The sequence below is a fragment of the Squalius cephalus genome (genome assembly GCF_949319135.1).
Source record: "Squalius cephalus genome assembly, chromosome: 6".
In the NCBI taxonomy this organism is placed as follows: domain Eukaryota; kingdom Metazoa; phylum Chordata; class Actinopteri; order Cypriniformes; family Leuciscidae; genus Squalius; species Squalius cephalus.
In genome coordinates, this window is record NC_137127.1 from 38,866,554 (window position 1) to 38,988,594 (window position 122,041).

Genomic DNA, 122,041 nt, shown 5'->3' on the forward strand with positions numbered 1-122,041 from the left:
AAACATTCCCCAAACCTTGATGCATCATATTTGATATTTACATTTTCACATGAATTTTCTAAAACATCATGTATGGACCCAGTCAATCCACAGTGTCCATTGTGAATATTTGCTACTAGAAATATAATAGTTAATCGTATAATAGTTAGTCAATACAGTAAGTGTCCATTGTGAATATAGCAATATAATAGTTAATCTTATGTTTACTTAATAAAAATCAGTAAAGATTTATCAGCAAATAGACACGTATACCAAAGGCCTTTTTACTTGCTTAAAAAGTATAAATCAATCAGATAGTAGAAGGCATGTTTAAGATTTGTATATCAAATATACTGTAGGATTTATAGGGTTAAGCACAATTTATCACCAACTTCTTATTACTGTCTCTGTCTGGATATTTAAGGTTTTTTTTACCCCCATCATTGTTCAAAGATTAATCACATTAAATTCTACAATGCAACAGAATCTGAGATATGTTACTCTAATTAGAATTTCATTGTAATCAAAATGATATCAATTCAAATAATAAAATGTGCATCATTTTTTCTTTATGAAAGATATAATCAAAAATACTATTTTAAGTGCATTGTCAGTATTCTTATACCTTGAGTTTATTAATGCTGAATATGAGAAATAATAATACTGACACTTATGTACGAGTTATGTAATCAGATTACTTTTTTCAAGTAACTAGTGAAGCATTACTTTTAAATGTACAACAAAATAAGAGTTAGCTACTTTTTCAAATAAGTAATGCCAGTTACTCTGTTTTCCCATGGCAGCTCTCCCTGTCCTGTCGTTGTGTGCGCTGTGGAAACATGACGCTTATTGTAGTTCGAGACTAAATGTTAACATGCATTTACTCATTCAGTGTTTCTGAAAATGAATAAAAACAGTGAAATGCAAACTAAAATTAAATATGTTAAATAACACAAAAATACTTTATATTTTCAATCTCACTTTACTAAGCAATGTCTTCACTGCTGACCTTCTCAAATATACTAATAAGCAAAAATTTGTGTTGGTTTGTCTGAGCTGCGCCCTCTACTGTAAAGGAATGAATTTGCATTTCCTTCAGACAGGCTTATTCATACATTTGCCAATTTAAAAAAATGTTTTTATTAAAAAACAAACAAGCAAGTCTAGCCCAGGTGAGAAAAGGTAACGCAAAAGTAACATGACGCATTACTTTCAATAAAAAGCAACTAAGTAACACAATTATGACAGCATACAACACTAAAAGAAAGGAAAAGAGCTAAAAACAGCAAGCTGGTTAAATGTGTCTGCAGCTGTAGAGAGGTGACTCGATAGATCAGAAGCTCTGCAGTAATAAAAGAGAACAAATGCAGGGTAAGGCGGCCTGCATTACCTTCCAGGAAGTACAAGGGTGTGTGTGTGTGTGCGTCATTCTGGGGCCATGGGGCGAGATCTGTACATAAACAGCCTTTCAAATCTCTCTAGCCGGAAGATTCAGCAGGTGCTGTGAGAAAACGCTCACCAACACAAACAGTCAACATGTCAATAATAAAACAGCACCTGTGATGGATAGCATTCATAAATTACAGGTTAAAATTAGGTTAATCATTTTACCAGGACATAAAGTCCTGCTCAAATTAATCTGCACCCACAAAATTATAGCTTATAAAATATGTATAACCTTTTAAAACATTCTAATATTTTCCTATCTATTGCTTGGACATTATATTTAAATTGTCCAAGATACATTTAAAAAACACATTTTGCAATTGCTCAAAATGTATTTTAATATTGAAAAATGTATTTTATTGCCCCCAGAGGTACACTTTGTAATATATTTTGGCATGTGAAGGTTTAAATGAAATTTAAGATTTCCGCAGCAACTGTTTACAACATATTGCGCATTTTTGAAATGCCCATCACACACAGATTGTCCTTTCTGTTTCATCTTTATTTTCAGAAAATAAATAAAACACTGAACAGGAGACAAAAAAAAAAAAAAAAGTGAAGTTCTGTCAGTGTCGAGTAGAGCAGCGTTCCTCAACCTTTTTTGTCTTTCATACGTTTTACAGTTCAGGGGTCAAACTTTTGAATAAAACAGTGATTTTATTATAAAATGAACATATTACAGTGCAATATTTCAGTTACACATTTAATAAACCACAAGCAGGCCACATCGAGGTTATTGCTCTTTATTGTTTTGTTGGAATGATGAGCATCTTCAGTCCTTATAAAATATACAAATAACTGCAGATTTGATTTTATGGATTAACCACCTACTTTATTGTGATTAAATAACCACAAAACGCAAAAAAAAAAAAAAAAAAAAAAAATCACTCGTCTTCCTCCACATCCTCCACCTCCTCCACCTCTCCCTCTCCCTCTCCCTCTCCCTCTCCCTCTCCCTCTCCCACCTCCTCCTCCTCTTCTTCATCACTGATGACATATTTTTTGGGTTTCTTGGCGGCTGCAGATTCGTCATCTTCCTCTGCCTTTCGCTTTCCAGAGTTCTCTCCCTCCTGAAAGAAATGATAAATATTATTTTTTAATTCCCTAACATACACTTATGGTGTTAGTCAAGGTGTCTTAAAGACAAGTCAGACATTTTCCAGCCACTCAGAGCTTTAGAATTGTTTTTGATACTGTATCTTTAAGACTTCTATATGTAAATGACTTCTGTTATGATTGGCTAGCCTATTAACCTTTGAAAAGCATAACTTATAAGATTTTCTCTCTCACCCAAAATTGAAAATTCTGTCATCATTTACTCAACCTCATGTCAGTCCATACACATATGACTTTCAGTCATTTTTTTATTTTTGTCAATCTATTGAAAGTCCACACCAAAATGTTAAAGCTTCAAGACATTGTAGAATTAATATATAGAAATTGAGTGGTTTAGATCAGTCTTCTGAAGAGACAATCACTTTATATGATGATGATATGATGTCTTTTTATTCACATATAAACACTGATCAAACAAAAGCTCAAATGTACTTGCTTGACGGGTGAGAATGAACCTCATTGGTTTTTGCATGCAGTGGATTACAATGACTTAAACTTTTTGAAGCTTCAAAGTTTTGGTTGCATGGACTTTCAATGAATATTAGGGTGTTTTTTTGTTTTTTTACAAGTAAAATATCTCCCATTAATATTTACCTTTTTTTAGCACATCAGCGTGACTAAGAACATGAAATTGTCCAGCTATGACTTCTTGTTTCACAGGAGTTTAAATATGAGGAAACACAAAGGCCAAATTCCCTTAATCATCCATTACAATAAGTAAAACCAAAGAATATAGTTCTAATGTGCATCAAAAGATTGTTGAGCTTCACAGAATAGAAAGTGGCTGTAAGAAAACAGCTAAAGAATTGAAAATCCCCATTTTGACCATCAGGGCAATAATTAAGAAGTTATAATCAACTAAAGATGTTACGAATCTCTCAGGAAGAGGACGTGTGTCTATATTGTCTTAATGGACGGTGAGGAGGAAAGATTGAGTGGCCAAAGACTCTCCAAGGATCACAGATGGAGAATTGCAGAGATTAGTTAAGTATTGGGGTCAGAAAGCCTATAAAACAAAAACCAAACAACCCCAATATAAAATCCTCGTCGCTCACCCAAAAACAAACTCCAGCATATTTAGTTGTCAGACACGACTGGATCTTCAAAAGGGACCAGAATCTATGGTCAGATTTAACTTTAAAAAAAAAGGAGCTTTTTGGAAGCAAAGCAACCAGATGGGTTTGGTGCAAACAGGGATAACAAGTACCCCATACCCACGGTTAAATATACCACTGGATCTTTAATGTTGTGGGCCTATTTTTTTTGCTGGAGGACCTGGACTTCTTGTTTAGATACATGGTATTATGGATTCTAGCAAATACCATCAGATAAAAAATCGAAACCTTACAGCCTCTGCTAGAAATCTTATAATGGGCCGTGGTTGGATCTTCCATCAGGACAACGATCCAAAACAGACATAAAAACAACACAAAAATGTGTTAGGGAGCACAAAATGAAGCTTCTGCCATGACCGTCCCAGTCCCCTGACCTGATGAGTGGAGTGAGCTGAAGAGAAGCAGCACCAACATGGAGCTGGGAATCTGAAGGATCTAGAGAGATTCTGAATTAGGGCTGGGCGGTATATCGAGTTTGTACGATATATTGATATATTTTTTAGAAGCGATATGGAATGAGGCAATATCGTTTATATCGATACAGCAGTTTGATACGAGCACATCTAAAAAATAGCGGAGGACGCAGTGTGAGCTGCTGCAGTGAAAGTACATAGTACAATTTATCCTAAACATGACACAAGCTTATATTAAGGGCTTCAAATAACTGGTAAGATATAGTTAACAAGTTTAAAGCAGCTTGACAATAAATGTGCCGTATATGGAATTTTAAACTTACAAGTAAGTATATTTTTATGAAAGTGACCATTATAATGGGGTCCATTAAAATGCACGTTTGTGCTTTTGTTTTTATATTTTAATGTTACAATGTTAGAATGTAATATGATTTTAACCACCCTTTTGCACATAATATATTGTGTATAGCCTACATTACATTCACTATATTTACTATATTTGTTTCCATTTCCTTCAATATCAACATTGTTTGTAGGATATCATTGGGCAGGATGTGAATTTTTTTTTTATAAATAGATTTTCTTTATCCAAATAGAAAAAACATAGAAAGTACTGACATATATATATCGTATATCGCAATTTAACCCAAAAATACAGAGACAGGATTTTTTGGCCATATCGCCCAGCCCTATTCTGTATGAAAGAATGGTCTCTGATCTCTTGTCAGGTGTTCTCCAAACTCATCAGGCATTATTGGAGAAAACTCAAAAGGAGTTGGCAAAAGGAGACTGCAAAATGTATTTAACAAAAGGGTGCCAATATTTGTGGCCAACGTGTTTTGGAGAAAAACCATTTATTTCATAATGTGATTTCCCCCACACTTTACTTTCAATTCGTTTACTTCAATGAAAGGTTAAGATTTTTGCAACTTTTTTGAATGAAAGATCAAAAGGATGAAAAATGCAGATTTATTTTTTTATAGACATTTTTGATCATATTACCAGGGGTGCCATTAATTCTGACCATAACTGTAGATCATCATGTAATATACTATAAACAATAATCAACTTCTGTACATTACGCATTATAACAAATGCCTGCAGGACTGGTGATTTTTGTTGTTACACTTTACAGCATGATCAAATCCTTGTTTATTATTGGCCAAACAACATTTAATTAAAATGTCCACTTAATATTTAATATTTGGCCACTACTTTACAATAGAAATGCTAGTGTAATTTCTTGAACAAGAACGTTTTGATGTCCAAATGCAAACTGCGAGGGTTTAAACTTTCATTTTGAAATTGCGATGAACAAATCACTCCGAAACCCGCAGCACATTTATTTAGTTATTTAATTTTACAATAACACTATGAAAAGGTTAATTCGTACAATGGCTTCAGCCTTAGAAAACAGTCCAATAATGCGGTCCATAGATTCTTCCGGCCACTTCCCGTATTTTGCTGGTTAAACGACGTGGGTAAATTAAAATCGAGGATATTTTTTTTAATCGAGGAATCATGACAGCCATATCTTGTAACGAATGTGACTTTAGTTTCTGAGTATGAGACCGAAAAACAATGCAAGCACTATAAAAGGTTTTGCCACAAACTCAACTCTATGCTGATATCACCAAACAGCTTTCACCTCGACGAGAAATATCGTCACATTTCTATCTCATCAAGATCTCATCACACCTCTAATGAATAATAGACAAAAATTATGAGAGAGTATTAAATATATCTTAATTTTTGTTTAAAAGATGAAAGAAAGCCTTACAGGTTTGGAACGACAGGAGCAAATGATGATAGAATTTTAACTTTTGTGTGAAGTAAAGCGTGAACCTTTAAAGTCGTTTACTTTGGTTCATGGATCTCTTTACTGAAGAAAACAAATGGGAAATATACTTTTGTAACCAAGGATGCTGAAAAAGTGGACGGCCAGTCAGTGTTGTGCTACTGGTTATGACATCACATCATATATTCCTTTTTCAGGTTTTTTTTAAATAAACGGTCTGTTTGGACTGAAAGTTTCACCTCATCACTGTCCAGTCTCTTGGCCTTCATCAACCGCTGGGCCTTGTCCTCATCAGAACCTTCATCGCTGTCTGACGAATAGATCCTGGCTCGCTCCTCTATGACCCACAAACAAACAAACAAACAAACATTTTAGCACAGCTCAGAATTCAGGACACATTTTCAAGCATTCCAGAGAGATGTTCTTTCAGTAAATACTTCTTACTGGCACAAACAAATCAAACTGAACAAACTAATCTAAATCTCAGTTGGACTCCGACATAATGCAGTATTAAGGAGTCGGCAGGTAATCGGCTAACGGCTCTAACGGTTACTGTCAGTGAGAAAGTGTGAGACGTACTGTTTTGGGAACACAAGCTGTTGTTGCTGTACAAAATGTTCTAGCTGATCGCAGCAGGTCTCAATCTCACTCAAAGAATCTGTTGTGCAGAAACACTGACCCACGGGGAAGCGATGGAATACAATATAGAGGACAGACACAGCACCCCACCACAGTTCAGAGGCCATTTCAACTGACCTACTTCCTATAGAGGCGGTCATTTGGTCAGAGTTGTTTGTTTAGTTGGTGTAAAGGGTTCACAGGTACCATACGTCTGAATGGCTACAAGCATATGGAAATGATTAGTGATGCACAGAAATTCCGTCAACCAAAAACTATGTCCCAATACAGCATGTTGGATGAAATGGTTTTGGAGGACCGAAATCATTGACCAAAATGTGCTGTTTAATTAGCACTTCTCAGATGGCACGAGTCACTGCATGACAACTACATGTCAGCTGTGTGGATGCTAGGGCTGGGTTGACAATTCTGGGTTTAATCAATTTTAATCAATCTTTGATATGAACTGATGAATTGATATCAATTCTTAAATCCTTTTATTATATGCTTTTTTCAGTTGATGCGTGAACAAAACTACACCATCCAATAATCTCAATAAATCGGTCATTACAGACACCGTTTAAAGGTTTATATATTTCAACAATTATTTGTTGATTACTAAACAATTTGATTAATGAGTTGATTATTAAATAAACCTTGTTTTCAGCTACATTAACAAATTTTGGTTTCGGTAAAAAATTCATTTCGGTGCATCACTAGAAATAAAAAGAGCTGTTGATAAACATCATCATCATAAGTTTCAAGACGTTATGGTGAGTATTGAGCACTGAAATAATTCTCCAAAGTTTTACTTTAAGACCCGGTATAAAGTTTAAAATACATTTTGTAAAATTTTGAGTTCATGCATTCATTGGTTTCAAGAGCGTTTTCCCAGTTACCAATATTATCTGATGGTAGCCATAAGAGTAAAACAGTTTTGATCAACTTCTGAGATGTAATTTGTGTGATATGTGCACCACATGACCGCTGAACACAGCGCCATTAGATCGCAGCTGGCGTCGGCCTGGGACTTATTGCCTTTTAATATAAAACGCGTCAAGCTCGCGATTATCTTATTCATCCATTCATTTTTAATCGCTCGTGTCAGTAACTTTAAGCAGTACTGAAAAGCTGGATGTGTTTACATACCACAAAATAAACGATAAAGCAATATCTAAATCGACTGACTGTCTCATCCTCATTATATAATTAAGTAACTTCTGTTTTGTCAATTTCCAGATGTGATGTGTTTTTAACCTATGCAGAGCCGCTTTTGAAAGTTTTCACCACCACATAAAAGACATCCTGTTACGCAGAAGACTTCTTGAATGTATTCAGTGTTGTTATGTTTTGTTTTTCATACATGTTTTCTGTTGGGACAGTGAGAAATAAAATTGCAACTAAAATTTAAAACATTTAATTGGACCAAAAACACGGTTTGGTAAACTACATTTTTCCACTGGCTCAACATAGTTCTATTGGAGCCCATGTTAACAGACTGTTGCCACAATTGATAAAATTCAATTCACAGAAATTCAATTAGGCCAATTGAAAAAATTAGATGTGACCAGTCACTAGAAATTTCTGAGTTGGAGAGGTCTGACATTTTTTACAGTGTACAATCTGAAAATGTATAATATTTGGCACGCCACCACCTACCCCTCAGACCTCCACCCTTATATTTGCTCTTGATGGCGGCTAGGCTGATGGATTCGTCACCCTCCTCATCCTCATCATAGCGGTCTGGCTCCAGGTACCCAGCGTTCAGACCTCGCTGATGCTGTTTCTCTCTCATGCGCCTCTGCTGGGACTCGCGACGGATAGATGCACGTAATCTCTCCTCTTCTTTCTGCACAGAGAGAGAAAAAGAAACTGATGTCACTGCAGGATTACACTGAAGGAACACATCCACTTCCTAGTTTATCAGTCAAAGAGGAGATAAATATAGACTGATTTATCTGAGTAATGAAAAAGGATTTTAGAACTAAACCTTATTGGATTTAAGAAATATTTTCATTTATTACATTTTGATCCAGGATCCCCACACTTTTCACCAGAGAAGTTCCATGACTTTAACATGAAACTGCAGTCAATCAAGATTTATTTTAATTTTTTATACACAATCATTTTACAGAGATTGCTGGGGTTTGTCAGAACTTTTACATTTAAACACTAAAATCATAAACGTCGTTGATGCCATCTGGAATGTATTGTATTTGTATATTGTATTGAATTTGTATTGTATATACGCTACTGTTAAAAATACTTTTTTTTTAACCCTCTACTGCACGGTGTTGCCATATGGCAACATACCCTTTCTTTGGACATTTATTGAAATTTGAAAATAAACATGAGCTCTGATGGGTCTTAAATTCATGGTAGAACCTGGTGGAAACCAATGATATGCTTTGATGATATCACATGACACTACACACTCTTGCACTGTCATTCTTTTCACACACTTTTGATGACTCCAGTTGCTGAAGAAGTGCTCGTGAATATGTGAAGATTTTCCTCAATTTTTCATATTTCTTCAGAATTTAAAATTACATCAAGCATCTGGGGAAAGTTCTAATCTTTTTTCAATCATTGTCACATTGTTTTGATACTATTATTACCTTTTTATTCAATAAAATAGGTATGTTGCCATATGGCAACATTGTGCGGTAATGGAACAATATTTTGCCCATGCTAATGCAGAGTAGCTTTGTATGAATGACAATGTATGGATGCACTGATATAGTTGGATGGTTGTATTCTACTCATATATTTATATATATTTATAAAGTAAAGTAAAAGTAAAGTATAAAAGTAAAATATATATACGCTTATTTTGTTTAGAAAATGAAGCCGTCAGTGTTCTATGGCAAGGTTGAAATGTACAGGGTACAAGTGGTTATACCATCTCATGAAAGTGAGGATGAGCTAGGGATCAGTGACGAGGAGTATGAGAGGCAGGCAGAATTAGGCCTAGTGGACTAGTAGACTATGTGTCAGATGTTTTGTAAATGTTGTTGAAATAATCGTTTCACATTGAGTAGTTTCACTTGAACAGTTCTTAAGAGTTTGCGTCAGATGTTTTGTAAATGTTGTTGACATAATACTTTGAAAATTAGTTTCATATTTTGTACACAAAGCTCTTGAAAACATTTTAAATAATAAAAACAATTTCATTTCTAAAAGACAGGTCTGTAATCATCTTTCCATCTATCATCTATGAATCATCATTTTGGGAGAAAACACATCAGGCTGTTCCATTGTCGCACAATGTTGCCATATGGCAACGCACCCAAAAGTACCCCCCGAAAAATAAAAATAAAATAAAAAAAATATAAATATGTTAATTTGAGTCTATTTTATATATAAAAAAACACTGTAACATTTTTTCCATGATTGCATAATAATGCGTGCAGTAAGAATATTCTTATGATAACCAAGGCTATTTATTTGATGTAAAATACGGTAAAAACGATAATACTGTGAAAAATTATTTCAATTCAAAAGAACAGTTTTCTACTTTAATATTTTTTAAATGCAATTTATTAAGAAATTTCAGCAGTCATTACTCTAGTCCTCAGTGTCACATGACCTTCAGAAATCATTAAAATATGCTGATAAGGAACATTTATTATTATTATCAGTGTTGAAAACAGCGCTGCTTAATATTGTTCTGGAAACCGTGATTTAAAAAAAAAAAAAAAAAATAGAAAGTTAAAATAGAACAGCATTTATTTGAAAAACAAATCTTTTGTAACAAAATAAAAGTATTTACTGCCATTTTTTATAAGTTTAATGCACGCTCGCTGATTTAAAAAAAACGTTCAAAAAAAATCTTACTGACCCGAAAGGTTTGAAAGGTAGTGTATATATACAGTGTAAATTCAGGCCCAGTTGAATCAAAAACAGGTCCAGGCCTTTATGCATGATTTATGCATGATTATTATCTCAATCAATTTCAATAAAACCTGAAATCCTTTTATAGCTCTTCATTTATTACACATCAACATTTATGACAGTAAGACTGTCTAGGTCTTTGACTGACTTATGGTCATTCATCTGATATGAAATCTGGCTCTTTGGACATTAGAATTCTGGTCAGAGGAAAATAAATGTGAGAGAGTAAATAGATAAAACATTTACAGTACTCCACTTCAGTTGTCAGACAATCTGTTTAGATAACACAGCTCAAATCATACGTGCATAACCTGCTGCTGCCAAGATCTGCTGTGTTTATGTGTGCGTGTGTGTGTGTGTGAGAAAACATGCTGTGAGCCGAGATGGCCTGGTCTTCACAGACTCTGATAAGTCTGTTATGTTTACTGCTGTCTTATGCAATAGCTTATCAGATTTGTACAATGAGATTTTCTGAAATGACAAGAGCAGAGTCATTGTGTGTAATGTTGACCCTTAAAGGCCCCGATATACTCAAGGCTAAGTTCTTTCTCGTTCCTCGCTTAGGAGTAAAAAGAAGTTCGAAAAACGTGACCAGTGGTATAGTGTTGGCGAACATCCGGACGTTTAGATGAATATGTAATGTGTGAAATATGTGAATTCCCTTTCAACAACAACAAACGCACAGCAAAAATGACAGCAGTGAGAAAACAACCATTGAGAAAGCATCTGATCATAGTGATGTGCTTATGTTTGCAAAAGCTCTGCAATTCAAAACTCCAGTAAAGTCACGTCACATTTATTTCGATAGCACGTTAAGATCAAAGATTGCTTTAAAGCAAGCAGCTTTACAGGATAGTCCTGCATGCACTTGGGTTCCTGCGGGTACTCGACGGGTGAATCGCTTATATTGATGTAACAGGTGGAATAATATTTACCTATTATTTATTCTGCGTGCGGGTTGGGAATCAATAGGAAAGAATATTCGACTCAATCCGTTACCCACTGATAGGCAGCGGCTTTCAAACGATCCCGTGCTTATTTGTGTTCACGTTCTGTAGTCAGAAGACAGTCAAAGGTTTCACATTACAACGAGAATTGCAGCATTCTAGCATTGTCGCTGCAACTAAAGTGATTGACAGATTTCAGTCATAAGTGGAACGCTCTTTGCTCGCTTTCTGTATATAATTATAATTTTTTTTAATAAAAATTGTTTTTTTCATGTTTTTCAACGGCCACATATACACTGCAGAGTTTCAGGAGAGACAACCGCATTTAAATGCAGTTTGAAAACGCTAAAATATCCCCGATATTTATATGACAGTAAAGGCTCATATTTTGCTATAATGTTCTTTTCCTTTATGGAGACATCTCAGCATCTGTGATTTATGCACATTTGTTCAAAATAGCCTGTATGGGCAGATTGTTAACAAAAGTTTTATACTGTTACGGATTATTACCATTCTATTTTTCTTAAATGCATCAACTCAGAATGCCTAATGTTGGTTTGATTGCTTTCAATAAAACTTGAATTAATTGACTGCTGTCGGATAACAGCTCGGGTGTTCTGTTAAAGTCCCCCTGTGGTGAAAATCAAGCTTTTAATGTTGTTTATATGTCTATGTGGTGTTTTTAATATGCTTTAAGACAAACCATGTACAAATTCATAACTCAACACAAGTATTTTCTCCTTAAAACTGCAGTGAACCAAAGACAAGCTCAAAACCACGGTTTGAAATCGAAGTTTCTGATGTCACAAAATAATCAAATCACAATTGTAACCAATCACATTAACGTGTGATCATCAATGAGTGGGTCTCTGAACTGGTGCGAGTGAGTGGAGGCGGGGCTAATTTGAATATTCATAGAACCGCGTATAATAAATGAGGCAAAGGTGTGGAGTTACATTCAAGCTATTTTAAGGCACGAAGAAATCATTTTTTAAGGAAAACTTTTAAAAATGTAATTTTGGTGATTTATTACAGGGGGACTTTAAGTAATGCGGGGGCGGGGCAGGTGCAGGTTTACCAAACAGGACCAGTGCAGGACTCTGCTTTACAGCATTAAACATGAAAAAACAAACATGTCAGTGTCAATTAGAATTGACAATTACAACTTCAGTTTCTACTATAAAGCGACTCTCCAGTGTGTTCCTGTTTCTACTCGCCGGCGTCCGACCTCGAGGGACGGAACAGAAGAAATGGACCGGAGAAGATTTCCACGTCAAAAAAGGCGGAGCTTCAGAGCCACACCTTCCTATTAAATCATCGCCACCGACCAATGGTAGTTCGATGGTGTTTACCAGCCAGAGCAAACTTTTCCGGAAAGTCAGAGAAGCTGTTTCGAACTCCCGAAAAAAAAACAAAAAAACGAACTTCGTTTTGGCCTGATTTTGTTTGAAATGACATCACACCAGTTTGTTCTTCGATTTCGCTTTAAGTGTATCGGGGCCTTAAGATTCAAAACATAATGCTTAAACTCCCTAGGAGGACAGTTCTATGACCTCGTTTCCTCCTAAAACTCCAGGGTTTCAGAAAGAAGAGCTTTTTATTAAGGAGGATACACGTTGTGATATAACCTCCCTCTGAAAACACAGCATTTCTGTGTTGACATGAATTTTTTTCATCAGTCTTGTCTAAACTCAAATCTCTTTGCCGAGTTCAAGTTTGTGTGTGTGTGTGTGTGTGTTTTACCTTGATCATCTCATTTCTCTGGGACTCTGGGTCTCTGCCAGCCATGGGCAGAATTCGGATCTTCTGTGTCTTTGAGCAGCGGTCAGCAAGAGAGAGGGTCATTTTCCTGTGTGTGGCACTGTCTGTGGAGTGAGGTCTACAAACACACATACATGTCAGCTACGTGCAGAAATACACATACAGGCATCCTGAAGGGTGATAAGCTTTAATTAATCTACAACTATTTTAAACAACATTTTTAATTTTAGAATTAATACAAATGCATATTACTTGAGCATAGGATATTTGTTCTTTTAAAATGAACGATGAGGGCGTTTGGAGTCACAACAGCTTTGTTTTCAGGCACTATACTCAAACTTGAATTGAAAAATAAATAAATAAGAGTAAAATAAGATTAAATACATTTATTAAATGTATATATGCTTGCAGTACTGGTTATATCATTTGAGAGATGACTCCAGTATGAAATTTTATACTGGCTTAAATGGAGGAACATCATGATTGAAACTTACTTGAAAACAACAACAGTTCCTATATCAAATACCATAATAAGTAGAATAGCACTAAATGTATAGGTTTTTATTTTTTTGCCATCATGCAGCCTCCTCTCGTGTGTAGAGGTACTTTTCATACACAAAATGTAAATTCAATGCAGATGCATGCGGTTATCATGGTAACAAACAATACCTGCTTATGACAGTGAGTGAAACTGTCACTAAAGGACGATGAGGACTTGAAACCTGTAAGTGCTAAAGTGCTAACTTGTGTCCAGGTTGTGGCCTACAAAAACATGTGATCCTGTAGCACTGGTTAGCAAAAATTACCCAATAGCACCACCTAGCGTCCAACCAGTGATATATCATCACTACCAATACTATGGCTGTGTCCGAAAGCTGAAAAATGCTGCCACTGCAAGCAGGAAGGCAACAAGACACGGACTGAAATATCATTATTTGATGTATTCCTCGCTGCCTTTGATATCCCATAATCCAGTGCGTTTCATTCCATAACAGAAATATGGTGTCGGAAAGTTGCGGTTGGTGGTCAGTTTGTATGTAAATGTCCATTTTTGACAAACCTTGTCATTTCATTGCAAGAAATTAGTAGAAATTATACATTTGTTTACTTATCGGTACGCTCTCTTTATTTTGTTGTAGTAGATCATTAAACCGCTATGCTGCCTCAGAAGTCTGTCCGAAATTAGTTTAGTGAGGTACCGTCTTTCATGCGCCTGCAAAGTCATTAAAGGGATAGTTCACTTTGAAATAAAATTTTGGTATGTTTTAGCTTACCTGAAGGGCATCCAAGATGTAGGTGTCTTTTTTTCCGCAGTAGTTTCAATTTTGATATTTTTAGGTCAAACCGTTCTTGTCTGTTAGTCATTTCATGCAGGTATATGGATACTGACTCAAAGAGCTTGCACAAAGTCCAAAATAAAACAGTTCCCCATCGTCCAAATTAAACAATTCCCCATCGTAAGTACACATTGATGGCCTAAGACACGAAACGAGCGGTTTGTGTGAGAAAACGAACAGTATTTATATCGTTTTTAGCTCTTATAACACAGCCGCGTCCAAATGATCTGAGGGCTCGGCGGGTATAGATATATACACTAGATGTCGCCTTGGCTACGGTTCCGTTCCAATGAACTGCAGTAGCGAAGGCGACATCTAGTGTATATTTCTATACCTGCCCAAGGGCGGGTATAGATATATACACTAGATGTCGCTTGGCTACGGTTTCGTTCCAATGAACTGCAGTAACCAAGGCGACATCTAGTGTATATATATATACCCGCCGAGCCCTCAGATCATTTGGACGCGGCTGTGTTATAAGAGCTAAAAACGATATAAATACTGTTCGTTTTCTCACACAAACCGCTCGTTTCGTGTCTTAGGCCATCAATGTGTACTTACGATGGGGAATTGTTTAATTTGGACGATGGGGAACTGTTTTATTTTGGACTTTGTGCAAGCTCTTTGAGTCAGTATCCATATACCTGCATGAAATGACTAACAGACAAGAACGGTTTGACCTAAAAATATCAAAATTGAAACTACTGCGGAAAAAAAGACACCTACATCTTGGATGCCCTTCAGGTAAGCTAAAACATACCAAAATTGAATTTCAAAGTGAACTATCCCTTTAAGCTTTCAGATGCAGCCCATAACGTGCGTGTGTGTGTGTGAGTGTGTGTGACGCACCTGAAGGTGAGTTTGGTCTTGAACACAGCCTGACCCTGCAGTCCTGTGCCCTGGCGGATGAACAGGTGGTTGTGGTCACCCTGCAGTGGAGCTTTATACACATCAAACACCTCATTCCCCAGGTGCAGAGACATGCTGCAGAACGAGAAAAAGCGACGCTGATTTCCAGATTTCTGCTGAATTTTATCATCCGAGCGATAATCAGCATCTGCTGAAATGATTCTGTGCAGTTTTCCAGCACCGAATTCTGCACGCATCTCCTCACCTGCCGTCTGACCATTTAACAATCCTTGCGTTGCTCTCCTTGACTTCGATGCCTTCCTCATCGCGCCTAGAGCGCCACCTGATGGTGTTCTCCACCTTCAGCTTGAGACGGGTCCGTCCTTCCTCATCCAACATCTCCTCATCCTCAAACTCATCCTCATAGTATTGAGGGTCAAACGGCCTGTGGAGAGACAGTGAGAGAGGAGACAAACTGCTGACTGACTGGGATTGTTAGGATGGAGCATTTAGAAACTCCTTCAGTTCTCCAGGAGACATTCACACACCTGGGCTCCACACTGAGAAAGTTGGGCAACTTGACAAAGTAGAGCTCACTGCCCAGATCTGTGCTGACTTTGGGAATCTCCACTTCGATCCTCGTCTCTGGAGCCGGCTCCTCCTCGGGATGATCTCCCTCCAGACCGTCCTCACCATCCTATGTATTCAGTTCAGATTAATTCAATTGATTAGTAATTTGCATAATTGAAGGGTTACAGTTTATTTGAAGGTGATATTGTTACAGTGTAATTACACAAATAAGTAGAGAGTAATATTTACTATACTATAGGGTTAGGATTAGTTACTTGAAATTATGCATAATTTACTGTTATTAGTATAGCAAGTGCATACTAACGTGTAATTACGTCACCATAAAATAAAGTATTACCTACTGAAAATACAGTAAAATATAACAACCCGTTTAATTCTAGGTGTTAGAGAGGGTGAATATGGTGTAAATCTAAATTATGACTCTTTTAAGAGCAAGAAATAGGAATGAAAGCTTTTCATGGGTGAGAAAGATGACAAGATGCAGCAAGTATTTTTTTTAATACAATTTTTTCATTAAATTATAAAAATCAATAAAGAAATATATTACAATAGTAATAATACTATTGTGCAGTAAACTAAATAAATACATGAATGAATGAATAAATAAAATACATACATGTATTTATTTTAGAGAACATCAGTAAAATTACAATAGTAATATTTGTGGTCATCTTAATTTGTTAGAACACTGTTAGTACATCTTCCTGAAGAACAAAGCACTGTTTATTTCATTTGTATCTTTTGTCAGTTTTGTTTGCAATTAGTTTCTTTGTTCTTATTGTATTGCTGACTGTTTACCTGTCTTCTGTAACTGTTTTGTGGACTTTTTACTTACATTAATTAACCTAGTACTAGTTTTTTGCTAGAATTAAATGTAATTAATTTACAATTACTCATATCATGAAATAAGACTTTGATCATATCCTCCACCAATAATTGTGTTAAATAATCGTGATTTCAATATAGACCAAAATAATCACCCTGCATTTTTTCTTGTTCGTGAAGCCGTTCCACTCGGATATGTACATCACGACAGTGAAGAAAAGCCTATCACAACTTCCATTTAATTATATGTGACCCTGGACCACAAAACCAGTCATAAGTAGCACGGGTATATTTGTGGCAATAGCCAACAATACATTGTATGGGTCAAAATTATACATTTTTCTTTTATGCCAAAGTAAAGATCATGTTCCATGAAGATATTTTGTAAATTTCCTACCGTAAAAAAATATATATTTTTGTGAGTGAATGCTGCACAATCGTGAAAATAAATGGACAACTTTAAAGGAGATTTTCTCAATGTTTCGATTTTTTTGCACCCTCAGATTCCAGATTTACAAATAGTTGCATCTCGGCCAAATATTGTCCTATCCTAACAAACCATACATCAATGGAAAGCTTATTCATTCAGTTTAATCTCACTTTCCAAAAAATGTACCCTTGTGACTGGTTTTGTGGTCCAGGGTCACATATTTCAAACCCCCTAAGAAAGGTAGCTTTGCTTGAGAATATAAAATATATAGTTAGTTACTCAGCAGATTCATTTATTCTGATGTTGTGCGTGTACATGTCTCACCATTGGTTGCCCAGGTGTGAGAGGTTTCTCTGCGTCGCTGTCTGATGAAATATCATCTGCTTCCCCAAACAGATCATTCGCTGCGGGCTTCTTACCTACACGCACACAAACACAGATTTGAACAGAGCTGCTGTGTGTATGACGCTGCGTTTCATCACAGCAAGTGTGTGTCACTCACCCCTCTGTGAATCACGGTCAGAATCCGAGTCAGAGTCTGAAGCGATTTTTTTCTTTTTCTTGCGTGTGAAATCCTCTTCGCTGTCACTGCCCTTGATAGACTCTGAAAGGAATCATCACAAACAGAAAGATTTGTTAGAATAAACATGTTAATAATATCAGATGAAAACTAAAACTTTCGTTTTTGACACAAATACAATAGCTACGTTTACATGCATCCAAATGAGCGGTTATTAATCATATTGATTGCTCAGTCGGATTGAAAAGGTTTCACATAAACACCTCCATTCAATTGAGTTTGATCCAAATTAAATGTCAATCAAATTTAAAGGGGTGGTGTAGACCTGAAATAATCTGATTAGGGCTGCACGATATTGAAGAAAAATGCGATATGCGATAACTCATTAAATAATGCGATATTCGATACGATAATGCTTAAAGTGTGTAAAATAAACTTAAATTATCTTTAAAATATATTTAAAATATTATATAGCCTATATACGTGTTTCACATTCTTTTTGTGACAAGAAAACATCCCTACAACTTCTTGAAAGTGAACATCAGTGTTTTACTGTAGCATAAGAAGCGTTATTTTAACATCAGTGTAAACCATGGGGTTTAGGGTTTCGTTAGGTTTATTTAACAACAGAAACTGATTAATCAAATTTAAAAATAAAACACTGCGTAGTTTTCACTGTATGAATTAAACATATACTGATTCTTATTAAAGCTACAAAAGTTATTCAGCCAAGAGCAGTGAGTGATTTTCTCTTTGTCTTTTGTTCATGACCCCAGTTATTGCAAGCTGTTGCGATATGCATATCACGATATATACATTTGCAATATTTAGATAATTTCGATATATTGTGCAGCCCTAAATCTGATCAAAAGGAAAAAATAAGCATGTAAACGCTTTAATCCCACCATCGTTTAATTTAGATATGTCATCAAGGCAAAAACGAACAAAAAAAATTGTGTGACATTATCATTATACCGAGTCGTATTTACCACTGGGGAAGTAAACATGGCGGAGGGGAGAACGATTGCTATTGCATTTATAATCATTTGAAGCGTATTGTATGTATTATACACAGCAAAAATAGCCTGTATTTGACCGATTCGTCAAAAAGCTGACTATATTGTAGATAGCGTGGTTATGTTGTTGACAATGAATATGGGATGCTAAATATCATTTTGGCTTTTATCAAATTTTCCCAATAAATTGGCAATAATAAACCTGGTGTCCTTCATGGTTCCTGTTCTTTCTGACAACAAAGCACTTGAATGCGACAAGCTCGTAATCATGACTTCAGAAGTGGGAAGTAGGAAATGTCCGATAGCACGTGAAGGCAGCATTAGTATAAGTTATAACATTATGCACTGTGATTTAAATGATAAATAAAATCCAGCTTCGGGGCGGAGTTTGTGTTGAACGCGTTTGAAAAAAATAATAATAAAAAATCACATCGCGAATATACCACACCTGATTTTTGTCTTTCCCTTTCATCATCAGAATGGTCCCTTTCATCATCCGAGTGCTGTGGTTTGTCCTCGTCCTCTGATTGGTCACTTTTTCCATCCCCGCCCCACTTCTCATCTCCGGAATGGACATCTTTCCCGGACCCCTCTCCATCTGAATGAGGTGTCCCAGGGTCTGAATGACCGCTTCCAGCTTCTGAGCGTGGGCTGCCCGCCTCTGACACTGGACTTGCACTTCCTCTGTCAGACCTGTGGCTTCCTGCTCCTGAGACTGGACTCCCTACATCTGACCTGTGGCCCCTGTCATCATCATCGTCGTCCTCCTCGTGATGGCCCTCTGACCCGCTGTGCTCGTTGTCCGAACGCATGCTCGCCTCTGATTGGTTGCCTGATCGCTCTGACGGGCTGCCGCTGCGCTGGCTGCCGCTGTGCTGGCTCCCGCGCTCATCTTCGCTGTCGTCTCCAAACAGCTCTTTATTGCTTGGCTTTCCCCCATCTTCATCCTCATCTTCGTCATGATCCCTGTCGCTCTCGCTGCCAGAAGCATTGCTGGCAGATCTGGGTCTCTCATGCTCCGATTCAGAGCCAGAGCCAGAGCCAGAACCAGAGGCGGATGCTGGAAGAAACACATCAAAACATTTTTATTACAATTTTATAACAATTTATTAACTTGTCATTTAGGATATGCTTTTATCCAAACTGACTTACATCTTCAATATGGAACACGGACCATAAACAAGTCCTTCAGAAACATTTCACATGCCAAAAAGAGCTACATAATGAGGAATTTTTCCCAATTTAACAACTATACAATTGTACAACTAGTAACTGTTTATTCATTTTAATTAATTTGTCCATGCCATAAGACTGTCTTCAATTAAAGAATAGGTTTTTTTTATTACAAATATCATGAATTAATAAATATTTTTGAGATTTTGGGAAGTTGCACCACATGACATTTTAAAACCTGAACTAAGCTTGCCCTGTCATACAAATTATTATATTACATTAAATTATTTGATATTTAAAGATAGAGTTTTTGAGATTTATCTTGACGGGAGATCATATGAGGGGACTTCTCTGACATTGTTACATTTTTTTCTGCAATTGGTTGGACCATTATAACTTTGATTTGAAAAGAATAAGTTTTTCAAAAATATTAATTATAAACAGTGAAGCAGGTTTATATATATGTTATCAGGACAGTTGTATAATGATCATGACATTTAATTTCTAAAGGCAAAAAAATTAAGCAACATGCACATCGTGATAGAGGTTTATTAAAGTCAAATTTTTGCACTTGTTTATGCATTTATAATAAATATTTTGACGGGGAAGAAATGTCCATCTACCCTATTATAATTTATATTTAAAAAATGTATAATAAATATTATAGAAAATAGACGTATTTGGAAAGACTACTACTTTTTTTTTTTTTAAATAGATTATAAAATTTTCAAATACTTCTAAGTGTGGGCGATATCTTTGGTTAATTTTGTGAAGATAATACCTGATCTGAGTCTGACCATACCGATCAAATGTGATCAAAACTGTCGGCAGTGCTGAAGCAATGACCGTCTTACAACTGTCTGCACATATCGCTAAACGAGAGCTCTGCTGAGATAAATATACTTAACACATAAATGAAACACATTTTCAATGATTAATGCAATAATGCAAGTGTAAAAACTACCTCGTTGCTCATTGTCACTATCGCCATCACTACCGAAAAGCTCGTCCATGTCCGCCATTCTCACCGGCTGTAAATAACGATCAACATCCGGTTGAAGGTTTGTAAACCCAAATCTCCGGTAACACTTTATAAAATAAAAGCCCTTTTAATAAAGTAAAAGCCCTGGAGATATTTTATATAGACAAAAGCCTCGTACATGCAGTGATTATGAACTTTTGAACAAAACTCTGGTAACACTTTATAAAATAAAAGCCCTTTTAATAAAGTAAAAGCCATGGAGATATTTTTTATAGACAAAAGCCTCTTACATGCAGTGATCCATTTCAGTGATTTCCTCATCTGGCCCTTACCACACTGCATTGAAGTGTAGCGAACTGTACTGTGTGACATTAAACAAATTACATAAAGCAAATTAATTATCATTGCAAAGATAAGCAACTAATTTTTAGCAAAAACAGAGCTAATTTTACAGATGACGTTACATTGTCCTCGTTACTTGTGTACACTGTAAACCAGAACTCAAAGTATTTAACCAAGTAGGGTTCAAATTAATATGCTTATGTACAATAAAATCAAAATCTAAAGTTCTACTAAATTGATTCATTGATGTAAAAAAAACAACCTCATTTAGTTTTTTTCTTCTTTTTTTTTTTCAGTTTTTCTGCAGAACTGCTTTATAGATTAAATTAACTAATTTAATAATTGATGATCTGTACAACGGAACTGAATCAACTCTGAACTGACTTCAGCTGAACAATGACACCATTTTATTTTAGAGCTGCTGTACATCCGAAATGGACTGTTTGCATTCCTTAATCATTTTCCTGTTATCACTGTAAAGCTGCTTTGAAACAATCTGTATTGGATAAAGTGCTATATGAGTAAAGGTGCCTTTACATACAGTGTGAAAAAAGGATAGTCTTGGGGGTAACCCATTACAAATAACGTGAGTGTATGTTTATTCCTGTTTTGGTTTGGTTCTGTGTCTGTTCTATGCTTGTGTGTGTTCACCTAGATTCTTTGTGTGTGCTAGTTAGCTTAATTAGTAAAGTAACACATTACTTTTAAATTTTTTTAATTGCTGAATTAAGAGTGTTGAACTTTCTCCTGCATCCTATTCTTCTGCAATCGAGAATGGCAGCACAGCTGAAAAGCTGCACCCTCTGTCTACTGTACAGATGTAAATGTGCATTTCCTTCAGCCTCAGCAATTTGCATTTCCTCAGATTCATTTCAATTTTGGTGTGAAAGGGCCTTTATATTTTCCAAAAAAAAGAATGTTGGTTTTAATTTATTTTTTGTTTAAAAACAAAAAGCCCAGCCCAGGAAAGAAAAAAGTAATGCAAAAGTAATGTAACATTACTTTCCATAAAAAGTAACTAAGTAACACAATTAGTTACCCTTTTTTTTTTTTTTAGATAGTAATTCAATAAAATATGCAATATTCTAATAAATTACTTTTAAAAGTAACTTTCCTTAACACTGATTACAGAGTCATCAAGGCAAGATTAAGGGAAAAAAATAACATTCAACACTGAATTTAATTGAATACTGAAGTTAATATTATGGAGTAGGTGTAAAAAGTCAACCACAGAATTTTAACCATTTGGACAGTAAAAGATTTCTTTATTAATATTCCTTTTATTATTGTTGTTGTTGTTTTCTGCATAGAATTTCATTATTTGATGGATTTAGATTTTTTTTATAAACATTTTGTGGAAAATTCTTAAATATTGTAAATATACTGTTCAAAAGTTTGAGCTCAGTACGTTTTTTTGTTTAAAGAAATAATTACTTTTATTCAGCAAGGAAGCATTAAATTGATCAAAAGTGACTTCTGAAATAGCTGCGGAAAATTCTGCTTTGTCATTACAAGAATAAATTACATTTTAAAATATTTTAAAATAGAACACATTCATTTCAATTGTAATAATATTTCACAATATTGCTGTTTTTACTGTGTTTTTAATCAAATAATTGCAGCCTTGGAGAGTAAAGAGACTTCTTTCAGAAACATTAAAAAAAAAATCTCACCAACCCCAAACTTTTGAACGGTAGGCTACTGTATATAAGCTTACTTGATGTTTGTAGATTCTCTGAAGTGAGTGCTGAACAATACTTTGTAAACCGTTCAAATTGATTTACTTGTGCCATCTGGTGGAAAGGAGAAAGACGATCATAAAGCTTTAAGTTGTATTTTCTATTTATTTTCTATGATATTTGCAATTTTTGCAACCCTTTTACAAAATTTGGGACGTGTAAACACAGTTTGTCAGGACTTTGGACTTGTTTTGACCACTAGAGGTCCTCATTGTGTTTCATGTTCATTTTTTCCACCATTGTATCATGTGTCATTGTTTTGTTTTGACCACTAGAGGTCCTCATTGTTTTTCACTTTCAATTTTTCCACCATTGTATCCTGTTTTCTCCTGACTTGTTTCCAGTCAGGGTATTCAATTTGCTCTGTTCCTCTGTGTTTTATGTGTTGTGTGAACAATCTGGAGTTACAGTTTGAAATTACTTTATGGATTGTCTTGGATTTACTTTTTGGACTTATTAACAATATTTAGACATTTTAAGAGTTCTCCCTGACTGTGCACTCGTTTCTGCACCATTTCCTGTGTTCGGCCCACACAGCCTAATTCATATCTCGGTCCTGACAAAGATTCAAATCTTTATTTGAGTGATTTGCAATTTACTATTTGTTAACATTAAGCAATCATCAGTTAGACTGAAACCGAATAATTAAAGATGATTTAATGTGATTATTTGAAAACAAAAGAAAAACATGCCTAAACATAGGAAAAAAATGTCCCCACAATGAAGACCTGACATCATATACAATTGCTTACTGAGGAAAGTGAGTAAAGGGGGCAGCACAGTGTTTTATAATTCCACTTATTTCCCAGAGAGTGGGAGGACACAAGTGTTTGTTGTTGGAAATGGACAGCAGGTGCTTCCTGAGGGGAATCATCAGGGTACTTCTTCCACTCTAGAATATAATTAAGGGGACCTGTTACCACAGCTTAAATAAATGCAGGGTTGCAAGTTAAAAATTCTAATTTATTGATTTAATTAAACCTTTTAGGTTGCAAACATTACTTTGAGTTCTTTTGAAATAATAATGTTGATCATTGCATTAACTTAATATTGTGTGTCTGTAATTTAAACTCAAATTTAATTCAAAATTAAAGGTGCTCTAAGCGATGTCACATATTTTTTAGGCCAAAACATTTTTTGTCACATAGAGCAAACATCTCCTCACCATCCGCTGGCTGCCTGTCCCCTGAACACACTGTAAAAAAAACGCGATCTCTGTAGACACCCTCCACAAACGGCAAGAAAAACAAACTGGGCTAATCCGCACCACGAAACATAACAAACTGTTCCAGCCAATAACCGACAAGAAGGATTTGGGGGTGGGGTTTGGGGGGGTAGTTCGCGGATGAGGAGGAAGGAGGGTCTAGCTAGCCTCTGTTTTGTTTGACAATACTTTAAACGTCAACAAGAAGTGACGTCACCCATCACTTAGCACCTTTAAGTTGTAGTAACTTAATGAAATTGTCTTGATAACTTTGGAAATTGGGTAGTGGATTATTAGTTCCCAGCATGCTTTGGATAGGTCTGAATAAATGTTTAAATTAAGTGTTATTTTGTTTGTTTGTTTTGGGTTTTTTTTAGTGAAAGACCTGTTAGTGTTTAATGCTGTTTGACATTTAAAACAGTTTCTGTAATGTTGTAAAGTTTTTGTGGTTATTTGTGCTGAAGAGTAGATAATGAAGGTAAACACTACATTGACTCTATAAGCAATGACTGCACTAATGCCAGAGACCTAACCACAGCCTCAGACGTAACGCCAACATTGGTTGAACGTCTGATGCATAATGACACACTTAACTGGAAACACTTCAGGAGTTTCGAAGTCGTCATTTGTTGAATTTTACAGGATTTCTGGGAGATGTGTGTGTGACGCAGGGCTGACAACTTTTGAGTTTAGCTTGGAGTGAGATTTTTGGGGGGGGGGGGGGGGGTATGTAAAAACAAATATTGCATCACAATAAGTGTAATTGTGATTGTCAAAACATTTGGTAACTAAATAGAATTTTATGAAGTTTAGTGACAACATGTTACAATGTTTACATTGTACAATGACTAGGATACAGTTTTTATTATTGCTTGACAAAAATTTCACGATTTCAATTCCATTCTTGTGATTTGATTTCGATTTTGATTCAATATTGACTAATTTGGATACTACATGTTTATTTTAAATTTTATTTAAAAAAAATAATCTCACCTAATGCACATAGAGGGCCCAGTCTGCTGGTATTATTAAAGGTTAAAAATAACAAATTAAATTAAATATAATGCAGTTTTTGTTATAATAACAATTATTTAATGACATAAGTAAAAATATAATAAATATGTAATATAGTGCTCAGCAAAATCTCCTCTCTAGCTATTTTTTCTATTCATTAAATGGCTTTCCTGAGGTAAATGTAACGTTATGTGACATAATTGTTCTCCTGCTGTTATATTGACCTCTTTCCGTGGTTGAAAAACACTAATTGGTCGATATTATGTATACTTTCGGTAAGTTGTCCTGCATCTTTAAATAAAAAAGTAACAGATGATCGGTTCACGTGCACTTGAACTGAGGCGCTCAGCGGTCTGTCACGTCACATTTACAAGCGCCAAACGTATTTTTGTCTGAATTTCGTAATAAAATTGACGGAATCTAAGAGCTGAGAATTAGTTTAATATTAAAAGTACCTCTTTGCTCCGCAATTTTTCTGTGCGTGAGAAAATTGATGTGTGGCGTGAGAGCGTGTGAAAAGTGTCAAGTTGGCAGCCGCCAAACCCCCTCATGGAGGAACAAAGCCATCATGTTTACAACTGTGACAATGAGTGCTTATCAGGATCAACTAAATGCTGGATTTTCAAAAGTATGCGATTGTGAAGTTCGCAGCATAGACTTTTTAAAATACGTCCAAGAGTTTTATACGCCGGTCTGTTTTTGTAAGAACATTTGCATTCATCTAAACATGATGCTGAACAAAACAAACTTGGTTGCTTTACATGTCAGCGGTCCTCGGCCAATGAAAGCAGCGATGGAGTCAATCTGAAGGTCTGGTTATGCGAGAGTGACTAGTCAAGTCAAGTCAAGTCAAGTAACCTTTATTTATATAGCGCTTTTTACAATACAGATTCCATCAAAGCAGCTTTACGGTGATAACAAGAAAATAATGCAACAGAGTGTGTCTCCAGAAGAAAATAGCGTCACAGTCCAGCTTAAGTAAGTTCAGTGATGTTTCATTTTTGTTGTAAAAAAGTTATATATAGCCACTCTGGAGAAAACCATGATGTCATCGTCCAGGGGCCTGTTTCAGAAAGGAGGTTAAGTGAAAACTCTGAGTATGTTAACCCTGAAATGAGGGAAACTCTGGGTTTTCTGTTTCAGAATGGGAGGTATGTTAAACCTGAGAAAGCAGAGTAAGTCAAGCCCATTTCTGAAAGAGAGGTAACTTATACTCAGAGTCAGTTACCATGGTAACTTACTCTGTGAACCTAACCTGGTCGGGAGCAGGTTTTCTTCGGTAAACCCAGAGTTTCTTTCGGTCTCCTCCCCTTTTTTAAAGAAGAAGTGGTGTTTAAACACCTCATTCATTCTTTCAGTACATTTTTATTAATAAAATTAATCTTTTATTAATAAATAAAATATTGCTATTTTACTGCAGTTTTTTTTTTTAAGTCTATAAAAACTTCTTAACTGGCAACTGAAAATATAGTAGTAGATTAGAGTTACATGTAGTTCTAAACAAATTCTACAGAATTAAACTGTGGCATTTACTGGAAATCACTGAACTGTGTTCATCTGTGCAGCAGAAGTTGATGGACCGTCCTCCTGCTGTTCTTCCACACTCTGGGCGGGGTAGAGATAAGAATACCTGTTTATACTTAGATTTAAACTTAGATTCTATAGGCTACTCCACATAAAAATGTGAAAAAATCTGAATGTGTAGTTTGTTTGATGTGTTGACACATAATATCAACATTACCTCTGTAGGCCTCTCTGTGGCAGCAGAAACTCTTTATCCCCATCGTCCAGATGAGCATTTGGTCGAGTACACTTTATAACACTATTTGTCATAATTTCTGGTGTATTGCTACTTACAACTGCCTGGGGTTCTGTTGGGACAGGAGGCTCCAAAAGACAGATATTACCATCAGAATATGTTGGGACCAACAAAAACCCAACCCAAAGTTAAATAAATGGAAATATCATTTTTTTTCATTATTTTTAATATGTAAAATGTTTGTAAAGTCAGGTAGCATACACCCATGATATGCTCAAGCCTTACTTGATTGAATTATGTTTTCATATTTAATTTTTAGCTGCTGCCATGTTATTTTTATACCTGCAGGATTGCCCCTACATGAAAATTAAAATTAGGATGAATAACACACTGTTCTTCCAGTTTCACCTCTGATATTATAACAGTTGGATAAGTTACTTGTATTACTAACTACAAATGACATCTTCAACAGTGTAATTAGATTAATGTAATAATGACTATCTTTAGAAATCCCATATCAACCTCAACCACTTGAACAATACAAAGAGTCTCTGCACTTTTAATGCTTTCAAATAAACAATATATTGCATGAATTATTCTTGAATTGACCAAAGTGTGTAGAGGGAGAAGGTTACATTAAAAATATACCTTTTAAAAATGTATGTTAAATAGCCTATACAGAATTGTTCTATAGTCTAATGCAATTACATCAGATTTTACTTTAAATTACAGAAGAATTAAGAGTAATCCCTTTAATTAAATTACAGTATTTAGATTACTTGGTAATTAATTACACCCAACACTGTATAACAGTAATTAAAATGTAAACTTACGTATTGACTCGAGCAACTATTTTCTCCCTAGCTAACTCTCTGTCCTTCGCTGCTGCAGCCGATATTTAAAAAATAATAATAATAATATGTGTTCGTACTCTCCATATGCTTTCAGAAGCTCATCCAGTTCTGCTGGTGAGAAATATGCAGACCTCTTTTTGTCTGGCGCTGCCATGATGACTCATAATATCTGCGCTCCATTGATAATGGCTTTTTATAGTTGTGGTGCAGGCGCTTAACTCAGAGTCAGTCAACTCAGAGTTGATTGAACTAACTCATTTCAGCTGTTCTGAAACCAAAAACTCAGAGTTTCCCATCTCAGGGTAAGTCAACTCAGATTTCAAGTTTCAACTCAGAGTTGGTTGAACCTCCTTTCTGAAACAGGCCCCAGCTCAGTTCAGTTCTCAATAATCAATAATATTGTTGAATATTAAATTAAATGTTAGCAAGCCATTAGGACTAGTGATCTAGTAATGCCCCACTTGTTCATTTACATGCTAAATAAGTTACATATGGCATGTGCTATGATATCTCTGGATTTTAACTGAAATAGTAAGTCTAAGATGAATTTGTTCCAGGGCTCAAGTTGAAGCGACTTTTTTTGAGTAATCAGCTTACAAATGTTTGGTTTATGTTACAAACAAAGAGGACATTTTATTTCAGGTGGATCATGTCATGTGACACGCCATTCAGCAGTGTGTGCACTGAACTTACCAGTTTGACTACAGGTCTTCACAAGTATCTTATTCTTTGTAAAGGAATGATCTGGATGTTTCAATCGTTAAAAAAGGATTGCATACTCAAAAAAGAAAAGAAAAAAAGATTGATTTATCTGAACTTGAGCCCACCTGAGAAATTCTCATTTAATAACAATAATAGCCTACCTTCTAATGTTTACTAATTAATAATAAATAAATAAATAAAAATCTGTACAATATAATGAAAATAATTTAAATAAATAATGAAATACTCAATAATAATTCAATTATTCAATTTAAATAGCGACACAATGGCGCAAAAACAATGACGCCATCAGTGGACTTCATATTCCAAGCTCCTTTGTACCTCTAGAACTCTACAATCTCTGATTGGTTGCGTGCTTCTGGTAGGCGGGAACAATGCTTTATGGGCGGGGTCTTACATTCCGATTAGCTGTTGTGAATGTCAATCATCAGAGCAATTCTAGTGTCTGGTTTCCTGTGTTACCGCCCTTGGGCTGAGACAGTGAAGACGGGTGCGGGAATTTCTTTGCTTTCCGACCAAGAATAGGTCAACAAAGGGTACAACACTTGCAGGAATTTTTCTAAGGTAAGAAACATGTTTCGTCCTCTCTCAGCGTGAGGGTTACATATAGGTAGAGTTCATAAATGTAGAGGTTTGTGTGGTTCAGGAGTTAGCTGGCTAAGCGCTCGAGCGCTGATATCCGTATGAGCGTGAGCAGATGGGCCAACAGTTTATGATATTACAATGATCCAAAACTATCAAATGATCTTATAAGCATAGCACACTGAGCCTATTATATATACTTCGCAATATGTTGAAACGGATACATGATCAAAACTAATTAACACATGCTTCACTGATTTTATCAAGGTAACACTTGAGACCATATGTGATATGGGCACCCATCATAGTAAAAAGCCTAACGTTAATGCATGTACTGTAAAAACTACACACAAATTTGATTCAGTCTGATTTCTCATAGTTGTATTACAATATTTTAATATCATAATGTACATTTGAAATTACTACATCCTAATACATAATTTAGGACTTTCGGGCGATTTTATCGTTATTAAAAAGGGGCTGCGTAAATGAAGTTTTGTATTGTTGTCCATATGTGTATACTGTAAATTGTTTAGTATAATAATAATAATGTGAATGCTTCATTTAGATCCGTTTATAAGCATTGCAGACGCTATAGCGTGCACGCGCTGATGCTGATGATAATGCGGTATCGCGCAGGTCATGGCTTTTGCTTAATTGTATGTTTATAGTGTAACGTTATTATTATTATTATTATTTAGCTGTCTCGCACAGAGCGAGCGCAGCTGTACAGTATGTGAGCTCTTGTGTCTCGTTATAACGGGTGTGGTCTTCACCCGGGGCTTGACTCTGCGTGGTTTTACATAACTGACTCATGGGATTTAATGCATAGTATAACACAATATAGTTCACTTTCCGCAAAGGCATTACGAAGGAGTGAGAATGAAAACTGTTTCCAAACAAACATGAGGAATGAATTAAAGAGCTCATGAGTCTTTTTATGTCGTCATTTCTTTCTTTTTTTAGTGAAAACGGTCACTCCCAGGGCCCTATGAAATTCGTCTAGTATCTATCTATCTATCTATCTATCTATCTATCTATCTATCTATCTATCTATCTATCTATCTATCTATCTATCTGTCTATCTATCTGTCTATCTATCTATCTACACTCCTTAGGCTGGACATTTGTTTGTAATGAATTTTTATCTTCCTGAAATGGCACTTTAAAGAGCACTTGTCTAAAGCAATGATAGCTAGATGTACGTCTTACACAATAAACATTTCAAAACCCACCCTCCATCTGGGTTCGATAAGCCTCAGTCTCTGTCTCTCAGAGGAAGTGCTTGATGAGAAACAACCAAAGAAAAGATTCTCAATGTTGTCACTGTCAGAAGCACAGATAATTTGAGCTTTTTTCCCCCTTTCTAGAGTAATGAAGCAGATCTCCTCACATTTCCTATTTTGAGTTTAATTTGAGTATATGGAACCAATATTGACACCAGTAAGTCAATAATATACCCCATAAGTTTGTGGTCAATACCGGTCAAAGGTTTGGAAACACTTTTTTTAAGTTTCTCTTAAGTCTCTTATGATCATCAAGTCTGCCTTTATTTGATCAAAACTACAGAAAAAAAAAATGTATATTACAATCTAAAATAATGGTTTTCTGCTGTAATATACTTTAAAATGAAATTTATTTCTGTGATCAAAGCTGATTTATCATCAGCCATTACTCCAGTCTTTAGTGTCACATGATCCTTTAGAAATCTTTTTTTTTTTTAATCAATTTAACACATCCTTGCTGAATAAGTATCCTATTAATTTCTTTCCAAAAAAGAAAGAAAAAAATTACTGACCCAAAATGTTGACCTGTAGTTTATATTGTTACAAAAGATTTATATTAAAAATAAATGCTGTTCTTTTTCCCCCAACTTTTTATTCAACAAAGAATCCTGAAAAAAGTATCACAGGTTATAAAAAAAATATTATTAAGCAGCATGTTTCCGACATTGATGAATCAGCATTTTAGAATGATTTCTGAAGGATCACGTGACACTGAAGACTGGAGTAATGATGCTGAAAATGTATGCTACTATATCCAGCAAAGTAAACTTTCAGATTGAACGATGATTCTCACAAAACTGTATTTTCTGCAAGCTTTTTTTCATGGTATATTTAGATGTCTTTCCAAAAAAAGGACACTTGGAGACTCCAAAAGGACACCAAATAACCAACTGAGTCCATATAATTCATACATTTATGCACATCAAAGCACACGGAAAAATAAACATTACAGAACAAAACTTTTCAGAATACAGTGTACATTGTGTATGGTGCAACAGCAAAGAGCTTTTTAGAGCTTGTTTAGCCTACATTTTAGACATGCCAAGTTGCCATACTGAACAGGACTACATGGACATGCCAAAAAAAAAAAAATCCTAAACCAAATCCTAAACTTGACCTGACTACATTATATGCCTACACAGATCCATTCAGATTTACTAAACACTGCAACATACACATGACAGATAAAAACATTATCTTGAATGTGTGTGGAAACAACATAATGTGTCTGCGCATAAATACAATGTGTGATCACTCAGTTTGTAAAGTTTGTAGCTAGTAAAGTTTGCTTTGTCCAGCTGAGAAACGTAGTTTGCAATATCATCCGGCCATATGTGGTGGGATGTTTTGCCGTTCCGTTCAGTCTAATAATGACACCTTCAAATTAAGTGTAACCGAGAACAGTGTAAAATATATATATATATACAAGCTGCAGTCTGTAGTTTTTCCTCTCTATTCAAAATCTGCAATTGCAATTATTCGCGGCATTATCAACTTTTACGTGGGTTGTGCCTCGGCTTCACGCGGATGAATCCAATGTTTTGAGGAGGATGTGTGGCTGTCAGTCACCGCGCCGGTGTGGATGCTGTCATTCGGAATCACAGACTCTACTTTTTGGAAGTATGACTAACGTATAAAATTTCACCGGAAAATGTCATCTGAACAAGTAACATCCACTTTTGTTCTGACCAACTAAGGGAAAAAAAGCATTGCAGTAAATCGCATCTCATATCACGTTCGCATATATAAATTTGAATAAATCGCATGCAAGGTTTCGTGCAGAGTGTTACCTACAACTCTACAACAATAGGCATCAAAACAATACAAATGTTGTCTATGAATAAAGACAATGTAACTTTGAAAGTAACATTAGTAAAGGTTGTGTAAACTATTTTCAAGATTTGAGCTGAACCCATTTTTAATCGACGATAAAACCTTTTTTTTTTTTTTTATCTGGAGGAAGTGTCTCAACACGTCTTGTCATTCTGAGCTCCAGAACATTCGCTGATGTTCGTCTCTGTCATGGTTCTGACCTTTTACCCTGTGTCTTTTCATCCTTATTATGGATTTGTCCCGTAATGCACTTACAGAGCAGGACTGGCTTCCTCTGTATTTTGTCTGTCTGTCGGATTAAGAGGCGTTGATGAGGTTTGTCTGATGAACAATCACAGAGAATAACTAACATAACTAGATCCCACCCCCAGAGTTCTCTATTCTGGCTTTATCATTGTCCTCCAGACAAAAATCAGATCGCAAGAAGTACCAAAGTTTAATATCTAGTTTTGAGGCTTTGTTCAAATACTCAGCACCACTAAATGAGTACATTAGCAAGCACCACTTAGACTTTATAGCATCCTTGTGTAAAACAACATACTCCACTCACTTAAAAAAAAGAAAGAAATTCTAGTCTTTTGAAACATGCGTAAGCGTAACTAGGGATGTTCATGTTCAGTTTTTTCCATGGTTAACCAACCATTAACCGTTAAACAACAAGATTATGTTAAATTAAAATAAATTAGAATGGATAAGTGAGGATTCAACGTCACAGGAATAAATACGCAAAATATATTTCACTTAAAGGCACAATATGTAACTTTTTTGCTTTAAAATTAGCAAAAATCACTATATCTATGTTATATTTTTTTTTTAGTTGTGTACTTGCATTATCCCGACTGTTTCCAACAACTTTTAAACCAGGAGAAATTTTAATTAAATTTTTAGACACGGGACGTTTCTTTATTTCCGGTTTGTCGCAGTCAATGGCGTCATATCCGCGTTGTCCCTGGTTTCCGCCTATGGTTTCCGCTCGTACTGCCATGGTAACCAGAGCTATGAGCAGAGCCCTCTGATTAACCAAAGCGACAGACGCAGACAACTGTGGAGTTCGCAATGTCTATTTGCACGCTGTTGTTGTTTCGTTCAAACATTACGGACCATGGCAAGCAGACTTTGGAAAAGGAGAACTAAAACGAGAATCAATATCAGCGCGGTGTTTTCGAGATGCCTAGCGCTCCCATAGACAGTATATAAACAAGAGCTCCACGTCCGAGACTTCGACCGCTCCTACATGTACTTTATTAAACAGGTGAGCACATTTACATAAAACTAATCAATGTTATATAGTTCAACAATGATAAAATGTTAGAATATGATCTGTATGTTATTCTAATGTTGATCTAGCTTACTGCTAGTCTCATATAGACAAACTAACACATACATTTCAACACATTCAAATGCAGTTTAGTGTGATAGTGTAATGTTAGACCAAGTGAAACAGCGCTGCGTTACCTCACAAGTTTAATTTGTCTAATAAACTGACCTGTGAGTTGTAATTCTGCACTTGCGTGTAGTTCGGTAGAATGAAATGTCCATATTCCTTTTATATCCGCGGGACTCGCGTCGCGTTTGGAGCTGATAGCTGTCATGATAAAAGCATCGATGTATTCAGTCATCCATAAACATTATTAGATCGGTCGGCTTGACGTTGACGACAACATCCATAATTCTTAGCATGTGTTGCGTCATCAAACTACGCCTTTGTTATTGTAAAGAGGTTAGCGACCCCTAGTGGAGAAAAATTCCATACTGTGGCTTTAATTAACAGATTAACAAAACTGAAGGGAAAAAAACTGTACAATGACGAGTATTAGCTTATATGCTGAGTTAGGTTCATTTATGACACGCTCCAAGAACAAGTTCACGGAAAGGACACTGAGATGGCAGAAAGTGGTTTGTTGTTTTCTTTATTTTATTTTATTTTGACAAAATTATATTTTAAGTAGTTTCTGCTGTTATAAGGAAACAATTCAAGTGATCGCGCACACAACATATTAGTTCAAGCATTGCTAAGTTGGCGTCTCAGCCTGTTCATTATCAAAATAAAAAAGTCAACCAAACAAAATGACACTTTTTTTTTTTTTTAAGCATATTTTCGCGCATGTGAAAGGATGATATTTACGTTGATGATTTATCTTTATTTACTGATATTTTACATTAATGTATTAATAAAATGTGACTTGTACGCGACTTATGTTTGTTTTTTCTCTCAAAACCTGAATTTTATATGTATAGCATATTTTTTAACCATGCAGCAAATGTTTCTTGAAAAATTACTTTTTAAACTGTTTTTCCGAGAGTATTAATCTATCAAAATTCTTACTGTCGGTTAAAGGTTAACTGGTTAATTATGAGTATCCTCACTTTGAGTCGTTTTGGATTTGGAGGTGTTCGGGAAATGGAAAGAAGCTTGTGGTTAAGGATCTTGGCTGGTTTGATCTAAGGGGCAGCCCAGGATCAAAAGGGATACTGAATTTGTTCCAGTTTTAGCACCATTTAGCCATTAAGCCACATTAACCCCTGGTTCAACTGTTCCTTTGTCTCCTATAGTAACAAGAAAAATATTGAGTAGGGAATCCTTCAAATCAATGCATTAGCTCTTCAGTCAACTGCTGCTAGTATGTAATGTCCTTAATTTAGCTTTTACTTGTTTAATTGAAAGTTAATGTTAACATTTATGGATGTTGACCTTGTGAGGGTCTTAACACAGTCTTAAGATGAGGTGAATAAGCTGAAACCAATCCTGCTGAGAAGCCCAATGGTATTTTACCGGATTTAACACTGATTTTCTTAGTATTAGCGAAAGTCTACTTTACTTCTCCATTAAGCACTCATAAGTTAGATTGAGTTGAACATAAAGTCTTGCTGTGATTTGTTATTGCGTTTGGCTCAATGCAATAGTAGCACTGAATTTAAAACTCTTCATGAAAAAACATGCTAGTTCTTTGATGAATTGATGCGCAGCTTGAATTCTCTCTCGGCTTTGGCACAAGCGCCAGTTAAATACAGCTCCATCCAACATTAATACAGCATTTTATTGCCATGCCACAGTCTGATTTAATGCTTTTGTCAACCTTCACATTTACTCTAAACTCTTCAACAACGTTGACTGCTAGGTATAGTTTCATTACTCAGTCAAGAGTCAAGTAAATGAGTTGTAATTGAAACGAAGAAATTCTGTAATTGCAGGATCCGTGAATAAACTATAATCTTGTGCTGTGGCATTTCCCAGGGTTTGTCATTATATACTTTGGCAACATCTCATTTTTCTTTAGGATGCCCTGTTTTTAGTCTCTGACTCATGGGCAAAAATGACTATTTATTCATGAATTGGTGAATAAATGACATCAGTTATTCCTGCGGTATTTTTGGTTGCTGGAATTTCCTCACGTTTTATGGGTCTGATCATGGCTGACTTGAGCTGGCAGGGCTTTATTTAGGCTTCCCTGTCTAAAACCACAACCGTAAAATCACAATTCGCAATCCAAAAATCAAGACTATTTTTGCTGAGTGTCCCACTCAAGAGTACAGCAATGATGATGATTCACATCTTTACTGAAACAGCCTGATGAAGTGGCTGATGAATTTGGAGATGGTGCAGTTCTGCAGGGGAGTGAAGTTCAAAGGTCAAGGTGTTTCCATATGGGTATGAGATTAAGAACATTAAGCTCTAGCCTGAGGTTAAAGGTCATGAGAGGGAGGCTTACATGGGGAACATTTGTCGGATATCACACCGAGGACACATATCAGTTCAGTAAACTCTCTCTCATTGATTAGTGGAAAAATCTGTTTGTGTTTGTTAAGTTAGTTATGTAATGCTAGTCTGTAAGTAGTTATTGTCTGCCGCATTTGCATTCGTATGAATGGAAGTCAATGGAACGATCAGTGTGTGACAGCCTCTTTAGTGGCCGCTTCAACTTCCGGTGCAGTGTACGGAAATTGTCGAAAATTAAGTACAAAAATAAATCTTGAGGTGTTACACGACAGAACAAAGCAATAATGATCTAATCCACCTTACACTAAGGCATTTAAAACTTATGGAACTCATTACTAAAATGTTATGGTGTAATATAATCGGTTAAATGTTATGTTTACCATAGTTAATAAAATAATGCCTGGACAAAAAAAAAAAAAAAGTTGTGATCATAGGTTTGGCCACCACAGAGTCCTGAACTTAACCCCATTGAAAGTCTTTAGGATGTACTGAAGTAGATGCAGGGGTTCCACTCTTTCATAGTCAATACAAAATCTCGGACAAAAATGAATTCAACACTTGATGGAAATAAATGTTGTGATGTTGCATAAGGTTGTTGAAATAATGTTAACGACGAATGCATTCTGTAATAAAAGCTAAAGGCGTTCCAACTAAATATTAGTGTGCGACTTTTGTTTGCTACTACCACAGTTTGCTAAAGGAGAATCATACACTGGAAGCTTGCATAGCACTGAGATTTTAACAGCAACAAATAGCCTATGTTAGCGTACATAATTCATTGCATGTGAAATGGCCTTTATTCTGATGGCAGGACATGTTTGCATGTTTATTAAATACATTTTTCATCAGTTAGTCAATAATATCATTAATTGTTTTGCATTAGTTTACTGTCTTTTACAATCAGTTTTCTTTCTCAGGTCTTCTGTCATGGTAACAGTTAAGAATATCCTGCTGTGCTTGTTAGTTAAACTGTTGACATTTCTTTAGTTAGTTACCTGAATAACACATTTTTCTGTTTGCAGACACTCAATCAAACTGGACCACAGTTTCTCTCTGACGGACAGTGTGAATCATGGCTCTTCCTTTTAAGAAAGATCTGGAGAAGTATAAGGAGATCGATGAGGATGAGATTTTGGACAAGCTGTCAGAGGAGGAGCTCAAGCAACTGGAGAGTGCTCTCGATGAGATCGACCCAGAGGTGAGACACACTTTTATTCACTCCTTTCAGACAGTTTGTCAAAATCTATCCAAGCTTCATTAATTGATTTCTGTGCAGAAAACTTGCAACGTGGGTCATAGTTCATATCCGGACAGGAACAAGTGTTTGTTTTTAATGGCCACATTTCATATAGCAAATCATAAAGATGGAGTTCATGACACTTTAATTTGATTTTGGACATTTGTTTGATGGTTTCAGCACCACAGGCATTAGCAAAAGCAAAATTATGAGCTCAGAGTTCTTGTAGAGGTATATCTCCCTGCATTTGTGTTAATATCTACATCATTGTTACCGCATTGGATGGAGATATACCAGAATTTGATTACACTGCTTAAACAAAGGGATCAGTTATTAATGTTTATCACCCCAAAATCTGAATGACTTTTTCTTCTTCTGTGGAACATAAAAGAAGATATTTTGAAGAATGTTGGTATCAGTTTTGGTGACCATTGACATCTTTTGTGGATTAAAAAAAAAACACTGAGACATTTCTCAAAATATCTTATGTTCCACAGAAGAAAGCTACATGTTGAGGTTGAGTAAATAATGACAGAATTTTTATTTTTTTAAAATATACTATCCCTTTTGAAGCACTTGTAATAAATGTGTGTAAAATCAGTCCTAAAGATGGGAATTTAATAATTTGATGTTGTATGCAGAGCAAACATGCTTAGAAAAACCAGACACAAACAATCACCCTGTCATTTCTGGTAAATTGCCAATAACATGGTGATGATGTAATTCACAATGATGTCATTGTGATTATGGGTGTGGTCATATGTTTGAACTGCTGTGATAGTGTTGAGAAATCAGTTGTTTATCAAACTGGTGAAAAAAGCCATTTTCCAAACTGTGTAAATCAGCCTTTCTGGAGTTTCTGTTAAGATAAACAACTCTCTGTCTGTTTGTTTATGGATAAACAGAGCTCAAGTTTGCTCCCAAACACAAGAGCTTCCTCTTAAGCAAAAATATCTCAGCAGTTTGTTTTCCTATTAAACAAAAATTAGTCTGTAAATGACACAAATTCTGACATTCTGTGTTCAGATCGATCTATGATCATTAGGAAACAAATGCAAATGATAGTTTTTATTTAACCCTCTATTGCACGCATTATTAATTAGACATTGTAAAAAATGTTTTGCATGTTTTTATTACTTAACATGAGCTAAATAACAGATATATATAAAAAAAATCGAAAAAAAAGTTTAAAGGGGGGTCGTTGGGAAATTGTTGCCATATGGCAACAATATGCAATCGTGGAAAGTACCATAAAATCAAAAAAAAATTAAAAAAACTAATTTGATTTAAAACAAGACTCAACAAATCCATCTCATACTTAGTGAAATGTTTAAACAAACATTTATACAGTAAAAACATTATATAATTTCAACAGTTATCTGAAATGTCTGGTAATAATAACCAGGAACCTGGAACCTGTCTCACTGAAATACACTATTCATTCGTTTCATTTCATTTAGTCATTTTTTTTGCTGTTTCATTTCATTTAATTCTCTTCATGACTTGTGAAAGTCAGTGAAGCAGAGGAAAACTAAACACTTGGAGCACTTGCTTCTTACAATGCCCTTGCATCCTGGCATTTTGCATCTGCCCTTCTCAGATGCATGCAAGGGCCAGTGGTCTGTGGGGTCTCTGCGGACAGGATCTGGCGGGACAAAGCTTTGGGGCCCTCTTTTATTTTTCCCCACCACAACAGCTTGTGAAGGTCTAATGTTTTTACCTTTAAAATATAAGCAAAAGTTGTAAACATAGTCTCAGAGTAGTTTCATGCTATGTAAGTCAATGGGACTCCATTAGGTTGAATGCACCAGGACGTTTCCATATTTGCATATAGTTGCCATATGGCAACAAATGTATTTTAGCATATTACAAAAAACTTATAAAATCAAAACTGAATTTAATGTTAAAAAATTAAAGTTTACTTACCCCAGATACTGATTTAATTTTTTTATTTGATGAAAATTTTCCAAAATTCTGAATAAAAGGCTATCTTCAGGAGCCCCAGACAGTGATGTTTGCATGTCAATGTCCATGAGCAAAAAGGACTGGCAAACAGGATATCCTGGTCATGTGACCTCATAAATTGTATTTTCTTAAAAGTTAAAGCCCCCTTTTCACAACTAACTGTAAAAACATAGATTTTATATAACAGCTTTTAAAAAAAATTAAGATAAAGTAATTGTTGCCATATGGCAACGCTATGCAATAGAGGGTTAAGAAGTGAATGCTTAATTAGATGTAACTTGGTGTGAAAATTGTGAAGTTTCTGTCTCATACTATAACTGGTACATCTGTTCTGAATCCATTACCCAGAATGCTCTGCTGCCAGCCGGACTCAGGCAGAAGGACCAGACCACAAAAGGGGCCACCGGTGCTTTTAACCGTGACAAACTCCTGCAGTATCTGGAGAAGGAAGCTATGGACCATAAAGACAGAGAAGATTGCGTCCCCTTCACCGGAGAAAGGAAAGGTAAAAAGAATGAGATGAGACGTGTTTGATATCAGTCTGGTTTTTGATACAGCAATAAACATTACTTTATCAGAAATGCCACGCATGAAATTTCCGTAATGGTCCAGGTCCCGAAGATTTGCTGCATTCAATTTTTAGTTTCTTAGAGTTTGTTAGTATCAGAGTTTGTATGACACAGTTGAGGGTTTAAAAGAATCTGTTTGATTGAAGATCTGAATTGTTCAGTCAAATATGGAAAAGTCTGTCACATGTCATTCCAGACTCTTATGACTTAGTTTTCTTCCAGGAACACAAACGATGTTTGATAGAGTAGTTATAGAAGTTGGTAGGTATTTTTCCAAATGATGAGCTGCCAAACTCCAAAGTTTTTACAGAATTGTTCTTTAAATCTTATTATTATTATTATTATTATTATTATTATTATTAGGGGTGTGACGGTTAGTATATAACCGTGAGACCGACGGTTATAGTTGAACACCGTCAGTAGAACTCTATAACCGCCAAAACCGTGTTATTAAAATATTTTTACAAACATTTTTTATCATAGAGAATGTTTAAATACTAATTAAATACAAATGTTAACAGTCTGTGTTATTAATGGTCTACGTCGTTTCCAACTGTATTTGATTCTTTGCCAAGTACCCCTTGACCGACCGCCAATCATTTGAGATAGAAATAAAAGCTATGATATAGCCTAGTGATGTGCCATCATTATGAGATTTATTAAACAAATGAAAAACATTTGCAATAATAAACATTAGCAATGAACATTTGCAATCGGGAGACATGGTTTTTACCACTTAATGAAGTTTTGCTTTTTAGAAAGCCTTTCTTTAAAGCAAATTTCGTTTTGTACAAATTGTATCTTAATTTTAATACATGTTTCATCAACCAATTGCATGTATTTAATAAATAAAAAGCAATATAATAACCGTGACATTGAGGCTCCGATGCGCCGCGTTCACTTGCATTGCATTGTGAAGTTGAACTAGAGCGCATCTCATCGTAAATGAATGAAACTCAGCGTAGGCCTAATACATTAGCATTAAATATCTTTGCTGTATCCTTTCTAGAACAGACAAGGGCTTTCTTGCGGCCCGCATCAGCAGAGCATTGCATCGTCCATAGACCGCAAAACAATCAGCGGATGGCGGGCGGGTGCGGCTTCTGGTCAAAAAACATTGGTGCGGATGATGAGTTATGTGATGCGGTTGCGGATGAAATAATACCCCATCCGCGTATCTCTATTGATAACAACATTGAACACTACACAAATATTAATTTTATTCAAAATAAGTTGTCCTATAACAGACGAACGTCGCAATTCGTTCGCGTATTATGGATCAATCTCCATGGCTCTACCATTGGAGAAACACATCGGTCATCCTGGATCATATTTGCCATGATAATGCCATGCGGATATCATAGAAATGACTGAGAAGTGCTGTACGCTGAATCCTAATCCTAGTCTTCTCTCATAAAACAGCAATTAAAAATTAGACAATATGCTCATTATGCTGTCAATTAAGTGATAAGCTGTTTCCTCACAAAAGCAGTTTATTCCACGTACTGAAGACTCTTCTCCTTTGACATCCATTCAAAAAATTGACCTCTTGTGTCTTCCCCATTGTCCCGCAGCACAATGGCTCTATCATGGCTCTGGTTATGATGCATGTATGATACGTTTATTTGTCCTTTTGGAGCTTGACCGTATACATCACTGTACTTTTTTGTTTATATGAAAAGGAAAAGTTATACAGGTTTAGTGTAAATAAATGACAACATTTTCATTTCTTTGAGTAAACCGTTCTTGTAATGCTGCATCCAAAATCACATACACTCTGATTGGGTTCTTATTTTAAAAAAAGTACTTACTGTGTGACTGTAAAACAAAAATGTATGTTCTGTATAGTATGAATGTAATCTGGGTGTACTACATTCGTCATGTTATTGTCATGTGACCTCCCGCTTCACTGCCATTCAAAACTCCTCTCCCATGGTCTCTTGGGATAGTAAAATGTCCGCTGGATGTGCAGAAGTAGGTCATCCAGGATCTTTTTGTGAATTTGGACATACTACTCATTTCACATAGTGTTTTTCGTCTACTATATTGTAAGGGAATTAGGCATATTTGTTAAGGGACCGGAAGGGGTGTGCACTTGTATTCTGTGTTTTGGCTCTGTGTTGGTCGCTGATGTTTTGCTAAAGTTTTAGAGCCTAGTTGTTTTACTTGTGACTCACTGCACGTGTGTGAAAGCCCTGATAAACTCAGGACAAAGTTATTTGCTTGGGGGTAAAAAGAAGTTTGAAATCCCTTCAGGAATATACTGCATCTCGACGCCGCCTACACTGCTGAGAGCTGCGTTTAGATGAATATGTAAATATGTGCTGCATGCTTTCCTCTCAGGATCAAAATAAACGCACAACAAAAGTGACAGCAGTAAGAAAACTACAGCTAAGAAAGCAAATGAACCCCAAAGGAAGGTTTTGCCCTGATTTTGTTTGAATTTTCATCACACCAGTTCGTTCTTTTATTTCGCTTGAAGTATATCGGGGCCTTGACTCTTCCATATCCTCCTGCTGTGTGTGTGTTAGTGAGAGTGCTGTATCAGCTCCTGTAGTGATTTAAATTCTGCTGTCTCTGCAGGTATGATTAGTTAATACTGTCTGTTCTTACATAACCACACACACTGAAGCTTGGATGCCCCATATCTGTCTGTGTTTGTGGGATTGTCTGTGTATGTGTATTAACATGTTGGCTTGGCACGTGAATGCCCCATCTAGTAAATGCACACTTCTTTTTATCTACTGAAGTTGCCGAGATACACGCTCATTCACAGCTCCATGATGCAGATAGTGTTTGAAGGGACAGGATGTTTAATAGTAAATGATAGCGTCTTAACGGTAATGCTGGAAGTTTAAATTTGTGTATGCGCATGTAGATTTAAGGCCTGTTCACACCATGACGAATATTTGGTGATAAACAAGCATTTTAATTTGAATGAATGGCTGTTACTCCGTCTGTTCAGACACACGACGCGACAGATTTTTTTAAAAGAGAGGTTCTAATCTCTTTTCATTCACACTGTAGAGAAAACTGGCCAGCCAATAGCATTTGCGCTTTTGGTCACATGCCCACAGAGCCCGCTGCGGTTACATCAAACTAAGACTTGGTGGTGCTCATGAGTTTTGCTAAATGACAGTGAAGAGCAGAGGAAGAATCCGGAACCGGCTCTCATTCTCTGTACTCTTTTATTGGGTGTTGATTGAGAAACACCATAGTGAATACATAAATATGAATGGCTGTTTGAAAATGGTGTTTGACTTCCTTTCTTCTCCGTTTTGTGTCCTGGAGTAACAAGGCTGTTTCTGCTTTTCTATAATAGCCACCTACTGTCAGAGCGCTAAACTGCATTTTCATTCACACAAATCACGAACAGATCTGAAGCACAGTTTTGGTAATGGGCATTTGGCTTCTGACATGTATAAGCGGTAGACCAATCACAACAGACTGGGCCATCTGGCCAATCAGAGCAGAGTAGCTTGTGGAAAGGAGGGATTTACAGAGACTGATTCGTCATTTGAGAATCACTGAAAAATGTGGTAATGTGCAATCTATATGATGGGCAAGTGAAACAGTTTTTTGACCTTTGATGCATGGAATCCTGTTGTTGGAGACCTCCAAAACCAAATTGGGAGCTTTTAAAATAACATAGGGGCACTTTAAGGTTAGTCTGTAGTTCTTACTTAGCTTTATTTAATAAAAACTCTAGTTTCTATGGTACGTCCTAAATTTAGATGCATGTGACTTTACTCACCTCTCCTGTTGTGCCCAGCACAACTTAAGTTGTTTGTTCTTGCTAGGTGTGTTCCATTCCATCAGTCACTGAATGGTTTGATGATAATTTCCTGTGACTCGACTGTTAATCTCTTAACTGGGCAGATCACATAAATTGATCACATTTTGACAAGATGTGAGCCTACTTTAAGAATTCATCATCGGTTTCATGTCATCACGGGTGCGTCAAGTGTCAAAATAATAAAAATGTGTGTCCAAAATTAATACAGCATGGGGAAATATTAGCCAAAGGTTGTAAGATAACTAGCCTGATTCAGCAGTTATATAAGATACACATGAGAGGTGTGGAGAATTTGGAAAGGTTGTTTAAAGGAACTAAAATTAACAAAATAATTCTAAAATCCAACCCCGTGATACCACATGTTTTCGAACTGCAAGATATCTACAAAAGTAGTCGTACTGAAAGATTTGCTACAAAGGCTATAACAAAACATCTTTTTTTTTCTTTTAAATGATTACATTTATCTAAATGTAATTTCTGATTAGAGGTGAAATCCATTTACTAAATGTTAACTTGACTGACTGCTTCAATTTCCACTTTATGCCTTTTTTTATTGTTAGTATGCCTATTTAAAATAATGTAGAACACCACCTGTATAAATGGCAGCATGTGTTTTGTTTGTGAACTGGGATTCCTTATTCTAGAGAGATGATAAACCGGTTCTGCAAAATCAGTATTTCAGCAGAAAACCCCACTAAACTCTGTAAACCGGTTACTAATGAGCAGACTGGTATTATTTACTTAAGACTCGTATGAGAAATGTTTTTCCTGAACACTTTATAGCCGTTTTCAAATACAAGAATCCATGAAGATGTTAATGGATGTATTGGTCACCTGTGGTCATTCTCATTTGATTGATTTGTGTATATTTAGCTTTATGACTGCTGGGGATGACATTTTCTGGACTGTCGGGAAAGTAAAACTCTACAGGAAAGGAGATCTAAAGATCTTTAGAGTATGTGTAATGGTTCCGTCTCTGGCATGAGCTTCTCGCCTGTTAAATCCATCATCTCAGATGGGTTTAATATCATATTACACACATACAGCGGTTTTAGCGTTAGTTTGAACAGCAGTGTGTATATTCGTGTTGACTGAGTAATACTGATTCAAATTCAGTTATTTACAGCTCAGACCTGTGAAAATCACAGACACACACACACAAGTGTCTCCAACACACCCTTGTCCTGTTAGTCATGGTTCATTTGCAATGTGTAATGTTCTTTAGGTCACTGACTGCTCATTAATTCAATTGTCTACAGTAATAATTCATTACATTTATATAGCCCTTTTCTCTGCACCCAAAGTGCCTTATGGAAGGAGGGAATCTCCTCAACCACCACCAATGTGCAGCATCCACCTGGATGATGCGACTGCAGCCATATTGCACCAGAACGTCCACCACACACTAGCTTATTGGTGGAGAGGAGACAGAGTGATGAAGCCATTCAGTATTTATATGAGGGTGATTAAGAGGCCATGGATAGAGGCCAATTCGGCAAGTTTGGCCAGGATGCCGGGGTTAAACCCCTACTCTTTTTCGAAGGACATCCTGAGAATTATATATATATATATATATATATATATATATATGTATATGTATGACCACAGGGAGTCGGGACCTCGGTTTAACGTCTCATCTGAAGGACAGATACAGTAGAACAACAGTTTAGCAGTTGCTTTAGTACACATTTAAGTTCATTGTCTTCCACCTTTACTGTTGTTGTAGCAGTTGAACTCTCAATTTGCTTATAAAGCTGTTGTGTTTCTGTGCATTCCCAGTATGTTATTTTTTGTGTTAGTTATTAAACGATGCGTTCGTGTAAGAAAAATAACCAAACGCATCGCTTCACTTCAGAAGGCCTTTATTAACCCCCCAGATCCATTTCGAGCACTTCTATCACGGATGAATGCGCTTTGATGGACTTCCAAAAAAATATACCCCATTGACTCCCATTATAAGGCTTGGAAGAGCCAGGATATTTTTTTAATATAACTTCGATTGTATTCGTCTGAAAGAAGAATGTCATATACAGCTAGGATGGCTTCAGGGTGAGTAAATCATGGGCTAATTTAAATTTTTGGGTGAACTATCCCTTAAATTAATGCTAAAGACTTGCATTGTTACAAATTTTTTTTTTTTTACATTGAAACATGTAACAATGAAGACTAGAGAAATGTGCTAAAAATTTGGTTTACAAGAATGAATTATATTTTAAAATATATTAAAAAAAGAAAACATTAAAAAAGGTATAAATATTTCACAATAATATTGTTTTACTGTAATCAAATGAATGCAGCCTTGGTGAGCATTCTTTTCTTTTTTTCCAGACCTCAAACTTATATACCCAGTTTGCAAATACTTTTTCTTGTTTTCAATTTAAAGTGGTCCTTTTTAACCTATAAAAACTTAGATCTGCTCTTAAAACTACTGATAAAATGCTGATTAAATGGTTGTTGTAATATGTTCACGCTCAGTCTTTTTCACCTTGTAACTGCATAAAATTCCTTAAACTTGTTCATTATTGACAATTATAGAACAAGTGATTTCACAACTTCTAGTTCAGGATTTGTGGGACTGGAATTTGAGAGTGTTTGTTCAGTCGCAATGTCTGAGAACAAATGAGGAAACAGGAAGTGCTGGAATTCCTCTGGGATGAAATCTAAATGGCCCTTAGTGACAGAGAGAGCATTTGAGAGATAGGCATCTCTGCCAAGTGCTGTCTATCTCTTTCTTTATATTGTATGTTTCCATCGTAATGCCGTCAGGGAGGGTACACATGAGACGCAAATAGTTTGTTGAAGCATCATGGGATCCACCTCGGTGGCCAGATCTGTTACTTGACTTGATAGTGAGTTAGAATGGAAAACTTGACAGCATGGATTTGTTGATGCTCATGTGTCTTCTCTCTGGTTTCCTCTATTTTCTGTCCTGTCCTGCTGAAGCCTTCAGAGTACAGCTGGCTGTGACATAGCCTCAGCAGAAAGACTCGTCTGTACTGGTCCACAGGGGAGGACACTGTGATTGGGTCGGGAAAGGACAGGAAGTAGTTTGGGAGGTAGAGGTCAGCCAAGATCAGCCCAGCGGCACAGCTGAGCCCAGGAGACCCACTGAGCTCCTCTCTTCTGGTTCGGACTGGTTTTGTGCTGCAGGCTTTTCTCTGAACCACAGTGCTTTACATGAACAGAACAAAAAAACAACCGCTAAATAAAGGGCTTAAATAAAGCTTTCCCTCTTTTCTCTGTGTGAGGTCTGCTTAACAAAGATGCTCCTTCAGGTCCAGTACAGAACTGCTCTGTTCATATCTGCCTTCAGATTCAGATTTCTGTTCATTTTTTGTCCAGTTCAGAATAAACAACATCCGGTTTGGATTTAAACTGTTGGAAGTATTATGAATGCACACATAGTTAAAAAAAAAAATCTAAACAAGGATGTAAAGTTTTCATTTATTGGTTGTCTTTAAGCTCCCAAACCATGTACTGACCAAACCAACTGTATGCTGACAGATCTGTTTGGAAGGAATACAGTTTACGTATAAGCAGATGAACAACCAGATGCATTTACAGATAACGCAAGTGTCCCAATGCCCAAGTGTAAATACCCCCATGTTGCTGTTGTTTTGGATGCCTTTATGCCGAGGACATTATTGCACTACATAGCCTCGAACATAAGATTTCTTCTGAGAAACCAGCCGTTTTAAGCAGCCAGTTCACTTATTGGAATGGTTCCAATCCCCCAAAATGAAAATTATCCCATAATTTACTCGCCCTCAAGCCATCCTAGGTGTATATGACTATATAGTGAAATGATGGGTTTGTGTAAGAAAAAATCAATAAGAATAATATAGTTATGGGATAATTTGAATTTTTTTTGGGTGAACTATTCCTTTAAGATTGTTCTTTAGTACTTTCACTTTGGCTCTTGCATCAGATCTGCTCTGTCATTGATCAAAAAAAAAGACTATTTAAAGAGTTTTTAAAAATCCTATTGATCCCAAACTTTTGAACAGTAGATCAAACTACTGTTCAAAAGTTTGGGATTGATGGGATTTCTTATTTATTTATTGTTATAAATGTCTCATGCATTTCTTTGATCAAAAATGCCGTAAAAACAGTAATATTGTGAAATATCACAATTTAAATGAACTTTTCTCTTTTATTATATTTTAAAAAGTAATTTATTCTTGTGATTGCAAAGCTGAATTCTCAGCATCATTACTCCAGTCTTCAGTGTCACATGATCATTCAGAAGTTAATCTAATATGCTGACTTGGTGCTCAAGAAACAGTTCTTATTATTTTCAGTGTTGAATATTTTTGTGATACATGATAGAATCATTAATACTTTTTTAAAAGGTTTTCATGAATAGAACGTTCAAACGAACAGCTTCTATTTAAAGTAGAAATTTTTTCCAACATTATAAATCTTTACTCTAACTTTTTAAAATTTATATTCAAAATAAAATGCATCCATGCCAAAAACAAATATTAGTTTCTTTCAGAAAAACAAAAATCTTACCGACCGTAAAGTCGGTAAGTGTAGTGTACTAATGTAGTGTACTAGTGTAGGTTCGTAAAATGCAAGCCTATTGGTTGATGATCAGGGCTTCTTAAAACAAAAGAAAAAAGGCAGGAGCCCAGATAAAGGTGACCTAGGAATGAGTAAGTAGGTTACTAGAGAAGAGAAGCTGTGCTGATAATGTTATACTTCATCTGTGTCACACTGAATAACCAAATCCTGCTTTACTGCGTTGACATGAAGAGATCACAACACTACACGATAACAGAGTCTCCATTACTACAGCAGAAGAGAATTTGCTAATTTTAAGCATGAAGCATGTTTTAATTTGTTCTTGTTAAAATAGTTGAGGAGTGATCTAACCTGTCCTGCATCATTTTGGGTTTTTTCCCCATTCCGCCCGTACTGTTTTAACTCGTGGTGTTCATTTTAATCGCAAAGCTTTGAAGGCATTAACTTTGTGTGTGGGGGGGACATAGAAAACGTTTAAAAAAATTACATATCTGTCATTGGAAATAACTGAATACTATCAAATATGTTATTGTAGTTGGCTGTGTGTATGGTAGATATCCTCTAAACACACATGAAATCATCTGCTAATGGCAACTATACTATATAATACTCTTTTAGAACACAGCAGTCTATAATTTCCCCACCAGTGACCCAGCAAATAGTTTTCAATAATCTTTTGTTTTATTTCCTGGTTCACATTAATTGTTTGCATTGATAACGTGTTTGGAATTCAGCCACACCTCAAACACAAAGCCTGTTGTTGTGTCCAGAGCAGTGAGAAAGGTCTAAGGACCCTCAGCCTGTTCCTGTTAGGAACTCTAGAGCACCAGGGAAAACTAAATAACCCATGCTGTGCCCAACAGCACCCCTCAAAAGTAGTAAAATCACTGTAACGCACAGCCTGGCTATGCGGAATAAAGCAGGAGAATAAGAAAAATGTGTCTTTGAACTTTGGTGGTGTGTGTTTCCAAACCTCACAGGCCTGAGTGACGTACTCTTGCCGTCCTTTATGGAGGGGAAAGAAACTACAGATGAGGACAGAGTAGATAGTTCTAGTGTATGCCATTGCCCAGACCAGAGCTGAGGTTTATTCACGTCTTGTGTGTAATGAGAGGTTTCTGAGCTACCAACTGCTTTTATGACAGTTGGAAAGATTCTGTCATACATGAAGGTCTAGAATCATCATTTCATGAGTCCTTAAAGGAATACTTCATCAATAAATGAAATGTGCCATGTTTCAAACCTCTTATTATTTTAGTGCAACAATGCCTTTTCATTTTTTTCAGCGGCCTTGGTTTAGAAATTTTTTTTTTATTTTTTTTATTTTATTTTTTTATTTTTTTTCCCCATAGGGATCTTAATTCAGTTGTTGTAAACCACAACATTACAAACTTTGATTTGAAGCAAAAAAGTATTTGAAAATTGGACAAAAAGACAAAGGTACGGGACTGTGTACTTAAATATTTGCATGCATATTTCGCATCATGTAGTTTGAGAGCATAGGACTTTAAATCATTCACAGTTCTTCATGGGATTGAGTGGGCGCTAAAGTGTTCTTTTGGCTCGATTTACTTGTTGCGGTTCTCTGATTATTGGAGATTTCTCAGCATAATAATGTAGGGAAGTCCTTAATTATTTGTTAAAAAATATTGATTTAATATAGACTGTCAGCTTCAACAATTGCATAACATTATTTTTTTCATGGGGCATGAAAGGAGATGTTTTCTGAAATGTTAACGCTGCTCTTTTACATACAATGAAAGCGGATAGTGACCAGGGCCACTAAAAAGTACCATAGAAGCTCCTTGAACTTGGTTCAAGCTACTAATGATGACAGATTGTTCATTTTTGGGGGGGAAACTGTTCCTTTAAATGTGTCTCAGAATCAAGCATGAGTTGGAATATTCCATCTTTGCTTCTAATGGGCTGAGGAGTGGAACAAATTTTGATGGACATTGAAGAACGAATTTCCGGTAGTCTTTATATTCTATGTGAAAAGTTGAATTCATATGTGGGGTTTTATTGAAACACGAGCTGAATGCTTTCAGCTTAGCAGAACATCCTCTCTCCCTCTCAGCAGTCACATGTCCTGAATAAAGCCGTAGAGTGTGTTTTTCACTGTCCAGAAAGAATGAGCTTGTCACAAGACCAGCATCATATTACCCAAACTCATTATCAGTGACAAAAAGAGTCAGATAGTCTGACTGGAGTTGGGTTGAGGTCAAGCGGTGAGTTCTCATGATAGGCCTGCTGTACGCCGTCAATATCTGTCGAGTTCATAAATGTCAGCCATTTATACAGCTGGACATCATGTCTGACCACTAACCCCCTCTCTCTCTGCTGTGGTCTTCTTCGGTAGCGATGTAGTCTTTTGGCAATATTTAGTGAAGTAAAGTGTTGTTCACTTTTCTCTCTTGTTTTTATCATTTGGCTGAGCTGCAAAGAAATCATTTTCTTTTATGGTAGGAAGAGGCTGTGTTCAAGTATTGATTACACTTAAACGTTTAAGTGGAAAATTTTGCTTTGCCGTCACTGGAATAAATTATATTTCAAAGTATATTAAAATAGAAAATGGTTATCTAGAATTGTAGTAATATTTTACACAGTAATACTGTTTTTACTGTATTTTTGCAGCATTGTTGAACATATGAGACGTATTTCACAAACATTAAAAAAAATCTCACCGAAACTTTTTGAACTAAGTTAAATCTTAATGTATTTGTTAGTGACATTAAAAGAGTCTAACTGTTAGAAACAATGTGTCAAAATAACATAATACCTTCACTTGTCCTGTGATGTTTTGACAGGACATGTCAAAATCTTTAAAATAACGAGGACTTTTACGAGGAAATAACGCTTTTTACAAGTTGTAATCTCGTAATTACGGCATGGCGTGAATGCACCTTAAAACTCCTTTTAAATTGCATTTTAAAAATTGTATTAATTGAGAGACTACATGGAATATTTTGCTTAAAAGTCATGAAAAACTTGGTCACAATTTTTCAATTTAATTGAAGAAACAAGCTGTGCAATTTACTAATCACTTTTTGTCTTTTCATTCTACAGGAAAAGTATGGATTCCCAAACAGAAACCAATCGAGTTGCTTAAAGAGGAAGTCACGACCCTTGACCCGGAATTGGAAGAGGCACTGTCTAGCGCTACTGACACAGAACTGCATGACCTGGCAGGTAAATAGACTCAAAAACAGAGGGATAATGGGAGATCAACATGCAAATGCTAATATCACTAGGATTCATTGCTCGAATGAACAGCCAGAATGAATAGCTCTGTGGTGTCTATTGTTCTAGTGGTTTTCTATCACTCTCTCTGCAATAAATTTCCTCTGTGGATATAAACGCCCACAATGCATCCATCACAGCTCCAGAATACAACAGCAAACACACACACTCTCACTCTCACACTCTCTCTCTCTCTCTCTCTCTCTCTCTCTCTCTCTCTCTCTCTCTCTCTCTCTCTCTCTCTCTCTCTCTCTCTCTCTCTCTCTCTCTCAGTAACATGTAAACAAACATGAAAAATAGTAATGAAATAAGTGTTAGAGGATTTATTTTTAAATGCGTTGCAAATTACAATACTTCATACAGTGTTATTATATTTGAATCCTATCACAGGCTCTTTCAAGCACTTGTTGTTTGTGTATATTGTATAATAACAGTTTTGTGTTGTGTTGTCTAGCTATTCTTGGTGTGAACACACTGGTGACGAGCAAGCAGAGTTATGACGGCACTTATACAGACGGTTATAACAGTGAGTTTATTCTTTTTTTGATGTATTGTTGATAAGTTGATGTCATCTTTCTACAGATATATTATGTTCATGTTCTTTTCAATGCCTTATTTCTTATGTCTAGTTTTAAATGCCTTAAGCATATGTGACAGTAGCTGCATTTACATGCAGTGTTAATTACGTTGATGAATAATTTTTTCACTGACCAAAATGAGACGATAACTAAATAAAAAATTGTTTGTGAAAGGGGTGTGTAAAAATCTGCTTATAATAGGATTGATCACTCAGTTGGACTAAAAAGCCTTCACGTAAACAGTTCAAGGGGAGTGTAATGACATGTAAATGGTTTAATCTGCTATTTTTAAATGTATAATCTGCTGTTTAAATCTGATTAAAAAATACCTATGCAATTATGTTCATATAAACAGAACTTTCAGTATCTGGAATCAGATTGGATTATACCTTCACTTGTCCACTTGTTTTGTGTTTCTGTCATAGATGTTATTAAAGGAGAAAAGGTAAATCCAGTTTTCGATGAACCACCAAACCCTACAAACGTGGAGGAAACTCTACAGCGAATAAAGTCCAATGATTCCTCACTGACCGAAGTTAATCTCAACAACATAAAGGTAATAAGAATCATTTTAGTGCACAGAATAGAGTGGTGCAGGAGGCTTTTGGATCATCGCAAAAAACAAGCACTGCGATCAACAAAGGTTTATGATACTTGCACGTTTTGTCCATAAAGATAATTTTCACAGATAAACACAACTTTTTATGAATTTTGAATCCTAAATGCAGCTGCCAGAAGTAAAAATCTAAAGGTAGGCTATAACCGAACTACACCACGGTCCCACGAAATCAACGTCACCATCACTAAGCTTCCGACAGCTCTTTCAGTTTTTATCTAAAAACATTTTCCCACAAAGTTTGAGTTAGAATAGTTTATAAGTGTACAATTATAAGCATAACGAGGCTGTAAAAGCGGACTGAGTTTACCTGTTCGTCCTGATGGCGTTTAAACTCTCCTCGACAGCCTCTGTAGTCCCATTTAGCCACTTGTTAGCACCCGCCTTTTTCAAGACACTTAACAACTTAAAAAATCACGAGTGGGGCAGTACTGATGTATTTTTTGTCGTAGAATAAAATGTGAAAGTGTCCTGAGCTTGTGTTCACCACAGACCTTATTTCAGCCATTTAACCAAAAACCCCATTAAAAAAAAACTTTGATTTTGGAACGATGAAACCGTAAGTGCTAAAATGCTAACTCGCTTCCACGTTTTGGCCTACTAAGTGATGTCATGCCTGCACCACTCTATATGTTAAAATGAGGCCCCCTTACACAAAAGCCATATGAAATTTAATGGCTAAATAAAAATTGCATTTATATTACCAGCAAAATACTTCAGTCCAAACATCTGATGCCACATTGACAATCTGGGATTAAAAAAAGTAAGTTAAGATTGGAAATAAAAAAGGCATAAAATACGTTTTAAAAACATTAATAATATTGTGCAATATGCATTATTTCCAGGTCACTAAATAAATGAGTAACATTGGTCATGTGACTCATTTGTACAGACGACCTGGAATTCCACTAAAGGAATGGACTTGCTCAAAATACTACAACACTTTTTCACTTAAATTAATTGATAATCTAATTTATGCAAGCATTTATAGTGGTCTCAGAATTTTGGACTCTGTTGTACTTAATTAAATTAAAAACGCATTTGTTTTAGCTGCTTAAAGTCTTCTAAAATCTTTTAAATATTTGCTATTAAATAACTATGCAATAAGCAGACACACAAACCAGAACTAGAATAAATATTCTTAACAGCTCCCAGCCCACCATTTTTCCTTTTAATGATTGAATTACGGCTTATCATTTTGGTTATCTCTTTCACTGGGAGGAATGTTATTTGGTTATATAAATTTACATGTCCTAAAATTTCACACATTGACTCCAAACCACCAAAATGTAGAGTATGTTGTATAATCTGAAGACCATGACGATGAGTTTAGTGACATTTAGGAGTCAACATTTCATTGTCAACAACAAACCTGTTTTAATGTTTCCTTTCTCTTTTGTTCCAGAACATTCCAATCCCGACTCTAAAGGACTTAGCCAAAGCCATGGAGAGGAACACTCATGTGAAGAAGTTCAGTCTGGCTGCCACCAGGAGCAATGACCCTGTTGCCGTGGTTAGGGTCATCATTCATTCGCTTGAGATGTTCGTGTGTTCTGGGTTGAGATTGGACAAATGCTGCCTTTAGTCATGGACCTTGAAACAGTGCATTGACTCTTCCATGTACAGTCCAGTACTGCATGTCTGATGTTGTTTTTCCATCATTGCTGGTGGTTTCCATCACCAAACAATAGGCAGCATTTGTGTATAACCAGTTTTAAATATACTGAACTCTAAATAATACATTACAAGGTCATTCCTTGGAACTGTGGTTACTAGTGTTTCAAGTAATTCTTCACTTAAAATGAAACTCATCTTGAAGTGATGATCGCGTTCAATCAAAACATATTTTATGTGTAATATATATAAGGACTATCCAGCATGAGCAACAAGAATATAAAGCAAGTGATCGAAGACAATTTGCAAATTAAGATGGTCATAGAAGAGATGCGGTTCTCTTGTAAAGCTGTGTGTGTTTCTCTGTTCACTGCAGGCCTTCTCAGACATGCTACGCGAGAATAAGACGCTAAGGAGTTTGAATCTGGAGTCTAATTTCATCACTGGTGCAGGAGTTCAGGCTCTGGTAGAAGCTCTGCGGGACAATGACACGCTCTCAGAGATCAAGATCGACAACCAGGTACCACCACACGGACACAACCACATCCTTTTCTAAAACCAGCAAACTATTTTCTACTCTGCAGACTGTCAGACAGGTGTTAGAAGTGCAGAGCAACCTGCCACAGTGTGATTACTGTCACAGGTTTGCATCTTTTGGATAGTTTACTGCATCTTCAATGTGGCTCATCTTAGTCAACTTTATGGCATACAGGTTTTTTTTTTTTTTTTGGAGAGGGGAATAAGATTAATACTTTTATTCAGCTAGGATGCATTAACTTGATCAAAAGTGACAGTAAAGACATTTACATTGTTACAAAATATTTCTATTTCAAATAAATGCAGTTCTTTTGAACTTTCTGTTCTAAAGAATCCTGAATTTAAATAAAATTAGAACATTTCTAAAGGATCATGTGACACTGAAGACTGGAATATTGGCTGCTAAAAATTCAGCTTTGCCATCATAAATTACATTTCAAAATATGTTAAAATTTAAAACAGTGAATTTAAATTGCAATAATAATAACACTTTACAAAAAGGTTTAATTCGTTAACATTAGTTAACTACATTAGTTAAATGAACTAACATTAAAAAAAAATCATTTTAATGTTAATTTCAACATTTACTAATACATTGTTATAATGAAAAGTTGTATCTGTAAATATTATTTAATGGACCTGAGCGTACTGCTCATTGTTAATCTTAGTTTTCAGTGGTTTGGGGTTAAATTTCCTGCAAAAAATGGCCACATCATAATAGTAAAGCTACTAAATACCTTAAAGCTTAATTACTGCTTAATTACTCAAACTGACCATACTCTCTAAACCCAATGAAATGAAAGTACATCAAATGTTAGTAATGATAAAGCAGTAAATTCTTATAATTTTTGGTTCATAATTTCTCATGGTTTTTGGTTCATTGTTCTTGCTTGTAATGTTGACTATTTCATGGCAGTAATATGTGAAGAAAAAAAAAAAAAATATATATATATATATATATATATACCGATATATATATTAGTGGTGGGCCGTTATCGGCGTTAACGCGCTGCGTTAACGCGAGACTCTTATCGCGCGATAAAAAAAATATCGCCGTTAATCTATTCTCCAAGTTGGGTTGGGAGCGTTGGGAGCTGGCTCAAGCTACACAAGCTATGATGACGCAATCTACCCGCGGCCGCGAGGAACACCCGGCTGCAACGCATCATATTCGTCGTCATCTTAAGTAAACACGGCTGAAAGTGAAAGCTGGTGTAAAAGATCCGTGCAACATCCATTATTTGGACTTGGTTTGTATTTAAGCCGTCCGACGTAGACTGTGTGGTGTAACAGTTCGGTAAGTTAACACACGACTAATCCGTTCTACCACCTCAAATTCAAAACGAAACATATCACTGAATAGCCTACCAGCGCGCGCGTATTATTCCCAATAACTTACTATCTTAGTGAGTGGTGTAGCACATAATCTCTTTTTATTAAAAGCGCCCGATTTTAAGAATCGTTGTTGTGTTTCTTTTTAACTGAAAAGACATCAGTTAGACAATATTCTAATTTTAAATTTGGGGTTTCATAAGCTCCAAGCCATAATAAACATTAGACCTACTTAAGTCTCTGCAGCTAGTGTACTTAAATTTTATTTATCTGCAAAATTATGTTGTATACTTACAGTTTTGCACAATATATGTTCTCAAAACTACATACACCATTTCAAAAAAAAAAAAAAAAAAAAACATTTAGCAGTTGTTTAGCAGGGTCTGTGTAACCTGTTCTGAAATGGTTTTATTAGCCTATAATATCGTTATCGCAAGAGGCTGCAATGTATATCACAATATGGATTTTAGGCCATATCGCCCATCCCTAATTGATAGCCTATAGTAGTTGATAATAACATAGGCCTACCTAATGTTGCCTACGGACGGTAACAGTACAGTAGTAACCTTTTACAGTCTATGAGTAGAACAGCTTTCTCAAGCAGTTTGTGATGCATTTTGGAAACAGGAGATGAGCCCCTGGTCTAATGCACCACCTGGCTTGAGAAACCCGTTCTCAAAGACTTACTTTTATAGTCATTATTTGGGTAGCACACATACTCTGAATGCCTTCGGCAGAATTCAAATGAGCCATTTTAATCTAGATTAATCTAGATTAATTTCAAAATTAATCTAGATTAATCTAGATTAAAAAAATTAATCTATGCCCACCTCTAATATATATATATATATATATATATGCGACCAAATGGATGTCAATTCAGCTTCGACAACGAGCTAAATTATTTTACGAAGAAATGTTTCTGTAGTTACAAAAATAAAGCAGGATTTAGTGTTTAGTAGGCCACTGCATAAATGGGTCTGATTTCAGTTAATTAGTGATGAATATAGGTTGTATCTGTGTATAATTCAGCACTGGTGTGGGTACTAAATGTGTTAAAACCTTGCTATTTTCAGCCACTATGCAAAATGAATGCAAACATTACTCATAGTGAAATGTCTGTGAGTGTGGGCTTAAGCATTTCTAACAGAATGTGTGTGATGTTGGCTTTCAGCGGCAGCAGCTCGGTACGTCGGCAGAGATGGAGATCGCCAAGATGCTGGAGCAGAATACGAGCGTCGTGAAGTTTGGGTACCAGTTCACCCAGCAGGGTCCCAGATCCCGCGCCGCTGCTGCAATCACAAAAAACAACGACCTGGGTGAGAACACGACCTAACACGCATACACTGATGGACAGATACACTAGTTCTGAGAAAGCAGTATTGCTTTGCAGAATGGCAAATGACCAATGACTCACAGCAAGCCCCTCCTCCCAGTGTTGTCACGGTACCAAAATTTCAGTATTCAGTACCAATACCAGTGAAAATCCACGGTTCTCGGTACCAATTTCGGTACCAAAGGGCTAGAAATCAATAAATTATTTGCTGATACTTCCTCGTCATCATGGAGAGCGCAGTTCGCACAGTTTCAAAAATAGTCAATCTCCGAATGCGAATGAACTTACTCTGAATTAGTATTGTTTTTATATGAGGATCCTTTTTCAAATTGGTCAATATTGATTTTCACTAACGACAAAACAACAAATTATCCGTGAATTTATATGGAACTAAGCTTTAAAAGCTTTCCATCTTTACTCTCCTCATGTAACGTTGCATTCGGAGATCGACAAGTTTCTCCTTTCCACAAGCGCTTGCTCTCCCGTGTCGTCTGTCGTTGCTATGCAACCATGAACATAGGCGTGCCTGGAAAAACGACCATGCCACGTCACTTCTATTATGAGCGCGCTTGCCGCGCGCCTACATTTGGAATCTGCACGCGCAAAAAACGCGCTATGTGAACGCCCACTTATGGCAACGTGACATTAGCCTAATCCAAAATATTTCCATATGTGTCTCTTTCCTCCTTTCTTATCAACAAGTGGATTTACAGCCACCACATCAGCAGCACCGCTGGTCGCCATGTCTCAGCACTTTAATAAAGAGGACGCGCAACTGCACGCGCTCAGTGCATGCGTGCATGCACGCGCATCAAGGAACCGGGTTTGAACGGGTCCTCGGTACCACCGGTACTTAAGAAAACTTGGTACCGTGACGTTTACATTTTTTTTAGTCCCGACTTGGTACCGAAGTACCGGGTCTTTTGACAACACTACTCAGAACTCCGTCCACAGAATCTCCTATTACCATGGTAAAGCTTTGAAGTGGTTCTAAGATGGAAAACAATGAGGCGTGGTTAAGAAACTTGTTGGTTAAGAACAAGTACTCCAGTTCATTACTGATGCACATCTGTAATTTACTTATTCAACGAAAGCAGACAAGACGGATTAAAACACCAGGTGTAAACGGGAATGTGTCTCCTATATCTACTTGTGATCCGATGGACCAAAACACATCTTAATACCAGGTGTAAACAGGCCCAGAAAGTTATCGTCCAATGCAAAATATCGGTCGTGCCGATATATTGGTGGACCACTACTCAAATTATAAAAGGACTTTAGAAGGGAAAAGAACTACTACAAAACTGTAGAATAAGGTCCTTTGAAATGGTATTTTATTCATGGGACTTTCTCTTCCTTTCTCTGTTTCCTGGATGAAGTCTGGATCTGTCTCCTGTTCGCCAGTCTTATAATGATACCACGCACACACGGTGTGCTTTACACGTGCGTGAGATGATGTCATGCACCGAGCTCTATTCCAGTGTCTTTAGGTATTATGTGTGAGCGCATGGGTTTGACATTTACCCTTCGGCATGAATGCTAACAGCACATACTTTTAGACTTTATGTGAGTTTTGTTTAATTGTGTTTGTTTGACTCACCTGTACATTGTACAGTGTGATAAGGTATCAGATCCTCACTGTTGTGAATTCATACCTTATATAGATGTGAACTAGGCAACACTGATTAACCAAACACACGATCCACTTCTGTAAATGCATAAGAACACTAATATGCTTCAGCTCAGAGCGGTAGTCTTGTGTATGCAGACTGCAGTTATCTGATTTTCAGCATAAAGTCTGGTCCACTTTGCTGCTTATTCTCTCCAAGAACTGCCCACTCAGACAGAACCCTGTTGAAATTAGCATAAAATGTGCTTGCCAATAGGGACTGAAAATCCAAAAATAATTGTCACAGCTGGTTTATAAACTGTATGTTTGATATGTATTTTTTGGGGGGATGAAAAGTACCTTATAAATCGCCCATCGGTCTGATTTAAAACGTGTGTCCTGACTCCCAGACATTGCATAGCAGTCGGAAATCTAATTGGATAATTTTGACTGCAACATGCATTAGATAAACCGTCGTCCTGAATAAATGGGTGAAAGGTCTTTTCATTTTTAATCTAATTACTCCTAATTAGAAAACCTGCAGATTTTACATGTATATTTACATATGTAGTCTTAAAGAAATGGTTCACCCAAATAATTTTTTTTTTATTTATCTTTTACTCACCATAATGTCGTTCCAACCCTGTATGACTGTAACACAAATGAAGATATTTTGAGAAATTTCTCAGTGTTTTTTTTTGTTTTTTTTTTGTCAATACAATAGAAATCAATATGCATCAAAACTGTTTGGTTGCAAACATTCTTCAAAAACATGGCATTAGGGTGAGTAAATGTCGTAAAGACTGTTAACACGACTATAAATGTCTTTTAAATTGTATATTGCATATATTTGTAAATAAACAAAGATATACATTGAAATGAAATATTTCTTTCACTACTTAGCATACTTGCTTAGCATCCTGTTAGCCAGCTAGCTTATTAAACCTATTGAACATCTGGAAAGAACATCCCAATACTAAAATGTGAAACAATACATTTTTCTGAACCGGTTTTATACAAGCAAAAGCAGGCTAAAGTAGTGCTAGCGCACACTGTAAAAAACCTGCCACAATTTGAATCGACTATACCATGGATCCTAGTGCGGACCCATTTGGAAAGGGGGACCTGATTGTTCATGACACCAATTTTTTTGGCTGAATTTCTTGTGTAGCTCTGAAACAGGATAAAGGATTGACTAACGCACCTTTGATTTATTAAGCCTCTTAAATGAGCAGATCTCATTAAAGTTTCACGTATCTCACAGCATGTTCTCACGGCATGTTGACAGAGGACTGTGAATGTATCCGATTACTAACACGTCTCCGTTTTCTCTTTCAGTGCGGCAGAGACGAGTCGAGAGGGACGTGTAGAGCATGTTCTCCTCTCTCGCTCTTTCTCTCTCTCTCTCTCTCTCTCTCTGATCAGACTCTTGTGCCAAACCCTCTGAGGGAGCCGCTTCACCTGAAGAAGGGACACAACTGGATACTTTCCCTCCCTAATGTTAATACTCAATGATCTTTTTATGTATTATTATTATTGTTAATTGTTGTTTGCTTTTATAGCTGCAACTGTTTTGCAGCTTTTTGTTGTTGTTTCGTTTATTTTTTGCTCATGTAAAACTCTTTTTCTTTATAAAAGTTCTTTTATAAACAGAACAGGTTACGACGGTTACATGCACACAAGTTCTATAGTGATCTCTTCACGGATCGGCTGGATCAGAACCTGTCGCCCACATTCACTCTGAACGAATCTAGACTCAACTGGACTGGATCTGCTGTGTTCCCCGCTAAATGTGAGCTAAATCTAGATTTGTCGAGTCTGGGTTTGGAGCGCAGGTTTGAACAGGGCCGCATTAGCCAATGAGTCGCGCTGATCGTAATAGACACTCCTTAATAAGTCCTCTATACTCTTGCTGTTAGCTTCACCGTGAGGGGTATAGCGTGGATGTCATTGGGCAGCTTGGTCGTCTTACAAACACTCTGCTTCCACACTGCACCCTCACACGTTCTGATACGTTCTCCCATCGGTTTCGCTGCCGATCGAGACGTTTCGTATGGTAAAATTCACCTCCACTCCCAAGACACACCAGCTGATGCCGTGTCTGAAGAATTACAGTGCTAATTTAAGATCAGCGCCCCATTTTCATCCAATGTCATTGGAGATGGAAAAACTTGTTCTAGATCAGCACTAATAACAACTTTGGGTGTGTAAAATGAAGGTCAAAGGTTTGACCGGTTTCACATATGACTTAACTAGATTTGTAAGAGGATTCTTTCCACCAAGCAATGCACTAAGGGATATTTTCTTCTTTTTTTCCTGCACAAGTAAGCATTTATGTTATGTAGTTGTCAATTATCGATTTAGATGAGAGTATCTTTCCTGTAGATAAATCTGAAATGGCTTTTCTAATACCATGCCAAAGACTAACACCTAAATACTCTCATTTTCAGGACTCTAGCTGAGGTCAGACAGGAAATAGGAGTTTGGATTTCGTTTTTGAGTTTATTAAAGCAATAGTTCACTCTGAAAAGAAAAATCTGTCATTGTTTTCTTGCACTGATATGTTTCAAACCCGTATGCTGTTGATATGTTTTATGCAGTTTGTGGTAATCAATAAAAACCATAAGTGTAGTTTAGTAATGAATGCATATAATAGTTTTGTGTCTGGTACAAACCTGTTGTCATATTCCCCTTCAATGTAGATGTCATATCAAGGTTGCATGTCAATGACATCAAAACTCATCGCTTCACCGTATAGCTTGGAATGTAGCTCACTATAGTCACTACACACTTTGTATGGAAAAGAGCTGCATGAAGATTCTTCAAAAATTCTCTTTTTGTGTTCCACGGGGGAAAAAAAACAACAACCGGATATGGGTTTGGAACAACATGAGCGCGAGTAAATGACAAAATGCTCAGTTTGGGGTGGATTATGCATTTAGTTTATGTAAGATCTCCGCATCTGGAGTAATATTTTTGAAGCACATGGTCTGTGCTTGAGGAGGAAATTAGGGAACTAGTTAAATGAGAGCGAGAGGGATGAGAAAAGGTTTCATCTTAAATAGCAACCAATTCTGGGAGCGTTTAGTTGTCCCGGTGCAGCCAGAGCCCCGAAACATACACACATGCACGTTTGTGATCGCATGCATGTTTGCAGTGTAAAGCAAAGCTTTATCTTTTCACTAATCGAAATAACAGTGTAAAAATACTGCATTAACCGTTATACTGCTTGCCATGTTTTGTGAGCTTGTACTTCTCACAATCAAGGTTCATTGATTGTGGTATATGTTGTAAAGCACAGATGCTTTGGCAGAATTTTGTGGAAGTTGGTGAATGGACCTTTAGTGCAAAAGTGTGGCATCTCGGACTGAGCCGTCTGAGCATGGCCGGTATGGATTATATAGCTGGATTACACAGGGGAACATTTGTTTTTTGTTTTTTAAATGCAAAAGCTAGGACCAAGTTTGAAGTTTTCCTTTTCTCAACATTGACGTTGTGTTTTATTGTTTTGTACCGTTCTGTTTTGTAAGAGCCGTGTGTATCAATTGACTTTGAGTTTGTTTGTCCGTTATTTTTTTTTTTGAACAAATGCTGAATTGTGTGTATGAAATTGTAGGGTTTTTTCAGGTTAGATTTCATGTTTTATTCCATCATTGTTTGATTTATGGGTTAAAGGTTCATTATTTTGCTGAAAGCTTATGCTTGTAAGAAGGAGCTCTGTAGTCTTACCATGAGTTTATTTGAAATATCCATCTCAAATCCTCTTCAGAAGACTCCACAAATATAAAGATTTGCATATAAATATCATGTATCGTAAATGCCTCTTATATTGCCGCAATTTTCTATGTTGATACTACATGTCTGGATTCCAGAAGAGGAAATCTTATGTAATGTTAATAACACATCTCTGTAAAGTATCAGATGTCCTCAATAAAATGTATGTTTTTACAGATTTGTCTGTTCATTTTCTTTCTCTAATCCTACTGTGAGTTCCAAAGAGTTGACAATTGATCGTGAAACGTGTTCCTTTCATCAGTTTAATGACAAGTTTATATATATATATGACTTTATACATACACATATACATGCATACAATTAGTAATGAACAAGTGAACCACACTCTGAGGGACACCAGGCCAACAGCGTCAGACCTGAAGTTAGGGTGGTGCTGACGATCGTGTAACCCGCCCCAACCACTAACTCTACCCTTCACTATAACCAGCCTGGTGCTGCTGTCCTCAGACTGCTGTGACACATGGTTCTGCGGTTTGTTATTACTGGAGTTGAATAAACCTCATCAGGCTTGAGGAAATGCAAATTCACGCCTGTACAGTAGAGGGCGCAGCTCAAACAAACCTTACAGCTGTGCTGACATTCGGGATTACAGAAGAAAGTTCAACTCTCTTCAGCAATAAAAAAAAAGAAATAATATCATGTTTATCTAAAGTCATTTTTTTGCTTACTGGTATGGTTAAATTGGATCATCGAAGGTCAGCAGCAAAGACATTAATAAAGGGAGATTAAATAGACAGCATTTTTGTGTTATTTAACATATTTAATAACTGGAGGTGTGCATAATATTTTGAGTTTGCATTTCACTGTTTTTATTCATTTTTTTTTTTCAATACTGAATCTGTTTTTGAATCTGAATCTGTTTACACAGCGCCTCTGCTCTTCCTCCTGATTTCTTTCAACATCGGGACAAGAGGTGTCAGTCAATAAATGGGAAAACAGAGTAACTTGCGTTACTTATTTAGAAGAATATTTTTATATCGGATTTTGTTGTAATTGTAAAAGTAATGCTTTCCCAGCAAACATTGGTCCGACGGCAACGTCGTGTCCCTGGCCAAAAATAGTCGCGGTATGACGGCATAAATCGGTAAAAATATGTAACACAGAACATTTCCTAAAAATGCATTCAGATACATTTGTACATGTCTACAGTTCTCTGGGGTTGCATGTATAATTGTTATTTTGACTTTTAGCTACGTGTAGTTCAATATAGTGTATCGGGTGAGAGGACGTCACCTGGCGACGTCTTTTACACGTGCATTTATAGTCCATCATGACCCTCCATCATGGAATCCTTGTGAAATATGCAAAAGCTGTGCTTAATCCTTGCATGATTAATACTGCAAAAATTAATTTAATTGCCCAAGTAGTTTTTAAGAGGTTGTGAAGACGTCCACTGACGTCCTTTACACGTCAAGGCTGTGAATAGACGTCCACTGATGTCTTTTACACGTCTAGTCAAGCAAGACAGAAAAAAAAACAGGAATTATCTTTATGAAATACACGAATTGTATACAAAGTAAATATATTTACTTTATCTTGTTTAAATAAATTATAATCACACAGTTCCTATGTGGTTAAGTGAATGCAAAGCCTCTGCATTCTAGTCATTATTTCAACCTGTAGCCTACCTGATACGTTGTGTGGGTTTTTTTTATGGAATGTATGCATATACATGTAAAACAGAAATATATCTGGTCACCATTTATGTCTGAGTTGGATGTAATTGCCAAAACTGTGCTGCCAAGATGTAACAAAAGATCTCCCGACATTACCAAATCCCGCGATAGGTTAGATTATCTCACGAGATGTTAACGCGTTTTCCCCATAGACTCACTCCGGAGAACACTGAAGTTTGAACAACCACGGAGAGAGGAGGAATTGAGGCCCATATTATTAGAAATCTACTGTTGGGTACGTACATTTTGTATTATTAGATTCACGTGCTAGAGTTTTACTTGTTTGACATGAATGAACCGAAAGAAATGATGCCCACATTGTCAACTGAAATTGGCTAACTGAGTTTGGCTAAAATTAGCTAGTAGGCTAAAAGTTACTTTGAACTTATACAACGGTATACCATAGTATAAAGTATGTTTAATGATACAGTCAAAGTTATTACTGTAAATTATTAATGTAGCCTTTTGAGAGTTTCTTTCAGAAAGTAAATTATCTGAAGTAGAATGAAATTAGCTGGATTTGAACATGTATGTTTTCAGTAACTGCTTTAAAAATATTTTGTAATTTTAGAATTGCTAAACATGTCTTTTCAGGGGACATCACAGCCCACCTGTCTTTATCAGAAATGTCCTGTTCACTTTCTCACTGTTACACACCTAGTTAAGGGTCTTTCTCAAGGGCACCACAGTGGTATTGAAGAGGCAGGGGACAAATGCTGTTTTGAATTTAGCTGAAGACCATAAAAATATTTTGAAAATAAGTGCATGTCATTTACCTCAAATTTTTAATTTTCATTTATTTTAAAAAGAAATATATTCTCTTCCCTTAGATGCTGTGAAGAGGTGGAGCCCACATGCTACAGACACTGAAATTGATGCAGCAATGACAGAACACCTGAAACACGCTCCAGGAAGAGCTGGGGGTGGTGGATACAAAAATGAGCCAAACAATGTGTTTAAGGGATAGTTCACCCAAAAATGAAAATTGTCATCATTTACTCAACCTCATGTTTCAAACCTGTATACTATGCTAAACACAAAGATATTTAGAAGAATGTTTGTAACCAAGCAGATGTCGCTTCCCATTAATAATCATTTTTTCTCCAATAATGGTAGTCAGTGGATGCTCTATTTGCTTGGTTACAAACATTCTTCAAAATATCTTCTTTTGTGTAGAGCAGAAGAAAGAAACTCATACAGGTTTGGAATTTGGTGAGTAAATTACATAATTTTCATTTTTGGGTGAACTATCTTTATATAATAATTCAGTATTTTGATATTGGTATTTAGTTTGGTTAACAAATCGAGAGCTTAGAATTATAAGGTTCTATCTCCGTTTATTGTAGTTTATTGAGGATCAAAGTTTTTAAACTCGGTTTATGTTTTGTGAGATGGAACCTTTTATTTTATTAATAACTACTAACAAAATATTTTTTTTACAAAAATAACACCACACAGGCATTAATAAACACCTAATGAATCAGATTGTCAAAAACTCAATTTCGACCAAAAGTGGAGATAGAACCTTATAATTCTAAGCTCACGAAATGTTAAACATATAAAAAATAAAGAGAAATTTTGGCTGTTCAAGATCAATAAAATGTTGTGCTTAATCAGAACATGCTTCTTTTTTGCTTATGTCCACAAATAATGTGTTATTGTTTTTGATGTACACGTGATTTTATTGACGTTCAGGTCTGACTGGACCAATTTTGGACCTTTTTAGAACCTTTGTCAAGATGTGAAGGCTAAACCTCAAGACTTGATTGTCTTTCACGATGTTACACAATAGGTGTGTGATTATTTTATATGCAGGCTTATACACTTAAATTATGCAGCAACACATTTAAACACATATGACGACGCATTTAGACGTCCAGGGACGCGCAGAAGAGACGTGGAATTCACGGCCAGAAAAGACGTGGAATTCACGGCCAGAAAAGACGTCGGTTCAACTTCCATTTTGGAACTATTTTTCAACCATGACGGGACGTCTCGGACGGACGTCTTTTCAACGGTCATTAAACGTCCAAATGTTTGCTGGGTTACTAGTTACTTGGAAAAAGTAATCTGATTACATAACACATTACTTGTAATCCTCAACACTGTTCATAAATGTTCTAGAATAAAGCTCAGCCAGTCATCTATGATCAGTCTAAAGCCATGCAGACACTTCTATCCTCGGAAACTAACTTTAAGCACATAGATGTTTTCAGAAACAAGAGCAGTGTGCTGAGGTAAAGTGAAATGCAGGTGAGGTTTTATTTTAATCAGATCCAGTTTCTGTGATTATTTGGAAATGCCAGACACATGATGTCATTGAGACTACATCACTTCTGCCGTGTGTTAAACTCCAACAGAGCTTATCTCATCCTAACCAACACCAGCCCAGCAAAACCACACTGCTGCTACATGGGAAATGAGTCATAAAGCTCTCTCTCTCTCTCTCTCTCTCTCTCTCTCTCTCTCTCTCTCTCTCTCTCTCTCTCTCTCTCTCTCTCTCTCTCTCTCTCTCTCTCTCTCTCTCTCTCTCTCTCTCTCTCTCTCTCTCTCTCTCTCTCTCTCTCTCTCTCTCTCTCTCTCTCTCTCTCTCTCTCTCTCTCTCTCTGTGTGTGTGTGTGTGTGTGTGTGTCATAAAGTGATGGAAAATGTTCCGCTCTGGGGCTGACATCATTGAAACCAGATGTATTCATTTTCTTCAGTGATCAGACTTTTCCCAGATGACCTATGGGGTTTCCTGTGAACTCCTCCTGTTGTCTAATATGTGTTGTTGTAGCCTATTCGAGGAGAAACCATATTCCTCAGCTCCAGTGAGTGATCTATAGACTGGGTTTGGAATCAAATTTCTGAACCTCTATAGTGTATTACTGGATCTGTGGTGTCCAGTAAGAGGAACAGAGAAATATATATTTTTTTATTAATCTGATTGTCAAGGTCACCCAGATGAAGTAACTAAGTCTATGGTGAGTCCCCACAAAGATAGCGAACCAGACTGTGTGTGCGTGTGTGTGTGTGTGTGTGTGTGTGTGTGATCTCATATCTGTTGTGAGTAAACACTGACTCCTTTGTTAAATGTCCTTGTGAGACAGAGGACAAACCAGGTGTGACAGAAGTTAAACATTGACCTGTAAACTGTTTGTGATTAGCAGCATCTGAATCTATGTGAAGCAGGAAGGCCTGTTCTCAGACCGAATGTCCATAGAATATTCAGATAGATAGATAGATAGATAGATAGATAGATAGATAGATAGATAGATAGATAGATAGACAGATAGACAGATAGATAGATAGACTAGGCCATTCCAGTTGGACTTAGAGCAAATGAAAAGATAAACAGTTGTTTAGAAACGAATAACATACTTGCAATGTGCTCTTTTACAACGGAAAATAACAGGTTTTGTGCTGCGTCTGAAACACTCTGCTAGTTGAGGAGTGAAACCACATGATGAGGAGTGATGAACAGACGTCACATTATCGGTTAATGTGCGCCATCTATACATAGAACGACGAATTACATGCGACTACAGCGACCAGTAGAGGTCAGTGTTAACCTGATATTATTAAAGGGGTTGTTTTTAATAACAGGAGAGCTAAAGATTACACAACAGTGCCTTTTCCAGCGACCCTGGGTCTGAGCCATGAACCAAACACAACTAGCTCAAAGATAAATCACATTATACTGGTAGTTCTAATTTAGATTATTTTATGAGTGACTGAATAGGCTACTTTATTCCAATAAAGCACAGCAAGTTACTTCATTGAACCAAAAACTAGCCCATTGGTAAAGTTTTTTTTTCTTTAAAGTATTCCAATAAACATTTAAATACTTTGAGAGTGAGAGACTAGCTTAATTCGCAGTGCATCATGGGAGTCGGTTGTTCGCAGCTGAGCTCTTTTGGTGCGATTTTCATTAACATGGTAACAATAATTGAATTCTAAGAATGCATTTTTCTTCAGTATTATGGGTAGTGTTAATAAAAAAAAATTAAAAAAAAAAAAAAAAAAAAAAAAATATATATATATATATATATATATATATATATATATATATATATATATATATATATATTATTAATTCAAATGTTCAAAATATTGCAACACTATTTAAGCATATTCAGAAGATAGGCCTATAGTCCCTGATGTTCCCTGAGTTGTATAGTTGAGTTGGTACATTATAACTGGAACAATATAGTTTTTTTCCATGAGTGAAACACTGTATTGACCGACCTCTTTATTGCTCTTTTGCTGGATTAAAAATAAGTAGGCTATTGTAAATATAAGCTACACCACCTGACACATGTTCCTGTGTTTGATCAGGTGCTTTTGAAGAGGAAGCTCAGAATGTTTGAAGAGGAAGATGACTGTATTAAAACTGATATGAGGGACAAGAAAAAGAGGAGAGATGATTATGTGGAATAAAGGAGACAAAATATGTATATAGTATTAATAATATTACAAAATAGTAAACAAAAATGACATGACTCATCCCTTATTGCAGCATTTCCATTAAAACCATCCACCATCTAATGATAAAAGGCCATTAGATGACCAGTATATTTTGAGTCCCTGAGGTTCCCTTTGTTTAATAGCATACAGATGATGTCTTCACACTTCATTAAATGAAATGGTGCTTGTGTAAGTGGCATTAGTAAGAACTAACACATGAGAATGAACAGATGCTGTGAGCTCGTTCAGATTAATAATCCTCCGGGATCCTTGAACACCTGCTGTAAGAACATCCAGAACCCAAAACAAACCACTGTGACCCCTCCAACACTGATTGCTTATGTTCACACAAACCTTGACATTTGTATTCATCATCTGTTTCTCACACAACTCATCCTTATTAATAGTCTTTGCTACAAGCATCACTACCTAATGTAGTGTAGGCCCTAGGTACTGTTTGTCCTATGAACCTGAATTAAAATGTCAAATCATGTTGCTTGTTAAGGAAAGGTGTGCCATTATTTTGGTTGGACTTTTGGTTTTTGTCTTGTGAACAATAAAAAAGAGGGACCCTATGGCGAGAAAGGCACCAGGATGAATTGCCCTAGGCCCAGGGGGCATTTGGAATTTCGAAGGGGGCACCTATAATTTTGAAATAAAATTATACGACATATTAATAATGATAGACTGTCAAATTAATTTAGTTAATTAGTTATGGAAAAATAATTAGTTAAAATGATTTAACGCATCTGCCCTGCCCCAGACCTCATTTTAGGCCAACATTTCATAAGGTTGACTGGTGACAAACATGAGGCAACAACTCACTGTGTGATGGAAGGTTACTTTGGAAATGTAATAGGTTACAAGATCACGTTCAGCTGTGCACTCATCAGTCACCATCATTAACACCTGTATATATGTTCAGTTCTGTTTCAGTTCAGTGTCTGGTATTGTCTATGTTCAGTGTGTTGCTATCCGTTTGCCTTCCTGTTAGATCTTTAGAGAATAAACCTTTTGAATTGAATCGTATATGTCTTCCTCATCTGTCTGCCAGCAACCACCTGTGACAGAATACCGGACCAAACAAGTGAACGCATTTGTAAGATTTTTTCCTTTCCATTTTTCGTGTTGTGTTTTTTTTTCCATTTTCACCCCTGCTTGCACCATGGACTATCCGGCAGTTAAACTCATGTGCCTTGAGCAGGGAGAATGCTCTCTCGAGGAACATTAGAAAAATTTCTGGATCTCGCCCATCAGACCACTTTCCCGGATAACTGTTTGTGCACGTTCCTGGATGTCGGAATCAACGCCACCACACATGCACAGTTATCCGAGGAGGTTCCTCGCGGGAGCTTCGCAACATATGTAGCCGAGAGTCGAGGATGCCGCCAGCCTCACTCCCAATCCAGCGAGGATCGTTGATCTGAGCCCACCGCAGGTAGCGCGATGGAGATCGCTGCGATGAATGAGCCCACGCCCAAGAGCGACCGAGGACCAAGCGACCTATCCCCAACAATTTTTTTTGGACTTCAGTCTCTCCCCCAGTCTCCAACAATCTGTGCCACCCAGTCATCTCTGTCACCCTTCAGTCCCTTGGCACCACCTCTGCCTCTCAGTAGCGTGGTACCACCTCGGACCTGTCGGGAGCCATCTTCTCCTGGGCATGAGGAGCCAGAGGCTCCGCCTGCAGCCTCGGTGCGCTACGCTCTGCCTCGACCTGTCACCCTGGCTCCCAAACCTGCGCTCCTTCCACCCTTGACCTCGGCGTGGACCATCGGCCATTCGGTCTTGCCAGACTCTGTTGGCACGTCGGCTCCACCGAGGTCAGACATCGCTTCACCTCTGCTGCGGACTTGCAGACCGTCCGCTGCTCTCTGGTCCTCCACCCCTTCTGCTACGGCTTGCTCCGCCCTACCTTCGGCTCCACCTCCTTCCTCGGTCGCTCCAACTCGCCCTCAGACCTCTGGATCCCCAGCTCGCTCTCGGGAGGTTGTCGCTGCGGCTCTGTCACGGCCTCCAAGATCTTCACCAGCTCTCCACTACCATGGCTCATCGGTTGCGCGGTGGGCTCCATCCTCGCCGTCGTCTCCGGTCAGCCCCATGGCAGGCCTCATCAGTATTCCTCCATGGCTCTTCTATCCATCAACACCGCCGTGGGGCTCCACTCTGGCTGTGGCCTGGATGAACAGCCATCATCCCCTGCTCAAGGCCACCCCTTGGCTCACTCCACCTTCATCACCACCCTGGACTTTGTTGTTCGTCCTCCTCCCGGTCGTCTGACCAACCCCAGAACCATTATCTGCCTGTCTTTGCCATCCCTTTGCCAGCCCCTTTAACCATCCCTTAGCCATCCCCTCATCCCCTCTGCCACCATTCAGCTCTGTTCTTTTAGAGAATATGAGTACATGTGTGTGTGAATATAAGTGTAAGTTCCTTGTAAGGTCCGGAATCTGGATTCTCGCATTGACATTAAGTCATATAAATTATTATCATATGATTATTAAATCAGGCTGCACTACCAGAAACAAAAATATATTACAGCAGTAAATGGATCTGGGAAGTTCACGTCCGTCCGTCCGTCCGTCCGTCCGTCCGTCCGTCCATCCATCCATCCATCCATCCATCGTTAACCAGTAGTACAATTTAAAATGACTGCTTTACATTTTAATATATTTTGAAATGTTTTTTTTTATGTGACAGCAAAGCTGAGTAGCCATTAATCCAGTATTCAGTGTCACATGACCCCTCAGAAATCTAAAATGCTGATTTGGTGTTCAAGAAACATTCATTATCAATATTGAAAATGGTTGTGCTGCTTAACATTTTTGTGGAAACTGTGATACATTTTTTTAGGATTCTTTGATAAATTGATCAAAATAACATTTATTTGAAATAGAAGTATTTGGTTACAGTGTAAAAGAATTTACTGTAAATTTTGATCAATTTAATGCGTTCTTGCTCAATTATTTATTTATTTTCTTAAAACTTATTGCCTCCAAACCGTGGTGTATGAATTGAACTAAACACACTTTTAATGCTTGTATCATGTTCTGGTAGTTGAGCTACAGGAACTTTTCATCACTTTAAACATCACTTATTATAGATGTACCATTATCAGTTTAACATGAGGTACACAGGTTCCCTTTCGAGAGGTCTCTCATATTGCGTAAGTAGCTTACGCTATGGGAAAACTACTTTTCTCGAGAATATTGAAGCCAAATTCATAAAATGCAGTGCAGCTGCACAGCAGACAGACACATAGCTGAGCGTCTAGCGCGGTCATTGGCTGTGTTGCGGCAACTGCACGAACCTATGGCGAGGCGGCTCAGGCGTGCAATCCAATCAGGCAGCTTCGCGCCCAGGCGAGTCAGAGCCTGCCAGAATGCTGCCCATAGCTATATAAGCCCCCATATTCGCCATATAATCAGATTTAATCTCCTTCAGCAAGTTTCACTTCGCTGACCTCCGGTGAGAAGCCTTCTTCGCCGTTGTCAAAAAGCCTTCAGCGGAACAAGCCACCTGCCAAGTAGCTCTGTGAACGCCGGCTTCGTGGTTTCGACTGGACGCCGTCTTCAGCCCGCTGTTCTGCTTTGCCATCCGGTGCGCTATATCCTTTTAAAGCTAGTGTGTTCGCCCCTGCGACTCACTTTTTGAAAGAGCAAATTCTAGGCGTTGTTTCAAATGCCTCGGGTCACCTGCACATGCAGAGGCCCTCTCTTTGACAGAGATTGTCACATCCTTTGCGCTTCCTGTTTGGCCCGTGACCACGCGGAAGCTGCACTCTCTAAGGGCGGCTGCCCAGAGTACGATGGATTCCTCCCTCAGCGGTGACAGAAAGGAAAACAGTGTTTGAGTCCCTCTGCGGCCGGACCAACCTCCAAAAAGCCTTGTACACATCTCCCAGTCCCCTCTTTTCAGGCGGCTGGAAATGGCATTAAATTGCATTAAACGAGTCTGTTTTAAAACATGCACACCTGCAAACAAACGCTGTCTTTACGGCGACCCAAATAAAGCACTTTTCTGTCTGTTTGCCCTGGCTCCTTGGAAAGCAGCCAGCTGGTACCAAACCGGTATGAGTATGGCGTGATTTCAAAGAGGAAAGTTATCTCGACAGACGCCTCCAACCTAGGTTGGGGGGCCCTTTACGAGGGCAGGCCCATCTCCGGCCTATGGTCAAGCCCGGAGAGGCGCCTACACATAAAATGTCTAGAGATGAGAGCGGTCACTCTATCACTGAAAGCTTTTCTCCCATACCTAAAAGGACACCACGTCTTGGTCCGGACGGACAACATGTCAGTGGTAATCCTATAAATCGCCAAGGTGGACTTAGGTCGAGGAACCTGCACACCATGGCCAAAAAACTCATTGTATGGGCTCAGCACAACCTGCGCTTGCTGAGAGCGGCACACATGCCAGGCATTCTGAACCAGGGTGTGGATATGCTATCCAGAGACAAAAGTTTCCCCAAGGGAATGGTCGCTTCACCCTCGAACGGTTCAGCTGATATGGAGCAATACAAGAGACCTCTCGAAAGGGAATGTCTCGGTTACTAACATAACCTCGGTTCCCTGAGAGAAGGGAACGAGAATTGCGTAACCCGCCGTGCTACTGTGCTTAGATCAGGGGATCGCTTCAGTCGATTTAAACCTGATTCTAAGGCGAAAATGGGGGCTTATATAGCTATAAGCCGCGCCCATTCTGGCGGGCTCTGAAGTGCCTGGGCGCGAAGCTGCCTGATTGGTTTGCGCGCCTGAGCCGCCTCACCATAGGTTCATGCAGTTGCCGCAGCACAGCCAATGACCGTGCTAGACGCTCAGCTATGTGTCTGTCTGCTGTGCAGCTGCACTGTGTTTTAAAAATTTGGCTTCAATATTCTCGAGAAAAGGAGTTTTCCCATTTCCCATACTCATTCCCTTCTCTCAGGGAACCAAGGTTACGTAAGTCACCGAGACGTTCTATACTGTCAATCAAACTTTTCATGTACATACATTTTTTATTTTATTTTAGAAATCATGACGGAAAGGGTTGTACCACTTGTACTTCTTCTGGAATCACAAAGATTGCACAAAACTGGCCAGTGTATTAGGCCTATTGTCAAATTTGTGAGAACTGACTAATACACACAAACATACACTAAGTTACATTGTGAAAAAAATTTTTTTTTTACAAAAGCCCGGGTTACCCTGTCTAAGATTCAGTTCACAGGAACAATAGAAAATGACTGGAAATCATAAAAACACAGAACTGTGTAAGAGAGCACTGCACTGTAAAATATTTATTGTCAAATTAACTTACTGGCTTACAATTATCCAGTAGTTGCTGGATTTCATAGAAAAATTACCGTAAAAGTAACTACAGAAGTATGAAGCATGCAAAATAAAGTACAGCATTATATGGTTATTTTTATTATTACTTTTTAATTTTACTGTTATATATTCAATAACACATGTATTGCTTCACATCAGTAGCTTTATTCAGGTTTCATCTTTTACATGTCATAGCTGAACTTCAGGAGAATATACAGATTTTCCAGCATATGAACCATATTTCATCAATGAACAAAATATAATTATAGCCATACCAGTAAAATCACAGTAACACACTGTGCCAGTGTAAAATAAATGTTGGAAATACAAAAATAAAAGTTTGAAGGGTTAAAGTAGCCTACTTAATTAGTAGCAGTATACATTACAATAACTTAAAACGTTTAAAACCACATGCTACAAAAAAGACCACTCTTCCCGCTTGTCTCGCGAAGGTCCAGCCAGTCTGCCAGAGCTACCGGGAGGGGGCGTTCTGTCACATTCACGTTAGTTTGGACTCGTTATTTTTTGTCATCACCTGCCTACGTCTCACATTTGTTGTCACGGACACTAATCACGTTCAGCTGTGCACTCATCAGTCACCATCATTAACACCTGTATGTTCAGTTCATTGCCCGGTGTTGTCTATGTTCACGTGTTGCTATCCGTTTGCCTTCCTGTTAGATCTTTAGAGAATAAACCTTTTGAATTGAATCGTACACGTCTTCCTCTGTCTGCCAGCAACCACCCGTGACAAAGTGTTTATATTCGGACTATTTTACACCGTTCGTGTCGTCATCACTGCGGAGTAACTGCGTGACTCGTCATAGACATTCAGAAAGAAGTAGCTCCGGCTAATGTTCTTCCGCAACATGCAGTTCTGTTTATTAACCGCTAGAGTGCCAAAAGTAGGCTACAGCTCTAAGATTATAATAATTTAATTTTAAAGCACATGTTGCCACAAAAAAAAATCAGACTCTTTTACTTCGAGATCGTTCTGAGGTTAAATACAGATTTCTGGATGAAATGATTTTTAAATTTCCAGCTCTGGAACGCATTATCACTCGTGAGTCAACTCTCAGTCAAGTTGTAGCCTAAAGCTTTCAGACAGACGTGGCGCTGCAAATGTAAACAAGAGAACCATTCAGAAGTATCAGAATAGCATCACTTTACAAATGGACTTTAAATGGCAGGCATCGTGCACATCAAAAACAGGCAAAGCAACAAATATTATTCAACATGTCCTAGTTTTTACAGAAAATCTTCAGATGAAATCTTTGTAATCGTTAACATTTTCATAAGTAGGCTAACTGTGATTTAATTGCATGTTTTTTCTCAGTAACTGTAACAGATTAGTTACATTTATTTTGTAATTAAATTACGTAGCACTGTTACATGTAGGCGAATTACTCTACAACACTGTGATGAATCAGTTAGTTTGCCCCTAAAATTCAAGATATCAGGACAAAAATGCCCCTGTATAAGATTTTGTCTCATATTTATATCATATGATTGGCCTGTTAAGCAATTTCACATCACAAGAGCGGAATATCGCACGAGTGCTGTTTTTGTAGCTGAATAGCACGAGTGCAAATGTGATATCGATTTTATAAAGCAGTTCAATATTGTTATATTTTAGACACAATATTGTTTGTGTTTGCTCATTTTTGCCAACGAAAATATAACCTCTCCAGAGCAGAACTGATGTGCAACTCACAGCAACACGAGCAACACACAGCAGCAGTGTTTCGTTACTGAATGAATCCGTGTCTTGAGCGAATCAATCGGGTGACCGTGAACCAATGATTCAATGACCAATTCATAAAGAGAGCCATTTAGGCTACTTCATTCCAGAATTAATCAGCTGTTTTAATGAACGAATCGAATGAATGACTCAAAGACTGTGTCTGAAATCTTAACCCTTAATCGAAGGAGACATATAGGCGTGTTATCCAAGCATTAAGGAAAGCCCTTATACTTGTGAGCGGCACATGAGGTGTTTCTCCATCCTTTCTGCTTCAAGCTCTTGATTATGGCATTTCTTTGAGGTTTAGAATCCAGTATTCCTTTAATTATTTTGTCTTTTATGAATCTAATGAAGAACTCTCCGAAATATTCCTTTATCGAATTGCCTGAAAAACCACCAAGCGTAAAAACTTTTTTTACGATAAATGGGAGTTTTTAAAAAATGTACGTGTTTCCATTGGGCATATTTTCAATTCGCAATTTCAATTTGCGCAATTTGAAGGGTAATGGAAACACGGCTATACTGTAGCATCTGCATAGCAATAGCATTGCAATATTAATTTGCCATTCAATGCATAAGTCATTAAGAAGTCTTCCAGCATGATTAGAAGACGTGCTCCTGTAGAACATCTGTCTTTTCACCTGCACCAGGTGCATTGAATATCATATGACGCACTCAAGTCCTCTGTTCAAATATGCATGACCCCGTAACCCCTCTGCCACCATTCAGCTCTGTTCTATTAGAGAATATAAGTGCATGTGTGTATGAAGTTGTATACACTAATGACATTATGCAAACATTATTCAAGTGGTTCTAAATAAACAAAAAATGACGCATTAATTCATTCCTTTCAGTAATGAGCTTTACTTAGGAAGCCTGAAGGACTTTTAGAGCTGCAGGTCTATTGTCTGCTGAGGGTGTAACACTTACAGCACCTGCTGTTCCTAATAAGGTCCGGAACCTTGGTTCTCGCATTGACATTAAGTCATATAAATTATTATCATATGATTATTAAATCAGGCCGAACCACCAGAAACAAAAGCAAAATATATTACAGCAGTAAATGGATCTGGGAAGTTCACATCTATCTATCTATCCATCCATCCATCCATCCATCTATCCATCCATCCATCCATCCATCCATTGTTAACCACTGTTACAATTTAAAATAACTGCTTTACATTTTAATATATGTTAATATTTTGTATGTATTTTTTTTTTTAATGTGACAGCAAAGCTGTGCAGCCATTATTCCAGTATTCAGTGTCACATGACCCCTCAGAAATCTAAAATGCTGATGGTATTATAGATGTAACATTATCAGTTTAACATGAGGTACACAGGTTCTATACTGTCAATTAAACTTTTCATGTACATACTTTTTTTTCTAAATATCATGACGGGAAGGGTTGTACCACTTGTACTTCTTTTGGAATCACAAAGATTTTACAAAACTGGCCAGTGTATTAGTCATATTGTCAAATTTGTGAGAACTGACTAATACACACAAACATACACTGAGTTACATTGTGAAAAATTTTTTTTTTTTACAAAAGCCCGGGTTCCCCTGTCTAAGTTTCAGTTCACAGGAACAATAGAAAATGACTGGGAATCATAAAAACACAGAACTGTGTAAGAGAGCACTGCACTGTAAAATATTTATTGTCAAATTAACTCACTGGCTTACAATTATCCAGTAGTTGCTGGATTTCATATAGTAAAATAACCGTAAAAATAACAACAGTATGAAGCATACTTTAAAATAAAGTACAGCATTATACTGTTATTTTAATTATTGCTTTTTTATTTTACTGTTATATATTCAATAACACAATGTATTGCTTCACATCAACAGCTTTATTCAGGTTTCATCTTTTACATTTCATTGCTGAACTTCAGGAGAATATACAGATTTTCCAGCATATGAACCATATTTCATCAATGAACAAAATATAATTATAGCCATACCAGTAAAATCACAGTAACACACTGTGCCAGTGTAAAATAAATGTTGGAAATACAAAAATAAAAGTTTGAAGAGTTAAAGTATTTAATTAGTAGCAGTATACAACACTAACTTAAAACGTTTAAAACCACATGCTACAAAGAAGACCACTCTTCCCGCCTGTCTCGCGAAGGTCCAGCCAGTCTGCCAGAGCTGCTGCGGTCATACTACTGTATTTAGATTTGCAGTAGGCTAATATTTTCCCAGAATTTCCCAAAATCTAGAGTAATGTACACAGCTTATGTAGTATGAAACTGTTAAGAATACAGTAATAATGCTGTGAAAACGACTAAATCTGCAGTAACAGCCTGTACTCTGATTCTACAGTATTGAGAATACAGTAATATTACTGTGAAAACAACAGAAATCATTCAGTGTGTCAAAAGTAAAAAGATGTAGGCTATGGTCTTGCTCTGCCGGTTGAATCCGTTTTCTCTCTAATTGTTTGCTTACAAGTGAACCTGTGCAACCACAATCCAGCAACATGTAGACACCTGCTTCCTCTTTCTCTCTTAAAACCAGGTCATGTGTGGTTTAAAAAAATCAAGAAACATCTCAGGGGTGAAAGATATAACAGATTCAGGGTGCACAAGAAGAGTTTCTGTCATCAACAGATAATGTTTTTTCTTGCAATAATCACATCCTCTGTATTTAAAAGCACACCAATATATTGTATTATTAAATACTACAATTATACAAATCCATTAAGGTGTGTAATTTTAGAAGTAGGCTTTTCATTTGGGTTTTATTATGTTAAGTGATAATCTGCACAGACTAGTATTTTAATCGGGTTGGATTATATTTTGTGACCTTGCTGTCCATGTTTAAGATTAGATACATAGCCTAGAGCCTAGAAGAAAGAAATTCTTTCACATTTCAGGCAATGCTGTCTGCATGTAGGCTACATCTACTTAAATCACTATCACGATAAGTTTAGTTCATCTTAACATCTGAAAGCATTTCAGTATTGTGTCGTTTGTTTGGTGACATTAGAGTGTCACATTTCTCCAGTCTGTGCAAATGAACAGTTGCGTTTTCTAAGCAAATAGCTTACAATTACATTCTAGAAAACAAAGCTTTAAAACGGGGACAACGTGCTTTGAATGTGTAGCCCTGTTTTGAAGAAAGGCCTGTTGTGCTTGTGATTATCATAGTGAAATGTGTATTAAACAATAACCAAATCCAATATACCCCATTTCCTTTGTAAATGGATGTTTACAATTATACACTCGTCGAATTTAAATTAAAAAATTATATATTATTATTATTATTATTATTATTTTTAAGATGTAGAACAAGAGGTCCTCAGAACTGTAGCCTACACTGAACTCGACGCGACGCTTGAACAAATTTGTTGATTGGTCGACTGGCTGCTGACGTCACATTCTATTTGTAACCTTGAAAAACGCGACGCGCAGGCGGCCTGCAGTAACGACAATGGCGACGGGGAAAATCACACACATCTACTGCTTCCTCTGAATATCACCGCTAAAAATGCGCTGTTCGAGGTGTGACGGTGGAAACATGAGTAATAATATCTTGTGAGTTGGCTAATATTAGTCTTTGCGCGTCACGGCAGCTCTAACAATAAGGGATTGAAGATGGCGGAGTTTTCTCCGGTGCTGCCTCCGTTGCGGGATGATGGAGGAGGCGGACGGTACGGACAGCCGCTGTTCCCCAGATCCCTGTCCGGTTCGGAGTCGGACAGTGAATTGTCGCAGAGTTTGGCCCGCACAAAGACGCGCTCGTACGGCAGCACCGCGAGCGTCACGGCGCCGTTAGGAGAAACATACATAGAGCACCGGGTAACGGACGGGGACACACTGCAGGGTATAGCACTCAAATATGGTGTTACGGTGAGTCTCACATCAATAAAGTCACACGCATTTGCAAGAAACCATTTCCTAGTCATCTTCATACATATTCAACGTTGTTGTGCATCCTTTTGGAGCATCATGTAGTACAACATGGAGTGTGTCCCAAAAACTAATGTGCTGCCTATCTAGACAACATTTTTGGGACAGCAATTTTTGGGCCCATGCCGTAACATACATATTTCAAACCCTAGTTCTAGCTCCTTAACTTACTTAGGCAACGTTTTTGTACATCATAATAGCGTCCATCATAGACGCGTTGGTAGCAGCTGAAAGTTTGAGCTCACCCATCTAACAATAAAATACAAGTAAAATAATGTGAGCGTCCACGTTCAAAACGTCCTCTTTTTAAAAGTGTTTTTTTTTTATTTTTAGGTTATGGTTATAATAATAACATTGTTGCGGGAACATTCCATCATGGGAACGTAACGTTACTTTTGAATGTTCTCTGAACCTTCTGCAACAAGTAGTAACATTTAAACAGCATTAGATAAACGTCCAACTAAACTTTCCATGAACGTTGTATACATGTTTTTGTGCTGTCGTTTTCATAATTTAAAGACTAGATAACTTTAAAACAAATCTTCTACAGTATCCTTTGAAAAGCATTTGTTCGTAACTTTGAGAAAACCTTTCCTGTTAGCTGGCATGCTGTTGCATAGACTGTGGCTGAATCCGTAATCGCCCCCTAAACCCTCAATCACTAGTCCCTATGTTAGTCCACTAATACAGTTCACTTGAAAGCGTGAATGAAAACGAGCGAGTGAGTTTGGACAGCCGCTGAGTACATTGGCTGTACACTTATTACTGCGGTGCAATGTGGGATAGAATGAGTGCACTCACTATGGTTTCGGACACCACTACAAATGCCTGTACCCCCAAATAATGCCCTATTTGAGGGTATATGGGGGTGATTTCGGATTCAGACGTGCCTTAAAACCTAGTAAACTCCCTTAAAGGGACAGTTCACCCAAAAATAGAAATTCTGTCATCATTTACTCACCCTCAAGTTGTTCCAGACCTGTATGAATTTCTTTCATCTGCTGAACACAAAAGAAGATATTTTGAAGAATATGGGTTACTAAACATTTGCTGTACCCCACTGACTGTCATAGTATGGACAAAAACAATGGGGCCCATCAACTGTTTGGTTACAGATATTCTTCAAAATATATTATTTTGTGTTTGAATGAAAGAAATTCATACAGGTTTGGAACAACTTGAGGGTGAGTAAATGATGACAGAATTTTCATTTTGTCTAACAGTGTTTTTGCTTTTAAAAAAAGGATGTTATCTACCTACAGCATTTTGGGCATCATAATTGTGAAGTTTGAGTATCATTAACTATGTCATATATTCAAAAACTGCTGTGTGTTCAAAACTAATGAGCAGTCTAAGCAGAATTTTAGGGATTTTTTTAGTCATTTTAGAATATAATTGGCTTGATCTGCATGAAGAAAATGTCCTGTGATGCCAAAAAATGCTGTGAATCAAAATCCCGACAGCATTTTTGAACAGTCTAGATTGGCTCAAAACCTATTAAGTTGTCTAAGTACATAGAACTTTATGTGATGTGCAAAACTCAGAGTTATGATTGCGTACGATGGCCATGCAGACATAATGAAGCTCAAGATAATTGTGAGAAAATTACCTAGATCATAAACCACAAGTCCAGCCATTACTGAGTGTGTTGAGAGAGATTTGGAGTTGTGTAAACTGATTGAGTGAAAGCGGGAATTGTCAGGAGTCGCCGAAGGAAATCAAGCAAATCTCTAAGCAAATATTTACTCATGTAGTTTGATTAAATGCAGAAGACACATGCTGGTAATGTGGAAGAAGCAAGCACTGAATGGATAGGTTTGTTTATGACTGTTTCTTGAAAATAGAAGTTAATGTGATATTTTCATGTTTGTTCTTGATTTCCACAGATGGAGCAAATTAAACGAGTCAATAAGCTATTCAGCAATGACTGTATATTCCTGCGAAACACTCTCAATATTCCTGTTAAGTCCAAAAAACGCTCCCTCTTTAATGGACTGTCTCTGGAGTCACCTGACAGCGAGGGAAGCACACTGCAGGAGTCGCTGTGCTCGAGTCAGGACGTGGACGTCCCGTCCCCCCCTCCAGAACCGGCCGTCCCGGAGCCCAACACCCGACCCGTGCAGGCGGAAGAGCTGTCTGCTAAAGACTTCTTGCAACGACTGGACTTACAGATCAAACAGTCCAAACAAGCCGCCCGCAAACTGAAAGAGGATGGTGAGAGGTAAAAGAACCTTTGACCTGCATGAGAGTCTCTCCGCCTTAATAAACCTACTGACCTCTTAATTAATGATGAACAGAAGCTCTGTTCCAAACCCTAGGAAGGTGCCTTGCTGTCTGTTGCCTATATAGGCAGTGGCCTTATATGGTAGCATCCTAACTTAACACTCTCTATGGCCCTGTTTACTCCTGGAATTAAGATGTTTTTGTCGATCGGATCACAAGTAGACGTGGGAGACTCATACCCATTGACACCTGGTGTTTTAATCCGTCTCTTTTATCCACTTTCAACCACTTCTGTCCTGATTTCTTTGAGGTGAGAGTCTATGGGCGGGTAAATATGTTTTTGTGGGTTTTTTTTAGGTCAGTAGGCGGAGAGTAGTCAGTCTTTTGTGGTTGACTCCATGAGCGCCTACATTACGAAAGCAATCCGGTCAAATGCATTTTCAGCTACCTCCGGAAGTGGTTGTAAGTGGACCAGCTCAAAAAGTTTTTGACCCATATTGTCTACTTGTGATCTGATCAAACAAAACACGTCTTAATACCAGGTTTAAACAGGGCCTATTGTGCCATTATGTCCATAAATGAATTTATTACTTGTTGGTCTTTGTAAATATGCACTTGACAGTCATGGACACACAGGACATGTTCTTCTTGTAAAAGCAAGATAGACCACAACTGAATGTAACAGAAAGCAGGGGTCCTGGCTGAGACAACTCTTGAATATCATTTTAAACATTGATAATAAGCCATCACAGGAATAAATGACATTTTAAAATATTTTAAAATAGAAAAGCTGTTTTAAGTAATAATAATTTACAATATTACTGTTTTTACTGTATTTTTGATCAAATAAATGCAGCATTGATGAGTCTTACCCACCCCAAACTTTCAACGTAGCCATCAGAACTCAGAAGATTTCAGTAGTTTGATGTTAGCATGTTGCTAAGCAAAATATACCATAATCATATGATGCAACATAGTCAAATTTACATAATGATAGAAAGTATTGAATGAATTATATTTGCAGTCAACGTTACTCTCAACTTTGCCCAGCATCTTACTGTTTTTTAAATTGCAATTCATTGTGGCATTACCTTATCTGTAAAGGTTACATGCAGAAATTGGCCAAAATGAGGAAGCATAATGTGTACATTTTGAAAGAAGCACACTTTTTTTTTCTCTCTCTCTCTATATTGCTGATCATGGCACTCTTTTGGTCAGCAGCAGCAGCTGGCTGCTCACTGGAGCAGAGGACGACTGAGAACATTTGCTGACCTCTTTTAAGAAATTGAAATCTGTCCGTCAGTTCCTTCAACGGTGCAGGTTTATTTGAGCTGAATCAGTCAGCCAGACTTGTGTCTGCATCTTTTAGTGGATAAGGCAGCAGTTGTTGTTTTCCCTCCATTTTAACCTGACATATTTCTTAGAGTGGAACTAGTCAAGTCAGTCCTGGAAGGACATATCACTGACATATCTATAGGCGTGAGCTTGATCACGTTTATTCACTCAAGAAGTGCTGCAATTTGGCACGTTTTTTTTAATTGCAGGTTGTAACCTGTTCGAGTGTTAAACTCTGATGATACCATCGCTCAAACTGGAAGGATGAAAATGGTGAACTTCATGCCAAAATAATCCTCAGAATTTATTCACCTTCATGTCATTGCAAATCTGAATGACTATATACTTATGTAGAACAGAAAAGGAGATGTTTTGATGTGAGCTTACAGCTTGATGACTGTCAGCTGGTAAGTCCCGCCCATCCGTAAAACCCCACTGGACCTCTAGGTTGAAAAATCGTCAATGCAAGTGAATGGGAGAAAATAATTATTTTCTGGTCCCGTTTGAATTGTGCCATGAATGTGAACATGTTGTCTGTGAATGTTTTATATAATTTTTCATGTTACGAGTTTGACAGTATATGGTATGATTCTTCGGCTAGCAGTTGTGGAAAAGATATAACGAGAAAGACTACATGTCGCCTATGTGACGTCACCCCATAAAGTTGACTTACCCGTGGTTTTCACCAACCTCAACGATTTTGTCCTCTCCCTGAAAGAAGGCGGTGAAGTGCACCAAAGACACAGCCATGTTTAGCGGGATCCGTGAGCTAGTGTCCGTGTGCGAGTGGTGGTGACGTTTCAAACGCGTCGAAAGCAGCGAAGAGTTGTAGTCCACAAAGTGCTCTCACACAAAGTCTAACCGTATCAAACTTCTACCCGCTAAATTGTAGCATTCTTCACACGAAAAATTATATAAAAAATTCACAGACAACATCATTCATGGGTTCACATTCATGGCACAATTCAAACGGGACCAGAAAATAATTATTTTCTCCCATTCACTTGCATTGACGATTTTTCAACCTAGAGGTCCAGTGGGGTTAGCGGAAGGGGCGGGACTTACCAGCTCTATAGCCTGTCAAGGTCCAAAAATGATACAAAAGCACCATGCAAGTAGTCCATACGAGTCATGAGGTGTATTCCAAGTCTTCTGAACCCATACAGTAGCTTTTCAAGAGGACTGTCTGAAATGTCAGGATTCCTCTTGAGTTTCCTTGGGCAGCTTGAACATTCTGGGCAGTTGAGTCAGTGTTCAGTGCTTCTCAATCTGCCATGAGACACACAGGCAGCAATTGTGTTTGTCGTCATTGATGTCAGAATACACGAGGGGTGGCAAATGATGACAGCATTTTGTTTATTGGGTGAACTATTCCTGTAATTAATTTCCTGTGTAATACATTCTCAGTCAATCATGTGATAACTGATGTATAAAAAAACATTGAATTGAAAAGAGATTCATACACACGTTCTCTCTGCCGGTGTAAGAGATATGAGTACAGTGGCAGAAAACTGCTCAATTAATCATGAAGCTCTGGAAAGGAAGTAACAAACCCTCAGTACACATGCGCTCAACCATGTCCTCTACATGTAACGATCAAACAGAAGTGACATTTTGATTGGATCAATGTTGCGACTGAGTCATGGAAATGATCAATGGCCAGCGCTGATCATCAGTCGCTTTCTCCACATATAGAAACTGCCAATCCAAACCTCTAATCTGGAAATATTTATTGACTGGCAAACATGCCCGTTTCAATTAAAACAAATTTCCGCTGTTTAAACAGTGTGTTTGGGGAATACAGGACATCAAACAGGGGCAGATCAGAGTCTGATACAGTTGTTTCCACAGACGTCTCATTGAACTACTGGAGGAGGAAATGACTGAATCTGTGAGGGGGTCTTGAAGAGATAGTCCACTCTAAATTAAAATTCTGCCATCATTCACTCACCCTCATGTCGTTCCAAACCTGTATGACCTACTTTCTTTACTGGAACATAGACAATATTTTGAAGCATGCTTGTAACTAAACAGTTTTGGTTCCCATTGACTTCAATTGTATGAGGAAAAAAAGACATGGAAGTTGCTCGTACAATTGAAGTTGGGTGTCCATACAATCAGTGTTTGGTAAGTTACTCTAAAAAAGTAATGAATTAATTGGTACTATTTACATTGCCAGCGGTGTAATTAATTACTTTACTACTTACTTTAAAAATAATTGCATTACTTATTACAAATTACTTTCTAAATCCCATATCAACCTTGACCGTTGGAACAATTAAGGATAGACAGGAAACTGCTCTTAATTATTTCAGATAATGTAAAATTATTCTTGAACTGACAAAAAGTATTTAAAGTTACATTAAAAACAAACATTTTAACATTAGAAATAACATTTTTTTCTATGTATTTAATGCAATTACATCAAAATTAACTAATTAAATTGCAGAATATTAAGAGTAATCCCTTACTTGACCTTTTCAGTAATTAATTACTTAGTAACACATTACACCCAACACTGACTATATATTCTATTAGTGTTACAGATGATTTTTTAAATATTGTTTGTCTGTGTTTAATTTCAGAGAGGAAGATGACCCAACCAACTCAACATCATCATATCAGGAGATCTGATGGATTCTTCTTCATCTGTTTACCTGCAGCGCTGACAATGACCCATCATTATCATCTTTCCATCCCTCTTTTGCCTACTTTTTTTAACTCTACCTTTACCCAAACTGCAACACAGGACCACAGGTCCATCATTGCCTTCTTCAGCAGTATTATAGTGATTTTATTTCTGATTTTTATCATCACCTGTTCCATCTCGCATAACAGTAAAGATTCTACAGCCGAGTTTGTCTTCTTTAGGAAGAGCAATAGCCATCCACATGCAGATCACAAACTTATGATAACCACAGGCTATGCTCATATGAAACTGTATCTGCAGTCTATCCCATATATCGTATAACAGATAAAAGTATCCGGACTCTGTGTGGCTGCCTGCTGATTTTAATTTAATGGTTTTTGTTTTGTTTACCTATAAAAGCTTTATGTGTGGGGTTGAAAGGGATAAATAATGCTGTTTTGGTGTGAATGTTGTGTTTATGTGTGTTGGGGTTTAATAAAAATGTTTTAATGTGCTGTTTGATTTGGGTTATGCAGAATAAATGCTTCTGTAAGCGGATCATAAGAGCTTCCTGTTTCATAGATCATAGTTGGGGTTTTTATAGGACGCATCTCACCCTTCAGCATCGCCACATAAGCATCTATGAGGTTCCTACGTAGTTTGGAAAAGTATGGAGTTTTATTTGAGTCATTTTCAGGCCTGGACAAGCATGGATAAATATTTGCCCTAAATATAATATTAAGAATATCTAAAAAATAAATGTATACAAGCAGAGTGTTTTCATGCCAAAAGTTTAGTGATTCTTTAGTGATTGTCGAGCACAATTGAATAAATTCAAGGCGTACATTGTAGTTACGTAAAGCTCTGTCTTTAGCAAGCCTCTTCTGAACAACACTAATCGAATGTACGTGTGCCACTTAAACAAAGAGCAAATGATTAACTAAATCATACTGTACTTTGCTGTTTGTTAAACATTCAACATCAAACCACGATAAGTTATTTATGCAGGCTATAAAGATTTTAGGTGTCTTATCATGTAAGTGCTTCGTGAATCACTTCGAGAAAATAAAATAAAAAAACGGAGAAAAAAATATTTACAGTTGACCGTTCTATCAAATGCAATGCTGAAAATAATGCTGTATGAACCATTTATGTTAAATATGGTCTGAAAAATCTACAGAGTGGTTTGGAGATTTGAGTCTGGTGAAGTATATTATTTTGAAATGGAAAATGTGTAGGAACCCTGCCTCTCACAAACACCCAGGCAGTCGAGATTTTAACAGTCCCCAGAGAAGTAAATTCTTGGCAGTTTTTCTACAGAACAAAAGTTCAGTTAGTTGAAGTTAGTTGCAACATTTGTCTATTCACAGGCCTATTCATTTTTTGACAGAACATTTGATTGCACTTGTAATGCAACAAGGACGCCAAGTTAAAGCTACAATTGAATTACTATTTTTGATGCTCGGGGGTGCTGATCTCAAGGTGAATACATTAACAATGTCTGATGTATGGTTTTTAAATATCTCGGATGTGTTAATTAATCGTGGTCACTTTGAAGTGTGAGCGATGGCAGTAAATGTTTGGTTCATGACAGGGGCCATAGAAGTGACAAATGACTATTTGAGGGGAATGTGCTATTATGATGACACTACAATTGAGCAGTGGAATATAAAAACAAATTTATTATACATGTTCTTAAGTGGAGGGATGGAAAGTCCACTCATGTCAGCCCGCCAGATGCAAAGCTCACACTCTGGCCATGACAGGAATTGTTTGCTGATGTTCTTCATGTCTTTCTCCATGACCTGAAACAAAAACCTAAATTAGCGTTATTTGTTTGAATGCCCTACATTTAGAGCTAATTTGACTTGGCAATAGGTTTATGATGATATGACTATATCAAACTAAACCAAAAACATAAAAATGGAAAAATCAGGCCACAGTGGCATGAAGGAGCCCAATATTCATTAGAGGACAGAATGAAGAAAAACACCTTGGGAGAAACCAGGTTCAGTCGGAGGGCCAGTTCTCCTCTGGTTGTGATTATGATTCACGCTATATCACAAGTCAGAATTCAGAGGTGGACAGTAACAAAGTACCTTTACTTGAGTATTATTCTTTCTGGAAACATTTTACTTTAACTTTACTACATTTGAAAGACAAATATCGTACTTTTTACTCCACTACATTTCTGTCAAGGTCCTTGAGTAGAAAGTTGTCAGTCAGGGGATGATTTTGGTTGGAAATGAAAGTCGGGTTGACGTCAGAACTCGACATCGGATTGACGTCAGAACCCGACTGATGTTGGTTTCTGACGTCAACCCGATTTTCATTTTCAACCACAATGCAACGTCTGTCCAACGTTGGAGATTAACGTCAACCTGATTTTCATTTTCAACGTTGGGGTTGGTCTTCTAAATGCGAATTTTGTCATTGTTTTGGAGCACACTAACTTACAGATAGCAGTAAGGCTAACATATTTATACTAAAAGCAAAAACACTTTAAAAAGGGCATTTGAGGGAACAGCCATTTGGGTGTCTGAAACCATTGTGCACTTTATTCAATCTCACATTCAATCCCACTACTGGAACTGTGTTCTAGAAATTAATTTGATATTGATATGAGGGTAGGCAGGCGGGCACAGATTCAGAGGCATACGGTACTGTAAGTATTACATACAACGATGCAACAATAATAAAACAATGCATTGACATTTACTTTTTACTTCTGATACTTAAGTAGCCTACTTTTAAAAACGAGTACTTCTGTAACTTTACTTAAGTAAAAACCAGTCTTTATAACTTTTATTTGTAACGGAGTAATATTTGACCAGTACTTTCACTCAAGTAAGGAAGTTGTGTACTTTGTCCACCTTGTGATCGGTAGCTTTCAGATATTCATCCAGTTCCTTTTGCTTGAAGATCGGATTCAACATGCCGGTATGGAGATGAAGCTGGCCATATGGTCTTTGCTGAGGATCTGTGCCGATGGCTGTCCGTTAGGAACCTGGGGTGTGCTCTTTCATGCCAATCTTTCATTTGAAAGCCACATTTCTAGCATCTGTAAAGCCACATTTTTCCATCCCTCCTTCGGTCATATTTGACTGGAAAATATTCTGTTTTGAATTTCTAAAAATCACATCTTCATCGGAATGGTACGAAACTTGGTGACTTTTACTTGTGACTTGTGAACATTCCAAATTGAACAACAGCAAAATTGAGGGAATGATTCCAGCAGGCTAAGTGGTCGTAAAAAAAAACTCTTCGGTCAAAAATGGCCGACCATAGGAAATGAATGAATTGACAAAAATACAAAAATTCTCTACAAATCGGGCACGATGCAGAAAAAAAAAAGTGCTCAGCAATGCAGGGGTGAAACTCTAAAACATCAATAGTGAAAAACAGACCCATCCACCCTCTCTCTCTCTCTCACACACACACATAAACAATTATAAACACAGATGAACTGGTAGGGCTATTACCATACAGCATAATTGAGTCAGAAGACTGAAATAAGAGGTTGAAATGAGATCAGATCCCGGTGGACTAAGCTGTGATAAAGTTATCCAGGCCATATCCAGATCAGATGGGGGACCAGCACCTATAGACGCGACCACAACGCAGTCCTGAATGCCAGCAGATACCGTGTCTACTAACTACAATCCCCTGGATTGCTTAAAACTACAGACAATTTCTTATGGCAGATAAGCAAATAGTGCAAAAAGACGAGAAAGACATCTGATTTTTAGCTTAAACTTTAGACCTGCTCTTTTGAAGCTATTGGTCTCTTTTTTTGCATGATTTAGGATTCTAATTGTGCCACCTTGTGACAGGCCAGGACTGGTTTTGATGTTCGCACTGATGAATGATGAATAATGATTTATAACTTAATGGGAATGTTAGCAAAATGTTTTTAGAATACATTTTTGTTTGCTGGGTAAATAAATGTGACTTAATTTGGAGGACAGAATTCACAAACATTATTTAGGGTGTTTGGCATTTGGAACTAGATGTTTGCTGGACACTGCTGGAAGAATCAATTTATGTATTTAGACATTTGACTGAGAACTCAGATATAGCCTTTATGTCAGTTAGTCCCAATCTCCAACAACACACAGTGGCAGGGCCGTCCCATGTACGGGGTGGAGCCCAGTGCGAGGTAGTGGAAACGGGGTTGTCACAAATGTGGTCGCACTGGTTGCACCGCCCTAAGGACGGCCCCGCACAGCGGACTATATGACCTCTGTTAACTGCACAAACAATATTATATGAACCATAAAACTAACATGTTGCCCTCTCCAGGATGCTGTGTTGATGCTTTTGATGTATCCTGATCAGTTCAAAGCAAAAGCAAAATCACCCATCAGAACTGTTTAAATGATCTAATTTTTAGTCATTTGATTTATAGTCCAACAGGATCGAAACCTAAAAAAATGACAACCACATAAGTTACGTATTTAAAGAAAAGCAATGTTTAATAGAGTTTTGGAAAAAATCACAATATGTACATTTAAAAATACTCGATTTTTGTGAATCTATAGCATGTGGAATATACAGAGTCGAATAGTGGAGAAACAAAACCAAGAAAACCAAACTTAAGATAGAGAAGGGAGATATACAGATATAAAGACTGCCCCCTATAGACTGGGAGAGAAAACAACAAAAGAGGAAAAGCAATTCACTGACAGCCAAAGCTGATTTTTTGGTTGATTGAGAAACAATAAAACAGGTTGATTTCCTTCATCAAATCAGATCAAAAGAGGAAAGAATGCTATACACCATACATTTATGAATGTTATATGTTTATGATACTGTAAAAGTCTATTGCAAAAGAGGTGCAAAAGCTTCTATGCAAGTCATACAAAAAAGTCCACTAAATTTCATTCTTCTAGGTAGCCAATGCTGTTATTCTGTCCTAATGTGTAAAAACACTAACAACTCAAATGTGATTTGTGGCTTGTCTAGAACTAGATTGCGTCCTATTGCTGACTTCACTGAGAGAGGATATTGCCTTCAGGAGGAAATACTGTCTGAGCTGCAGACTAAATCTTATTTATTACGAGTTATAGCATTAGGATCTGTGTTAGTATGCCCGGTCGAAGCATTTAGTAGACTCGCTGTTACACTATAACATGTGAAGCTGGGCTGGCTCCTACAGGCTTCCGTAGATTCTCTTGATGACATCACCTTCCTCCTTCTCAAGAATGCCTTTATCGATGTATGTGTCCACCTGCTGGTCCATGAAGTCCCTCAGCTTAGAGAGGTCGTAATCTTAGAAACGCAAACAGAGAGAAGAACACCGAAACGCGTCAGTACAGACAAAATGATTTTCCTGTAAATAAGACGATTATTGTAGTACGTTTTATGAGAAAATATTATTTTAGTCTTTCTACTTCAAAATGTAATGTATAAGTAAACTCAATGTGTTACTTGCCATTTCTTTGTGATTAATTGTGAAATTTACTAGCAATTACTGAGTAAATTTTTTTTCCATTGATGTTACATAGTATTTAAAAAGGCTACAACTTTACTGCAAAGTAACTTAAAATAATTAAAACAATATATATTAATTTAATATTTTAATGATTATTTAATACTAAATAAATAAATAAATGTGATATTTTGTTCCCTTAAAATAATGGTTTGATCTTTCAGACATCATATTAACCAGAGAGGCATCATAAAAAAAATATATGTTACAGTTTTTGACTGGTATTTCATTACATTTAAACGTATATTGGCCTCATTGAGCTCAAACATTCTAATTCGTTGGACTCAAAAAATCCTGGTGATCCATTTTTTGACTGTGAATAATGTGGTGTGGTGCTTTAGTTATGTACACTCCAAAAAAAGTATTCATTTTATGAACTTGAATGAAAAAATTAAAATATGTTTAAATTTATTAAAGGTGCTCTAAGCGATGTCACACGTTTTTTAGGCTGAAACATTTTTTGTCACATTCAGCAAACATCTCCTCACTATCCGCTAGCTGCCTGTCCCCTAAACACACTGTAAAAAAATGCGGTCTCTGTAGACACCACAGGCTCCACAAACGGCAAGAAAAACAAACTGGCCCAGCCTGGACCACGAAACATAACAAACAGTGTTCCAGCCAATAACTGACAAGAATGATTTGGGGGTTTGGGGGGTTAGTGCGCGTGCACATGAAGGGGGGTGTGAGGGGAGTGAAGGAGAGAGATAGCCTGGTTAAAACCAGACCATTCTCAGTAGTAACTGAGTTATGGTCTGGCAAAGCTTCATTAATAACTCATTTCCAAAGGGGCGTCACCAACGGACGTCGCTCAAATGCCTCTGGGTGCAATTGGATAGACCTAAAACCAATCCGAGCGATCGGCATCGTGTAAAGCCATATGCTGCGTCCCAGTTCGCCTAAGTTACACTACGCCATAAAAGTATGTACTCTTTTTGTGAAGAAAAGGTATTTACTTTTGAATGTGTAGCAAAAAAGTAGGCAAGCTTTTGGACATACTACTTCGTCATCTTTATCGGACCGATCTGTCGCGTGCATCCTGTCACGTAAACTGCCCTGTCAATCATCTTGTCACAGTTAAAATCCTCTATTAAATCTAATTTAATTTCCTACCGTTTCGGAGAGAAATGTAGTAGCACGTTCATCTGCCAGTGGGTCTTTCATGGAGACTGTCCTCATGTGTTTGCAATTTGAATATAATAATGCATTTAAAAGTTGGTGGCTTCACCAACGGACGTCGCTCAAATGCCTCTGGGTGCAATTGGATAGACCTAAAACCAATCAGAGCGATCGTCATCGTGTAAAGCCCGCCCCAACGTTTCTGATTGGTGCCGCAATTTCGACGGATTAGAAATGGGCTTGAATGAGCTCTTTGCCAGACTACTTGCAGAGCAAATCTAAATTTGCCGGAAGTTGTCTGGGTTTTCCCAGGCTAGGAGAGAGAAGCATGAAGAGGGAAGTTAGCTAGAGGAGAGATGTCCTAGACAACGACTAACGTTAGAATTATATTCTCTTGAATTTTGATATGGCCGACACGTGACCAAAAAGACGACGTTCCGATGAACAAATAGCAAAGAATAGGAAAGGAGAAGGAGCGCGCGAAGTCCCGAATTTACATCGGAAAAGCCTGTTTCAGGAAGCACGGAAGGGAGGGGGAGGGGAGGGGACGGGATGAGGAGGAGGGTGGGTCGAGCTAGTTTTGTTTGACAATACTTCGAACGTCAACAAGACGTGATGTCACCCAACATCGCTTAGAGCACCTTTAATACAAAGCACAAAAACTAAATGGTCAAATATATTTTTTTGTTAAGATTTATACAAAATGTTTTATTAAGCTATATATTTTTTTTTACTCATTCAAAATTCTTAATTCATAATATGAATAATACGTAAGGAGTATTCAATTCAATTTGATGGAATTTTTCTTCTTTTTTTTAGTGTAGTAATTTTTTTGTTACAGTAGTTTGTTAGTAATGTTTTAGTTAAGGCTGCATTTTTGCACTGAACTTCAGTTTTGTTAACATTTTGGATCTATTGAGGGTGGCAACATGTTTCAGAAGAGAATTATTATAGGCTATATCAATTTCTGAGTAGGTTGAAATAACGTAGTGTTCCATGCTGTAGGTACTTTGGAAGGCTAAGCCTTGAAAAAGACAAATACTTGAAATGTGTGACTGTATGTTTTCTGTAGAAATGTTATTATAAACTCTGGATGTCAAAGGTCACAGTAATGCCTGAGAGTAAACATGCATAAATCATATTCTATATTCACAGTTTTTGGCAGAGCATGTGTGTGCGAGTGTGTTTGAGTACATTGTGTGGGCTGAAAATGCTGGCTACCAGCAGAGCGTGTTTCTGCATGTTTGTGTGGGTGGGCTCTGGCAAAATTTATAGACCAGTGGATTCTTCCTACACTGACCATTACAACTGAATAAGACTGGACAGAGTCCTCACAGAGCAGTGGAGTGTACTCCAGACCTCACATGCTTCCTGACTATGTCAGGGCCATCTCAGAATTTTACATTGCGCAATTATTTTTTCTTTTTTCTCGACTCATCAATATTCATGAATTGCGATGAAACTTTTTGTTTAAGAATTGTGTGATATAAACTTGCAATTGCGAGTTATAAAGTCAATATTGCGAAATATTAAGTTGCAATTGTGTTATAAAGTCAGAATTGTGAGATATAAACTAAAAAGTCAAATTAAAAAGTTAGTCTTTTTTCCTCAAAATTTGACTTCTCGCAATTATGAGTTTATCTCACAATTATGATGTTTTTCCCTAGAAATTCTGACCTTTTTTATCTCACATATCTCCAGTTTATATCTTACGGAGCCCCGCACATGACAAGCAAGAAAAAAAAAGTAAATCATGCGAGTTACTAATTAGTTCCCTCGATTTATAAATCGTGCGCACGATTTAGCCCATTTTTTCTGCATGTCTTTTGTGGGACTCAGTAATATATCGCAATTCTGTATGGAATAAAGTATGGAAGCTTGTTTCCACAACGGAATTAAAAAAATTAAAAGATAATTGTGACTTTATAAGTGTAAATATGAAAAAAAGTCAGAAATGCGAGGGAAAAGAGTCAGAATTGATATAAACTCGCAAGTACAAGAAAAAAAAGTCAGAAAATTATCTTTTCATTTTTTAATTCCGTGGTGGAAACAAGCTTCCATACTTTATGGTCCGACAAATATGTGAATGGGCCATATATGTTTTTCAAGCTGAGGACACTTTGTGTCACATCATCGCCCCCTTTTGTTACTTCATACTTCGTATTCATATTTCGTTCTTCAGTGCTCCGCTGGCGCCGACTCTGGTATGATAGTAGAAATGTTTTAATGTGGCATGAACATGGCTGGGTGATCTGCACTTGATCTATTTATTCATTTTTTTAAAAAGAAATCAAAACTTCTAATCAGCAAGAATGTATGCTGAAAATTCAGCTTTGCCATCAGAGTGTAATGGTCATGTTCTGTACTGTTTATCTACCAAGTGTTCTCTATCACTGTTTGTCTGAAGCCGCGTTTCCATTACCCTTCAAATTGCGCAAATTGAAATTGCGAATTGAAAATACACTCAATGGAAACACGTCAATTTCGCAAAACCATTTATCGTAAACAAGTTTTTACGCTCGCATGAGGTGGTTTTTCAGGCAATTCGAAAAAGAAATATTTCGCAAAACTGCAATGGAAACAGTTTTTGCGCATTTACAGGTCACCTGACTTAGAAGGCACGGTGTGTTTGGACAGAATACGAGACGGAGTTCTTTATTGAATTCATAAAAGACAAAAGAATGACAGAAATACTGGATTCTAAACCTCAAAGAAATGCCACAATCAAGACCTTGAAGCAGAAATGAGTGAGAAAAACCCAGAAATACTTCATATGTGCCGCTCACAGACACAGTATAAGCTCTTTCCTTGCCATTAATGCTTGGATAACACGCCTACGTTTCCTTCCATTAATAATAATAACGTCTAGTGCGGTACGTGACTGTGATATATATATAAACTTACCAACGTCCGTTGCCATGATTTTTGGAATGACTTATCATGAGAGGAAAAATGACGTTTTAGTCACATAACATCGGTTAATGGAAACGCCGTCATATCGCAATAGTTTTTTATCGATATTTAGAAAAAAATCGCAAAAGTTTTGCGCGAATCTTTAATGGAAATGCGGCTACAGTTCTCGTTCATTATTTGTTGCTATGGTTTCTGATTGAGTTTCGCACCTGTTTCTCGTTTCATTGATTACCTTCCCTCTGTATATAAGCCGTCAGTTTCTCTCAGTTCTTCATTCGGCGTCATCTGAGTTATCGCTGATGTTTAATGTGGAGTGGCTTTTTGATTTCTCTGTGTTTATTAAAGTTTCTTATATCCCGTTCATTCTGCGTCTCACTCTTTTGTGAATTACACTACACAGTGCAGCGTGAGCGTCACAGGAATAAAATACATTTTTAAATATATTAAAAGAGAAAACAGTATTTTTGATCAAATAATTTTGAGCTTAAGAGACTTCTTACTGACCCCAAACATTTGGACAGTTGAGCAAAATAATCAGAACATGCACCAAAAATGTATTTGTTTAAGGGGTTGTTTACACGACACTGTTTAAAACTAAAAACTGAAAACTTTTTATGCACTTTGGCCATTCATGCATCCATTTACACTACAACAGCATTTTGGGCCTGAAAATGCAAGCTTTTGAAATTGGGTTTCAAAGTGCAAGTTTTTGAAAGAGACAACAAAAAACGTGAATTTGTGAAAACGGTGATGTCATGCGCATGCGTATTACATGTTCAGTCTATTGGCGTGTAGTGTTTCTTTTAAAAGTGACATCGCCAACTACTGGCCTGGCAGCATAAGGCCAGGCGTTTTAGTCATTTTCGCGGATCTGTGAACGGGGACCGTTTTGACAACATTGACATCTGTACACGAAAAAATCAGGAAACAAAAGTGAGGAAACAAAGGAAACATTGTTGCCATGTAAACATACCCTAATTAAGGATGATCTTTTTTATTTTAGTTGTAAAGTTTAATATAAGATCTGTTTTTGTTCTGGGTTTAAAAGGGGTTCATTAGACAACTTTACAACTCAAATAACTCAAAGAAAGTAGCAACCCACATTCTTTACAAGCAAAACATTCTTCCTCAACTTTTTTCCCTCTATCTTTGTCACACATGCCTATCTTACAATCATTCTCCAGATTCCCATGCAATGCATGCCACTGCTAATTTAATTTCCCTTAGAATCAATGGACAAAGACTTGCACACACATTAGCAAAGCCTTTCAGACTGTCTGTTTGAGAGAGAGAGAGAGAGAGAGAGAGAGAGAGAGAGAGAGAGAGAGAGAGAGAGAGAGAGAGAGAGAGAGAGAGAGAGAGAGAGGAGTGAAGGTGTGCACCTGAGAAATAAGTGTGTATAGTATTTGTATGAATATTTTCTGTTTAATTTGCATATTGTACAACTTTTGTACATTGCAGTGTCTTTTTTTCACCCATACAGCAACACCAAAAGGATGCTATTGTATTACACTGTAAAAAGTGGCAACCAATTGTTACTTAAAAATAGCTATTTCAACCTTATTTATTAACCCATAAGAATAATTGTGTTTGTAAAATTTTATTACTTACGTTGATTCAGTGATGCTCAATAATTTTTTTTTTTTACTTGAATTAATCTTTTAGATGTTACCATTAAGGTTGCTATTTTTCTGTGACCAAACTAAGTCTCATCTCCAACAGAGAAAAAAAAAAAAAAAAAAAATATATATATATATATATATATATATATATATATATATATATGCAAAAGCTTTTCCCAGAACTAGCTTCACTTTTTCGAGCCTTTCTTTTTGAAAACATATTTTGTAAAATGTTTTTGCTAAATGTGCTTTTTATATTCTATTTCTAGGTCTAAGTAAATCACACTTGGTTTAATATTTTGTTATTTAGAAAATTGACGTTCACTGTCATACATGTGTGACAAATTTCAAAATACATTATTGCAATGCTGCTATAAACAACCCCCCCCCCCCCCCCCCATATTAAAAATGAAATATTGTGCTGAAAGAAAGTGAAGTCAATTTTAGGATTATTACATGTTTTTGTATTGTAACATTAATTTCATAACAATTATAGGCCATATTAAGCTCTTTTACAAAGTCTTGATTTTGTGGTCTACTAGAATAGGTTCTCATTAATGTATTTACATTAAGGTAAATTGTTTATTCATCATGGAATTATTGGTTTTATGTTCTTTAATTTATTCTGATCTAAATAAAAACATAAAAGAAATACAGCAATGAGCAATGAGAATGAGAGATCAAATTTAGCTTCGTTTGCTTTATGCAGAATAATATTCTTCTTTTTTCGTGTGTGTGTGATGAATATGACCTGGACATGATTCACCCGTCTATGGTAACAGACTGCTTCTAATGAATCTATTTGGAAAATGAACAATAGAACAACAGTTCTCATCTCAAAACACACTCTCATTTTCTGAGCAGATGATGCCTGAAGAACACAGATAGTCACTCAGTCTCATGCTGGCAGGTATAAAGAGAGGAATACACAGATCTTTTGTCCAAAACACAGCAGACTTACAACGCCGTAACAGAGCCAAGCTCATCAAACCGACGCATATTCATGAGCGCTCTCACCCACGCTTATTTTAATTGCAAATTAAGGGGAAAAAAGAGTCTTTAATTTGACTGTTCTTCTCCATGTTTCTATGTAACCTTGGGTTAGGGGTCATACAGCTCTAAGAAAATGAAATGATCAAACATAAAATAACATTGCATAATCTTCACGTATGAATTAATTAAATATTAATCCTTGGTAAAGCAACAAAAGTTTTTTCTTTCGTTCTTTCTTTAACATTAATGTCACAGAACAGAGGGCTATTTTAGGCTGCTGTCACTTTAAGACCGTTTGCAATATAGGCATATTGCATCCAACAGGCTATATGAACACACAATGGCTTTCTTTCTTAATTGTTTACACTATTTTGCCTTAGTTTTATGTGTATTTGTCTGTTCAAGCACTCTAAAAAATAATTCAGTGGCTTAGTAAATATCACAGTAATAATTAACTTTATTACCTTAATAAAATCTCTGCATATCATTTACTTGATGGTTTGAGTTGAGCATACCAAAATAACTGACTAAAAATCCAACAGTTAATGTTGTCTAAAATCTACAGTTATATTTAAGTTTTTTTCACTAAAAGCATCTAGTATTTGACTAACCAATTATTTATTTAAAATACACTTAATATATTTGTGAAATTTCAATCAAAATATTTGAGAATGGAGAATTAAACTGATCTGTTTCAAGAACCACAAATATTACTCAATTCAAATCAATATTATTAATATATGTAACACACTCTTAAGTAATTGAGTACGTTTACTCAATTAAAACAATATAAACAGTACAAAATATGCTGTATTGCTGTACTCATCGACAATAAAGGCCAATGTCATGTATACCGGTGGTTGTATGGGATATTTTACAAAGGTTTAGAGGAAATAAAAAAGTTTATATTACTCATAAATAAAAACAGTTAATATTACTCATAAATATTGGTTTTTAAATATTTTCCCCCAATTATTTCTGCTCAATTTTATTTGTTAATGTACCAAATTTACTCAGATCTACTTAATTTTTTTACTTACATTTACTCAGTTCATACAGTGTAGGTAATTGATTTTACTGCTTAAAAAATTGAGTAAAATCATAGTAAAAGTTTTTAGAGTAAGTGCAAGACGTGCCCTCTCCTCTGTATGCGCGCTATGGATGAAGCTCCATGTGCTTCACACCAGACAATTTGCAACATTTATATTCATGTATATTCAAGTCGACAAATGTATATTCATACATTAACAATGTGCAGTGCTACCGCAGCTCAAAATAAATGCTTCTTTCAAGTGGAGGTGAAGCGAAAGTAGCTAATTAAGTTTTGGGGTGGCACCCGGGATGGCCAGATGCCATCAGATGCCACCCTGAACACCCCTCTGGCTCCTCCTCTGCCAAAATCTAGCAACAGCCTGACATCTTTAAATTACGTTGTGCATAGGCTGCTGACCTATATTACACTAATCTGACCACTGTCTAATTAGAATGTAGAAATTGATTTATCCCCTAATTCAGTTGAATCTGAATACTATTACTAATAAAATGGACAGAGTATGTGCATTAAAACAGTAAAACAAAAGGCAGTGCACATATCCGGCTGGCTTGAATCATGATTCACTTAAGAGCAAATACAGCACATGCTCCATTTCAGCATCTGTAAAATATGTCATATCTGATGAACATTTACCTTCTTTGTTGCCTTCCTTGTTGTGTTTTTTCAGCCATTCAATGTTCTTCCTGATTGCATCCAGATAACTCTCAGACTTCCCAGGATGACCTGACAGACAGAAATGATTATTATACCCCTAAATCACCAGAAACACTACCTCAAAGACATGATTCCTATCTTGCTCTGAGCCAGATTAGAGCTATTTGTTCAATTATCATATTATTTTATGACTAATCCTGTTTTCAAGGTTGGAATTTTGGCCAGTGACAGAAGAAAATGAAAACATTCTTCTTCTTTTTGTTTGTTTAACTCTTTAATATTTTGCAAGAGAATACAGAGATGAACAAATGGTGCTTTTACAATAGATGTATTTTTACAATCATCAAGTACACATTTGTACACAGATCACTTTGGCGTTATGAGAGTTTCCATAGCAACAAATAATTTCCGTAAGCGCATAAATTCTGAACCCGTCATCTCATAATTGTGGTAATTCTGACATAAAAGCAGCAATAATGTATAATGGGTGTGCTCTAAATGGTTCTTAGGTAATAAACCATTGTGATTATCACAGCCTTTTAACAATAATGCACAGTACATTTCAAAGAATCAATAAAAGTCTCCCTTAACAGGGTCTCATAATTTCATTCATTAGTGTCAGTTCACTCCGAGCGTTACAGCGATGCTCTCAATCTGTTTGGGCTGCTGCAGAGTCTCCCTATGGGACTGACTCTCTCTCTGTATCTCTATAACACACATACTGCAGTCTGGCTGTATGTTTCCAGTGGAATTGCAGGCTAGTTTCATTTTTAATGCAGGCTTATCAGTGTATCTGCCTCAGTGCTTCTGCTAGCATGCTAAACAGCTCAATTACACCAGCAGAACTTGAGAGGCTTTTAATATGACCCAAAACCATAAACATGCTGGTGAAAATGTGAATAGGATACAGGATCCTTGCATATACTCACTGATTTCTGCAGCAGCCTGGACGTCTTTGGTTGAGTCTTTCAAGGACTCATATTCCTTCTGCATCTTGGCAGCTTCTGTTTTGGTGTTGTCATCATCATCTGCTGCTTTTCCTGGAACGAGGTGGGGAAACAGTATAGTGATGCCAAAGTGTTCCTGCAGAATCTGCAGTGAATGACTTGCAGTTTGCAGTGTTGCGACCTGGGCTGGTTTGAGGTGTGGTGGTGGGTCAGATTTGGGCGATGATTTACCTGTAGGTGGCGTGATGCTGAGAGGAACCAGAGATTTGCCCAGCTTGTTCTTGGTCTGCAGGGCAATCATTGCATCCAGATTTTCTGTGGGAAAAACGGAATATTTATAAATACAGTGATGATTATTTAAGCAATTTGGAGACTGTGGGCCCTATCATACACCAGGCGCGGCGCAAGTGTTTTTTTCTAGTGTCAGCCTGACACAGTTATCATTTTCACGTCCTGCGCCACGTTGTTTAAATAGCAAATGCATTTTTGCGCCCATCTGTTCGCCCATAGGCGTGCTGGTCTAAAAGCGGTGTGTTCAGGCGCATTGTTGGCGCCGTTGCTATTGAAATACACTGCGCCAACTGAAACCTGGTCTAAAGTCAATGGCGCAATATTTATTTTGTTATTTAAAGAGACTTAGTAATGTGCACCTATAGGTGTGCCTACACTTTGTCCTGAAGATGGTCTGCTTGCGCGCTTTAACCAAGCACGAGCAGATCCGTTTCTTTGCTAGAGAAGCGTTCAGTTTTTCCGCTTGCAAAATAGCTAATCCGCCATGGCGTGAGTGCAACTGGCTTTTAAAGGGAATGGGAGATGAGACTCTGATTGGTTTATTGCATGTAAATCCCAAAACACACCCATTAATCATTAAGAGAATAGGGACAACCCTTTTAGACCTTGCGCCGGGCACGCCGACCATTTTTCCCGTTGTTAAACTAGCAAAAGTGGATTCCGACATGCCCTAAGTGTGCTTGCGCTGTGTGCTTTAGACCAGCGGTCCCCAACCTTTTTTGCGCCACGGACCGGTTTAATATCAGACAATAATTTCACAGACCGGCCTTTAAGGTGTGGCGGATAAATACAACAAAATAAAATGATAAGACCGGCATAAAAAATGGGGTATTTTTTAAATATAATAATAAACGTGAATCCAATGTGTAGGCTTACTCGCAATTTTATTAGCAGTGTACTCGTAACATCGTGCCTAAAGACAACTGAGAAAGCCTGAACACAAACAAAATGCCCCCCAAAAGAAAAAAATCTCCATGTTTTCGGTGCTGATGCGATGCTGTGGCGCTGCCAATAAAGCACCTAAAAGCTGTCACAAAGAACCGGCAAAATTAATGATTATGAATATATAAAATATAGCAGGAGACATTTTAACTGTTTAATAATAAACAAGTGTTTTCTGTGCAAAGATTAAGTTGACGATGCTGACTCGATCTTCGCAGTAGGCCTAGTGAACGCGCCAAAGAGAAATGCACATTTCATACGAATTAGCCTACATAAGCAGGGAACAGTCAGTTTTCTTTTGTTTTGAATTGTTCTGTTTAAAAGTAGACATTTCATGCTTTCTATATCTCAGGTCTGTGAGGCAAGTAGGCTACCTTATTACTGAGTTTCAGTTAATTTATGAGATCAACTCCAGTTCACGCGCCCGCGCCTTCGTGTCGTGATTAAATATTTTCTACTATATTTACTTATTCTTACTTATTAAATCCAGGCAATTGGTTGATGAAACATTGATTAAAATTAAGATACAATTAATACAAAACGAAATTAAATTTAAAGACAGGCTTTTTGCTTTCTGTTTGAGGTCTCTGTGAAAGTTTTAAAGCAGTCTTTTAGTGCTGCTTTCAGAGCGCTCACGTCCGTAACGGAGAACTGTCCCGTCCGTAAAATTTTTTTGTTTGTTTTGTTTGTTTTGTTTTTTGTGTGAAATAGGCTACATTTCTAAATAAATGCGACTTATAGTCCAGTGCGACTTAGGCTATATATGTTTTTTCTTCTTCATGACACATTTTTTGACTGATGCGACCAGTACCGGTCCGTGGCCCAGGGGGTTGGGGACCTCTGCCTTAGACCATTCGCTTAGATCGTTAAAATAGGGCCCTGTATTTTTACGGTAACACTCTACAGTAAGGTCCCATTTGTTAACATTAACTAGTTCATGCATTAACTAACATTAACTAACAAGGATCAATACATTTGCAACAGTATTTATTCATCTTTATTAATGCTAGTTAATAAAAATACAACTTTTCATTTTTAGTTGATGTTAGGTAAATTAAATAATATTAACAGATACAACTTGATTTGAGTAATGTATTAGTAAATGTTGAAATTAACATTAAAATTTATAAATGCTTTAGAAGTATTTCTCATGTTTAGTTCATGTTAAGTAATGTAGTTAACTAATGTTAACAAATTAAACCTTTTTGTAAAGAGTAACCAATTTTTAAAACTGTATAATATTAATGGTAACACTTTATTATGATGTTCCACTTTCGACATTATATTAACTATAAGTAACTTTGCAACTTTTTTCATTAGAGTTTTAGGAGACTATTAGTTTAGGGTTAGTAGAATAATTTGACATGTAGGGGCCATTTACACGACACGGTTAACTAAAAACAGAAAACTTTTTATGCATTTTGGCCGTTCATTTTACACAGCAACAGCGTTTTGGGGGCCTGAAAACGCAAACTTTTGAAAACGGGATTCAAAGTACAAGTTTTTGAAAACTATACCATTATCGTCTCCGTGTAAACTACAAAAACGTGAATTTGTAAAAACGGTGACGTCATGCACATGCGTAAAGTGACATCACTTTACTACTGGCCTGGCATACATATATAAATACAAGTACAAATACAGTTTTTAATCCTTTTAATTGATCTGTGTGAATGGGGAAAAAGCTAAAGTTAGAGTAATGTCTATTTGTTCTTTCTCAGAGGTAAAAGAGCGTATGTTTTTGACTAATCAGAATTATATATAACAACAGAGAGCTGCCTCCAACAGTCCATATGCAGATGTACCCTGCTCATTATGTGTTGTGTACACACTTTTGTGTCTTGGAGCTGTTTGCCATAGACAAACACACACACAATTAGGGCACAATGATCATCTCATGTTTAAGCCACAGCAGATCAATAACCAGCCGTATCCTGGCAACACACCCTGCCATTCCATTTGATCTTTACAGCGTGTGTCATCCTGTGGCGCAGGTTGCCAGAGTAACCCCATTATTACGCAATGGAGAATTCCAAATGGCTATCTGTGTTTTATCAGAACGACCGCGGCCATCTCGTTAGAAAAACACACAGAATTAATTACACGGAATGAAAGAGAGAGAGAGAACAAAAGAGAGAAACAGGAAGCTGTTTGCTTGAACATATAAGGGCATGGGATGTTCTGCACATTGCTTATGTCTCCTCAAAACACTGATCAGTGATGATTAGTGACACAAAGTTAATGAAATGCAAATACAGATTCATTAAAATTACATTCTGTAATCCTGAATCCAGTGTAACCAGACACTAATCTGAATGATTTTTTTTTTTTTTACCTTTTGCTGTTGGAGTAAATAGAAAATGCAAAAATAATTATTAAAAAAAATAATGTGGTCTCTCATTTATCTTTATAGAACTTGACCTTGCTATATTTTTTTTCTGTTCGATTAGGACTTACAAATCTCAGAAAATAATGTTGAAGGTAGCAGTATATTCTGTGATTTTCTGTCTTTAGTCACAGATATGCATACAGACACACACTGACGTCAAACTATTAACATCAGCGTGTGAAATTTAATTCATCTGCAGTCATTATTGATGTGCGTGTCACATGACCCACAGGCAACACAACCGAATCAATCCATCCTTACATTAGCACAGAATCCAGTACTAGTCAAACAAACGCATATGAGTCATATTAATGACAGGGAACATTTTCCCCTACAATTAGTTATTGCAAATCTGCCATTAAATACAGAATGTGCATTTGCTGTAGGTATACTTCAAATCTTGCAGATGATATCATTTTAAATCAATAAAAGGCCAATCAAGTGTACTTAAAGAGAGTTTTTATGACTTCAGGGCTTAACCTCTGGTTATCAGCGTTCTAAACCGCACGTGGCTCATATTTGCTTTGGAGAGTTAATGCAGCAATGCACTTTTCAGCATTTGAGGGGATAAATGTTAAATGGTGACAGAATGCGTGACAATTAGGGTAAAGAAGGGGTTTAAGTCCCTTCAGTATGAACTTGATAGTAGCGTCGACAATATATAATACGTGGATGCGCAATGCAAGAGCTTTTATGTAAACAGGTTGGATACTGCATTCGTCCAATCAATGACACTGACACTGCAAATGCAAATAACAACGTTAACCCGGGGTTTAGGAATGCACAGTGTGAAACGTCAGTTTATGAATACCCAGGATTAATTGTTAACCCCGGGTAAATTATGAACAATGTGAAAAGTGAAGCAAGATAACCCAGGATTCAGTTTACCCGGGGTTTAGAATGACCCTGGGTTACCTATGAAAAGCCCTTATGTTTCTCAACACACTTAGGTACACTTTTACAAAGTACTCGTTGTAATAATATCAACTTAAAAAGTTTTACTTGAAGGTGCATTTTAAATTTTAAGCGCATTTTCTTTTAATAATCTTTTGTCATACTTTAAAGTAGTACACTTATTTTGATGTGCTGACTTACATACTAAAGCATGTAAAGTACTCGATTATATCATAAATGTGTTATTCAATATTACATTTTATGGTAATATATTTAAATGTGCTAAATTGCAACTTCATCATTACAAATGTGTAATTACAAATACCAATATAAATATAAATAATGTTTTAGTTTACCATAAATGCTTGTCAGTACATTCGGTAGTCTACTTTAACCATATTTCAAAGACAATAGAAATATGAAATAACAAATTACTTAAGCGGGTACTAACTAACTGCATTCAGTATAAATTTAAACTATAATACATTTTTATTTAATTACAATTAACAAGCAATTAAGTGTCCAAAACATTACATTCAGTTCATTCAGTATATTCTTTTAAAATGTATTATTTACAGTACGTCATCAATACACTTTTTATAAGTATGCTAAAGTGTATTTATTTTTCACAAGGGTTGACATCATTTTCGAGTAGGAATCACTTTTAGCAGTGCTTAAGATATTTGGTTAGTACCGGTAAGTATTACAATGAAGCGATCTGGTGCTAAACTGTACTTGTATACAGTCAATGTTTGTTGAGTGGTTATTGTGGTTGTCATCATGGAGGAAGCAAAAGTAGCAATATTCACGAGCTAAGCTTTCATCTTTTCATCACTTCATAAATGATCCACTTCGCCAAACACACTTCCGCCAAAACTGTCCCCACCATTTTTTAAAAGAAAGTGACGTCCATGCTGTTGTATGATTGTAAACACAGCAAACACTGAGAGTGCATCTGCAAAAATCTGCTTCAACTATCTATTCTATACTTGATTTGAATGAGAATAAACCTTCCACATTAATGTAGAAGCGAGTCAAAATACAACTGTTCTCTCTCTGTCTCTCTTTCAGGCTGGACAAAGCTTTGTTTCAAGATGCAAATGCAGTCACATTAAGCTTATCTCAGGGATTCCTTACAGCCCACACACACATACAACATGCCCTAACTAGACATGACTAACAAGTATTTACTGCTATCCTCACTGAAAGAGAAAATACTGTGTAATATGCCACAATAACAGCCAGTCAGAACATATTTGTTGTTTAACACAGCTTGAGTGAAGCAGATAAAATATTCTATGGTTTCTATTGAAGAGACAGCTTATATGACTTTAGGACATGAGGGTACCTCACTTACAAAAAATGAGAGAGAAATCGCAACTCTCAGTATGGAGGCTTTAAAAAAGCCTTGTTCTTGTGCACATACGCATTAGATCAACATGAAATGTTTTAGTCTGATTTGAACTTGTTATTGAAATATATAATAACATGAAGCTTTTTTCAGAGGGACTACCAAGATGGTCGCCAATTGGACTTCTTTATTTACCTTATTTTTCAACGTGAAAGTAAGCTATTTCCTGTGATTGTGCGAGACTTCCGATTCATTAGCTGCTATTGGTAAATGACAAGAAGAATAACAAAGTGCAGTAAATGGTAAAACTATCTGCGCTACAAACCTGTGTTTTTATGATTACGATAATAAATGAAAATAATATGATAACAAATACTAGTTTGCAATATAAAGCTGTTTTTTTATACCTATAGCTTTGCACATTGAAATTAAAAATTTTAAATAATTGAAAATACATCATAAATAAGATGCAGAGAGTATTTTGGTCTTACCCAGATAAGACACTCCTTCTTCAGGTGTGATGGTTCCATATTTGACCATCATCTTCACAAAGTCAATCAAGGTCTTCATGATGGTGATCAGGGTTTCTCTCTCCTCTTTATCTTGCTCTGTAAAGTGAGAGGAGAAGGATGTGATAGATTAAGTGATGAAACTAGACTTTAATCTGGATTAATGTGGTGTTTGCTGAAGAAGGGGACAGCTGAGGCCACAGGGAATGTGTTTGGCCAGATGGTGATGTTTCTACAGACCCTTATAGCTGCTGATTTACTCAATGAGCTGTGTTGTGTTGTGAGGTGTGTGTTTCAATATGGTCTGTGTCATCTGTGTGTGCCGTGTTGTGCTATATAATATTGAATAACACACTACAATTAAAATGATAATCAAGTACTTTACATATTTTAGTATGTTAGTCAACATAGCCAAATACGTAGGTGTACGTCTTTAAAGAATGACAAAAGATAATTAAAACATAATGATTTAAAATGTAACTTTAAATTTGACATTTATTACAAAGTGCACTTTTTAAAAGTGTACTTAAGAGTGTTAAGAAATATAGTCAATTATATATTATATGATCTGCAACTACATTTAAAATAAATAAATAAATAAATATATATATATATATATATATGTGTGTGTGTGTGTGTATATGTATATATATATATATATATATATATATATATATATATATATATATATATATATACACTGTAAAAAAAAAAGTTTAGTTATTTTTTTGCTTTGACTCAGTTAAGTTTTATTGACTTAATCTACTAAGTATGTTCAACTTAAAAAGTTTAGTTGACATAGTTAAAATAGTTGAGCCAACAACTTATTTCAAGTAACCTGGACTTGTAAAGATTAGTTGAAATACGATAACTTACATTTTCAAGTTACCTGGACTTCTAAATATTAGTTGAAATACGATAACTTACATTTTCAAGTTATCTGTACTAAAGTGTATGTTCATTGATATTTTCTCAACTTGCAATATAGCACAATATGTATATATATATATATTTTTTTTTTTAAATGTAGTTGCAGATCATATAATTTATATATATATATATATATATATATATATATATATATATATATATATATATTTAAGATTTGAAGTACACCAAGTGCACATGATTGAACACAATTAAGCACATTTTTTCACAAAGGGTGGTTTGTTTTGTATAGTAGCTTTCTGTGTGTGTTGTGTCATGCTATATTCTAAAATGTTGCTGTTTTATTTTGGTTTGTTTTGTGTTTTTTTTGTGTGTTTTGTTTGCATATTGTGTGCTGTATTATTTGTTATGTATTTTATTTTGTCACAATGATATATATGTTCATACTTTACAATCAATCAATCAATCAGATTTGAGGGACAAGTTTACAGTTTATGTCAAATTCAGGCTTAAAACCAGGCTTAGGAGCTTCTACAACAGTGTTATTCACCATCATTCCCTCTGATTGTAGGGATAAGTTATGGGTTGAGTTAGGTTCAGGGTTTTCGGACAGGAATGTTGTTCCAGGATCAACAAAATATGTCTTACTTGGCAAAACCTCAGTGACCCTCTACTGTGGTGTGTTGACCTCTATTTTATTATTTTATATTGTATGTCGTATTTTGTTGTGTTGTCTACCTGAGTCAAGGCTCTTTAGGAGTCTGTAGAAGTTGGGGAAGAACTGAAGGTCCTGCAGTCCGTCTTCAGGGTTCAGTTCATTTCTGTCATTCCCGTCGCTCACGGCGTCCCATGAGTCATCTGCCCTCACTGTGTCATCTCTACTCTCCTCCTCCGGTTCTTCATCACCATTATCATCATCGCCACCATCATTATCACCTTCATCCTCTTCCTCGTATCGCCGGCTGGGCCTGTCTTCCTCGTCCTTAAAATCGCCCTGTGGTGAAAATCAAGTTTTTAATGTTGTTTATATGCCTATGTGTTTTTTTTTAAATGGTTTAAGACAAACCATGTGCAAATTCATAAGTCAACACCATTGCTGAGTATTTTCTCCTTAAAACGGCAGTGAACTAAAGACAAACTCAAAAACGCATTTCTGACGTCACAAACTACCTTGTAACCAATCATGTCAATGTGTGATCGTCAACGAGTGGATCTCTGAGCTGGTGTGAGTGAGTGGAGGCGGGGCTAACTGGCATATTCATAGAACCGCATATACTAAATGAGGCAAAGGGTGTAGTCACATTTAATATTTCGCTTAAATATGTCATTTTGGTGATCAAAGATGAATTTTAAGGGATAAAATTATTGACTACAGGGGGACTTTAATAGAAGAATCCAAGCAAACAGCATTTATATATATATATGAAGAGTTCAGATGCAAAAGCCTCTAAATGCCATCTGAAATTTTCTTCTAGAATGTTCATTTTTATCAAGCTCGTATATTTAAGTTCAGTTGTTTCACTTAAATGACAATTAAAAGGTCATTTTCATTGCTATTTAAGTGAAATTACTGAACTTAAATATATGAGCTTGATATAAATGATCATTCTAGAAGAAAATTTCAGATGGCACTTAGAGGCTTTTGCATCTGAACTCTTCATACATATTATATATAAATTCTCGATAAACACCTAGTTGGTAGAAATACTAGTCACACACTTGTACCATATTGTTCTGTGTGTCTTTAGCTGCGTTTACGGGGTAGTCCATACTGAGGTCTCCAATCATGTTCTCTTTGGCGTTTTTAGTGATCAGATCCTGCAGGGCTTCAGCAACTTCATACTCCAGCGTCTCTGCCTGACTGTCTGTGATCTGGAGGACAAACAAAAGAACACAACATCTGCTAGCACAATCAATTCACAGAGGGATTATTGTATGACAATCTATTTTCCATGCAATTCAAGCTGGTTAAACTGAAATGTGTTCCCCTAGAGCAATTAATACATAATATATGATGTTTGTTGCATGGTTCATCAACATGGTAGTTATCAGAATCACTGCTCATGCCACGATTTCGAATTTCTTACTAGGCCCAGCTTGAGCAGTTTAGACACAATTCTGTCAAACACTCCTCTGTCATCCTCTTCGTAGATTTTGTTGGCGATTTTCTGGACGATGTCCTGAGCTGTTAGCGGAGTCCCGTCCAGCTGCCGAAAGCTTTCAGGATCATCTGAAACCGAACACATGAAAATATTTCACATCTCTCCATTTAAACAAAATTATCAAAACTGAATATTAAAAGCTGTTCACACTAAGGACGAAAACTAAGGATTACTATAACAAAGTTTAATAAAGTTTTAATAACAGTTCTAATTGTATGAAATTAGAGACCATAATTATGTCAACACAAAGGAACGATATTGTTGGAATCACTTTCATAACGATCTTTTTTTCTCCAGTTTATGAAGTTTATGCCTATCAGAATCGACCCGACTTTAAATAACTCAAGCATTTGAAGAATGAGACACCATAACCGCAGCTCATGCTTAATGATAAATGATCATTCTTGGTGTGAACAGACCCTTGCTGTAACATTTCACGGCTCTCTGAGTTTATGGAGGCACTCTGGGGTCAAATATTAATACCACTAAACTCCACAAGTTTCCTACATTACTGTAGTGTAGTCTCTTTTTCTCACATGATAAAATATTTCAGTTTTGAAATAGCATAAAAGTGTTTCGCCTCTGGATCCTGATCACCATATTAAGTTTTTAACCCTTCATAAGCAGATATTTTTTAAAGTTTGAATGAGCTAAAGGGCGTGCATCCATATGCTATATAATATTATATAACACTTTCACATTCAACCTGTATGTCTAGAAGTGAGAGTGTGTGTCTTTTAGATGATAAATAGCTAATATATATTAACAGAGATTCTGGCAATAGATTAGCTTCCATGTCTTTTGAATTTGAAATCAGTGCTACCTGACTAGAGAAACAGAGAAAAGGAAGGAAAACACCCATAATGCACTGGGCATGTTGCCGTTCAAGGCCACTTCCAGTCTGCGCTTGGATAGGCTCGACCAGAGTCAGATATCACCTTGCTTTAGTAGGAAATACTTCTTAGCAAACTTTTAGTCACAATGATTTCAACTTCATTTACATATACTACTGATCTTTTAACAATAAAACTTGGTTTGAAAATCAGTGAACTCACACTTTAAAGACCCCATGATAATGTTGCACAAAAAAAAAAAAAAAAAAACCCACACACAACGAAAGGTGCATGGTCCATAGGTTTATTTTTCAGTGCGCTGTATTTGAAATTAAATTTATTTCATCAAAAGCCTACAAGCTCAAAGCTCTTAAAAAGCAAGACTAAGTAGGAGGAGAATGTGTGAAACAGAGATCTGAATGTTGGAGCTGGAATCTGCCAGCAATTCTTGTCTGTCTGTTGTAATTCCTGTAACCCATTGAAATCACACAAAAACACCTCCCACTCTGTTATCTGCCATTATCTACCGCAGAGATCGACTTACACTGCCATATTTGCTTCCAGTAAACTCACCATCTGCCTGAAACGTGAAACTGATCAAAAGTCTGATGCTAATTCTAAAAGAGAGTCAGCGTAAAAGTCAGCATAAAGCACAGTTTGTCAAATCTTCTGCTGTGTGGAGCACCTACAACTCTGCAGACCCTTCCGAAGGATACCAATAATGGAAACGAGCAGCTGAAGTTTATTTTTAACGATATCCTCAATCATTTCAGTGTGATCTTAACAGTTTGAACAGTACCATTTAGTTTGGATTTTTTTATGAATAACAAATCACAATGTAACAATCACAGTAAGTCGCAATATAATTGCAAGAGACTGTTATTGAAGGATGAGTATAAAGTAAAAATCGATTTTGGTACAAGAAACCTTGAGTAACGTTATAGGGTAGGGGAAAATGTTAAAATGTATGACATGACCTCTTTGAGCTATTATGCTATTACTAGGTTAGAAGGCTTTGTGTGTGTAGGTTTAGTCTGACTGCCCTGCTGTAGGAGACTGTGAGGTTTAATGCTAAAAAACATCCAGTACAGCAGCCTGTGAAAGGATAATCCCCTGCCCCTCTCTCTCTCTCTCTCTCTCTCTCTCTCTCTCTCTCTCTACAGAATACCAACTGATTGACCTATGGTGTCTGCCACCTGTTCCTGTATTTAGGATCACATACAGTCACAGGGTTTATTAGGGTTGATTAGCATTTTCAAAGTGGGAGATAATGTGGCTTTTGACAGGTCAAAACAACAACAGCAACAAAAAAGTTCATAGATATTTAACTTTTTCTTGAGGTTGGCTATTTTACAATTTAGAATGCAAAAGTTCCTCTCACATAAAAGTTACGACTAGAAGACAAAAGGAATGCTCAAAATGGAATATTAACATAATAAACACTGCATACTGCCTATTGTTTTTGTTTTTGAAAAATGTTTGCCCACATATGATACTATATGTGGACATAAATGTGGTTACATTTTTTATTTAACCCTATGTATAAGTGTCTTGAATTTTGTTAATTTGATTAAATATTCAAAATGGGTATAAATAAAATTCTGGTGCATTTGTTACACTGGAAAGAGCGAGCACATTGCATTGTGGGATACATTGTTCCACACATAGTGTGCTCTTTGGCAAATATAGTAGGTCATCTGTCTAACCCATGCATGCATTATAAAAAATTATCGTGATTTTAACGGTAAAAGACCTGTAAAAATGTGTTAATTGGTTAACAGAAAGTTTCCGTACTATATACGGTAAATAACTGTGATAGATCTAATGGTACATTTAAAAAGTGAAAAAGAACAACTCATTGTATAATTTACAGTGAAAAACCGTAAATTGACATTCCCACAATTCCCTGCGTGACACTTCACATTTGATCTATTTTTGTTAAAATAACTATGTTTCTTCATAGTTTTCTTAGTTTGTTCTAATCAGTTATGTACATTAGGGTTTTATGTTACATTTAATGTTGTTAAATTAATGTTTATTGCATTTTTAAAATTTCATGTGTGTTACCATGATGGTGTTTAATGTTTGTGTGAATGACACTGTGCAGCTTCTATTATATTAGTATTACATTTCTTGTGTAAGAGGTGCTTGTGATGAGCTTTGATTGATCATGTGACTCTCACCACTGCAGTAATTGTTGGTTATCAGTGTATTACAACAGTACAAAACAGATATTAATACTTCAATAAGAGCTTAAATTCACAATATATCAGATAATGAATTACAGTTTATTACTGTAAATTTTAAGTTAAGTTTGTAAAACCAATAACGTTGCTACCGTATTTTTGACGGTAAAGTACTGGCAACCACAGCTGCTGGTTTTTTACCGTAAAAATCACGGTTGAATTTTTTACAGTGTGTGCATATCTGCATATTGCGCACTGTACACATACCGCATAGTATGCTATGCTGAATAAACTTTGTTAGTATGGTAATTGTAGTTCTTACCTTGGTATTTGTAGTCATTTTTAGTAGAGTCATAGTCATCAGCTAGTCGTCTGTTCTTAGTAGAGTCGGCCTCATCAGAACCGTACCGCTCATCCTCAGAATCTGAGATGGGAGTCTCGTTGTTTGACTCTTTGGACTTCTCGGCCAGAGACTTGAGGAAAGTGATGTCATCGTCCTCTGAGATTGATTCTGCCTCAGCTGGTGGTGTTGGTTTGGGTTCTGCATGGGTGAACAGCAAGAGATTGTGAGCTATTGATCACTATGAAGCACTTTGTCCTCATAAGATTATATCTCACCTGTCTTCCTGATGCTGTCAGCTTCTGCAATCTGTTGAAAAAATAAAAACAAAATCTCGACTCGTGCTCAATTTTATTTATTTTTATGGATTTTTATGCATAAAACATCTTCTATTGTCATGTTTTCTAGCAAACAGCCTGATGCTTAATGTAGGTACAAAGTATATTAATCTGTGTCTTTCACATAACATGGTAATTAACAATAAGTTAGTATTTCTGAAATCACACCTGCTGTTCTAATGGCTTCTCCTCAGTCAGCTCTCGGTTGTACATGCTCTTATCTGGATCAGGAAAGAAACACGCATTCAAAAAAAAAAAGCAAAGATCAACGATCCCAGATCAGTCTTTTCTCACCTTAAAGATATGAAAACTGAAAATGCATTTTTGTATTCCGCAGAAGAAAGAAAGTCATACAGGTTTGGAATGATATGAGAGTGAGTATTAAAGATTTTGGTAGCACTTTACTTATAGCCTTTATATATAATGCATTATAAAAGTATTTTAATCCATCAATTATTCCTTGTAATGCACCTTATAATGCATTACATATTTTCATAAATAATTGTAACCACAGTTATAATACTTTATACTTATCTGTTAAGGGTTACACCTTTAGAAAGTATGCATTAAGACATGCATGCCAAACATCCGATTTCAAATGTAACAATCTACGAATGCTATAATGCATTTTAACTTTGGTTACAATTATTTATGAAAATATGTAATGCATTATAATGTACATTATGAATACCTTTATAATGCATTATGCATCAAGTGTTACCCTGATTTTTTCTTTTCTTTTTTTTTTCTTGTTGGTGAACAATCCTTTCTAAACTGACCGGGAGGAACGATGAGAAGAGAAGATCTGCAGTATCGCCACTACAGTATCAATCTCAGATTACTGTTGATTGGTTATTATATTGTAACTACAATGTAAAGATATTGTAACAACATAATTTTAAAGAATCTGTGCACCTCTCACCTATGTGAATCGAGTATGATTTTGATGGAATCAAGACACTCTACATTAGAGAAGATTGTTTTTACCCTAAAGTAAAGATTTTTTTTTACTTTCTATGGTTGTTGAGATCTTTGATGCATTCAGTTGCAGTCCAAACTGTTCGAGAGAAGCTGCCACCAAATAATCGGATTACAGGACAAAAGATTAAAAGCCTTTGAAAACACCAGAGCCCAGAGCTTTATATGCAATAAATGGTGAAAACATCAAAAACAAAATAAACAATCCAATTCATTCACCTTCTTTCCACATTTATATGGAGTTAATAGCCTAGTCAACTAATGTGAGTTTTTCACTGGCTAATATCTAGAGTATAATTGTTAATAATAGTGTAATAGATTATACACTATTTATACTCTATTATAAATGTATAATAAAGCCTATAATTGTTGGCTACCTGTATTTAGAATACAATTTAATACGAAATGTGACTGTTGAAATTGAATGAATTTCTTTTACTCAATATTTACTCAAAATTCCCTTTGAAAACAGAGCATCTGCAAGTCCAGATAACTGTTAACTGGTCACGTGGATACTGTCCTTAATACTATAAAATTGGCAAAGTATTGACTGACCGAGCCTATAGGCAATATTATTCTATATTTGGAGCATTTTATTAGGCTACACGCCATGTATGTTATGTTATGTTTCATTTAATCAGAATAATCGTCTAAATCAAATATTTCCTATTTTATAATATATTGGACTGATGTATTGGACTATATGTTTTTTTTTTTTTTTTGTAAATTCAGTAACTCACCGTCGGCAGGTGTGGGAAACGCGCTGATCTGCGATATCACAACAAGGACAACCACAAACCCTACGCGTGTTGACGCCATCCTGTAGCTGGTTTCCGAATTGTCGTATAGTTTCGAAATGTTTTCTTCTGTGTTGTCCTCTGTGAAGATGAACGGCACCGTTGGTTTGGTTTTGTGGCGCGCGCTGGTGTTGGCTGGATGCCGCGCGCTCTCAGCGCCTCTCCTCTATAAGCGTAAAGACTTGAGTTCTGCGGGAGCTGTCGAGTCCCTGCAGTGCTGAAACCAGGTCGCTGGCTATAATTAACAGCGGATAAGCTGATGGGAGCTCTTCGTGTATAACGGGCCCTGATTCCAGCAGCTCATGGATGGAGGAGGAGGAGGAGAACGGCACGGTCACATCCGCCCATGTGCGTCAGTCTGAAGCACCTGCGTCACGCGCATCTCGCAGTCATTCATGCTGCGGGGCAGTAAACGACCGATGAGCGCTATGAAGAGCAGATAAGAGATAACACAGCAGCCTGATGTCTAAAAAAAAAAAAAAAAAAAGAATAAAAAAAAGAGAGATTTATGACGATGCAGATTCAAATGCAAATGAGAGATTTGACCTGCTTTATTTAATCCACCATTATGTCTCTGCTTTGAGACGTAGCCTAGCCTACACTGAAAAAAAAAAAGTTTAGTCAGTTCAGCTTAGAAAATGTACTTCGTGTAGTAACATCTACGATAACTGGTTTTGAAGAAATGAAATAAATGATTTAAGATTACTGAATTCAACCAACCTGAAAAACAAGGTTCTGCTGAAGTATAACTGTAGATATAACCTGATTTCTCCAGATAAAATTACTTAATAGGTTTGATATAATCTGTAACACTTTACAGTAAGGTTCATTAGTTAACATTATTTAATATATTAACTAACATGAACTAACAATGATAAATACATTTGTTACTGTATTTGTTAATCTTTGTTAACGTTAATAAAAATACAGCGGTTCATGTTAGTTCACAGTGCATTAACTAATGTTAACAAGATTTTAATATTAGTAAATGTTGAAATTAACATGGACAAAGAATAACAAATGCTGTATAAATCCAGTTAATTAACTAATGTAGTTAACTAATGAATCTTATTGTATAGTGTTACCATATGATCTTTTTTGTTTTATATGGTGAAAGTCCTTTTCCACCTTGATATTAATAGGCCTATTTACCCTTGAAGGAGAACTCCGGTCAATTTTAACATTGAGCTCATTTTTTTTTTGTACATTTGGAGTGCTGTCAGTACAGAGAACAACGACAAAAATCGGTGTTGCCTACACCGAGTTATCCTCTTTTTAAAATTTGCACCCTGTTGACTTAAATGGGGCAAGTTTTAAACCTGCTTTTAGCCTCTTAACATCCTTGATGTGTCATTACAAGTGCCCAGCCATGTGAGTGATTCCTTCAGAGTGAACACGGTGAATCTGACTGCATGTGAAAGATATATAAAAATGATATTTATTTAGCCAGAGCTCATACCTGTATTTACATCCTGTTTTCGGTCAAAGTCCATAGTAATCGATTGTCGAGTTTACGCGCATGATCATAGGTACTAAACCAATGCGCGTGAACTCGACAATCGATTACTATGGACTTTGACCGAAAACAGGATGTAAATACAGGTATGAGCTCTGGCTAAAGCAGGTTTAAATATTGCCCCATTGAAGTCAACAGGGTGCAAATTTTAAAAAGAGGATAACACGGTGTAGGCAACACCGATTTTTGTCGTTGTTCTCTGTACTGACAGCACTCCAAATGTACAAAAAAATGAGCTCAATGTTAAAATTGACCGGAGTTCTCCTTTAAACTAAATGAAGACATGTTTACACACAGTTTAATTTAGTTTATTCAAATTAATTTAGTTTAATTGGGTCAACAGTGTTGTTTACCATTATGCACAATGTATATAATGAACCATTAAGTTAAGACAGTAGTACTGAGCATTGAACATTGAGTCCCAGCAGCCTGAGCACAAGCTCTACTCTTCAGCACAATGGTAACCACAAAATTCAAAAACAGAATCTCCTCTGAATGTCCAACATAACTGAACATTAAACATTAACATAAACTACCAACATATTTTGCACAATTTACTTGCATATCCCAGCTGGGAACTAAAGATCCACCGCCCAGGGCTGCGTTTCCCAAAATCATTGTGAGCTAAGTTGTTTGTAGAGCCTTTGCCACCAATGGTCTCTCCGATCAACTTAGCTCATGGTGCTTTTGGAAAACACACCCCAGTGGATCTGTAGTTCCCAGCATGCTTTGCAAGGGACTGCATTAGGAGAGTACATTTAGGGATTAAGTGTTATTTTATGTGTTTTACAGTAAAGAGAAAGATGTTGGTAGTTTATGTTAATGTTTAATGTTCAGTTATGTTGAACATTTAGGAGTTTCTGTTATTGAATGTTGTGGTTACCATTGTGGTGAAGAGTAAAGTGCTGTCAACTGCAATGTTCACTTTGAATTTATTGTGTATAATAAAGCCTATAATCACAATTTCTCATTGAAGCAAAATTCTCCAATCAGCAAGGAGGACGTGCACATGTGTCTGATGTTCATTCTACATAAAACTGATTGAAGTAGGTTATAAAAAGAAAATTTGAATTTGTAGGAATCAGGTAGAAATCCTTAAAGAAGCAACTGCACATGTTCACTTTTTACATTGTAAGCTATCATATATATAAATGAAACATTTGTAGGCAGACTTTCTACTTCACTGAATATCTCGTATTGATGCAAAAGTTACAGTTCAGAAAGAAAGATGCACTTCATTGAACACACTGACCTTTCATGACACTAAATGCCAAATGGTCTAAGATGTCACCATGGGAACTGGCTAAAAATAGCCTATGTTAGGCTTTTCAGCAAACATTAAACAATTAAGAAACACAAAATCATTCATGAAATACCAAGATTGTACAAAAATATTAAACTTAATAAGTTTAATAAGTTTGGAGTTTTAGAAAGAATTTGTAATTATTATTTTTTTTATAAAATAACAGTATTTAAATACATTATAGTATTTAATAATAATAGCAATAAAAAAAAAACGTAACAGTATCCCCTATAACCTCACATTTATGGAGGGAAAAGCAGCCCAAAAGCTACTGTATTTTTGTTTACCCAAAAGCTACTGTATTATAAAAATGGGAGATTAGAATTTAAGTTTAAAGGACATAATTCACTTAAATGATTCTAAATTAAGATGGTAAACATATTATACCAATGCTAAACAAATCAAGCATTTGTTTGATTAGATGTTTGATTGAAAACCTTATTGAAATATAGACCTTGTGACAATTTCCCATTACAATGATATTGTTATAGGATTGAAATCATGCAAAGAGAAAAGATTAAACAAGTAATTTAATTTTCCATTTCACTCAACTCATATTTATTTTATTAAACAGATGACACGTATTATGCTTACAAACATTGGGTCTATATAATCATATATCAAACATATGGTGCTCTGTTAAGCATTCTATATGATAATCTTTGTTACAGAAAGTGTTATTTGACATCAGTTACTGTAGATTTGAGAGGTTGTGAGATGCTCAAGGCAGCAGGAGTGTGTTAAACAGCTCATGATTCCCTCTGCAGGACACATGTGTGAGCTGCCTGTGTCAACACATACAGACAGTCAGGTGACATGTGACCTCAAACAGCTTCATCAAATGCACACTTAACCCTTTACGTGTCATGCTGAGAGCAATGAACATCCTATAATGAATAAATCGTCATTTTGTCAGATTCTTGTGAGATTCATTATTGTTCCCAAATTATGTAAAGCATCCCTGAACATAAATTGAAATATATATTTTTACTTCATTATTTAATTTTTATTTCTTTGTTTTTTAGTAGATATTGTCACAAACTGTGTGTTTAATTTTAGCCTACTCTCCTGGACTTTTACTTTGTTATAGTTAGTTTCCTGTTTCCTTTGTTCTTAGTTTCCCCGCCAGTCATCAGTTCTCATTCAGTCGATCAACTCGGTACAACACATGAATATGAGATATCGTGCTCTTGCGCCATCTGCTGAAGACACCTTTATTCAGGCCTGAAAGGCCAATGACACATGATGACGTGGGAGGGGTCACCTGCCCACAGCATATAGCTGCAGTCGTATGCGTCATTCCCTTTGTTCTTCAGCTCTTCACCATTCTGCTAGAACGCCATCACGGCACAGTTTTCGTGAGGAAAGCCCACTGTGGCGATTCCTGTCGAAAGGCATAAGCAGAGAAAAGTTTTAAAAGCACAAGTTTAGCATTGCTAACAAAAAAACTAAATATTCTCGGACAAAATGGCTCAAAACAAGGGTTCTCGCCCTGTCCAATGACATGAGGATACTTGTTGTCCGAAAAAGATACTCACGGGCACTGCCCAGTGTGTTTGGGGATTGTCCACACCAAGCTGGCTCTCTCCAACCTCGGAGCATACATTGCCGACAGCTTCGTTGCTCGACACTCGAGCAGTGTGTAGCGTTTGTTGAGTGGGTGCTCGATTGTTCAGTGGACAGGCACGGTATGCTTCTGTCTTCGGGTGCTGTTCCGGATGTGGCTCTAGCCATTTTGAGGAAGCCACAGGGATTTGGGGGCGATCGGAGGTTGTGGGTGATTTCAACAATGTTCCTCTGATTATGAGTGTTGGGAGAAAAATTCGCTTGAGGCAGACGAGGAATTCTCCAACGACAATTTTCAGGCGGGGCAGATCATGGCTTCCCCCTCACCCTCCGAGGCGACGGGTGGAAGTGAGATGATGGAGGATCCCTTCATTGAGCTATATCGGAGAGCAACAGCAAAGCTGTCGGAGGAGTGGCCTGCCCCTTCCCCGATTCAGAAAAGCTTGTGCTTCGGCGGGTTCTATTTGCCTCCTCTATTTGGCCTGCACAGCTAGAGCTTTGAGCAATATGTCCTTGCTGTAGACTTATCAGGCCATTTGTTTGGGCAAGCTGAGCGAGGCCGTGTCAGGGGGAAGATAGTGTGACGAGCTCATGGGGGAAGTACGATCCATGGCTGACTACATACTGTGTGCAACACATTGCTCGTTGGTATCTTTAGGTCATGCAATGACAAGTACAGTGTTGGCTCAACGCCATCTATGGTTGACTTTGGCAAACTTGCCTGAACGAGATCGGAACCGCACCAATCTCCCTGAATCTCTGAGGGGTTCAGTGCGTAGAAAATTTAGCATACCAGCACAGTCGGCTGCACAACCAGGGTTTAGGTCATCTTCTTGACCGCCACCAGCTAAAAGCTGGCTGCAGCAACAGCACTGAGACCCAGCGCAGGGAGGCTGGGTGAGAGCACACACAGCCTATACAGCAGGAGGGGACGGGAAAGAAGGGCCTTCCCCCGGTGAAGGGAACATTTTTCTCCGCATGAAAGAAGGGACATTCAAATTCCTAGCTCGCAGACTAGGGAGGAACATCTGTCCAGAGCCAGCCACTTTCTTCGGTGATGCCGGGGATCCTCACTATCAGCCTCAAGCGGTGGCGCGCATGCGCACCAACACTGTGGGTTCTTCGCATAATTCAGTGCGGCTATCGGCTGCAGTTCCTTTTGCGCCCTGTTTCGGCGGGGTAATTATGACATCAGTATCGGAAGATGTTTCCTCAGTTTTAAGAGAAGAAATTTGTTTTTATACCCCAAAGGGGAAGGTGGTTCCACAAGGGAAGATGGAGGAAGGGTTTTACAGCCGTTACTTCCTACTCCCAAAGAAGTGGGGGCTTGTGCCCGATTCTGGATTTACGGCAGTTTAACAAGCAAATCAGACGTTAGAAGTTTAAAATGCTTACAGTACGTCATCTGGTTTAGAGATAGATTTGGTACAAAACACAACTATGCTGTCACTTCAAAGGGCCGAGAATTTTCGCAGTCTTTTTTGGCTGGGAAGGCGAGTGTGTTTTCGTATAGTGTTGAGACTGCTGGGGTGTATGGCCTCAATAATAGCAGTCGTTTGGCTGGGTCTTCTCTTTATGCGTGCGTTCCAGAGATGAGCACTGAGCACTGAGCACTGAGCACTGAGCACTGGTCTGAATGCCACACGGCATTTATACAGACAAGTGATGATAACGCCAGTGTGTGTTCGAGCTCTGGTTCCCTGCAGGGATCTCGGGTCTGTTGAGCATCATATAATGCGTCTGAATGCGATGTGTACAACAAAAATCATGTCAGGGGTATAAAATGCACTCTCATTCGAGTTGCCCGCTCTGTCAAACCTCATGATTGACTCGGAGGAAGACAGGACACACAGACTGTGCGTTCGTCTGACCAACTTTTTGTGTGTTTACCCAACCCAGTTCGTGGAAAACCGCTGTCTAAACAGCGTCTTTCGCATTGGATCGTGGAGGCGATATCAATTGCATACAAAAGTAGAGAGTTAGTTCTGCCGGCAGGGGTACGGGCGCATTCCACAAGAGGCATGGCAACGTCATGGCCATTGTTTAGAGGGGTGTCTGTGGAGGACATTT

The 122,041-nt window shown here is 36.9% G+C and overlaps 4 protein-coding genes across 5 annotated transcripts; 2 read left to right on the top strand and 2 right to left on the bottom strand.

The window, feature by feature from the left end:
- Positions 1-2,152: 2,152 nt before the first annotated feature.
- leo1 (LEO1 homolog, Paf1/RNA polymerase II complex component) lies at positions 2,153-20,889 on the bottom strand. Its single transcript, XM_079875120.1, has 11 exons — positions 20,793-20,889; positions 19,104-19,715; positions 17,622-17,723; positions 17,444-17,538; positions 15,822-15,970; positions 15,539-15,718; positions 15,274-15,408; positions 13,070-13,205; positions 8,145-8,334; positions 6,107-6,204; positions 2,153-2,495 (listed from the first exon to the last, which is right to left on the bottom strand). Exons 1-11 carry the CDS (start codon positions 20,848-20,850, stop codon positions 2,310-2,312), a joined length of 1,941 nt encoding a protein of 646 aa, XP_079731246.1. The 5' UTR covers positions 20,851-20,889; the 3' UTR covers positions 2,153-2,309.
- A 7,988-nt stretch (positions 20,890-28,877) lies between these two features.
- On the top strand, positions 28,878-62,770 carry tmod2 (tropomodulin 2). Its single transcript, XM_079874027.1, has 10 exons — positions 28,878-29,009; positions 36,887-37,062; positions 39,415-39,571; positions 51,025-51,147; positions 51,653-51,724; positions 52,202-52,332; positions 53,798-53,905; positions 54,383-54,526; positions 57,050-57,194; positions 60,159-62,770. The coding sequence occupies exons 2-10, from the start codon at positions 36,937-36,939 to the stop codon at positions 60,188-60,190; spliced, it is 1,038 nt and encodes a 345-aa protein (XP_079730153.1). The 5' UTR covers positions 28,878-29,009; positions 36,887-36,936; the 3' UTR covers positions 60,191-62,770.
- A 16,395-nt stretch (positions 62,771-79,165) lies between these two features.
- On the top strand, positions 79,166-86,453 carry lysmd2 (LysM, putative peptidoglycan-binding, domain containing 2). The gene is made up of 3 exons (XM_079874892.1): positions 79,166-79,648; positions 81,595-81,929; positions 85,852-86,453. Exons 1-3 carry the CDS (start codon positions 79,394-79,396, stop codon positions 85,898-85,900), a joined length of 639 nt encoding a protein of 212 aa, XP_079731018.1. The 5' UTR covers positions 79,166-79,393; the 3' UTR covers positions 85,901-86,453.
- A 3,896-nt stretch (positions 86,454-90,349) lies between these two features.
- Positions 90,350-115,988, bottom strand: scg3 (secretogranin III). 2 transcript variants are annotated; one of them, XM_079874262.1, is made up of 12 exons: positions 115,530-115,988; positions 113,980-114,032; positions 113,752-113,782; positions 113,456-113,674; positions 110,040-110,182; positions 109,678-109,824; positions 108,691-108,946; positions 107,047-107,163; positions 100,920-101,003; positions 100,671-100,781; positions 99,721-99,810; positions 90,350-91,166 (listed from the first exon to the last, which is right to left on the bottom strand). In XM_079874262.1, the coding sequence occupies exons 1-12, from the start codon at positions 115,606-115,608 to the stop codon at positions 91,048-91,050; spliced, it is 1,449 nt and encodes a 482-aa protein (XP_079730388.1). In that variant the 5' UTR covers positions 115,609-115,988; the 3' UTR covers positions 90,350-91,047. The 2 variants fall into 2 exon arrangements, with proteins under 2 accessions (XP_079730388.1, XP_079730387.1); XM_079874261.1 differs by having other exon boundaries at positions 109,672-109,824; positions 115,530-115,894.
- Positions 115,989-122,041: the final 6,053 nt, after the last annotated feature.

Coding starts and splice junctions, on each gene's coding strand:
- leo1 (XM_079875120.1), bottom strand. CDS start 20,850: ATGGCGGACATGGACGAGCTTTTCGGTAGTGATGGCGATAGTGACAAT. Junction 17,539..17,621: donor TGACCGTGATTCACAGAGGG/GTGAGTGACACA, acceptor GTGTGCGTGTAG/GTAAGAAGCCCGCAGCGAAT. Junction 15,971..17,443: donor TCACACCTGGGCAACCAATG/GTGAGACATGTA, acceptor CTGAATACATAG/GATGGTGAGGACGGTCTGGA.
- tmod2 (XM_079874027.1), top strand. CDS start 36,937: ATGGCTCTTCCTTTTAAGAAAGATCTGGAGAAGTATAAGGAGATCGAT. Junction 54,527..57,049: donor AGATCAAGATCGACAACCAG/GTACCACCACAC, acceptor GTTGGCTTTCAG/CGGCAGCAGCTCGGTACGTC. Junction 57,195..60,158: donor CACAAAAAACAACGACCTGG/GTGAGAACACGA, acceptor TTTCTCTTTCAG/TGCGGCAGAGACGAGTCGAG.
- lysmd2 (XM_079874892.1), top strand. CDS start 79,394: ATGGCGGAGTTTTCTCCGGTGCTGCCTCCGTTGCGGGATGATGGAGGA. Junction 79,649..81,594: donor CACTCAAATATGGTGTTACG/GTGAGTCTCACA, acceptor TGATTTCCACAG/ATGGAGCAAATTAAACGAGT. Junction 81,930..85,851: donor CTGAAAGAGGATGGTGAGAG/GTAAAAGAACCT, acceptor GTTTAATTTCAG/AGAGGAAGATGACCCAACCA.
- scg3 (XM_079874261.1), bottom strand. CDS start 115,608: ATGGCGTCAACACGCGTAGGGTTTGTGGTTGTCCTTGTTGTGATATCG. Junction 108,947..109,671: donor CACAGAACAATATGGTACAA/GTGTGTGACTAG, acceptor TTTTCACCACAG/GGCGATTTTAAGGACGAGGA. Junction 91,167..99,720: donor CAAGGAAGGCAACAAAGAAG/GTAAATGTTCAT, acceptor TGCGTTTCTAAG/ATTACGACCTCTCTAAGCTG.